Source organism: Chionomys nivalis, chromosome 6 (genome assembly GCF_950005125.1).
Source record: "Chionomys nivalis chromosome 6, mChiNiv1.1, whole genome shotgun sequence".
NCBI classification, from domain to species: domain Eukaryota; kingdom Metazoa; phylum Chordata; class Mammalia; order Rodentia; family Cricetidae; genus Chionomys; species Chionomys nivalis.
The window spans coordinates 75,607,988-75,752,166 of NC_080091.1; the positions used below are offsets into that span (position 1 = coordinate 75,607,988).

Here is a 144,179-nt window from a genome sequence, read left to right on the forward strand (position 1 = left end):
CGAAGTCGAACAAAATCACCTTTATTTGGGCAGAGAGCAACAGGACTCTATACTGTATCCCTCAGTGACATCTTCACCCCTCCCCCCTGCACCCTACCAACCCAAAGAAAGAAATAGGTGAGAAGCATAACTCACGTCAATCAAACATTAGGTCATGCCAATCTCTAATTTCTACTCATGATACCTAGTTGTATCTTTTTTTTTTTTAAGTCAAAACTGTGTAAATAGGTCCACAAGCTGAGGTGTCTTTCTCTTGCTAGCATTGCTTCAACAGAGCCAAGCTGTATAGCACCGTTTGGGGGCCCGCACAAACCAGCCCCACACAACACGCTGATGAGCATCGTGATCAGATTATGTGAAAAGAATTCCTCAAACCACTAAGAGAAAGGCCTTCTCTCCAAATGAGTGGTTGGGAACGTAAGCGAGATCCTATGTGTGGCTGCTGACGTGTCGCTTTCTGCCTGGGGTTTTATCTTGAGCTCAAAGCTCAATCCTAGCGGAGCTGAGGTTCCTCAAACAATGAAGCTTCTTTGCTGCCTCACGCCCACTCTTCAGAGCTCAACGCTGACCAAGCATCGGGAAAGAGTCTCTGGCTCAAAGTGGCAGCCTTGGATAAGTTGAGATATCTGTAACACCAAACTAAAAATGTTCCACGTTACTGAGACCTCGTAGTCACACAGAGAAAACAGCGAGATGGAAAGATGAGCCAAGGCTCTCTCAGCAACTCCCGCCCTCCTCCTCCTCTGCCTGCGCAGACCGTGGGGAAGCCGTAAAAACCCAAACCGACAAAAGAGGGCAGTGTTCGCTGTGGCTTTTGTCCCGCTCTTGGCTCTAGCACAGTGCAAGCAAGCCAAGAGAGAGAGCTATGCCCAGCATTTCATAACACAGGAAGTGGGGAGTAGATTAGATACTGGGCGCCGCAGTCCCCTCAAGGGAGCACTGAGAGAGTCTGTAAAAGTCTCTCTTTTCCCTATACAAAAACCATTGTGGAGTTTTTTGTTTGGGCATTTCTTTGGGTCTGATTGGCTGGACTTCTCAGAGAACTTGATAAAATATGTAGCGTTTTCAAACCATCACAGGTCCAAGGGATGGATCCTTTAGTTGAAACCTTTCGTTTTGCAGAAGAGGGCCAGATTTCTCCACTCATCATCCGGTTCCTTTTGTGCTCAGATTTTATCGGTATGAGGAGGGAGAGGCAGATTTCTCTCCAGAAGGTATTTAGAGAATTTGCAGTCCTTTCAAAATAGGATATGCACACACACATACCACACAAGGTCCCAGCAAAGGAATCTATCCTACCCTGTATGTCATCAAACTGGGCAATATTTTATTCATGTTCTGTCTGGATGTGTCATTGTACACTGTTGTGAAATATTAGTTTAAGATGTGCTGCATTTGCTTATGCTGTGGAATATTTGTTTAATGATGCAAAGATGGGCTGCATTCTTTTATGTTACATTTGTTTAACCCTGTGAAGCTGTGTTGCTTGGCCTGTCTACAATACCTGATTGGTCTAATAAAGAGCTGAATGGCCAGTGGCTAGACAGGAGAGAGAAATAGGCAAAGCTGGAAGGCAGAGGGGATAAATAGGAGGAGAAATCTAGGGAAGAGGAAGAGGAGCGAGAAGAGATGAAGGAGAGGAGGACACCAGGAGCAGCCGTCCAGACACACAGCCAGCCGCGGAGTAAGAAGAAAAGAATGACCTGAAGAATAAAGAAAGGTAAAAACCCCAGAGGCAAAATATTGGTGAAGAGAAATGGGATAAGTGAAGTTAGAAAAGCTGGCTCGAGACCAGCCAAGCAAGCTAAGGCCGGGCATTCATGAGTAAGAATAAGTCTCCATGTATTTATTTGGGAGCTGGGTGGTGGGCCCCCGACAGAATAAAAGCTAAACCAACTATCGTACACAATAAAGGACTGAAACCAGAGCAGGCAGAACATGCCCATTCTGCCAAGTTTTACTCTCTAGTCTCGGCTGCAATGTTCTCTGCTGAAAAGGGATGCTAACTTTAGAGTAATTCCTTCCTACAATATTTTTGGCCCCCAGATGTGTGTGAGGTTATTTTGTTTTATTTTTTGAGACAGGGTCTAATACTCACCGTGTAGCTCAAGCTGACCTCAAACTCCTGGGATTTCTCCTACCTCGGCTTCCCAATTCCAAGAACTACAGATGTCAGTCACCAAAACGGACCCATATACAAGACACAAAAAGCTGACAAGGTCGTAATGTTAGCCTTGAAGAAAGAAGCATCAAAGAAGACACAGGACTGGGTTGTAACTCTGTGAGAGAGCTCAAGGTCATTGCTTCAGTTCCAAGAACAGTCAAGAGCTTTGTAAAAGCTGTTAACAGACATAATAGAAGACAGAAAAGGGTCCACCTGGAAAAATAGTAATTGAAAAGAAGAGACTGTGTGTATCTGGACTAGACAACAGGGGGAAGGAAGGAACATGGAAGAGAGACTTGTATGTGAGCTCTGAAGAACCAGTGAACTTTGAGAAACTCACAAATGGTGGAGAAAGAGAGTTCCGAGGCTGAGAGAAAGTCAGACTTCAAGAGCCGAGCACAGTAGAGAATACTCATAAACTCAGCACTCCAGAAGCTAAGACAGGCAGACTGACAGTTCAAGGTTGTCCTCGGCTACATAGAGGGACCCTATCTCCAAAGAAAGGCAAGCTTTACGAGCGTGTGGACCAGTTAAGAGTCAGTAGGAATGTGCAAAGTCTGCTGCTCATGCTAAAGGGAGGTGAAAAGGCTGGGAAAAACTAGCTATGACTTCTCTCCAGCCACCGCAACAAAAACAGTGAGCTTGATCCAAAAACCGTGGCTAGAAACACAGTGGGGTGTTTGGGGAGGGTTTGGGGGACAAGCACAAGAGAAGACAAGAGGAGAGGAGGAGGCACAGTGATTTGGCAGCCAAGTGAATGCTGATAAGTGACAGTGGAGGGAAGGAGCGCAGGAGGTGTCACCAGCACAAGGCAAAGGGGAGATAGGGGAAAAAAGGCAGGAGTTCGGGCATGACAGGTCGACATGGATGCTACCACAAATGGTCAACATAGATTGGGGTCAATATAGATCGGTTCAAAGGACAGCTGAGAACCGGGGTTAGCACCCCAAAGAAGAAAGGTCAGGAAAGGGAGGGGCACATTTCAGATGAAGCCTGACACACCTGATGATAATCCCTCAGGAAGGCTATCTTGCCATCCCAGGCCACACCCTCCCAATTCCACCATCAACACTCCAGGTGCTAGGTTATCGGGCTAGGCATGTGACTTACCTGGATCTTGCTTGTGTGCCACTGATTTGACCACTGACCCAAGAAAGCCTGATATTAAAATAACGACTGATATGTAGGTGAGTGGGTCCTGCGAGGAGAGAAAGAGAATTCTCATTTGCTGTGTACAGGGATTATTCCTGCAAAAACATTCCATCACAGAGAATTCTCATTTGCTATGTACAGGGATTATTCCTGTAAAAATATTTCACCACAGAGCCCCGTTGATGATCTCTGAAGCTGAGTGTGGTGCTTATGACTCACAAATGCTGAGACAAGAAGATCTCAAGTTCAAGGTTAGCTACAGCCATGTGATTTAAGACCTGTCTCAAAAAGTTGAAACACAGATTCTGAAGATGTTTTCAAAAACGTGATCTGGCTTATAGATAATCAGTTGAAGCAACTATCTGGGCAAATCTCCATTGAAAAACAAGGTATGGGAAGGAAGGAGAAAGGAAAAGAAAAAAGGTATGTTTTTAATACAGCAGTCAGTTACAGCAAGAAAAAAAATGGAACCTTATGTTGTAGGAGGCTGCTTGTTTGTTCCCTGCTTCTTAGCCCTGAAATAATCACCCAGAAACCATATTAGTTGCAATACTGTTTGGCCAATAGCTTAAGCGTATTTCTGGATAACTCGTATCTTAAATTAACCCATCTCCATTAATCTGTATATCACCATGAAGTTGTGGCTTACCAGGTAAAGTTCTGGAACGCCTGTGTCCAATCAGGCTATATGACTTCTCCCTGACTCCGCCTTCTTTCTCCCAGCATTCAGTTAGTTTTCCCTGCCTACCTCTGTTCTGTCCTGCTATAGATCTAAGCAGTTTCTATATTAATCAATGGTAATCACAGAATACAGATGGGAATCCCACATCACCTTCCTTTTTCTGTTTAAAGGAAAAGGAAGGTTTAACTTTAACCTTAGGCAGAACTATGGAATATTGGAAAGATCTAGAATGAAATTTAAATCCAGGTGTACCCTAATAACCTGTGTGAGCATGGATCTGTCACTACTTCACTATTCCGAGCCACGATGTCCATGTCTGTACAAGAAAGTGATAGAATATTCTATCCAACATTCTCTAAAGATAAAGTTTGGGGAATACTGCCTTGTATGGCTCTCGGCGCAGAGCAGCTTACTTAAGACTTTGGTTTCTCACTGGGGCCACCTCTGATGACCCCTTCCACTTTGGCATCATCGTAACTGTGTGAGTGGCATGGGGCCCCCATATCTACAGGTCCTGATCTGTTCTCAGAGCTCTGTTTTCTGGTCAATGTTATGAATCCATGACACAACATGATCGTCAGAAACCTGGGTCTTAACTAAAAGACAAGAATTTCAGACTCCAGTCAGTCAGTCTCATTAGCCTCTGGGCATTCTGGGTCCCAAAGACTAACCCATCCTTCCTCCTGGCACTCCAGAACCAGAAGGTGCCACTCCTGGCCTCGATTCTGTTGGCTGTAGGAAAATGTCACACAGTTGTTCAATAATGACATCATTGAGCACAGTCCATTTGTAGAGAACTCCTCCCTGTCCTCCATCGTAAAATGTGCATGTTCAATGCTTTCTTTCATCCCCATCCCCAAGACAAATTGGGAAAATGATGAGGCAGTTCCAGGCACAGAGCGAGTGGCCCCATCCACATCTCAACTCCGTCACTCTGCAGCTGTGACAATTAGGTGATGACGCGGTCTCTCTGTGCCTCAGTTGCTTCTTCTGCAAAATAGGACAGCAGCACCAGCTTCCTAAATATGATCACAGAACTTGCTTAAGATAACGGACCTGCGAGGACTCCAGGAACCAGACTGATGCACAGCAAATACTTTTACTTTTATTGGGATGAAGCCCTGAGACTTGTGCATACTAAACACAAGTGTATCATAGGGCCACCATCTCCCCCACCCATAGCCAACACTTGAAATGTCCTGTACCTACCCATTCTCTTCTAATTGGCACACTGAGGCTCAAAAAGGTGAGCTCAAGGTCACATCTCTGCAAAAACAGAGCAAGTGCATGAATGGGGGAACTAGATCCATGACCAGGCCACAGATCAAGACAGCCCCCTTTCCCTCCATTTTACATTTTAAAAAATCCCCATGAAGACCACCACTACCTAGTTCAGTCCACTCCTCCCTTTCACCTCCCGAAAGGTTAAAGGTCAGGTTGTTTATTGGGTCAGTCTGGGGTTCCCTCCCCTTCCCTGCTCAGTCTCTGAGCTAACTCATTCCTGGCTAGTTCACCTTCAGCCAAGTGCCCTGATCTGTTTAGCAAATAGCAGTGAGTCCTCATCCTTTTAGTAGCCAGATAAAAAGATAAGTCCACCCCCCAGGGAGATCACTTGTCAAGTCAATGTACCTTCAGAAGAGTAGCTGAGTTACAGGGAGAAGCACAGAAGGCCTCCTTTTCAGAAACAGGAGGACTTCTTAATCCTTGTCTGTTTTCTAATTTACCTGCAAAACAGGAGAGAAGAGGTGTGAGACACTCCCATCTGTCGGGGAGGGGAGGGAGGCTCCGTTTCTCCACAGTTTAGCTCACAAGCTGGAGCAGAGCTGAGGAGTCCCTACCTCCTTCCAGATAAAGCAACCCTACAGCAAGTCAGGGTCTGCGGCCAGCTCTGAGCATGAAGGGTGCAAAGTACATAATCTCCTTGGAACTCTCTACTTCAGGAGACACGCAAAGGAGCCTGGAGTTTGGAGGCCCTTGATATGGAGTCCAGCCTCTAGACACGGAAGGTCACCGTGGAGGGCGCTTAGCACACGGGCTTCCCATAGCAGACACTCCATAACTGAAACTTCCTCGGGGACATATCAGTTTGGAGGTGCGTTTGCCTCAGTTACTGGGGAGCACTCCAGCAGGCCACGCCCACTTCAGTTGTTCTAAGGGAGCTCTGATATCCTGAGGCCACTCACCTAGAAACACGTTCCCTCTTCAAGCAGATCTCTGATGAGCATCCCTGGCTGCCGAGCCATCCGAAACTGGACCCTCCTACATGGTCGCCTCATCTCTTCCTGCCTCACCATGGCCTCATTGATCCAACTGCACTGGAGTTGTGTGTTCAGCCTGCAGCCGCTTCTACCCCAGGGCCTTTCCTCCTAACGTCCCTGGTCTGGTAACCTCTGCCTTTCTCCCTCACTTTATTTTCTCCTCTGCTTTGCTATCATGTTTGAGTGATGTACTCACCAGCCTCTGAGCTTAAAATTTCAATATGTCTCTGGCCATATTACTTTTCAGTTCTAGGAATTGAACTCAAGGCGTTACAGATGCTCAGGCCAGTGAACTGTCTGAATGCGCTGAGCTGCTCCTCCACAGCACTTACCACCAGCAAGCATAACACCCCACATGCGTACTTTGCGCTTATTCTACAATCTGCAAGCTGCAGAGGGCAGGAAAGTAGACCGTTGTTCCCTGATGCACCCCCAGGGCTTGGCACAGTTGCTGAGGATGTGTTAGATAAGCTAGGCAGTAACCCGAGGAGGAGCCCAGCACCCATGGACACTCTGTCCAGTGGCTGTAGATGCCAGCTTTCTCCTTGTGTACAAAACCCATTTGACAGCTGCTGGGAACACAGGAGAGATAGAACCAGCTGTGTCAGTGAGACTCAGACATAAAGTTAGCATCCCTAAAAGTACCAGGCCAGAGAGACTGGGCCTGGCTAGCAGGCCCTGGCACAGGGCGGATGCTCAGAGGCCATGTCATGGTCATTTGTTCCTGTTGTTCACTGCAACAGACGTCTGAATACCAGGAAGGGTCTCCAGGAACACGGGCCGCAGGAGTGGCTTCAGATCCACAGCCTGATCCTCACTTCCTGGTTCTTGCTGACTGAGTCACCTAACTTGAGAGCTAAGATTTCATTAGTAGGAGAGACAGTGTTAGACCTGGAGTCCTAGTGTCGCAGGGCTTCTCTGACAACCCAGTGCCCCGATGACTGCAGGGTCACAGGGCTTTATCGCTCCCGACAGGCAACCTCCACTTCTTCCATAAGAATATAGCTGTAACCTGGACTTGGCAGTGCACACGTGTAATCCCGGCACTTGAGAAACAGAGGCAGGAGGATCCCTGTAAGTTGGAGATCAGCCTTCTCTACATAACAAATTCCAGGCTAGCCAAGGATACTTGTTGAGACCCTTTCTCTAATTACCACCACCACCACCACCATCACCACCTCCACCACCACCATCACCACCATCACCACCACCATCATTACCACCACCACCATCACCTCCAACATCATCACTACCACCATGACCACCATCACCACCACCACCATCACGACCACCATGACCCCCACTGCCACAACCACCACCTCCACCACCACCATTACCACCACTACCACCACCTCTACCATTACCACCACCACCACCTCCACCACCTCCACCACCACCATCACCACCACCACCACCACTACCACCTCCACCACCACCATCATGCTAATAGAGCTGTAAACTGGATACACCACTCCTCTCAGCAAGAGAGGAGCCATTTCTCAGCCCTTTGGCTTCTGGAAATGACTACATGACTTAGCACTAGCCAATGGGCCATCAGCTGAAGTGACCTAATTTCAAGTCCGACTCTTAGAAGAATCCCCAGCTTCTATGAATAACAGCCACTTTTTTTTTTTTTTTTGGTGTCTTAGTCACATGTGGGTGAAAGCAGATCTTGAGGACTGAAGATAAACCCCGGTTGGTACATTGCTCACTAAGCATGAACAAATCCCGGCATCAGCACCCAGTACTGCATAAGCTAAGTCTTCACAGGTCACTTGAGAGATGAAGACAGGAGGCGCAGCTTCTTCAAAATTTGGTCAAATGTCATTCTCCAGGAAAGACGTGTTACAAACCAAAACAAACAAATGAAGTGAACAGTTGAGCTGGGGTGTGGGTTGGTGGTAGAGCACTTGTCTGTCCTGCCTCTAATCTCCCTAATGCTGGGATTACAGGTATGTGCCATCACCAGCTCTTGGCTTCTTCTCATTTGATAGCTGATGATATTGAATGCATGTGTTGAGGGATATTTGGGTTTTGTCAGCATGACGGCTAACATGAGAGGCATAAAGACCATACTTCTGAAATGTGAAGGAAATAAAGTGATGCTTGGGACCCTTACTGGTGACTAGACATTTCCCTGTCCGCACAGGATCCCATGTACAATTTACAGTCTCAGGATGACACAGCTTCCCAGACCCATGTTCATCTAAGGTTCTGCCACTACACACAGATGAACAAACACAATGGACCTGGCCCTACCCTGCTTGTTTGACTGGCTAACTAACCAGGCACTCACTAGGTAAGTCTTCCTGTCTGCCCTATGTTCTCACTAGGAAAACCAAAACATTACCAAGCCTTGCTGAAGCCTGGGCTCTTACAAAGACTCGGTTTTCTCGGGGGTCAAATAAGGTGGTAGTAGAGGAAGGGAAGGGAAGGGAAGGGAAGGGAAGGGAAGGGAAGGGAAGGGAAGGGAAGGGAAGGGAAGGGAAGGGAAGGGAAGGGAAGGGAAGGGAAGGGAAGAAGGGAAGACAGTTGGAAGACCCCAGCATACTGGCCCAGGGGCCCTCCAATACTTAACTGTCTTCCTTCATTGTTCTGACTTCAAAGCCCTGACTGACTTGGATGAAAACATGTTTTGAAGGAAGAGCCTGTTCTGGGCGTGTCTCTGTGGAAGCTGTGGAGGTGTCATCAATCAGCTCAAGGTGCTGGTGGGCAGACAGAGACAGAGAGGGATGAGAGCGAGGGTGGCAGGGTGGCACAGGAAGAGGGTGATGCACTCAACATGTCAAAAGCTTGCCGGCTTCCAGGAGACAAGCTCCAGCGGGAGGCAGAAGGCATCCATCCATGCCGGCAGCTTCTGCTCTTCCACAGCCTCTCATCTCTCCTTTCAAAGCTTAACACCTCTGGAAGATGTCGCCACCTTAGCAGGGACAGGAGACCTGACTCCAGGAGACAGAGAGGCCAGCAGGCTGGACTCCAGGCAGCTGCCTCAAGGGTGCTACAATGTTGCTAAACCATCTCCAGACTGACACATCCGAGAGTAGCTATACCCAAATGCTACCGCCCCCTTCCTGTCTGGATACTGCCGAGGTAAGCACCCGTGGAAGCCATTTAGATCTGTCCCCACTGAGGACCAAGCCTGGATTTCCAGCCCAGGCATGTGGAGCCCTCATTCACACTTAGACAAGGAAGGCTGGGCAAAGTGAAGATGCATAGCAAAAGGTCTCCTCTCTAGGCTCAGTAAACTCTGAGCGTCAGTGAAGATGAAAGAAGCCAAAGGGACCGGGAACAAATGTGTCACCCCCCAGGCTGGCAGGTTTATATGGGGTGCCAGAGTTGCCTCTGAGAGGTCCACAGGTCCTCCTCTTGGTGCAGTTCCAACTGGTTCTGAACCTCTTAAGGATCCGCTCCCCAAGACGTGAAGGCAACTGACATCTGGGGGGAAATTGTGTTCAGCTGTGAGATAAAGCACACTGTAGAGGGGTTGGCTTCAGAAGTGTTCAATGCTTAGCCTTTGAAGGGCTTTCTACAGCCTGGTGTTTTAAATACAGTATTAAATATGAGTAAAATATTTATTGGGAAAAAAAAAGATAAAAAGAATTGGAATTCCATGGACCAGCAGCAGATGTGCCTGGAAGAAAGGAAGATGGGGCCTGTGGAACGTGGGTAATAAATGAGGGGCCGGGTCCTTTGGGTTCTGTGATGTGTCTAGCAGTCAGTCCTCCGCTTGCCTTCCTGTGAGCTATTTCCAGAGCAGTGGTTAAAAGTTCAGGCAGAGGAGGCACAGGGTTCAAATCTCTATTCTGTCCTTACACTGATTACCAGGGACAAAGACATAGTATCTCTGAGCTTTATCTTTCTCCTCAGTGGAAAGCAGATAATACAACTATGCATTTGATATTGGCTGCGAAGGCTGGGCACCGACCTTGGCCAAGAAAACTGACTTACGTAGTCTGGAGCAATCCTAGTGCTTTTGCTTGAATTTTTGTTGTTTAAAAAAAAAATACTGCCAGCCTTGGTGTGCATGCAAGTAAACTCAGCACCTAAGAATGGCCCAGGTCTGCGGATCAGGAGTTCGAGGCCAACCTGGCTACATAGACTTTATTAAAAGAAAGGAGAAAAGATGGAATAAAGTAATAAATTTCTTCTCCATAGGAAGACTATTTTATGCCCTTGGTACCTAAGCACCAGCCTGGGCAGACCTTCTCAGCCCTCACATACATATTGACTGTTCCCCTACAGAAACATTTGGCCTCTACTGATTCTTTGGACTGCAGTAGAAAGGTAGCCATGGAGCCAACATAATGTTCCAAGCCCACAATCCTAGCACCTGAGAGGTCATGAGCCCCCATCCTAAAAAGAAAAACATCCACGGTGTTATCCTTGTATTTTCTATGACAGTTTTCAGGCAATTGATTATTACACAGTCATGTGTTTAGTCACAAATACTGACCTAGGAAAAACCTGCTCATGCTTGCTCAGGAGTGGTAAATCCCGAAACCTCTTGCTAGCTCACTGCTCCCAGCGGGAAGTCACCACGCGTACCCCGAGTTGAATTACAAGGAACAGCATGGTTGCTCTACTCTAGGCCCAGTCCACCACTGGCTTGCATCAGCATCCCTGCACACACCTCCACTCCCAGCATCCCTAGAGGCATTTAACAGATGAGGAAATGGGCTCTGAGTCATTAAGCATCTCTATATGTCCAGACTAGGGTCCCAGCTAGGATCCATCTGGCTGCAGGGTCTCCAGCCATTCCTTGCAGTCCACAGGGTATCCAAATGGCTCTTGTTCCTCTTTCCTGAAAAGCAATGCTTTCAGAAATTTAACCAATTACCAGAAAGTTCTCAATAGTTCTAAATCTCAGCTGTTGCACCTAATGCCCCTCCCTGCATAGTTGACACCCTCCCCCCTTACCACTGTGGCTGACCCCATGTGTTCTTCATCCTAAGCCCTGTGGTTTAAATGTGTCTCCTAAAAGCTGGAAACGCGGAAACAGAGGTCAGTGAGCCTGTGTTCGCTGGAAATGCTGAGCCTATGCTACAGGAGGGTGGCAGAGCCTGCCAGGGTTTGTGTCTTTGAACTATGTAGCATATACATACACATCTGGTCATGCACAGAGAGGAAAAGGGAGAGTGGTCCATCAACCACCAGACTTGGTGAGTCCATCTTAGCACAGGCTGCTGAGTGACCTCTTCCTGAAATGCTACCCGTGTTCAAATTGTTCAGAGAAGTCACTCTCAGACCATAGAGGTCACACCTCCAAAGGAAAGCCCAAAGCATCAGAGACACGTCTTGCACTCCTCACCATCCTCACCAGACTTGGGTGCTTCCCCGATCTACTGGGGAGCTCCTATCACAGCGACACAGCAGTGGGGAACACTGCACAGGACATCCAGATAATGCCCTAAACTGCAGCTCATCTTTGGACCCAGGTAATCAGTCCAGAAACCTCAGGACTGATAAGAAGATAATTGCATGTTCACTCTGCACCTGAAGGCAACCAGGAAGCTACACCAGAACCTTGCTCCAGAAACTGTGAGATTCTGCAACCCTGGAGGGAGTTAGACCCATGGAAGGCCTTGTTTTAGAGCATGACTGTGGGACATGGGTTAAAATCCTGAGCTCAGGGACCTTAGGCTGGTCACCAAACTATATGGAGCCTTTTCTCATTGGCGAAGTTAGCACTGTAACATGGGTTTGGCGTTTCTGCGGAGTGTTAAACTCTATTGTACGCGAAGCACTGACAATAATACTTTCCATTGAAATTAGTAGGCACTGTTATTACTTTTTAATTAATTAATTAATGTGTGTGTGTGTATGTGTGTGTGTAAGAGCAGGCACACATGTGCCACAGTCTGCAGGTGGAAGCCAGAGGACAATTCTCTCTTTCTATCATGCAGTTCCTAGCTATCCAACTCAGATCATTAGCCTCACTGAGGAGTGCCTTGCCCTGACTCATCTCAGAGTTCTGAAATTGTGGGTGATTGACTGACTGATTGAGAAACTTGAGAAATATAAATTAGGGGCTAGAGGTGTAGCTCAGCTGATAGAGCACAAAAAGAAAGAGAAACAGGGTTGTCACAGGACCTGGGTTCAATCCCCAGCACCCACATGGCAGCTCACAACTGTCTGTAACTCCAGTTCCAGGGAATCTGACACCCTCACACAGACATACATGCAGGCAAAACACCGATGCACATAAAAATTATATTTAAAAAAAAGAAAAAAGGAAAGGAAGAAAATGAGAGTGAACATGACTTGGCCCTGAAAATCTCAGGTGGTCCTACGAGACTCAAGATGCTGGGAGTCCTCCTAGGGGTTCTGCTTGGGCTGGGGTTCAGTTCAGTGCTAGAGAAACAGCATGCTTAACCCAGGCCAGACCAGCTCCAAACAAGGAAACAAAAAAAGTAAAGATTCTATCTTTTAAGGTTATTTTTTGCTTGTGTCGGGGGTGGGGAAGCCAGAAAGGGGCACTGTCTCTCCTGAGCTGGAGGTACACATTGTTAATAGACAGCTAACGTGGGTTCTGGAGGGTAACTGGTGTCCTCTGGAAGAGTAGGAAGCACTCTTAACCATTGAGCCACCTCTCCAGCCCCAGCAAAGAGTTTCTATAGCGACCACTGAAAAAGAGACAAAAGAAATTCAAACGCTCCTCTTTTCAAGATCAGTGATAAGCATTTATTAAGGACATACTATTTGCAGATCCACTCACTGGTCCTGCTCTCTTAGGACCATCAGAGATTCTGGAGGCACACACCCTCTTTTGGAAATTTAACCATTATATTAACCCTTTATTTTAATTTATTTATTTATTTATTTGTTTGTTTGTTTTTTTTCAAGACAGGGTTTCTCTGTGGTTTTGGAGCCTGTCCTGGAACTAGCTCTTGTAGACCAGGCTGGTCTCGAACTCACAGAGATCCGCCTGCCTCTGCCTCCCGAGTGCTGGGATTAAAGGCGTGCGCCCGGCTATATTAACCCTTTAATGGAGGAATCAAGAGGGGGATCCCAGTTTAGAGCGCTATTGCCCCTGGCCTCCAGTTTCATTGTGTTCATCTGGGCTGTAACAGCAAGGCAGTCTGGGTATGAACCATAAACACCATCTGCCTTGACAGCCACAGCCTCCCTCCGTCAGGACTGGTTTCTAGCAATGACCAGAGATTTCTGATGAAGGGGAAGCTAGCAAATTATGAGACCTGCAATGCTCCGGGGTAGATTTCCACAGGCAGGGGAGAGAGTGGGGCCCTGTTTTGCTTGTGAGGGATGGACAGCAAATGTAGCAAAAATGAGACACAAACCAGCATGGAGGGACAGTCTCCTCATGGAGCCAGCTCCAAGTGTCCTCCTGACTACATCTGGGCAGTCTGACTCCTCCCTGTCTGTGAGCCTCTGCTCGGCTACCCTCGACTGGATGGGGGGTACAGGGTGTTAGAGAGTGAGACAGACACTCAGGGCCACTTCACGGAACCAGCCCTTTTTTCCCCCCTGCATCTGCCTCTTCCTTCTCTCTTTGGTTTTTGTTGATCTCATCCTGGGTTTTGTTCCAGCCGTTCTTCTGTTACTAAGTAGCTGGGGAGTCTTGTCATCCTGGAGGCTCATCCAGCTCTCCACCCTTCTTCCACATTGTCAGGGGCCTTCCTTAATGACCACCCTTTTAGAATCACCTGCCTGCTGCTTCACAAGACATGGACTCTTGCTCTGTGATCCCTGGAATTGTGCTTCGATCTTAAACTGCCCTTTGCCTGCAGACTTCGGTCTCTTTACTTCATGAGGACACCCATCCCTTCTTCTGGAGCTCTGGTCTTCAGTGAGTGTCTGGGGACACAGTCCTGAGGTTCCCTCACACCACAGCTTTGCCTGACAGATCAAAGGACATTTCCTGAGCCTTTTCAGCCATTACAAGCCTGGTGTTTAGAACTACCCGGAGCACAGCTAGATGGCGCTCACGCCCACGCATTTCTGAGGAACGACAGGCGAAGAAAGATGTTTTCCATTAGTCTCCCGTCTTGAGTTTACAGACGTGGGGGGAGGGGGACTCAAGCACGGGAAATAACTGCAAAGAAACTGCAGTGTGTGTATGCGTTTCCTGAACAAACTGATGCTTTATGGGCACAGCCTGTCAGATGCTGGTCAACAGCAACCCTCGCCCCAGACAGGTACCAAAAAAAAAAAAAAAAGCACTAATAGACTTGGTAAATTTACCCAGGACCCAGGCAGGCATCTTGCACCCAAACAACACTTAATAACAATGGATTGATTGGAGGTCAGGACCGTGAGATGACTCTAAATAGGCAGCCGGGATAAGAGCGTTGAGAAAGTATAATACTGACCTTCTATGCTAATCTTTGTACAGCCTAAAGTTATTTCATTGGCATAAACTAGCATGTGTATTTTGAATATCCAATCATCTCTCTAAGGGCACCAACTATAGCTCGGTGGGAGAGCATTAGCTCTGTGTTCAAGACCCTGCACCTTGAATAATTACAATAGTAATAATAATAGCTGGGTCTGGCAGTGAGCACCTGCAACCCGTGCACTCAAGAGTCAGAAGAATCAAGAGTTCAAGGTCAGCTTGGGCCCTCGTAGGGAGACAGTATCTCAAAACAACAGCAATAATTTTTATGTGTATAGAACACAGCTCAACTATGATCAAGGGTGGATTTGGTACACATGGAACTCGAACTTTATATATAGAGAGAAGGAGAGGAATAAGAAAAAGATCTTAAAATAGCAATGTAAGAATATAAAAATCAAGCAAGAACACAAAGTGTTTTGTTTACTTTTCTGAAACAGAAGGTTGCCCAGTTTGTCCTCAACTTTTGGGCTCCAATGAGTCTCCAGCCTCAGCCTCCTAGGAACCAGTGGGCACAGTTGTGTGTCACTGTGCCCAGCTAGATTGAAAATTAAGTCATAAAAGATTACACCTTTTTCAAAATGTGCCAAATATCACAGCCACAGTAGGATCCTGAAAATTTACACACCTACACCTGTATTATCCTGTTTTCCCTTTTTTGCTTTATAGTTTTTGTTTGGCCATTTCTTCCTAAAGACAACAATTACATAATATGATTTGCAAGGAGAGAGTAGAAAGCCTTCTAAACAGGTTTTTAAATGTCATGATAAAAAAAGCAATACAGTAGTAAGAAACATGATATTGAACTGAGCTGTGCGATTGATTGTTCGGTGGAATTGCTCCTACTCTACCAACAGTAATTTGGAGATGACTAAGGTCATATTCACTTATTTTGAATGTCCATTTATCTGATATCGCCAGATTTCATCAGGAGAAGGTGTATCAGATATACTGAGATTGATTCAGTATGTGAGGAGATATAACAAAGCAGTCTGGCATGCCTAAGAACAACACTTCACAATTTGCAGAGTTGTTCTGGCTGTGTGCTCTACAAACACAAGAAATCTAGACAATTCTATTTTGCTTTGATTCCCATTTTCAAAGTACCACAGTGTGGTGGATGATGGTTGAATACATTTACCTGTAAAACGAACTAGGCCATACTCGGAGGGACAAATACCACTTTTTTCCCTCATATGCAGAATTCACATTAAAAACAAAAAAAGAGAAAGGGTACGAAAGTAAGAGGAGGAAGAAAGAGGAGGTGATCGGTAGGAGGGGAAGGAGTAGATATGAGCAGAGTGAAGCATATAGATGTAGAATATATCATAATGGATCCATTCTCTTATATAATTAGTATATGTTAATAAAAGAAACTAAAAGTAATGATTTTCTGCATTGAAATAGTGGATTTTTTGAAGATAATTTGTCTTGACAAGACTTCGAGGGCTAAATACTCCACTCATAATTTCATGCGGCTGATGAGAGGAAGAGCATTCCTTGTTTCAACTCTTGCTTCTTCCTCACTATCTGCCATTTCCGGAGTCAACCTTTGGGAATCATACTGGACCTAGTGCAGGACCCAGGATGCCTCCGAGGACCCAGGATGCCGCCGAGGACCCAGGATGCCCACGAGGATGCTGCCAAGGACCCAGGATGCTGTCGAGGACCCAGGATGCCACTGAGGATACTGCTGAGGCCATTTCTACCCTAAAAAGACTAACAACTTTTTTTTCCCTCTGAATGAAACTGAATGTGGACCATATATGAAGATCCTGTAGATCCCAAATAAATGAATCTTGGATTCTACTCCTACTGGCTCCCTAAAGTCCTCATAGTCCATACCTCCTTAAGGGGAAGTGCTAGAGAGGGAACCCAGTGGGAAAGACAATATCCCTACCTTATCTCAGGTGAAACCTAACTTCCAATGTTGTGAAAAGCCTACAGGTGAGGTGACCACTTATAAAGCCCCTCCCGGAATCTTAGAAGTTGTCCTACCACTAGCAAGTCCTGTCATTTACTCTTCTTCACTGGAAGGCTGCAGCAAAGATGACCGCCTCATGCTGTTGTCCATTAGAGCTCCGTGTAGGAGACAGGCACCGTGCTGGACCATGAGGCGCTGTAGGATCTGGGACACAGAGATGCCGGAAGGGCTAAAGCCACTGTGTGTCTGCTGTCTGCCAAAAAGCAGACATGCATGTATGTAGGTGTCGAATGTGTTCTCCTGCCAACAAAAACAGTTCTCCAACCCTAGCTTAGCTACCACTTCATGTGAGCCAATTGCAAGGCATTTGCACATCACTCAAGAATGAGAAGGGAACTTTCTTCTCAGCCCCTTCTGCGCAACCCAGTCAACAGTTACTCCCAAGGCAGGATGGAGGAGAGCCCCTGGCATTTGGCACACATGTGTGCACTGCCTGCTCTTCCTGGCAACCTGAGGATCCAAGAAGCAGGCACAAAGGCAGGGGTGGTCAGGAAGTGGTCTGAGACACAGTTATCTGGTAGACCAGAAAGAAGAGCCTGGAGAAAGCCTGCTCGGCTGGTTGGATGGAGGAGGACCCATGCTCCATTCTCAAGTCCTTTTCTGTTGTCGCATTGAGGAGGAAATCCCAGCCAAAGGGGAGCAGCTGCCCCCCATCTGGAAGCCTTAAAGTTGATCTTGGCTGTGCTCTTTTGCTGGTGTCTGACAAGCTACATTTGACACTCTTATGTTCTGGAATGTCAGAGAAAGTCTCCCCTCCAGTGAGAGGACTCTTAGAGGCTACTTGAAAGGACTCCAAAATCGAGGCAGTGTCATCAACAACAGCCCTGGCCCATCATGGGTCACCATGTGTAAAGTCACTTAGTCCTTCAGAATTCATCAAGGACATTCTTAGAGCTAGAATAATGAGGAAGCTAGGAGCTCCCAAATTACTCCTCCCCTTCCAGCCCATTAGTGTGACTGTTTCCCTTTTGGTTTCCTGTAACTCTGTATCTAAACTGTAATCTATTGTTTACCCAAATTCCACATCAACCCTAGAACTCAGCCATATCAGTTCTAGGTGATTGGAGACCCCTTTTGTGTGCACACTAGCCACTAGGCCAGCCTCCTGCTGAAGAAACAGCTGTGCGGCCCCGAGCAGGACCCTGAGGGTGCCCAGGTGTGCAAGGAATCATTAACACTGGCCAGACTGAGTCCCTCTCAGGCTGTGGGCTAAAGGTTTGGCTACCAGGCAGTTCCCTGAATCTTAATTGTTGCAGGAACACCACTATTGACGAACTCTTGCTTTCCTTTGGGGATGCTCACACAATCCCGTGTTAGATTACTGTCCAGAGCTGGAGCTATAACTTGGGGTTAGAACATTTTTCTGCCATGCATGAGATCCTGGGTCATGCCATATCATGCTACAGTCTCCAAAGAGTGGCATCCTACATCTCACCTTGATCTCTCTCCACTCTGACCCTTTTCTCTGAAAGTGAAGGACATGATCCCCACACTTCCTTGATGAGTTCATATTTTCATATTCTCCAGAGACAAGCTATATCTATGCTCTTGGAATAAGGGAAGAGTTCCCAGCTAGGACTCAAAATGACAATGCAGTAACAAGTTCAAATTTAATGGAAAAGTGTTACCAACCCCGTTCTCTACAGACCTCTCCTGTTCTACTAAATGACTTTTATTAAAATGGCTTCAGTTTCTTCAGTATGAAATGAACAGACAGACAGAAAGACACAACACACACACACACGAGAGAGAGAGAGAGAGAGAGAGAGAGAGAGAGAGAGAGAGAGAGATTGTTTCATAATCTCTTTCTTCTTTTCAAGCTGACCTAATTCAACACTGGGGACTGGAGAAACAGCTCAGCAGTTAAGAGCACTGGCTGTTATTGGAGAGCGCCCAAGTTTGGTTCCCAGCACCCATATGTTGGCTCACAACCAGTTCCAGAGGACCTGACATCCTCTTCTGTCCTCCAGAGGCACCAGACACTTATATGCTGGCAAAACACTCATACACAAAATAAGTAAATCTATTTTTTAACTTAACAAGGTAACCTCAAATAGCTAGTCATTAATCACTGCTTTTATTTCATTTTGCAGAGGAAATAAGGCAGGGTGGTAAAATCATCAGGAAACAGTGAAGCCCTGATAAAGAGAGCAGCTAGATTTCAGAGGGTTTTTTTTCGATTGCCACTTTGTGCACTTAAAAACACTAAAGTGTTTCTTGTATAACCAGGTGACCCTGTAAAGCGCTGAGACTTACCGTATGTAAGCTCTCCACAAGCCGGATAAGCATTCGGTCACTGGGCTACACCCCAGCATCAACTGGATCCCTTATAAGCTTGCTCTATTGGTCATTTCCAGACGTGTAGCAGTTTGATTTGAGAAAGGGGGGCTTATTTCATCCTATGTGTGTTGGCAGGTAAGATAGGACCTCTAAACTCAGTGGAGGTTCTAATTAATTTTTGAACATTAAAACTCTAAAACAGGTGTTTCCCAATGATCCTATATTAATTTTGGACCCCAGGCATATTGACAAAAAACCTGATTCTCAGTCAGTCATGCTCTAAGCCAGTCTGTCCCCTGACCTCGCCCGTCTATGCTACCTCCTGTAGAGCAGGGGTCCACAGAGGCGTCTCTAGCCTCTGATGACTTTTTCTAAGCCTGAGTCTGTGACAGGATAAAGGGATAAACGGTTCTAGACCAACCAGGGCCTTGAATGTTGCTCTTGGGTTTGGATTTTGTTTGTTTGTTTGCTTGTCCATTTGAGGCAGGGTCTCACACCATGGCCCACAAAGCCTAGAACTCACTATGTAACTTAGGCTGGCCTCAAACTCAATGTGTTTCCCCCTCCTGAGTTCTAGGGTCAGCCATGTGCCACTCTGCCCAGCTTGAGAATGAGTCCTCTTCCTCCTCAGCTTCCTCCTCTTCTCGCCTTCTCTGTGTATACATGTTTGTGGTGTGTTAGCATATGTGCTATGTGTCCCACACATAGGTGTGAGCATTGTGTGTAGAGGCCTGAGGTTGACTTTGGGACTCTTCCTTAGTTATTCTCCACATTGATTTCAGAGACAAAAAGACAAGAAGAAGTGACAATTATTATTGCTACAAATCCAAGTACTGTCAAGGATCATTAAAAACAAGATTTGTTCGTGACATCTAGAAGCAAAAACACTCCATTCTGTTTCACAAGTTGGGGTGTCGGGGTGGGGAGATCATTTCCGGCAGTAAATGTACTATGTAATATGATATTGAAAACAAAATCCAGCATGGCACTGTATCACACTCCAGGTTTTCCCGTCTTCTTCTTCCTTCTCCATGAACCTTCTCTTCTGGTGGAGCTTCTCCTTCATGCCTTGCTCAGCAATGTTCTCTGTTACCGCGCTTTCCCGGGAGGCCACAGAGGAATGAAGAATTGAAAGAGCACGAGTGAACTGTGGAGGGATGATTGAGTGAGCAGAGAGGATGCTCCAGGGCAGCTCCCCAGGGACTCAGGCTGCTGTGGATAAGCTTGGAGAAGTGCCTGGAGAATCCTGGGAGAGCAGTTCATAAATGTCAGAGCTTCCTGAAGCTGCCCTGTTCCCCAGGGGCCTTGCCACCACGCCCTGCCAGATGCGTCTTGATTGGTTTACCAACGCAGGCCTCCCCTGTTGTGTGTACAACAGAAGATGAGTTTGTTGAAGCGCTCTGATAAGGGCTTTTCCTATTTGCATTGACCAATCCTCACAAAACTCCATGAGGTGGATTCTGTTTTGTAGACGAGGAAGCAGGCTAAGAGAGGTCATTTAATTTATCCAAGGCAAATGATGAGTGGCAAATAAAATGTACAAATCTCACTTCAATTCTTTTCTATTTTTTGACAGAATTAAATTATTTGTGTTTTTTAGTTAAATTAAAACAGACTTGATTATGCGCATACATGTAGGGGGTATACATGTCTGTGGGGTTCTCCAAGAGGCCAGAGACCCTCTAGAACTGCAGTTAGAGGACCATGTGAGCCTGACATGGATACTGGGAACCAAACTTGGGTCCCCCCTTAACCACTGAGCCATTTTCCTAGCCCCTCACTCCAGTTCTTAATTTTGCTGTCCTAGGAAGCCACTGAAGCTTCAGTGACATGATCACCACTCTCCTAGCACGTGTATAAAACTCCACTGACCTGCAGAATAGGCCTTTCCCTGCTAGCCCTCCTGAAACCTTACCAAGAAGAGACACTGGCAATGTCCTAGAGATGCACATGGGAACACACAGAACCCTCTAGCTGACTTAGCCTACCTGGCAATGGGAATTCCCAGGAACCTATCAAATTCTGATATATTTATTATGCACCTATTATTATCCTGGGTCCCCAAAGACACCCTCCCAAACCCCCCATTTTCTAGCTGGACTAAAGTGAATTCGGTACTAACTCATCTACTTGGTGAGGTATATAACTTCAGCTTCCTACCTGATAGATGTCCTGAAAACCTTTTCCTCTGCATCGGGTAGCGTAATGGACAACAGTGTTGAGGTCTTTGTAGGCTCAGAAGGCCAGCTTCCCCAGAAGCGCTATGAAGAGCTAAACTCTCTGCAGACTTGGATCTCCTCCTCTTGTTCTTGGGATGCCATCGTCTAAAGGGGCTTAGGAATGTGTTAATAATTCTCTAGGGAAATAGGCCAGGATTACCTACGCATGACTAATGAAGCTGTCATCCTCTGTTTCTCCCCACTGTTTAATAAAGTCTCCAGAAGACTGGCTTATGAAGATGGATAGGGCTGTAAGCGGCTCCCCAACACTGGCACAGCGTCAGCCCAAATAGAGCTTGCTTGTTTTGTATGCCACTCTGCTTTTCATTATACCTCACAATAACGTGTTATTAAATGAAAATGAATTTCCCATTACGGACCAGATACTTCTTAATGACTGCTCAGCAGTTTTCCATGATTTAATTTTTTTTTTTTTTTTTTTTTTTGCTTTTGTTTTTATCACTAGGACAGCAGCCATCTGAGTACATGTCACCCTGGATTAGATGGGTTGGATTTTCTAGAACAATATTTAGTGGGATTTAGTCACTTTATATTGATGTGTTTTAAGCCTCAATTTGAAAAATTCTGACTTTGAGTTTATCTTGTAAAAGTCAATAAAACTGGGAATGGGGAGATAGCACCAAGGATAGACTACCTAGCTAGCATGCAGGAAGACCTGAGCCAATCTCTAGTGCCACGTAAATATTTATGCCAGATAAATATGTGGTGGTACACACTAGTGATCCCAACACTCAGGAAGAAGAGGCAGGAGGGTCAGAAGTTCAAGGCCATCTTTGATACAGAATGAGTCTGAGGAAATTAAATTGAGTAAAATTGAAGTAGCCTCTCTTCTTTGCATAAGCTAAAGAATGAAATCGAATGGGAAGTAAAGAGAGATTTAGGGTTGTTTCGTTGCAACCATTTGTTCTTAAAGATTTATCTTACTTTTATTTGTGTGTGTGTGTGTGTGTGTGTGTGTGTGTGTGTATGCTCATGTGTACAGGTGCCCTTGGAGGCCAGAAGAGGCATTGGATCCCCTGGGGCTGGCACCATGGATGGTTATGAGCTGCCTAGTATGGGTGCCGGGAAGTAAACCCCAGTCCTCTGCAAGAGCAACGAGTGCTATTAACTGCTGAATCCTCTCACCAACCCCAGTTGGTTTATTTTTGTTTTAATCTTTGCAAATGATTTTTATATGTATGGGTGTTTGCCTGCATGTTTGTCTGTGCACCATGTGCATGCCTGGTACTCTCAGAGGCAGAAGTGTCCGATTCCCTGAGACTGGAGTTACAGATGGTTGAGAGCTGCCATGTGGGTGCTAGAAAATTGAATCTGGGTCCTCTGCAAGAGCAGTCAGCGCTCTGAGACATGGTCTTGCTGAGATGCTAGTCTCAAACTCACAGCCCACCTGCCTGGGATTCCAGATGTGGGATAGCCAACTAAGCTGCTCTAGCAATTACTGATAATTCAAAATATCCCCCACATCAGGCTCCGCATCTCTCTCTGCCTTCTTTCTGGAATAAAATAAGAGAAATATAAAACAAAGCCAGGAAACTTACACAAGAACCATGTAACCCTCCCTCATTCGTCACTGTTAACCAAGACGGACATTGTAGCACAGCTCAGATTGAGAAGTAATAGAACAGATGGATGGCAAGTCCCTTATGGACCCCCAGCCCAGTCCACTCCGCCCACCTAGGGGTCACCACCGACATGAATTTAACATGGAGACTTCCATGTTGAAGCTGCTTCATCTGTGGCTGTCTATAAATAATGTCCGGGTTCTCAGACTTTTCACGTCGCTCACTACGGTCACAGATGAATTTAGAATCATCTTGTCAAAATCCCTGTAGAGTCCTTCCTCAGATTTTTATTGGAGATGCATTAAAGGAATGTATTACTTTGGGGGAGAACTGACATCTTTATATTATTTGGTTTTCCCTCCAGGGACAAAGTATGCTTTTCATTTATTCAGGCTTTCATTGTATTATGTCCCTTTGTAATATACTATTATATCTTTCTTTAGGTCCAGCATGAATTTTACTAAGTATTTCTAGATAATTTATAGTTTTGTGTTGATGATGAAAAGATCTTATTTTTGTATTGTATTACGATCTCTTCTGTTGTTATCGTTACTTTTTTATTTGGCTTTTGAGACAGTCTCATGTAGCACAGGCTAGCCTCAAAGTCAATATGTAGTAGAGGATGGCCTTAAACTCTAATCTTTCTGCCACTTCCCCAGTGCCAAGATCACAGATATGCGCTACTATGCCCAGCTCTATATTATGACTTGTGAGTCATTATTATTGATATGCAAAAAGACAGAAAACTAAAATATGTACTCTGCACCTGGTCATATCACTAGGTTCTTTCTGTCTAAAATGACAATTTTTCAATTGATTCCTTTCTGTTTCCTTCCCCTTCCTTTCTCCCATGGTTTTATGAGGTTGGCTTCAAACTCACAGAGATCCACCTGCCTCTGCTTCCTGAGTGTTGGGATTAAAGGCGTGCGCCACTATACACAGTTCCTCTCTTTCCTTTCCTCCCTCCCTCCCTCTCTCCCTCCCTCCCTCTCTCCCTCCCTCCCTTCCTTCCTTCCTCCCTTCCTTCCTTCTTTCTCCTTCTTCTTTTCTGAGACAGGGTCTCTCTGTGTAGCTTTGATGCCGGTCCTGGAACTAGCTCTTGTAGCACAGGCTGACTTCGAACTCACAGAGATCCACCTACCTCTGCCTCTCAAGTGCTGGGATTTAAAAGCATGTGCCACCACCGCCCGATTTTTTGTTTTCTTCTTAGGCAGTTATGCACTGTACATAACACCAAAGACTTGCAGACAATGAGAGTTTAGTCTGCTTCCCACTGATTGGATGTCCTCTTTTGACGACATACACGTAGGCAAAACACTCATACGCATAGAATAATAAAGCAAATGATGCAAACAAACAAACCAACCTGACATTGTCGAGGCATGAGATGACCTGGAACAGGAGAATCAAAGGCATGAGCCACCTGGCCTAGCTTCAGTCTAGGCTTTTAACTGTCTCCAGTCCTATCCAGTTAGTCGTCTGACTTTGAGAAAGAAAGAAAGAAAGAAAGAAAGAAAGAAAGAAAGAAAGAAAGAAAGAAAGGAAAGAAAATTTACATTTTAATGAGCTGGGTGTGGTGGTGAACACTTTTAATCTCTGCACTCAGGAGGCAGAGGCAGGTGGATCTCTGTGAGTCTGAGGTCAGCCTGAGCTGCATAGTGAGACCCTGTCTCAATAAATAAATATAAAATGACAATCTTAATAAAGCAAATTGATTTTTAGGAATAACTTTTTTTTTTTTACATTGCACGTGTGTGCTGTTAGAAGACAACTTGCAGGGGTCAGTTTTCTCCTTCTGCCATGTGAGTCCTGGGACTCGAACTCAGGTCCTTGGGCTTGGCAGGAAGCAGTTTTGCCTAACTGAGCCATCAACCCAATCCCTGAACTCTCCCCCTATATCAGGAAGGAATTCATTATCTCTTCTAGTTCTAACATTCTATGATTACCACTGACTCAGAAAAAAATATTAAATTCCCATCATGAAAATTACTATCCAGCCGTTCATAGCCAGTTACAGGCGTAAAATAGCAGGACCAGGTCTTGCTCTCCCTTGGTTTAGTTCATTCGGCAGGGAGTTCCGCGGTGGGCAGGGAATCAAGAGCCGCTCCTGCTCTACAGAGAAGGCTTAAACCCCTGTAGCCTCATGCCAACAATGAGCCTGGGGATGGCATTGGGGTGGGTCCTCACCTTAGGGGTAGCGAACAGCAGCCCTATTCAACGCCATTAGGAAGTTGCTGAGCCAGCAAACTGAAGGTTACAAAGCCTGCAGCTGCCACAGATCAAGCCAAACATGAGGTCAGAAGACTGGAAAATTAGGGTGGGCCCATGGAGAATTCTGAGAGCAGAGGTCAGCCACAAGCCTGGGGTAGAAGTCCGACTGGCTAGCCCGAGGCCAAGGAACTTACCATTCCTAATGCTCTGGTGGGAAGGTGGGCGCCTGAAAGCGTCCCTGTCCCCGGTGAGGGAGGAGGGTCTAGTCAGTTAGGGCTGAGCGCCCCACCCGCTTGCCCCCTATACTTAGGCTGACCTAACGCCACTACCCAGGGCTGGGGCCTTGCCCTGTGTGAGAGAGGAAACTCAGAAATAGTTGTCGCCTCAAACTGACCTAAGTGATTTAAAACCTCAGGGGTCATCACACAGAATAAACCTGGTGTCCCAACAGATGTTTCCCGCCCCCGGGGTTACGCAGGAAGTGTCTCCAGAAGTGAGCAGAAGGGCAGTCTCCAAGTCCTCCAAGTCCTCAAGGGAACGCTGTGGGATAGTCACGGGGCTAGGGGGATCTTACCTAAGGATGCGCAGTTGGTGATCCTCGGTATTTCCAAATTTCATACTTCCAAACTACCCATATTAGTTTTTTGTTTTGTTTTGTTGTTCTTGCCGCTGTGTCAAAACAACGGGCAAGACGCAATGCAAGGAAGGGAGGTTGTGTGACTCACACTTTAAGGGTACAGTCCTTCATGGGTGGGGGGAGGCAGGCTGGTGGGAGCATGAGGCAGTTGGCCACACTGCACTCGCAGGCAGGGAGCAGAGAGATGAATACCGATGTCAAGGTAACTTTCTCCTTTTCCTTCAGTCCAGGACCCCAGTCCATCCGGTGTCACCCACATTCAGAACCCACAGTTCCTTCCTCCTCGGTTGTCTTTCTGGAACTATCTTAAGATAGACACACCTAGAGGCATGTTTCCATAGTGATTCCAAATCTACTCAATTGACCATAAAGATTACCCACCACAAATACCGAGTAAAATATAACTTCAAATCCAACAACGTATAACAAGAACTTCATGGTCATCCAAAGATCTGCACAGAGTAGAATTTTTTTTTTTTTTTTGATTCAACCAATGGGCACTCTTTTAACAGAGGCTGAATAAGTGACACGCTCCCATTCTCTGACCGAGCATGGTTTCTGCTGTCTACACAGGGCCAGATCTTTGCATTTCTGTGTTCGCCCTGCTTAAATGGCTTCCAGCCAGGCACAGAGCTACACTCACCTTTGATTCCCGCAGACAGGAGGCAGAGGCAGATCACAGAGTTGGAAACCAGGCTGGAATACATGGCGTGACCTTGTCTCAAAAGAGTAACAATAATTAATAACAAAAGCAACAAAATTAACGTTTCCTAATTAAGATATAAAATGCACCACAGGCAGCACTTCCCTCCCATATATCAATGAGTCACAATATATATTAAATAAGTCTCTTTTATGGGGGGCAGGGAAGTTCGAGACAGGGTTTCTCTGGAGCTTTGGAGCCTGTCCTGGAACTAGCTCTGTAGACCAGGCTGACCTCGAACTCACAGAGATCCACCTGCCTCTGCCTCCCAAGTGCTGGGATTTAAAGGCGTGCGCCACCACTGCCGGGTTTAAATAAGTCTCTTTAGAAAGAAACTCATCTAAAGTAAGATTGTGTTCTGACTAGTGGGTGAAACCTGTGACGGGGAGCTGGGAAAGAAACCTCACAATTCCTCGGTTGCAGGGAGCTAATGTTGAGTACTTCCTGTGCCTCGAGGGCACGTGACTACCTTAACACTAACGGGAATTGGCTGTTCCAGGCCTGTATCCAGATCCTGGCGCGTTCTTACACTAACCCTAGGAAATGTTTCAGGGGCCATCGAATGATTGTTGCAAATAAAAATAAAAATATCTGGAAGCGTTTTCATGATCTTTATTTCATTTTTATAGGCCGGCCGCAGTTCTGCTTGACAAGTTTCGAATGTGGTGGCCCGCTTAGGACCGGATGTTCTGTTGCAGAAGCAGATGAAAAGCAGCTGCGCAGCCATACTGCCTCGCTGTTCTTCCCGCACATCTCACTGTGGATTTCCTATGAGGACGCCTCCGCAGGAAGCCAGGTCCAGGGCAGAGGTGAGTGGACAGCAGTTCACGGAGGGGTCGCCAGGCCCACTCAAGTAGTTGGCAGGGAATTCGCCCAGTCATAACAGAGTGGAACTTTCCTTTGGCTTTTAGTGTGTACTTCTCCCCCCCACCCCCCACCCCCCCCACCCCCCACCCCCCCACCCCCCCACCCCACCCCCCGTCCCTATTTCGAAATCAGACCAGACTTGGGACCTGACAAAACGCTATGACTGGGTTCAGGTCAGACAACACAGGCGATGGAGGTGGGTGTCAGGCGAAGGCTCCTGCTGGCTGAGCGAGTGCAGCCGGGACACAAAACCTGTGTGGTGCCACATAGACCTCTTTTCAAACTTCTCTTGCTGTGAGGATTTGAAGGCAAATGTTAGCTGTTCTTTCTTGGGTCCTACCCAGGCTTTGGTCTCCTCATACCCTTTCCTCACGTCTACAGGCATCCCAAGCCCCAATTTCATTCCCTTTTACCTGGATTTTTCTTTTCAGTTCAGTTGAGGTAAATTTGTTTGATTTAAATTCATGGAATAAATAGCTGTTTTTTCCCCATTCTTTCCAACTCCCTGAGCTCTTAAATGCCACATGTTCTGAAGGCCACATCACCAACACTCCTCTCTTAGAAAAAAGAGCTTCAAGGCCAGCCAGTGAGGCCTTCCTTGGGTGGTGGGGAGTTGCCTGCCTCCTTCAGGGCCTCCTCCTGAGCGTCCTTCACGTCCAGCTGCAGAGCTTGTGTGGCCAGTCCCGGGAGGAATTCATCACTGGGGACCCGTGTCACACGCCTTCCGGTTTCCTACTCCGAGACACCTTTCTCACACAGGGGTCAAGAGTGGGGGCCTCACAAATGAGCGCTCGAGATGAGCTGCTAGAAATGTTTTCTTAGCGAGTCCTTTTTCTCCCCTGAGACTGAGAGAGTTTGATCTCCAGACCTTTCAATCCTTCAGCAGATGTCATAAACCACAGCTATGTTTCATATTAAAGGACGTAGAAGTGACTAACACTGTCCATCTGCCTCAGCTGGCCTGGGCAGTCTGCCCGGGTGGGGAAGGGGGAAGAACAGGGGGAGGACTCTGCCTCTGGCCCTGAGAGCCAGTGAGAGCACAGAGATCCTTCCTGGTTTGCATCTCTAACTGGTGCTTGCAGCATGCAGAGGATCCAGGCACAGCCTTGTGCTGGACTCCAAAGCCAGCCAGTGGAGGGACATGTAGAATTAACACAGTCTGGTGCTTACTTCTTTCTTCTTTTCAAGGTACTAATTGTTTTGCAAACACTTTTGGCGTATATTCTTGTGTGTGCATGTGTGTGTGTGTGTTTGTGCGTGTGTATGTGTGTTTGTGCGTGCGTGTGTGTGTGTGTGTGTGTGTGTGTGTGTAAGAGTGGTATGGGGAGTGAGATTTTGCAAGATAGTATATGGATGAGGTTGGGTGCTCAGCTAAACAAGTGGGGAGCTTCCTGTCATCTCAGTCTAACACTCACTGCAGCCTGCTCCAGGTCAGTGATGGCCACGAGGGCCTAAGAAGAAACGATGCATCCCTTCCAGGGCCTTCTCTCCGTGATCACCAGCCTTGCTATGCCCTTGCCAGTGTTTCCCAGTACAGTCCAGTCATGCATGGTGTGGGTCTCTTGGAGCACACAGGGCTTCACAGGTGCAGTCAGGTGGTACAGAATGGGCACAATCTGAGGTGGGGTCCCCAGCACTGAGAGGCCCTCCTCTCTCCTGCATCCTGCTCAGGTTTCTGCCACCTGAAGCTCTTTCTTCAGTGTCTGCCTTTTGATGCTAAGTTAACAAGATCTGCATCCTTGCAAGATGCAAATGCTCAGCCAGGTGGTGGTGGCCACGCCTTTAATCCCAGTGCTCGGGAGGCAGAGGCAGTTGGATCTCTGTGAGTTTGAGGCCAGCCTGGTCTACAAGAGCTAGCTCCAGGAGAGCTGGGCTGTTACACAGAGAAACCCTGTATCAAAAAACAAAACAAACAAACAATGCAAATGCTCTCAGGGGGAGTGTTTTTAAAATGCTGACTATGTGGCCCTGAGAGGTGGCTCAGTAGTTTAAGAGCACTTGTCAGTTCTTACAGGGGACCCACGATTTGGTTCCCAACAGCCACATTGTGGCCCACAGTCACAGTTTCAAGGGATCTGAACACTTTTCTGACTTCTGCAGGCACACACACACACAGAATGCACATAAAATAGATAAAATTTTAAACATAAATCAAGTGCTACTTGTGATTATAAATACAGACAGCCCCAGATCCAAACACCAAATGGGAAAATCTTACAAATCATTTAATTGTTTTTTTTCATTTGATGAATTTTATTTGCTGGAATTTTTATATAAAACGAATCATGAGTGTTTTAAAAGTATTTTAAACAAAACTTTGAGAGGAAATTTACCCCTTGATACACATCTGTCCTTCCCATATTCCGTACAGCAAGCACAACCGTGCTGGAGATGTGTGGCTAGCTTAGGGGCTGCTGTGTGCACACTGTGTGTACAAATGTGTGCACAGTGTGTGCTTACATCTGCACACTGCTACTTTAACAAAGACAGCCCAGATCTCCATGTACTGCCATACTGCTTGCTTGTTTTCCATCCCCTGCATAAGAAATCTCTTTTCTGATATTACGTTTCTTGTCTGTCTATATTACCTGAGTTTCAAAAATTAAATTTAATTGGCTAGTCAGAGTGATAACTAGCTGAACTATCAATACTCGGAGACATAGACAGGAGGACTGAGGAGCATTTGAGGTCAGTTTAGGCTACAAAGCAGAATGATGTCTCAAAACAAACCAACAAACCGACAAATGGAGGCCAGCAGAATGGCTAAGAAGGTAAAGAAGCTGCATAAGCCTGGTGTCCTGAGTTCGATCCCTGGCATTCATATAAAGGAGACAGGAAAGAACTTATTGCATGAAATTGTCTTCTAGCTTCTACCCTCATGCCATGGAACACACACACACATTTTTACACACACCACACACACACAGAGAGAGAGAGAGAGAGAGAGAGAGATGCCTTTAATCCAAGCACTCAAGAGGCAGACAGATCTGTGACTTTGAGTTCAGCCTGGTCAAGTTTTAAGCCAATCAGAGCTACATAATAAGACCCTGTCTCAATAAAACAAAACGAAATCCGCCCCTCCCAAACATTACCATACATCTTAAAAGTGGGCTTTTGACCGGTTTTTATTGCTATTGACTTTTATTAAGCAGAGGAAATTATGGGCTTTTAACGCAGTGTTGCCCATTATCTCCTCCTCCCTTGGTGATGTCCTTCAGGGTGCTATATCGAGTGTGGCAGCCATTAGCTGCCCGTGGCCACTGAGCACTGAGCATGCAACAGTGTGGCCAGGGAACTGGATGCTCTGGTTACTTGGTTTACTTACTTGACTTCGTTTTTCTTTTTAAGGCAGGCTCTCACTGTGTAGCCTAAGCTGGCCTGAAACTCACCATCAGCCTCCTTCAGCCTCCAGAGTGCGGACATCACAGGAGAGCGCCATGTCTGTCTTTAAACAATTAGATGCCAATTTAAATAGTTACAGGTGTCTTTTGTATTGGCTGATGTGTTCCTAGAAATTGTGGGCAGAATAGATTAATATTAATATAGAATAGATTAATATTAATTTAATAGAAGGGTACAAAGACTTTGAAACCAGACTTTTGAACCCCAAATTTCTTCCATTTTCTGGCTCATTACTTTGTACAGTTACCCCAACTATCTGAGCCTTGATTTGTTGATCTGTAAAGTAAGATGAATAGCAGAAATCCTTTAACTGGAGTGTTCACAGGGGCCCGTGAGTTAGCATGTGTAAATCAGTTGATCTGGGGCTTAAGGACGTAGCAGGTCTCTGTTAGAAAGTAATCTATTTGTAGTCTGGCATGGTGGTGGCACACACCTTTGATTCCAGCACTCGGGAGGCAGAGGCAGGCAGATTTCTGAGTTCGAGGCCTGCCTGGCCTACAGCAAGGGAACGAAAACCCAGTGCTGAGAAGGGAGGATACTAGAGAAAAGACAACTCACTTGAATGAAAAGACACTATTACTGTAGCAAAGGTGGGTCCTAAGTGCTGACAAGAGCCTCACCATCTTGCTTACCTTAGCCAACAGTTGCAAGATAAGGGAAAGAAAGGGCAGACAGGAGGCATTCCTGCATCTTCGCCTTTCCCTCTCTGGAGGACACAGATGTAAGTCCTGGTCCAGCTTGATTCCCTGGCTTTGAGCCAGGCAGGACAGAGGCCTGCTTCAGGTCACCCCTCCCTGATCCTGCACCCGATGGCAGGCATGATGGTCCCAGCCCTCAGAGCCATCCCTGTACTGAAGCCGTTTTAAGGCTAATTCCAGTAAAGATGGCTCAGAATGACAACCTGACTGCAGAAGCGTGAGCCCTGCTCCCAGGGACACAGTCAATACAGTACAACTAATCCAAGAAATGTGGAAATATTTTCCCCAGGGATTCTTTACAGATTTCCCGGTTCTATCAGACCCCAGCCACACTACATGAGGATATCTGGAGCCTGAAGCATTTATAGCGTGTTTCTCTGGCTATTGCTGTGATCTAAGACCCTGTCTCTTGACTCCCTTCTTTCTAACCTCTGCCTGTGAGTGGTTCATGAAAGAATGATTGACAGGCAATTGGATGGATCCTTGAGATTCTGTATTCTTCTTTTTTAAGACTTAGTTATTTTAGGTATATAGATGAGGGTTTTTCCTGCATGATCATTGCATGCTTGCTGGGTACCCTCAGAGACCAGAAGAGGGAGTTGGTTGCCCTAGAACTGGAGTGGTGGTGCTGGGAACTGAACCCTGGGTCCTCTGCAAGAGCAACAAGTCCTCTTAACTGTGGAGCCATCTTCCCAGTTTCAAAAATCCATATTTTAACTTCTATGTTCTCTAAGCGTGTGAGCTGCTCTGCATTCATAACAGGATTAACTCGTTTGTTTTGCAGTGCTGGGGACAGAACCCAAGCACTTATTCATGCTAGGCAAGCATGCAACCACTGAACTACATGGCCTCAGACCATGATGAGGATTTACAATAGGAACAGGGCGCAGAACAGAGAAAGTGCCCAACCGTGCCTGCTGTCTTAGCAAAGGGCCCTAACTCTAGCACTGGCCATCAAGACAAGCCCCCAATTTCAATACCAAGCTCCAGTGTGAGCCTTGAGTTCCTTTTTTAGTTTCAAGAAATGAAAGAAAGGCCCACTTTGGGTTTCTAGGAACCCGGAAGCATGCGTCCTGCCCACCACCCCGGACTCTCTCAGTAAGACGACCCGGTTTATCCAGTTGCGATCTCCCGGCTAGGAGGCCACAGACAGCCTATTTTCCAGCATTGCAAGTCACTGTTGCTCTTCCTGCAGCTTCCAGAAAGGGCTGCTGACAGAAAGGTCCCCAGCAGTCCTCTTCCTCAGAGTCATACCCATCCCTCGAGGCCCTAGCGACAGTTCTGATCACCTCTTCGCCTTTGAGTGAGGATTTCCTTTCATGGACCCCATTCAGAGGCTTTTTGGAAGTCTTCTGTCCCCGTGCAGTGAAGCAGGGCTGCCCCCCTTTCACCAAATGTCCCAAAGGGAAATGACATTCACCAAGAATTTGGACAAAGTTTTTTTTTTTTTTTTTTTTTTGAAGATGAAGAAGGAGAAATGGTGTGAAAATTGCCCGGATCCCTGTCCCTCAAAGCATCTCAGAAGCAAACTGCAGGAAGTGGTGGATTCTGACATAAAGGGCGTCGTTTGCCGGCCTTATTATCTCATTTTCCAGCAGGGCTGACAGGACAGCTGCCTGTTATTACCGAGCACACCAGGAAGTGATTTGCTGCCAAACAGAGGAGAGGGGGGAGAGGGATTAGCGCACTCATGCCACACAAACGGACCTCTTGCACCTGGTAGGCACGCAGCTCCATTCGTCCTCTTCATAGGGGATGGTTCTTAAATCCCATTTACAAAGAAACAAAAACAACCCCAAAAGGCGCCTTAATGTCATTGTAATTATGATAAGCATGAGTAACCATTTTTCGGTTTGGGGTCTAGATTAGATGGACTGGTGGTAGCCCTCCGTCTCATCCCGCTAATCTCTTCCTTGGGTTCTGTGATGTGGGGAGTTTACCCTTGCCAGTTGCAGATAGTTCTGCAAGATGAAAGATCAGTAACAGCTTAACCCTCCTCCGTGGGCAGTGTGATCTCCCTGCAAGGTGGCAGAGCACTGACTGAAGTGACATTTCAAAGAAAATAAGTAATGTCCTTCAGTTTCTCAATTTCTAATGCAAAGGGAAGGGGGTGGGGGGAGCATGCTCCTTGTGCCGCACCAGGCGTCAGAAGGCCACAGCCAGAGGAGACACAAAAGGGTGATGGGAGGCCCGAAATGGCTTTCTTGTTCACAGCCAAAGTGAATTCAGTTCCGTGGGACTACAAGAGGAAAAGCCAGTCTTGAAGGCTTTAGCACTATTGCTAAGTTGTGTGAGCCGAATCTTTGAATTAGTAAAAAGGGAAACTTTGGGACCTGGGGGTGTAGCTCACTGGGTGGAGCACTTGCCTAGCTAGCATGAACCCCTGGATTTGATCCCCAGCACCAAATAAAGCTGGCATGCTGGACTGTGCCTTTAATCCCAGCAGGAGGATTGGAAATTCAAGGTCATTCTTAGTGAGCCCCTGTAAAAATCAAAATAAGCCCATTTATTGACACAGAAATTAGGTCCAGCCTTTTTACTCAACTGTCCTGTAGAAAACTGATGAGTAACACAATTTGTTTTTGAAAATCCAGCAAAGGGCACAGAGGGATCGTGAAACTTTGAGCAGAGAGAGAGAGGTGCTTGGAGCATTTCAGAGTCCTCTAGTGTCTGGAGTGGTGAAGGGACCCCCAAGTTCATGAGGCTCCTGCGAGGGCGACTCAGGTGCGCCCTCTCTGAACCCTCAAGGGCATTGCCCTTTGTGCCAGCACTGAGAAGGGAACCTACACTGAGGCTAGGCTCGATGCTCTCCGGCTGCACCTTTAAAATTCGAATTGCTCAGGCTGGCCTCAAATCTGCTGAGTGATCAAGACAAGCCTTGAACTGTCTGTCAATCCTCTTCCTGTAGTTCCCCAAGCAGCTGGGGTTACAGGCATGCAACGCCGTACCCGGCTTCCAAGCTTCCAAGGGTTTCCGTACACCAGTGCTGCTCGTCCTTCTTTCTGTCTCTTTTCACATCCGTTACTTACTCTGTTAGGGCCGTCACGTGTGTCCGATGACCTGGGAGTGGCGGTCAGAGGATAACTTGGAGTCAGTTCTTCCTTCCATCATTTGGGTCTTGGGAACTGAACTCCATTTGGAAGCAGGCACCTTTACCCACTGAGCCCTCAATTTTGAAACTTAGAGCCAGAAGTTATCAAATACCAGATCCCAGGCTACATCTGAGGTGCTGCGTCCCACTTCATATCGACATCCAGACATTTCAAGGAAGATGGGTTTGATTGTGGAAGGCACATGGGGACTTTAGTGGGGCGTTTATATGCATGGTCCATGCAGCCCTCCCACAGTATGAAGTACAGTCCTAGATTACCTGGTTTCAGGGGAGTTATAGAAACCATTGAAGCCCTAGCAACCACCACTAACTGCTGACCATCACCAGTGGTCAGACTAGCCACCATCCCACCATGCCCACACGTTCCACGTTGACCCACCTTCCTTCTTCCCATTCCCCAGTCCCTCCAGTCCTCCTCCACTGTGAGGCGCTCTCTCTCCCCTTGCTCCTTTGCCCCTTCCCACATGAAGTGGCGTCTTCTGGAGTACATGACTTCCTCCCATTCTCGCTTTAGAACCTCTCAACTGTGCTTACCCTCCTCTTATTCTCTCGAAGGGTCCAAACCTGCCTGTTTTGGGATGGATGAAAATAACTAGTGAAGTTCAACTTACTGACTGGTCTCTGAATTTCTGATCATGAGTCCTTATGATGCTGTCTCACAGCCCATCTGACCCAAATACTTGACCATAGATGTTTCAAGTTTGGGTTTATTCTATTTTACTTATTTTTTAATACTTACAGAGTTCTAACTTGTGGAGGATCCCTAATCTGAACTTCTTGTGTGGGTGAAAACATTTTGGATTTCAGAATATTCTGGACTTTGGAATTTCAGATCAGAAATGTTCAACTTGTACATTTTTGTCTGTTCCCTCTCCTATTACACCACAGTAGAAGTTACATGGTAGCTTCTCCCTACCTAGACACCCAACACTGCTGTCTCCTCTTTACTCTTAGCTTTTTGCTACTTAGATTTCTGTGTCTGCGACAAGGAGAAAACTTCCACAGACTCCCACAACTGCCTTCACCTTGTTACCACTCCCTCATCTTCCCAGCCAGTCTCTGTTGGAGTTCTGTGAACAAGCACCCCCTCATTTCCTCAAGCCCATGTCCTCAGCATCTTTCTCCCCTCTTCCTGACCAGACCCTTCAGATACCAGGACCAGCGAAACAAAGCTGCTGTCATGGTGGCTTGCACAGCTCTCATGGTGGCTCATAGAGCTCCTCAGCGCCCTTCAGAACCCTTCTGCCCACAGCCTTGCCCATCTCACCCCAAGCTCTGCTGAGGGCCTCAGTTCCCGAAGCTTCTTTTGCCTTGGCCATTCTAGACACACACAGGGCTGTCCCTTCTTCAATTTTGAATCTTTGCTCTGGCATCGGCTTTTGATCTGCCTAACTCTGTAGACCAGGCTGGCCTCACACTCAAAGAGATCAGCGTGCCTCTGCCTCAGGAATGCTGGGATTAAAGGGGTGCACCACCACCACTCCCCAGATCATTTATGTTTTGTTTTGTTGTTTTCATTTGTTTGTGCACATCTTATTCACCCGCTTGCCCTCACCAGGCTTTAACTGTCACAACACAAGGACCTGTATCCTGCTTGCCCTAAACACCCAGACCAGTGCTTGCAGCACAGCAAGAACTCAATTCAAGCTGAAAGAATGTGATATTAAAAAGTATGTATTGCATTTTATAAAATATATTTATATTATATTTTATACAGGAATATCTATGTTACATTTTATACAGGAAGAAACTGAGGCCGAGGGGAGTGTGAAAGCCATGTCAGTGATCAAGTCACAAGTCACAGAGAGCCCAGGAAGCCATCCTCCTGACTCTGCAGGCTGCTAGCCCAGCAGCCATTCCCTGCAGCCTCCCTGAGGTGCACTGCATGTGGTTTGGAATAAGCGTGCTGAATTCGATCCACCATAACTAAGTTGCCATTCAATGAAATGATGTCTCACCATGTCCTCTTGGGAGACACGACAGCATGATGGTTTTGATCTAAGACCAAATGCTGCTCAATTTACTTACTCCGAAAAATAATAGACCCCAAGCCTTGTTTGCAGAGGGGTGGCTTTTTCATTCATGTATCTATTTCACCCCTTTAGGGAGCATAAGCCATGGAGGCTATCCTGTGGGCTTCTGAATGGATGGGGCCAAAAGCCAGAGCTCCCCTAAATCACCATGAAATAAAAAGATGGCCACATCATTTTTGAAACAAAACCTAGAGGTAGATGATCTTCCCTTCAATACAACAGAGCTCCTAAAGGCCACTCCCCCAGCTTGCTGTCCCTGGGTTGCCATTCCCACAGAAGTAGGGGTGAGCTGCGGTGGCTAGCCTGTTAATTCTCAACAGCCCTGAGCTGGAATTTGGGAGGAATGTGTGCAGTGCTCAATACAGAGCTCATTTGGCTTCGGGGACCATTTTAATTAAATTAATTATCTCTAGAAGAAACACTTAAAGCTGTTTAGGCCTACACAATAGGTACTTGTTCTCAGTGCTAATTCAGCCCGTTGTTCGGAGAATCCTTTTGGTGAGTTGAGGACTATCTCACCAGATACTTACAAAGCACACACCCCCTGTCTGCCTTCCGTGTCTCTTGCTCTGCCCTGTACATGGTGGAGAGACATTTATGGACAGCTGACAGCCTGGCAGAAGAATGCCCGTGCAAACCTACTAACGCTTTCTCCTTGGGCTGTTCCCTCCCACCCTTCTCTGTTGCTCTGTCCTGAGTTCTCAGTGGTCCCCAAGGCTGCTATCTTCGACTCTTTGGGGAAAAAAAGAAGGACCCCACCCAAAATGGCTAATGCAGCATCCCTGAAGAATTAGTGAGCATCACCTTTGTGCCCCCTGTTGCTCCCACCACCATCCCTCCTCAAGCACCCCAGGCTGATATTTAGCTGGATTGAGGCAAAAGAAAGGAGTGGGATGGCTCACTCGCGTCATTCTTTAATCTTTCTGCAACAGCAATGCAAGCATGTGAAATAAAATAACATCCTTCCTCCCACACCTCATCCCCTGCTCCTTGGAGCTGGCCATTGTCCCTGGAAACAAGCCAGTGGAAGAGCCCTTCTCACCCTAAGGCCCATGTTTTGGAGCCATGCACTATCTGGGAGACTTCATTATGCTTTTGTGAGGGCTTTGTGTAATGTTTGTCTGAGACGAGGCCTTACCATGTGACTCCCCAAATGACCAGATTACAGGCGTGTCATTACAAGCCTGGTTTATGCTGTTGTTGCTATGGCAGCTCACTCTTAAGCCACACTGGACTGGAACTCAGGATCTTCCTGCCTCAGTCTCCCGAGTTTGGGAATGACAGTCCCCATCTTCTGAGGGTATTCATTATAAAGTTCACAAATGTTCATCCGTCAGCTGCATTATGCCCAAGTATGTAGGCGTCCTTTTAGTAATTTTTATTAGCCCCAAAGTCTCTGCTCGTTCCTTTCCCACCAGTCTCACCATCACCAAAGATCCATTTGATAAATACTGTCAGAATGGAAGCAAAGACACTTACTTTCAATTTGGGAAACAACACACCCCTTGCATTTTTTTTTCAAATAATGAACTCAGGTTGTTTTTTTGAGGGGGGGACCCCAAGCTAGTCATAGTAAACGAATGTGTTTAATCTGACGTGAAGTTGGCTACCCAGCCGTCTAGTGAGGCTGCAGAATGTTTAACTGTGGCTCTGGTAGGCTGCCAGCCATTCTAAATGTTTTCACACCATGAGCAATAAGTAATTGAATCTCTAAGTCACAGCTGATAGGGCTGTACGCAGGGCTGATCTCAGCACTCGCAGAGCTGAGCAAGCAACCTTTGGAGGGCAAAGCCACACTCTTGATGCTCCTAGTGTACAAGGCCCTTTCAGTCAACCGTGGCAAGGCTTCTTTATAAATGAAAGAAAGAACAAATAAATAAATCGGGGCTGTCAAGGTGGCTCAGTAGGTAAAGGCCAGCTTGAGCCACCAGCCTGACAATGAGTTTGATCCTTGGGACTCACATGGTGGATGGGGAAGAGGTCCCCTGGTTTCTGACCTTCACTGCCATGGCCGCACATATACCCACAAATAAATTCAATTTTAAAAATTATTATGGTATGTGTGAAGGCACATGTGCCCTCACCCCCACCCCAAACACACACGGAGGCCAGAAAAACAACTCTGTGGTATGAATTCTCTTTCACTTTCACTTGAGGAGACCAAATTCAGATGGCTAGGCTCTCAAGGCAAGCACCTTTGCACACCCAGCCATCTTGTCGGTTCCCAAGACTAGATATGGCTCAGGCTGGCCTCGAACTTGCAATCTCATTTCTCTGACTCCTAAGCGTAACCTACTACCATGCAACGAGGCTGTAAAATGATTTTTATTTGTTCGTTTGTAGATCTTGTGGTGGTTGGGCCTCTCACTGTTGCCACAAATCGATTGTGGAGGTCAAAGGCCAACTTTGCGGAGTCGGTTCTCTCCCACTGCCTTTATGGGGCTCTGGGGATGGACTCAGGCCACTAGGCTTGTGTGCCAAGCACCTTTATTTGAAGAAGCATCTCGCTGGCCCAGGGCTTTGCACGCATTCCAAGAGATCACTTTTGTAATTTTTATCATTCCATTTGCCGAGAAAGGGGATTCTACATATGGTAGCATGTATACTTCTGGGCCCCATATGTGAACCAGAGTTAGAGGCCTCACTTTAGGCCTGGCACTGGCACTAACAACTGATGGCCTTTAATGAGCTAACTTTCTGGGCCTAATGTTATGAAATTAGATAAGAATGGTAGAGACCTTTTTTAAAATCATACCTTAGAAAAATATACACACTCTCCTCCCCTCCCCGCCCGTTCCTTTAAGTTTTTCACGAGGTAGATGTGTACAAGCATGAGTATTCAAGACCAAAGTGAATAAATAAAAGCTTCCTAGTTGGGTGGGGTTTTATTTTCTCTTTCCCCCTTTTCCCTTTTTGAGTGACACAACACCATGCTATGTAGCTCAGGACAATGCCTAACTTGTGACATTCCTCCTCCTCCTCCTCCTCCAGTCTCCCAAGCCCTAGGCATGTCCATCCAGTTGTGAAAACCTTACTAGTGTGTCTGTGTCACGAGCACAAGTGAGTAGATGCTATGGGGCACAGATGATCTGAGGGCCTCAAGAGTTGGTCCTCTCCTACCTCTGTGCATCCTATGAAGGGAATTCTGGGATGTCGGACTGGGTGGCAGGGGCCTTTACTCACTGAGGGTTATGACTGAAGACCCAATGCTGACAGAGCTGGGCGAGAAGACAGCGCTTTCCTCCACACATGCTTTCCTCGGAGCCATGTCAGGGGCCACCTAATGACCGAAGGTTCTGAGTAAGGCCGTTAGTTGGTGCTTTCTGATGGCCCACCTCATCTTTGCCCCTTACAAGGAATGCTACATTTGGGGTCCTGAGCGTCCCACAAAAGCCCACGTTAGGTGTGATCCCAGAGTGGTGCTGTTTGGGGGCAGCAGAGACTTAAGCATGAGAGGGATTTCAAGTTACTCGAGGGGGGGGGGGCATGCACTAGAGAGGACAATGGGGCTCTAGTCTCTTCCTTTTTCTCTTCTTTTCCAGCCATAAGCAAGCAGTTCTGCTCCTCCACTTACTAGGCCAAGATGAGACTTCTCACCACAGACACAGAGCAATGGAGCCAACCTACTGTGGAATGAAGCTTCCCGACTCTGGGCCTAAATCATTCTTTCCTCTCAGAGTACCTGCTATAGTGACACAGGCTAACAGACACCAAAAAACAAAACAAACAACACGGGCAAGACAATCAAGGCGGAGTGCTTGATTTATTCTTCTTTCCAGAAAGTTTTAACCCAACAGGATAAGGGTCTTTAGCTGAGTGGTGGAGTAGTGGCCTCGTACACGCATAAGGGCGGAGGCTTGATCCCTCATGCTGCCTCCATCCAGAAAAATTACCAGGAGTTTGCTGCAAACAGGAAGATGGAAAGCTGGCTCTGCAGAGCTCAAAACCTTGGAATAATGCCTGTCAAATTCTACGTGTCTTTGTGAGATGGGTGGGTTTGTTGTTTCATTTTTTGAAGAGAAGAAACCGTGCCATGCACACCTTACGGCCCTGGAGAGGACTGTCTCCCTAGGATTCTGGACTCTCCCAGTGGAGGAATTTTAGACTTGAGTTTCAGAAAAATCTTTAAGTTCTTAACACACATAAAATACCTTGTTTCACCTCCAATCCTTAGCTGTGTTTTCATTATTCTTACAATTCTTAACTTTAGCTTTATTTTCTGAGATAAGATCTCTAGCCTAGGCCGACTCTGAACCCTGCGTAGCCAAGGATGGCCCTGAATTTCTGATCTTCCTGTCCTTATTTCCCAAGTGCCAGAATTACCGGTGGGCCAGTGTGCCTGTTTTATGAAGGCCGAGGACTGGAAACAGGACCGTGTACATGCTAAGCAAGCAAGCCGAGTTACATTGCATAAACTACATTTAGTTTTATGTAACAGAAAAATGGTCCCGTGAATTCACAAACCACTGACAGTCTGCCAGAACTACCATGTTAAAAGATGAACTAAATGTAAAAATATTATAAGGGAAAAATCCCCAAACTGTAGTATTTTTTGACAACTGACAAAAACTGCCACATTTGGTCTGAACATCTGGATTAAGCACAGTGCTCAGCAGGCATCTTCCACGGAGGGAAATGGACTGAAGATGATGGCAGAGGAACTAGTCTTCTACTCCCCAGAGACACAGGGTGGTCTGCTTACCTTGCTGCATCACTAGCTACTGACGAGCCATCAGTTTACGGTTTTCTTTTGCCGAACAACAAACTATTAGAATTTTCATCTCTAAATACCTCAGTAGATACTTAAAGGACTTCCTTTGTGATCAATTTTTAATTTCCGCAGACGGCTATAGCAATTTTTCATGTTTCCATTATTCTTAATGTTTCACGTATCCCGGACTGGCTTTGAACTCACTGTACAGTTGAGGATTACCTGGAACTTCTGATCCTCCTGCCTCCACCTCCCCAGTGCTGGGATTATAAATTCCATTTATATGGTGCAGGTGATTGAACTCAGGGTCTCATGCATGCTAGGCCAGCATGCTACCAACTGTAGATAACACACGATTTGTGTTAACATGTGAACAGGTCTGAACAAGGTAAGTGTAAGCATGTACCCCACATGTAAACATGTACCCCACAACAGTCCTTCAGGCTTTCACATGCTGCACTGCTTCAAGCAGCTTAGAATGGCGTCACTCGCTCCTGGATAAAAAAAGGGTTCTGGCAACCGAGATGTGATACAAAGGAACATAAGAGTATAACAAATGTGACCAGTTAAAATCTTTCTCCAAGAAGTTTGAGTATGTCAGTCCTGAGAACCAGAACTCGAGGACTTCATTAGCAACTTAAGTTCAAAAGGTGCATGACGCAGGCCCGGCCCATGCCAGACTCAGAACTCAAAGGGCTGAGGAAGGACCATCTCTTGCCTGCTTGGAAGCCTGGCTCACTTTTAAGTGGTCCTGTGTCGGTGAGGTAATCTATGGTGTGTCAGTCCCAGCTACAAAAGTGGGTGGTCTCTGCAGAGGGAGGTGAGTGCTCACTCTCCCTCTGGCTGGAGCCAGTTCCTGCAGCTGGCCCGAAGGCAGCCCGCAGACTGCACTTGCACGTCTCTTCATTTCTCACTTGAGTGCCCTTCTTTGGGTCCCTTTCAACTGCCCACTTTAGCTCGGCTTCATTACACCACCGCTCCATTTGTCATGTAAATTGGGGGACTCGGGGAAGTTTTTCTTTTGGCCTTGTCTACGGAAGAATACCAAGAGGTATTCAAAACGTATTAACACAAACCAATGGCACCAATAAAAGCGAAATCTCCTTAGCAACATCGTCTTGATTGCAAAGGGAGAACGGAGAGCATTTAGCAGAACACTGGCCCACATGGAAGACGCATTTGTCTGGAAGAATCCAGCACAAAGCCTAAAAGAGAGATTTTGAAAAAATCCAAAATTAACTCACAGGGAACAGTTACTCTTTTTTTCAAAAGTCCACAATTGGCTACATTAAATCTATCGTGTGCTTTTGGCTCTGCAACATTGTATCTCAGAGCTTTGCAAACTGAAATTACAACACCCTGCATGCTTCACATGAGTTACAGGGTGTTTTTTGTTTGTTTTGTTTTTTGAGGTTTTTTTCCTCCGTTGATTTCTTTGCTAAAGCAAACAAAAAGTCTTAAGAAATATTCCTCTCACACACAATGTGAAGAAAGCTGAATGGCTATTTAGCAATATCTAAGACTGGAGGTACAAAAGGTTGTGCTGTCTCTTGGGCTTTCCGCAGTGGATTCTAAGATACTAACTACTGTGGGCAGCAAGGGCATTTTGCTGCAGTTTTTGTTTATTAAAAAAGAAATGGAATACAATTCTGAGAATGCTCTCGTTTTTGTTAGAATGAAAACAGTCAAAGAAATGGAAATTCAGAAAATAAGGTATCATTAATTCTTTTTTTAAAAAACCTCTAATACAGAAATGATTCAAGGAAACACAAAAATACAAAACTAAAACTAAAGTTTCTCTCTTCAAATGTTTCATGTAGCACCGCCATTTTGTATCTAGTAAAGCAATTCAGGTAATCTCTTGCATACTACAAAAGTTTTTGTTTTCTGAGACGGGGGTTTCTGTGTAACTTTGTACTGGAACTCGCTTTGTAGACCTCAAAACTCAGTGATCTGCCTGCCTGTCTTCTCAGTGCTGGAACTAAACGCGTGCACCACCACACCTGGCCAGTCCTAAAGAGAACCGAGTCTGGTATTTTTGTCAGAATTATACCTCTACGTGGCTTTCCCAATGCCGAACACACAAATACACACCTGAGAACAAGACTTTCTGTAAGGCTGTTAATTGAATAGACTGTGGAGTGGATGGCATGCTGTCTGATAGAGCTTAATTTATCTTGGGCCACCTGTGTCATTAGCTGCTTAGTAGCCATTTCTCAAACCCTTGAAACAGGTCAAGTCCTTCAAATGTATCAACAGGCAACTGGCTTCCACCAACTAAAAGGCTAAGAATGCCATCAGACAGCACCTGAGCCACACAGTTGACTGTTGTGATCTGGGATTTCCACAAGTGTCTGAAAAGTGCCTGGATTGATGACTTTCTTTGTTCTATTGCTATAAAAATATGAGGACACATCTGCCACACTGAAATATGGAATTTGGGATAATCTCAATTTCTTTCCAGGCCATGGCTGCAGAATAAACTTACTCCCTTTGAAGTAAAAGTTGTTTATGCACTGACATGTGGATATATATATATGTATTTTCCATGTTAACTACTGGGATCTGGGTCAAATAAAATGGGACAAACCCCGTGTGGCTAAGTCACTTGACATACGCAATATATAGGCACTCTAAATGTGTATTTACAGGGGGTCGTGACCAGAGTTATTTCTGCCTTAACCTGAAATTCTGAGTGCCTAATAGGGTAACTGGCAATCTTTGTAAATCTGCATTCACTTCAGAATTTAAAGACAACTAAAGGAGCAAGGGCACAAGATAGAAGATACACTTTTCCATTTGTTCCCCCACAGAATAAGCTTGGGCCTTAGTTAGGCAAGAGTTCTACCACCAAGTGGGACGTTCGCAGATGCCTACTGCAAGACTTTCAAGTTCACCACACCAAGTTCTAAACTCAAATTCAATATGAGGTCAATTTAATTATTTTATTCCCAGATATCGGTTGGAGTGCTGTCCACTGTAGGTGTGCTTGGATGTGGACCACAGAGCCTTCTCAGTCCACAAGTTTCCTGAGTCGTGACTCACCAAGAGATCCACCTGCCTTTGTCTTCCAAGGATTAGGATTAAATGCATCCTGGTTCAAAATTCAACTCTTAAGCAGAGGGAATGAGCTTATTAATTTAGTGGCTTCTAGATTTTTTTCCTGGGGGTTGTGGGGACTTAAGACAGGACCTTACTATGGAGCCTTGGCTGGCCAGAGCTCATTCTGTAGACCAGGTTGGCCTCTAAACCAGAAAACTTGTTTCTGCCTGCTGTGGTATGGGATTAAAAGGATCAACATACCCAGCTTCCTTATAGACTTTAAGTTTGATAGTGTTTATGTCAAAAGAAAGAACTGAACAGTTTACTAAACTAGGAACCAGGAGGAAGCAACTCACAGCTCTATCACTAACACTATCACCAACACTCTCTTCTCTCTTCTTGAGACTGTCTAGCCTCTATTATCTTGCCATAGCCTCCAGAGTGCTGGTACCAGGTTTGTATCAGGCCCTGGGGGAAGGCATCTTCTGCTGAAGGTTGGTTGATGCTGTTTCTTTAAACAAATGTAACAGAGCAATAGATAGCTAATTCGCCAGAAACAAAATGCTTGGTGTTCGATCCACTAAAATATGTCTGAGATACATAGCTAATAGGGCAATGTAATATTTTTCAAAAGCAGAAAAAACAGTCGACTCTCAATTTAAGAGCACTGTGTTTAGGACTGTAAGAGAGGACATGTGTTTATGATCTCACATATAACTACGTTTTAAAAGATCATATAAAATTGTTCTCAGTATTATAGTCAACATTTCCCCAATCTTTAAACACACAAAATATTTAAAGTACATATGGGGAATACCCCACCTCTAATTTTTAAATTTTTTTTATTTATTCTTCTTTCGTATAATACATCCTGACCGCAGCTTCACCAGTCTTTCCCCTACTCTCAAGTTATACTCCAGTTCCTGCTCCCCCAGGTCCATCCCTCCCTCCCCCAGAAAAAAGCAGGCCTTCCAGGGACACTAACAAAACATGGCACAAGATACACTAAGAGCAAACATAAATCTTCACATCAATGATGGATAAGGCATCCCAAGAACAGGTAAAAGAGTCAGGGACACCTCCAGTCCCACTGTCAAGAGTCCCCCCAAATCCCAGGCCAATAATCATAACATATATGTAGAGAACCTAGTAAAGACCCATGCAGGCTCCACGGATGCCACTTCAGTCTCTGTGATGCCTCCCCATGAGCCCTGTTTATTTGATTTGGTGGGCCAGGCTCTCATGATGTCTTCGACCCCTCTTGGTTCCCAAACTTCTTCCTCCCCCACTTCTTCCTCGGGGGTTCATCTGAGCACCGAGGGGAGGGACATGGTGGAGACAATAACCTGCGCTGTCTCTCCACCTAATGCCTGGCTGACCCCACCTCTATTTTTAAACACAAAATTTAACAATAGCTCATTTATGCTGATACTCTACGTCCAAATAATTACCATTAAACCTCTAAGTACATGCTCTCACATAAAACTTGATGAATAAGAAAAAATAAACAACAAAGGTAACATCATGAGGTAGTCATAGCATCTTCTTTTGACAATGAAAGCAAAAATAAAAAATAAAGAGGGCAAGTAATTTGATGACCTTGTAAAAATCAGAAATATCCTGAAATCAAGATGAACATCTTGCTGGCCCCATAGCTAATGCCTGTAATCCTCAGTTGCACAGAAGGTTTGAGGCCAGCCTGGACTACATGAGAACCCATCTCAAAACAAAACAGGATCAGCATCTGGAAATCTGTTTTCAGTACTATTAGAATAATGAAAATATTAGCCTGTGATCTTTGTACTGTAGGCTAGCGAAGGGGACTGAGGGTTGAAGACTGGGTTGGATTACGTAAGACTCTATCTGAAAACGAAAGAGAAGAAAATAAGAATGAGAAAGAATTAACATTTTCAATGGTTTCCTTGATAAATGAAGACAAAAGGCAGTTCTGAACTATTCCCAGGTCTAGGTGATAATCCTGGACCAGTGGCAGAGTGCTGCCGATTGCCACCCAGACCTGAGGTGACAGAACCAGCACAAGGTTTATCAGGATAGAAGGGCCCGCAGCTAGATGCTGGTGCAGTGTCAAAGACAATTTGAAACATCAAGAGCAAATCAAAGTAAATCTGTACAACGAAACTTCAGGCATGCAGCTAAATTTCACCCGGTAAATTGTGAAGCCAAACATCATGAAAATTGAGACAGTCTGATTATGTACAGAGCAACAAAACAAGTGGCGTTTCTGAACTTGTGCAAATAGAGGTCCCAACTGCACAATCGCCAGTGAGCATCTTCCACGTGACCGCAGTGGAAACTGTCCAGAGCTGGACAGCTAGTTTGTGTCTACAAGGATGCAATCAGAAACACTCCCCAAACCCCAGAAAACCACTATGGGGAAAGGTGTGGTTCTTCCTGACTGAAAACTGTTCACGTACAAAATTATTCTAGTAATTAGTGGAACTCATGGTTTACTATTTCCAAGGTTTTGTTAAATTTTGTGCATTTTAAGGCAAAATTAAATAGTTTATATTCTAAAGAACAGGAATCTAGTCATTAAAGACTCTTGGTATAATATCAGCTGGTAATTTAGATAGAGAAAGGCAGCAACATCCACCTCAAACCTAAAAATGTCACATCAGTTTTACCACTGCTACTGAACTCTGGAGTAGTGATTTTAATCCAAATATCCACAGATGTGTGTAAAGTACAACAGTTTGTAAAATATACTGTCTGGGAAAAGAGTTTCTATGTAGCAATAGTGACTACCTGTAAAAAGCCAATAATGTACAAAAAAAGATCAGAGTTAATTTATTGGCTTATATACAAACCTACACATTGGATTATCTGATCGTAATCTACTTCCTTGGCCAATCTAAAAAGCACCAATGGTTCATGACTTACAAACTTGGGATCAGAAAACAGGAGCTGAGGAAGAACCTTCAGTTCCTTGGACTGATTGATGTTCACGTAACAAGGGTGCCCCTGACATATAATTTCCAGTACATGGGAACTTAAATTTATGATTTAAAAAATAGTAATACTGTAAGCCATTAGTGAAAAATCTAAATGCTTGAGGTGTGATTGGTTTATGGTAACACACATACAATGCACCATGGTTCTTTTCTCTGTACATTTGAAGTGTGGGCGTGCACATTTTCAGCAAGGAACACATTTCTATTACAGTTGTAAAAGCCTTTAAAATCCTATACTTAATATTAGTTGTGAAGACAGTCTTACAATATAATTTTGAAACTGCAACTGACCAACAGGAGACAAATGGCCTCTTAACTAGGTCAAAGTTTCCTCTGCAGCCCACAGCTATGGCATTCTACAGACTGACAGCTATGTACAGGGAGCACTGTTGTGTAGTCTGCATGGTGATCATGGTTTGCTGCTCTTTCTGAAGCCTGAGTGAGTTCAGCACTGTGTGAATACACAATCATTTCACACGGAAACATAGACAACACTGGAGTCTGGAACAGCATTATTTTGAAGTGTACTACTTACGGTGGTAGGACATACCTACCCTGGCTAAACAAAGGTTAGATAAAGGGGTGAACCATTTAAATCCTTTGTACTCTGAGTGCTTCACAGAGAAGTTTTCTATGAATTCAAGATGGTAAGTTCGTGTGTGTGTGTGTGTGTGTGTGTGTGTGTGAGAGAGAGAGAGAGAGAGAGAGAGAGAGAGAGAGAGAGAGAGAGAGAGAGAGAGAGACACGCTGGGACACTGTCTTAAGTCAAAGTAGTAAAGACAATTCCTGAAGTCCCATATAGGATATGAAATACTGGCATTTAGCTATTCAAATTTATATAGAAGCACAGTACTTTAGAGAAGTACAAAGAAACACTTTTTAAAAATACAGGTATATAAATTAACAAAATTGGTATTTAAAAGGTTTAATACAGGGAGGAAGGTAGTGGTACCAATTCTTAATACAAATTATTAAACATAGTTTATATAATTTCAAAGTTATTCACATTATTGCTCGATACCACAACTATACGGAACAAGTTCTTGACACACATTAAAACGTGTATAATTTTAAGCTTATAAAAAAACAAAGTCTACACATAGGCCATTCAAAAATCTATAGTGTGGAGATATATACAACCAAACAAAAAAAATACATGTATGTGTATGTTTAAAAGTAATAAGCTAATCTGGTCTGAACTTAAATATCCAATTTTCAATCAAAATTATATAACTGGATTGAAAGTGAATGGGTAGACTGAAATTGGTACTAGACATACCCTTTATTTCTTATCTACTCTATATAACAATACATCGGTGTTGTATCAGATAATTTTTAATTCTAGAACTTTGATTTCCAAACTATTCAGAAACACATTCATTCCACAATTACGTTAGATGGGAAACACATTTTAATTTTAAAAGGGGTAATTCAAACTCATCAAGCACGGCTGCCGTCCTGCCTGCCAACTGGAACTCTGAAGACAGAGGCTACTCTACAGGGAGCTCACAGAGCCCTAGAAACCGCTGCTGTGGGCACACTATTTGTGATGTGTCTCTTCTAGGAAATTTATCACTTTTGAAGACAGAGATATTTTCAAAACCATTGCTACTTCTTCGTAAAGCTAAAGTGTATCTGCCAAGACAGACAGAGCATCAGGAACTGTATGAGAAAGGTCAGCTCAGGTTCAAAAGGCTATGCGAGAAAACTTACTGTTTTCAAATAACTACTGTGACAAATTCTAAAGGTAAGAAAAAAAAGTACAAGAGCATGTTAGAGCAGATAAGTATGCTTTTCTTTGTTGAGGAATTGATAAAGGATTGTGTGAACCTTTTTGACAAAATAACAAAGTCTGGCCATTTTTATGCTAAGTTCAAATGTATTTTTTTTTTGAGAATACAAAAAGTAATCCTTGAAAATCAGAATACATAACAGAAAAGAGCACAATAACTTAAGTATTAAACATCTGTATGAAATAACTTGCAAAGTCTGACAAATATGCACACACAGAACATGCGGTTATTTAAAAAACAAAACAAACAAAAACACCACCCCATTCTGTAGAACCAGCATCATGTCACCAGCAGGAGAGCACCAAGCAAGGCACCATTGGAAAGACAACACACTTGCAAAGTCTCTATAAATAAAGCAAATGCTAATCTGGTCGAAAAATCGGTGTCTTTGGTAAAAATTCTATGAGGATGACCTGTAAAAGGAGAAAAAAAAAGGGGGGTTTAAACAATTTAAAGCAGATTTTTTTTTCTTAACCTTAAAACATGCCATTTTCTGCTGTTTAAATTTTTTCCTTAAAAAAAAAAAAAAGACATAAGGCTGGGTGATAGTGGCTCACACACCTTTAATCCCAGCACTTGGGAGGCAGAGCAAGAGGATTTGTGAGTTCGAGGCCAGCCTGGTCTACAGAGCGAGTTCCAGGACAGCTAGGACTGTTACACAGAGAATCCTTGTCTCAAAAAACTAAAAACAAACAAATAAAAAGTCAGAGTGGAAGGGGACTCACTGGGAAGAGCAAGAAGGAAGGGGCTCAGGGAGAGCAGGACAGGGACGAGAGGGTAAAGGAGGTGAGCACAAACACATACATTATACATGTATGAGAACGTCACAGTGAAGCTCAGTAAGTATAGTCAGTACATGCCAACAAAAGACAATTTTTTATTTTGAAAATCCACACATATTTCAAACTTTTATTCTTTTTAAAGAAAGGTCTTACTATGTGACCCTGGTTGGCCTGGAACCCGCTCTGTAGACCAGGCTGGCCTTGAAATCAGAAATCTCTGTACCTGCTTCTAAAGTGCTAGCATTAAGGGCATGTACCACCACAACCACCTTAATTTTATCAGTTTTAAAGGACATTTATTTATCTGCTAACCCTGAACCTCACTGGACCTTCACTGAGTGTGAAATATCCTTCAATTCTATGAAAAACAACAAAACAAAACAAGAGTAAAATAATGGAAGCCTGTTGTGGGATATTTGCACACGGTGAAGATGTACTGCTGTGACTGGTGTAATTAAAAGCTGAATGGTCAATAGTGAGGCAGGAGAGATAGGCGGGGCTTCCAGCCAGAGGGAGAGGAAACAGGATGGGGAATACCGAGTTAAGGTGACTGAGCCACATAAAAAAAACACAGATTAAAAGATATGGGTTAATTTAAGTTATAAGAACTAGTTAAGAACAAGGCTAAGCTAAGGCTAAGCTTTCATAGTTAATAATAAGTCTCCATATCTTTTTTTTTTTTTGGAGCTGGTGCTCCCCTCCCCAAATCCTTCTACAGAAGTCCGAGAAGGTAATTAGAGGCGGGTAACACAGGCGTTCACTTGATACACTGGAGTATCATGTGTATGTGTGCATGCCTCAAAGATGAGAAATACTGAGAACTGAACATAGGGGTTTTAGTACATGCTTCTACGTGAACTAATGATCTAGACCAGATAGGCACAATGGTCTTGTAGGGAAGGCACTTACTTCCAAGTCTGATGACCTGAGTTCAAGCCTAGGAACTCCCATGGAGAAAGAAAAGAACTGAGGTATCCTCTGACTCCCACACATACTCACATAGATAAACTAAATAAATGTAAATCAGTTCTAGGACAGTCAGGGCTACATAGACAGACACTATCTCAAAAGAACAAAAGATAAAAACAAAAATCCTAAATTCCAAAGCTTTGCCTTTTCTATCATACAGTTTATATAGTTAATCACTATTTGCATTACTATTTCTTCTCTTTAATCAACTCAATCCCACAGGTCTTCTGTATGTCCTAGAACTGCTCACATTTTACCATGGAAGGATGGAGGAGCTCTGTATGCCTATTCCCTTTCTTCCTCCCTCTGAATCTTTTTAAGAGCTGGAATTTACTCAGTAAGGCTGGCCTTGACCTCAGCCCTCCCCTCCTCCTCTCCTCCACAATCCCTGTCAGTGCTTGGGGTTATAGTCAGGAGCTACCCTGCTCAATTTCTACGCACTTATTGTGCTCATTCTATCTCTGCCTCTTCCCCAGATTTCTTGATTGTATTCTGAGTACTGATTTCTTAGGAATGTCTGCTCTGAAACTAGCAGTCCTCTGGAGACCTTAGCCCCTGGAAAGGAGTGATCACAGGTGGGAGCCTCTAACCCAGCTATTCCTTCTTCCCAAGCCCTTCTCTTTCTGGATTAGTAAAACCAGTTAATTTGTTCCAAAGGCACTTTTAATAGTAAACCAAAGGAAACCGAAAATTTTATAGCACAAGTATGAACGTTGACTACAGCTAATTTTCATTTTGAACTTGATTATATTAAATATAATAGTTATATCGAAGTGTTATATCTTCTCCATGCTCCAACTCTGGATAAAATACAGTTCAAAAAATTATTTGAAGGAGCTGAAAAGATGGCTCAGCAGTTGAGAGCATTTGTTGCTCTGGAAGAGGATCCAGGTTCAGTTTCCAGCACTGCTATGGCAGCTCACAGCCACCTGGAACTCTAGTTCAAACACCCTCTTCTGTATTCTCTGGGAACCAGGCAAACACTGGCTGCAGGAACATAACGTGCAGACAAAATACTCATACACTTAAAATAAAAACAAAAAATCTTTTTAAAAAATTATGTGAACAATAAAACGGCCAAACTTTATAAAAAGTACCTTTGACAAATGGATCCAATAAAGCATTTTGATTGTTGAAAATGTATTTGATGAGACTATCTAGAAAGAGTTGGAAACTTGTTTTTCTCAAAGGTTGGGTCTTGACATGGAGGCTCTGATGAAGTGCTTTGTTAACCATCTGGGCCAGGAACTTTAATTTTCATTCTTGACTTCTACTGGCTTTTTGATTTACCTCAAGAAGAAAAACACTTCCATTCTTGGTTCACAAACATACCTTCCCCTTTCTAGTTACCCTGCAGGAAGCCTTAGGAGTCACCTTCGGTCATCCTGGCCTATTATTTACTTGGAAAATATTCACTAGCTAGAATATGTTCTCACTAAGGGTAAGTACTTGTTGAGTACACAGCCCTAGTCAAACTACCTCTGTTACTCAACCCACCACAAACATTCAGATAGCATTAAGGAAAGGGAAAGAGAGCGTAAGAAGCTGAGGAAAGGAGCATCAGGTAACCCTGTCTCCTGGACGGGGCATGCTACTGCACCTGTGAGATCACAACAGCTATGGCGACCTGCACAAGATTCTGCAGGTTCCAGGCTAGAGAGGGAAGGAACCATGCAACCTCTCCCCTTAACTGAGAAGCTATTGGCAATTCCTAGCTGCTGGGAGAGGGAAAGTCACTTTTCTTCAGGGTATAGGCACTGGTAAGCTACTGGATCAAGTAGATAATCCTATACCAATGGACATACCAGCAACCCTAATTAAACTCAGCAGGTTATTTTAAAAAAGAGAAAGATAAAAGATAAACATGGAGTGTAGGAGGGGTTGTGTTGAAAAGAAGGGCTCCAGAGGAAGTGGGGAGTATGAAAAGTTAAGATACTGGGAGGAGGGGGAGTGAACAAAATACATCCTACACGTTTAAAATTTTCCAAGTATTTAAAAAAAGTATGTTTAAAAAAAAAAAAAAGCGGGCTGGAAAGATAGCTTAGTGGTTAAGAGCACTGGCTGCTTTTGCCGAGGACCTGGATTTGCTCTCCAGCACCCACGTGGCGGCTCACAACTTCAGCTCTAGGAGATCCAATGCCCTCTTCTGGCCTTTGAGGGCACCAGGCACAAATATGGTGCACAGACATACATGCAGGCAAAACATTCATACATATAAAATAAAAATAAACACATCTTTTCCAAAAGTACTTTTCTTCTCCACCCAGCTTCTTTATTTGTACTTGATTTCCCTGTTTCCCGTGCTTGTCACCTATAAATGGTTGGACCAGATGAAAAGATTCTTTGTAGCTCTAAAAGTTAATGACTTAAATGACTTCCAAGTTCTCATTGGCTAAATATTTTGACATTCAAACATATCTTCCACTGTAATGTTTTTAAATTTCAGGCCCCCGAATGAGCACACCATTTTACTGTACATATGCAAAGTGTAAAACAGTGGCTATTTTTTTATTTTTATATTTTGTGTACATTTGTGTTGTGCTAAGTGGATATACATGCACTATTCGTGTGCATATAAACATCCACCATGCGTATGCCTGCTTAGCAGTCAGAAGACAATGTCAGATGCTCTGGGATAGGAGTTCTAGACATTATGGGCAGACATGGAGGTGCAAGTTTAATAAATACTCATAACTGATGAGCCAACACTCCAGTCAACATGACTATTTTTGACGCTATCTGAATCTGCTTTAGTTTTGAAAGAACAATGCCCTGAAAATGTGTTCCTTCACAAACCACACACATATTTCATACCTGAACAACAACAATTTTGCATTGCTATTTTTTCTTTTTAGATTATCTCTAACAGTCAAAATATAACGAAGGGAAAATACTAGGCTTTAACAATCAGTGTTTGTGTAAGTACCAGACAAAGGCATATAGAGTTAGAAAGGCCTGACTCATTACATAAGGTAGACTGTGTGACTATGATGCTCAAATGAGTTTAAAGAGCTTCTGAAGCTTTGTTTATTCCTATTTCTACCACACAAATACACGTCATTCCGAGAACATCTAAAAGTCACCTTAAAAGTCAATTTAAAGTACTTTTGTATACCTATGATCGTGTGAAATACAATTCTTTAAAGTGCTTAATTATGTAAAAATCCAAGGTTAATTAAAAAATTTTATGAAGTATACAGTTTACAATGTTTTAAAAGCTACTAATTTATTGTTGGACGAAGGCTGGGGCAGACTGAGAAGCTACTGGCAGTGGCACTGGGATTTGTCTCTACTCATGTACTGGCTTTTTGGGATCCTATTCTTTTTGGATGGATACCTTGCTCAGCCTAGATGTAGTAGGGAGGGCCTTGGACCTTCCACAAAGCAATGTGCCGTACCCTCTCTTAGAATTAAATATGGGTGGGGTGGGAGGGTGTGTGGAGGGAATGGGAGGAGGGGAGGGAATTTGGATTGGTATTTTTTTTAAATCTAATAAATTAAAAAAGAGAAAGAATTAAAGAAACAAAAAAGCTACTAATTTAATTTTAATGAAAAATGTCTTAAAGATAAAAGAAAATCCAGTTTATATGCTCTTTGAATGAATGTTCTTCATAGAGTTCCACTTGGAAATCACGTAATTTAGATTTTTCTTTTCTCAGTGCAGGAAATCAAACCCTTTGTGTGGTAGGCATGTGCTCTACCACCAGGTATAACCAGTTTGTTATTAACTTTCATTTTTTTTCTATTAAAAGTAAATCAAAAAACATGCAAAAAGTAATTAAAGCTTCAGGTTTAAGCTTGGTGTTCTGGTTTATAAATGTATAACAGCAAATTATTATTTCATGAAATCCTTCAAATGTCCCAAATAGCTCTTCCTGTTCTCCCAATGACAGAGCTCTTACCATCAACGATGAAATGACCAGTACCCGTCCAGGTCAACCTCAAACTATTCCCGTTGTATGGCGATAATGAAGCAGTACACGTCTTTCCCACCTCGAAATTTAACATGTGGTCATAAAGGTAAGACCTAAGTTACTAAGTCTGTGAACAGAGGTAGTTTGGGGGTTGAGGACAGAACATATAAAATATCTCTGATGTTAAAGAAGAGAAAGGAGATTTGACTGTCTGATAATGGAAGAGTCAGGAAACTTTTTAACAAATCTTTTATACATATACACATGAGGGTTATATTGCTTCAAAGAACAGTAAAAATTCCTCAGAAATGCAACACCAGGTCCTTCACAAAACCCGGTTTTAGTTTTAACAATTATTTCCTTTCTTGTATCTTTTTCTTTTAACCTAATAACCTTTCCCTGTTTTAAAGCAAAACACTCAAGCTCAAGGAAGAATTAATAAATTAAAATTTTCTTAAAGTATTCTGAACTTTTCAAAAAGAAACCAATTATTCAAATAAATCAGGGCATCAATAAACTAAAATTCTAAAATGGTTGTGTGTGTGCACATTTATGTATGGGTATCCAAAATCAGTGATGTTTTAAAGGACAAAACAGGTTGGCTAACATCTGTTTACATTTAAGATAACTGTAAAAGCAATGCTCTAGTAACCCTTCGGAAAACCCTCTAAGGCCATGAGGTACACAGGCAGCCTAAGTCTATAAAGGCTTCTCAGGCTCCAACAGCTTGGCTGCAAAGTTCTCTTCCATACTTGGAAACTTGATTAGCATTATATAAAAACGCCGTATCTGACGTGCGCCTGACCAAGGCTGTGGTTATTCTTTATACAGCATCTAAAATTTCACACTCCATCAACACATGTTCAGGCCATTTTATCTTGGCAATTAATTTATTATTTTTCAGAACACAGTGAAGCCTTGTTTTCAAGTCATTCATAACTTTATAAATCAGTCTTGCACATGAAACCCAGGCATCTGTGAACCGTAGAAAATCCTTGCACTCAGGAGATTAAGCTCCTGACACCTTTGCTGATTAATAATCATGGAAAGAATAAGATCAGAAACAAAATAAATGATCATTTAATAGAGAAACTCACAAAACAGCCCTTTAACTTACATATTCCATCATGTTGTTCGTTTCACATTTCCTTTTGCTCAGTCTCCAGTGCAAGCACAGCTAGACACGAAAGAAGGCAAAGGAAGAGAAATGAGCTCCATTTTCCTGGGCACAAGACTCACCCATTCGTCCATCTTTCATATTTTCAGTCCAACAAAAGCATCTGTTTCCATACTGTGCAATTCAGACCCAACAGTACGAAGCTGCTCCCCGCAGCACTCACCTTGTGGTATAACCTATTGTTTTCCCATTCTAATAACTTCTCGATCGATCTTCGTGTCTGGAAGACAAATGAGGGGAAAGTTTACTCTTGACTGGTTTTAGAGAAGCTGTTTTGCAGCTGCTTTTTGTGTGAAAGGGGAAGAAGTATAAAACGATGACAAGGCAAGAGTGGTCTGCACTCACCATGGTCCAGCACTAAGGCGCAACCTCACATGAATTTCCCTTTAAATACAAATGCTTATATTTTAAGGTATTTTGAATTTACTAGCCTCTGATTTAAAACTATTAGTCTAAACAGCAAATGTCATTTTATTTACTTATTTAACTTAAATCTCCACTTCTTTAGGAAACATTTTGCAGTATTTAAAAAGTAACGAAGGTTCCTTAATCTCTATTTTTAAAACAATAATAATTTAAATATTAGTTAACAAAATATCAATGGCCTTTACGGTAAATCTTAAAAAACACAAACTACAAATTGAAGGTTAATAAAGGGGGAAACGAGTTATAAAATCAAACTAATTTTAGGATTGTATGACAAAATCAGTTTGATGGTCATTGCAACTTTCAAACAGAGCCAAATTTTTATTTAAAGCAACATAAAAGTGGTATCTGGGAGTAAAATTCTATTCTTAATCCAAGGATACTATTTCAGAGTTTCCTCTGTTGCTGCACCATAGACCATACAGCACGGACTGCTTCTTGCTTGGGGGTGTGAAAAAAGAAGCTAATGGAGCCAAGTGTCTGGATGAGACTAGCTCTCCGCAGGTGCAGGCGTGACACTGCTGCTAGGCGATCAACTGCATGCAACTTGACGCAGCTGCAGCTTTCCTGCAAAAGGTGTCTACTGATATAAATATGATGTGACTCTAAGAACGTACTGATCATCGCATGAAGACTTGAATGTCAGCCAAGACTGAGTGATGTGAAAAACTGATAGGAACATGCTGGTTTTAAAGTCTGTTACGTAAAAAAGTTAAGATTTATTTAAAATGTCTACTGTAATCCAGTTCCAGGACTACATTTCAGCATGGTGAACTGCGAGAAAGACACTGAAGTCACATAGGGTGTAGGCCAGATGCTTTTGTTAAGCTACATTATGGTTATTCCAAGCACACTTTCCAGTATGCTTACCTTGTTACGACTTATCTCCTCTCGTAAAAGTTTGATTTAATTATGCCAATTATAATTCATATTATAGCTAGTATCAAACTACCACAAGTGCTTATATTTTCCAATTTTTATGTCATAAAAATCAGAAAATCAACTATTTTCTGGCAATAATGTCAATGACTAATTTATTACAATTTTTTGAACAGTCTTTTTGGCAAGAATTTTAAAGAAAAAGTGCCCTTGTTAGCAATGATCAGCAGCCCTCACTTGTTTCTTTGTAAGATAGCCTTTTAGAGGCAGCTCTCCTTTTAAATGAAAATAGGGCAGCAGTTATGGTCACACTTTTTGTTAATTTAGTTGCCAGTCAGCCCCAAATCAAAAGAAAATAAGGCTGCAGAGTGTAATTAACATTCAGTTCAGTCGTTTTGTCCCTTGTCTAGCCCCCAAGCTTTGTTAAAATTGCCATCTGAATGCTGAAGGCTGTAGGGAAATCGATTTGATTCTAATCGCACCATGAAAAGAACATGATCTAACTGCTTTCAGCCCTCCGTAAATCTGTACTAGGTCTTTAGCACAATGCAACTTCCAATTTAAAAAGCACTGAATGTCTCGTCAATGACTTTGTGAAGAAAAAAGAACAAGGAGCAGACATAAAAATTCCAATAGTTGTTTAAGCATTAAAGTTCATTTGCATCACAGCGAACCTGAAAAGGGCTGACCTCTCAAACCGCCTCTCAGGTCTATGAAGTTGTAGCCTTGACAAGCTCACATTGACAGAGCTCATTGACTCTGAAAGGCTACTCTATCAATGGTGAAAAATGGCAATAGGTTCTACTATGAGCAGGCATCTGCCTGCCCACCCGCTGCTAAACCAATGGTAAAACCGTTTCAAAACCTGAATCCACCTTGTAATCTTCCTTTCTAGGACCTTTTAATAATAGATTAAGATTACTATACAATTTGAGGTTTTACTTTTACTGACGATTTAAAGGAAGATGGGGAAAATTAAAGAAATCGGGAGAAGCAACTTTTGAAGTCTGTTGTTTTATTTTAAAAGTATATAAAAGTAGTTCCTAAAAACTTAATACTACATTCTGCAAATATTTATTATTCAAAGAAAAGACTGGTTATTACCATATCAAATTACCAGAATGTATAAGCCAATGCTATACAGCGAGAACTCTCATTATCATACACACATATATATACACATGTATACCTACAGATAACATTTACCAACTTAAAAATATTTACTTCTACTTAAATCAAATACCAATATTTGTGTAAAAGATAATTACAAAGTATGAATATAAAATTCTAAAACATTTATGTAGGAACCTCAAATTTATTCTTCGTCTCTAATTAGGAGTTTAATGACAGGGTTGGGTATAACTGTATCCCATAATATTAAGAATCCTAAAGCAAACAAAGTTTGCTATGCCATATTCTGCATAATCATCTGAATATTCAATATTTCTCCACTGCTGCAGTCTGGAGTAAAGCTGAATTAGCACCATCTAATCTTGCTGTGAGACGTCTCTCCTGCTTGACAGGTGAAAAAAAGGCACTTGCACGTGCAGCCTAATTAATCACCGCACTTGACATCTCAGTGATTTACAGAGAGGAGCAGGTGAGAACACACAAAACCAGAAAGGAGCCCTTGATTTGAGAGGAGCGTTTCCAGTACACTAAGGTGACAAGTAAGTGATTCCAGCAATGATTTTTAAAAAAAGTAAAAAAAGAAACTGTGCCACAAATTATTTGTTAGTAACAACAAAAGATCAAATTAAATGGAAGAAAAAAGGCTTAACCATAGAGAATGTTTAATACTATGCAATTATTTTTAGTTCACAAAATCAAAATATATTTTCAAGATGAAGTACAATACCAATTTGGCAGATAGTGGGAGAAAATATGACATTTCAGCATTATAAAAGCATTTCAAAGCTTTTAAATTTCAGTGGGAAGAAATCGCATTTTAGTTACTGTCTTCTAGAAATAAAAGTTAAGAGTTTATGTCCACAGGGTTGTAAGACTCTAATGAAATACTAAAATTCAACACAGCCAAACCTGATATCTATTAACCAGACAAGCAAATCTAATCATATAAATATCTGTCACTTAATTTTAAGTGATTATACTGCCTAGCAAATTCAAAATACTCTAAGTTAATAGGGTCAGAAATATATATATATATATGTATATATATATATTGAACATGAAATACCAATAAAATATTATCCTTCTACGTCATTTCCTAAAATTAAGTCATATTATCTTCCTTGGAAGAATTTAGTGCTTGAGAAAAATACCAGATTGATAGTCATGGGAACTGAAAATCTTCTGTTTAGCTGAAAGAACAGGAGAAAGGGCCGAGCAGGCTCCAGTACAAGTTCCCTACAGTGGCCTTAATCCTTTTCAGTATCACAGGCTTGGTGGAAAGACAGGTTAGTGGTTCTTTATCAATGAATCCTCATCCTTCTGCCTAGGCTGTCCACAAGAAACCTACTTTTATCATATGGAGTCTTGAATTAGAAGAACCAAGACCACCAGCTTACACCACATACAGAAAACAAGGCTTTGTAAGATGCTGTTACGCAGCATGCCTGAGTTTGAAGGGCAGTTTTCAGCGTATGGATCCCACCAAACTTACTCATCAAAGCTTATTATAAACGACAATTTTTAAACAACAATATCAACATATTTTCATTACAGTTTTACATTTTCATTATAGCTTTACAGTTATATTTTTCTCACTGTCGGGTCGTTCTAACATAGTTGCCTGGCTCTATTGGAGTGACTAAAACCATTTCCATTACTGAACAGGCATACAGACTTTTGGGCTTATTTTCTGTTGCCTTTGGCACAAATTTTTGATAGAACCATGGAAGAGTCAGAACATAAAAATTACAAAGAAAATTAAAACAACAGAATTTATAAAATGGCTAAAAGGATGGTTAATCATAATTAATAGCAAATATGGCATACAGTTATACTTCTAAAGAAGAATCAAGAATTTAAAGTAAGTTTAAAACAGTAAAACATAAACCACCAAAATTTTAACTAACATAAAATTTAGACTTCCTTAAAATTAAAATTTGATTTGAATTTAAATTTTTTAGGGCCTTTATGTAGCTGTCCCTAACACTCTACCCTCCTAAGGAATGAAGTAATAATTCCATACACAAGTTCACAATATGAGCTACTAAACATAAATGAGTCTTACAGGCAAGGAGCCAGTTACGTCATCTTGAATTTGTTACCACCATTACTTAATATTCATCACCAGTGATTAATTTATTCAATCAGTTGTTTGAAAAAATGGTTTTTCAAATTTTTACAACTATCTACAGAAGTTCAACAACTCAAACCTGCAATTAAAACGTACTTGAACTGGATTTGTTCACTGTATTAAACAATGTCAAGGCAAATTTCAAATGTTCAATTTCTTATTTAAAACATTTTGAAATTCAAACTGCTAAGTTTGTAATTCGTCAATTAAAATTTAACTAGAATAATGCCTCTAATGCATCCATCAATTATACAAATGGAAATAAGAGAAACAATAACGGTTTGGGGCTATTAAAAGGAAACTGTATAATTTAGAATGGATTACTTCAACTAAAGGGACAATTACTTGAATCACTTCCGTTTGTTCTGGATTAATGTTAAAACTCACATTCCAGTGGTAAACTGAAAATTAAGTATATCTCAGTATCATTACAAATACAAAACCTGTAATTCTCCAAGATAAAAATATTAACTGATTGCGCAAAAAAAATTTTAAACAAACTTCCTTCCCGTATGTAAAAATACGTCTTAAAATCTGCATATGAACACTGACCTTCAAAGTGTGGCTGTAGCAAGGAGTCCTGACCAGCTTTAGGACACGTTGCTGCTTGTTAGAAGGGAGCATTTGCCCAACAAAAACACCCTCTTTCTAGAGAGCTCAGGGGTGACTTTTAAGAAGCTCAGTAAAGCACAATTACATGGCATTTCATCAGGCTAGCAAGTGAAAGGGAATCTTAATTTTTTAAGGTTATGCTTGTACTTCATGGTTTTGAATTTTTCTAAAACAAAAGGGCACGTCAAGCACATACATAAAATGATGCACAATTTTAAAGGGAATTGATACTTGAGAACAATATTTGAGAAAATTTTGTAATAAAACTAAAATTTAATTTCATGTAACAGTAGAAAACTAGAAAAACTCTGTGAGTGAAATAACTTCCATTAAGATAAAAATACTATTAAGGAGTAATTATTCTCCCTTAAGTATAATTCTGGGTTTTGTTTTGTCTTAGTTACAGATTTAAAAAAGAAAATTATGTAATAAAAAAAAAGAATCAGTGCTTAGAACTGACAGTGAGGAAAAACTGCAAAACTAAAACCCACCAGATTACAATACAGCAGAAGAAACAAGATTGGAAGCACCAGGTATGTGTGGCTTGTCACTCAGGATCTGAGCATGCCGGGCGCTTTCCTTCCAACAAGACTATTAGGCAGTTTAGACTACTTTCATCTTATATACAAGAGCTAGATCTGGGACAGGCACCAAAGCTACAGAGAAACCTGTCTTGAAAAACCAAAAAAAAAAAAAAAAAAAAAAAAAAGGAATCTTCCAGAGGACAAGAAACTTAGAGCTCCACTAAAACCAAGGCTATAAAGCATAGGACAGAGCTATGAATATGTGAAGAGTATGTTTCTGAAATGATGCTAACAGAAATGTTTGCTACTACATGCAAGTTACCTAAGCTTCTAACCAGGTTATCCACCTTAAATAACCAACTCACTCTAAAAGTATGATTAATATATTAAAAAAAAAAAGGATAAAAATGAAAACAGAATTTCGAATTCACCAATTCTAGTCAGAGACCATGTGTTAAGAAAATAAACTGGAGTCAGGTGATGGTGGTGCATCCTTTTAATCCCAGCACTTGTGAGGCAGAGGCAGGTGGATCTCTGAATTCTCTCTGAAATGGAGGTCAACCTGGTCTACAAAGAAAGTTCCAGGGCAGCCAGCACTGTTACAGAGAAGTCCTGTATTGAATAAACAAAAACTAAACAAACAAAAAAGTTGGGCAGAGTTGAAGAAGGCATCACCTTTGACCTGTGGCCTATGTAGGTGTATGTGTGCACACGAAAACACATAAACACACACACACACACAAACCAGCTCTGGGCAAAACACATGCTCTAAGGATTCTAATGTGTGTTCACACAGCAAGCACTGAGTCTCAATCTCTCTGTCTCTTTCTGTGTCTCTCTCTGCTTGCAGATCAGAGCATTCTCAGGTCCTCCTCCAGCACCATGCCTCTCAGCCACCATGCTCCCTGCCATGATGATAATGGACTAAGATTGTAAGCAAGACAAACTGTAGGCAAGCTTCCAATGAAATGCATTCACAAGAGTCACCTTGGTCATGGTGTCTCTTCACAGCAATAGACCAGTGACTAAGAAGAACCCAATAAATAAACTCCCCAAACCAAGTCTTACAAAGTAAAACAAAGTCAGGTATGGTGGTATGCATCTATAATCCCAGCATTTAGGAGGTAAAGACAAGATTGGAAGTTCAAGGTCAACCAACATTATTTAAACTATACAAGATAGACTCTATGTATGTATGTATTATCTATCTATCTATCTATCTATCTATCTATCTATCTATCTAAAGTAAAATAAAAGAGCTAAGATGTAGCATAATGGAAAAATACTTATTTAGCATGCACTTATTTTAATACTTATTTAGCCTTGGGTTCCATCTTAAGGCTTGCAAAAAAAAATTTTAAAAAAAAGCAAGCATAAAATAAATGACATGGAAGCAAAAAGCCATGACTGATTATTAATTGTGCATAAACTCTCAGGTCATATTCTACCACTGAGTGAAGTCAGGAACCTGGAAACAGAAACTGAAGCAAAGTCATGGAGAAATCCTACTTACTGGCTTACCCCACCCCATGGATTGCTCAGCCTATTTTTTTATACCATCCAAGACCACCTGTCCAGAGACCTGGACCCTCCCATATCAATATCAATCAAGGAAATGCCCCCACAGTCTTATCAACAGGTAAATCTTACAGAGACATTTGCATTTGAGTCCAAATGACTCAAGCTTGTGTCAAGTTAACATAAAACATTAACCAACATAATAACAAAACTCTGTCTCGAAAAGGAAATAAAAATAGAAAAGGACATAAAACAGGTAAGAGCTGATGGGAGAGGACCCAGGAAGACTTTCTATCCGAGAGACTGAGGTAGAAAACAGAAAGAAAAGGGGATTCTGGTCATGCTTTTGTCTTTCTGTTTCAACAGCATAATGGTATGAAGTACTGTGTCTGTAGGTGTTAGTGTATTTTATTTCTTCCTGTTATTTAAAAATGATCTTTCCCAGAACACCCACTCTTTCTGGACTCCATCACTGCCAAACCTCCAAGTTTTTAGTTGTGATTACTAGTTTCTCATTGGAAACAGTGGGAAAAAAGTGCAGTGTTGAGTCTGAGTACTGACCAGTGATACAAGAGAAGGGAAGAGCAAGAGAACACAGGAAGTTGGATGAGTAAGAGAGGCGAGGGAGGATCTAGAAAGACTTGGAGAAGAGGAAAACATGATCAAAATATACTATATAAAAAAATATAAATTGCTGGGTGCACGCCTTTAATCCCAGTACTTGGGAGGCAGAGGCAAGTGGATCTCTTTGAGTTCAAGGCCAGCCTGGCCTACAAGTGCTAGTTCCAGGGCAACAAGGACTATTACACAGAGAAACCCTGTCTCAAAAAAAACAAGCAAACAAACAAACAAACAAAAAATTTAAATAAAAAATATTTTAAAGATTTATTTTTTAATTATGGGAGGTGGCACATGAATGTGAGCACGCTGAATGCAGGTGCCACTGAAGAGCAGAAAAAGGCCATCAGACATCAGAGTCCCTGGAGCTTGCATTACAAGTGGTTGGGAGCTGTGTGACATGGGTGCTGGGAAACAAATTCAGGTCCTCTGCTCTTAACTACTGAGGATCCTTCCAGTTCCTAAAAGTCGAGTTCTTCCTCAGTGAAAAATGGCCTGTATTGTTCTCTTTTACAATTAGGTTTTTGTAGATGATTTCTGTCTTTACATTGGGGGCTTCAGTTCTAGACTGGTTCAAGCATCAAGAAAGTTCAGAATCTTCACATGATCATGAGCATTGACATTCTCTTCGTAGGACATGATACACAGACATACACATAAAATAAAAATAAATCATTAGTTTTTATAGTTGTTAACAAATTGAACTTAAAGTTTACATTAAAAAAATAATCCCTCCAAAAATCTTGAAAAGAACAAAATTCCACAGTTAATAATGTAGCTCAGCTGATATAGTCCTGCCTAAGTTGCAAAAAACAGAGTTGGCTGCCCAGCTCCTGATAAACCAGGTACAGCAAGCAACACATGCCTGTAATCCCTGTATTGAGAGATGGAGGCAAGAGCAGAGGGTTAAGGTCATCTACTACATAGGAAGCTCAAAGTTAGTCTGGGCCACATGAAGAGTCCATCTAAAAACAGGGGAGAGGACAAATTTGCAAGACTCAACTCACTGAACATTAAGCAAAAGTAAACAAACAATAGTAAATAAGACAGTGTGATATTAAGGTCAACACAAATGGAACATAGTAAAGTCCAAAAAGAGATCCATACAAATATGATGATTGCCCATTAAATATTAAAAGAATAGTCTTTTAACAGAAGGTGCTATAAAGCCTAGAGAGTCATATGCCAAAACATGAACTTTGATCTCCTTGTCAAACTACAGACTTAGGTGACTTCCTAGGGGAGGCCTTACCCTCTCTTAGGAGCCCATGAAGGTGGTGGGTGGGAATAGGTGGAGAGGAGGGAGGGGGAGCTGGGATTGGTATGTAAAAAATAAATAAAAACATAAAAAAAAGCTATACACAAAATGAAGGAGAGATCAAAAATCTTCACAACTTTGCCTTAGGCAAAAATATTAAATATGATAATAAAGGCACTACATTTTTCTTTTCTTTTTTTCCAGACAAAGTTTCACTCTGAAGCCCTGGCTGTCCTGGAACTCAGTATGTAGACCAGCCTGTTCTTGAACTCACAGAGAATCTGCCTACCTCTGCCTCCTAAGGGCTGGAATATGTGCGCCTAGCATAAAAGCACTTTTTTTTTTTTTAAAACCGATGAACTAGACGTCACCAAAATCAAAACTTTGGCTCTGCCAAAGACACTGTTAAGAGAATAGGAAAGACAGGCTATATACTAGAAAAATAATACTGATATATATCTAACAAGGTACTAACATCAGGATTACATTAACCGTTCTCAAGCCTGGCATAGTAGTGCATGCTTTATACTCTCAACACTCGGAAAGCTGAGGCAGGAGAATCCTAAATTCAAGCTTCAATTGGGTTACATAATAAGACCCTGTCTAAATTCAACAACAACAACAAACCATTTTTAAAAAGTATGACATGGAGGCTGGAGAGATGGTTCAGTGGTTCAGAGCACTGACTGCTCTTCCAGAGGACCTGGGTTCAATTCCCAGCACCAACATGGCAGCTCACAACAGTCTAAAGATCCAGCTGCAGGGGATCTGACACGTTCACACCAATGCATACGAAATAAAGTTAAACAGAGATCCACCTGCCTCGGCCTCCTGGGTGCTAGGAATAAAGGTATGTGCAAACACCACCCAGCCCCTCAAGGTTTCTTAAGAAGGAACATCTAGATAGAATTGTCAGAGTCCCCAAAACCAACAGGAATAAAAATACATCTTGATTTGTAACCTCTAGTTGAAATGAACTGTATTTCCTTTGGCTATGCACGTATGCACCGAACTATAGTGACCAAACAGGAATGGTGCTTTGACTGCTTGCAGATTCAGATTCTTCCCATCAGACCCATTACTATGAATCTGCTACTTTATTTCTATACATTAATAAGAACAACTTGATAAATTTGCTTTAAAGCATTTTAGGTTTCTTGGGTTGTTTTGTGAGGTTTTTAGAACAAGCAAAGTTTATTTTTAGAGTAAGTCAAGACAGAAGGACAAGCCCCACCGCTGGGACCTGGGCCTATAGTCTTGGTTTACCATCTGTCTTTATCTTGCCTACCCTGTGGGTGATTACTTTCCTGGAATGGGTAGAAACTTTCACAGACGTCATATTTACCCACAATTCACGTTACAATTAGAAATGCATTAGATCTAGGGTCACATATAAAGTATAATTACTACACAGCTGAACTTGCTAGGGAATGCGCAATGGTTACTACGCCGTTCAGGAAGGGGCTCCACAGGGGCCAAATGGAACCTGCTGAGACTAGCTTTGTTTTTCTCAGAATCTTGTGCTTCCTCCTCTTATTTAGTTCTTTTGTCTGTCTTATATCCCACCTGCAAGCACTTGTATTTCCCTAGCATTAGTTTTAACCCTATCATTTCTCCTCCAAACCCCAAGGATTTGAGACCCAGTTAACCAGGGAATGGGTGACGACTGATTGCCTTCTGCTAAAAGAGGAATGTCATTGATTGGGCTCTTCTTGAGTCTTGTTATGAGGGGACAGATAAATGGGACATCCAATCTGTCCAGGGGTTCACGGTGAATAAAGATTACAATAGCAGTCAAAAGTTGACATACTTTGGCCAACATTTTTTTGTAGTGTTAAGGCCTGGAGTGCACTGTGGCCTTTGCCTTTCTTTTATGAAACCTTCCTTCCCTGTCTTGGGCGAGCTCATCCACAGCTTACACATTATCAGCCTGCTGTCACTGTCACTCACTGAATGGTATTTTGTGATGTCCTCAAAAATATCTTAAAAACCTCTCCAGTTTCATATCTTAGTTGTTTAATAGATAACTGGTTTCTTTGTAGTCTAAAATATTTTATTTAATGAAATATTTAAGATATATTAAATATTACACTAAGATAGTATTTATAGACTTCTTTAGACTACCAAAGTGGTCCATGACAAATGAAGGGTTGGAAATTCCTAATATTCTGTCTCCATCTTGCAAAGGTGCTTTAATCTGATGCCCTCTTCTGATCTCTACTGGCACCAGGGACACATGTGGTGCCTATAATACATACACAGCCAAAACACTCATATGCACAAAATAAGATTTTTAAAAGTAAACAGAGAGCTGTGGCAATAGCTTAATCAATGCTAGAGCACTTGCTTGGAAGATCCTGTACACTGAAAGTTGATTTGGAGCATAAGGAATATGACCTAATCAATAGATTATTCTGAATATGACGGATTCTGAATATGATGACCTTTGGAAAATGTTTCAAATATCTAGAGATGGGAGCTAGTGGAACGGGTAGGGTTCTGTTCTCAGGACTACATCTTATTCCAATCCCCTCCTTCCCTTTCTGATGCCTGGCAACTGTAAGGCAAGCAGCTCTGCTCAGCTACCATGACACTTTTGCTTGGACAGACAGAGAAGTAATGGAGCTAGCACTGCAGTCCACGGACTAAAATCTCTAAATCCATGAGCCAGACAGTTTCCTCCCTTAAACTGTTTCTCTTGTATATGAAACAGCATCGAGCTGACAGAATTTCTCATATGCTGTTAGGCTAAAAGCTTTATAAATAAGATTTCACTGTGTCCGTACAACAATTCTACTCAAATATAGGTGAATATTAACATTTACAGTCTTATCATCCAGATTTAAAGAGGTTAAGAACTATGCCCATAGACACAGGGAAGAGGTAGAGTTGAACCCAGCATCCATGAACACTGTACCACTCTAGTCCATAATTAATGTACACATAGTGCTGCATTCTTCTTTGGCTACAATTTCCTAATGCACAGAAATTATGAATAGTTTCCTCATAGCTATTTTATAACATTTGAATATATGATAATTAATCTTGCTTAACCAGATAAGATTATTTTTGTATAGTATTTGAAATAGTGTGATTCATTCAACAGAAAAAAAGTAAACATGAGACTTGTTTCACACTTCTAAGTAAATTAAAAGATGTAATTCAACTTACTCTTTTACTGAGGCAAATAACTGGCCACATACTGCAGCCTAACGTGCAGCAGCAGCACAGGCAGCCACAAAGCAACCACCGCACGTTCACAGGAAGATTCTTCCTGAGACAGCTGTTAACTCTGTTGATGCTGGCTTTAAATTCTTCAGGAGCTACCTACAGGACAGTAAGAAATGTAACTGAGATGCTGAATGACAGAAATGGGACTCAGCACACATTTTTCTAATTTCTAAGAAAAACTAATTTGAGATATATAAACAGTAGATCAATAAGAGAGACACTCGCTGGGCAGTGATAGCATACACCTTTAATCCAACAGAGGCAGAGACAGGTGATCTCTGAGTTTGAGGCCAGCCTGGTCTACAGAGAGAACATTTCAGGACAGCCAGGGTTACACAGAGAAACCCTGTCTCGAAAACCAAAAAAAAAAAAAAAAAAAAGAGAGAGAGAGAGAGAGAGAGACACTCACCTTTCCAGTTAATGAAGATGGGAATTCTGATTCAAATTTGTTGCTCAGTCCAAATCTATTAAAAGAAAAAAATGTTATTATATGACACCATGGCAACAGAACAAAAGTTTGAACTACCTAACTTAAAGGTGAAATGAACAGAATATGGACCCCACAGAGTGTCTAAGACAGAATTAAGGTCTAAGACAAAATCATCATAACGAGTAGCATGTAATGACTTTTCCAATGGAATCAAAACTTATATGAGGGACAATTAAATAACCAGCAATATATAAGGAAAAGAATAAGTAAAAGAATGGTTTATTTCATTTGAGCTATTACGTATACCTTAAAAGCATCAAAGCATATTTTAAACAGATAGCAAATTTTCTAGCTTTCACTGTTTTGAATTCATAGTGCATTTTGTCTTTTAAATACCAAACTACAAGAACCCAACTGCTTCCATTTATTTCACTCTAGAATGAAAATTGTAAGATAGGAACTTTTTTTTTTTTTTTGGTTTTTCGAGACAGGGTTTCTCTGTGGTTTTGGAGCCTGTCCTGGAACTAGCTCTTGTAGACCAGGCTGGTCTCGAACTCACAGAGATCCGCCTGCCTCTGCCTCCCAAGTGCTGGGATTAAAGGCGTGCGCCACCGCCACCCGGCTTATGCTAGCTAGTTTTATGTCAGCTTGATAAAAGCTAGAAATATCTGAAAGGAGGGAACCTCAATTGAGAAAATGCCTCCGTAAAATCTTGCTATAGGGCATTTTCTTAATGATGAGGGAGGGCCTAGCCCATAGTGGGTGGTGCAACCCCTGGGCTCTATAAGAAAGCAGGCTAAGCAAGACATGATAAACAAGCCAGAAAACAGCACCCTCTATGGTTCTCTGCATCAGCTCCTGCTCCAGGTTCCTGCCCTGTTTGAGTTCCTGTCCCAGCTTCCTTCAGTAATGAACAATGACATGGAAGTGTAAGCTGAAGAAACCCTTTTCTCCCGAGATTGCTTTGGTCATGGTGTTTCGTTAGAGCAACAGAAACCCTAATTAAGACAGTCTACATTCTTGGGCACGTATGTGCCACAGGGCTCATATGGAGGTCGGGGACACTTTTGTGGGATTGGGGTTTCCACCTTTACATGGGTTCCAGAGATCAAACTCAGGTTCTAGACTTGGATAACAGTCATGTTTACACATTGAGCTATCTCATGGGCCCAACTCTACCTCCCCCCCCCTTTTTTTTTGAGAGAGAGAGAATCTCTCTGGAAAGTCTTGGCTGTCTTGGAGTTTCCTATGTAGATCAGGCAGGTTTTGAACTCAGAGATTCTCCTGCCCCTGCCTCCCAAGTGATGAGATTAAAGGCATACACCTCCATACCTATCTTCTCAAGTTAAAAAAAAAAAACTGCAAGATTTAAGGGCTCAATTTACACAGGACAGTTGCTATAAAATGGGAAATGGTTTAAGACTTTATTCTTATTTTTAAAAAGTTTACTGAGGGGTTTCTCTCTTTATAAGAAGTTTATATTCTAGAGTGAGTTATAGAGGTACATGCCTACAGTAAGTCCAGAATTAAGACTGCTAAAGAGGGAGAAGTTGAGCTTTGAGGTCAGCTACAGCTACATAGCAAATCCTGGTTGCAAATAAATACATACATTTGTACTCTAGTATGTCTGGCTAACTTGTGTTCTGACAGAAGACAATTATGAAAAAAAATGTGGTACAGGGTAAGGAGAAGATGGAGAGTTCTGATTTTAAGTAGGAGGATAAGACTACCTGACAGAGATGGAAAATGAAAAGGGCCTAGGTTCTGGGTATTAGAAGCAAGTGTCCATAAAAAGGAGCTAGCCAGTACAAAGGGCCTAGGTCAGAAGCACACTTAGAATAATCAGGAAATGGAAAGGAAGCCAGTGTAACTAGAACAAGACAAGGGAGCAGAAGTAAGAAAGAAGTCAGAGACTGTCCACAGGGTAGGTCAGGTCAGGGAGAGTCTTGCAGCTATAGAAAAGACTCTAAAGGGGATGAGGAGAGAGACAGCTGAATTCTATTTCGCAAGTACCATCGATAGTGCAGATGTGCCCACCAGGGGGGCTGTAAAGGGGAAAGGCACGAGTGTAAAAGGGAAAAGTAGTAAGTTTAAGGCACAGAAACAAGGGGAGCACACAACAAAAGTTCTGTTTCAAGACAGAACTAAGGCTTGCTTCACACAACAACGGATACAGAGAAAGACATCTAAGGTGTCAAATATTTTGGTCTATGGGACACTGTGCTGGCTAGTTTTCTGTAAATTTGACACAAGCTAGGGTCATCTGGGAAGAGGAAACCTCAACTGAGAAAATGGGCCCCATCAGATTGGCCTATAGGCACGCCTGTGAGGCATTTTCTTCACTGACGATTAATGTGGGAGGGCCCAGCTCCCAGTAGGTGACATGAATAGTGCCATCCCTAGGCAGGTAGGTGGTCCCGGATTGTGTAGGAGAGCAAGCTAAGGAAGCCAGTAAGCAGCATTCCTCCATGGTCTCCGTTCAGTTTCTACCTCCAGGTTCCTGCCTCAGCTTCCCTAAAAGATGAACTCTATCTAACTTGTAAACCAAATAAATCTTTTCCCCTGTAAGTTACTTTGGGTCATGGTTTTTAGTCACAGCAACAGACAACAAACTAGAATAAGCGCCCACAGGCAGTAGCTAATAACCACCACTCCAGTGGATCCAACATGCTCTTCTAACCTCTTTGGGCACCCACACATTCGTGGCAGGCACTCATACACACACACAACTAAATCTTTTGGAGAATTATTATTTTTTTAGTCTAAATAAAACCAATGTTGGCTCTCCCATTAATGGAGAACAGGAAAGCTACTGGAAAGTGGCTTTGAACAGAGAATTATGTATTCAGTTTGGATAAGAGAAACTCTAACCTGACTCTTCTTTAGACAGCCAACCTGAAGGAAGGCAGAGTCACAGAATTTTACCTTGCATACCTATGACAAGACCTATGAATTTTACCTTGCATACCTATGACAAGACCTATGCACATACGAGCTAGAGATTTCAGACACAAACTAAACATATGGGTCATACAGACAGTAAATAAAGACAGAAATTTTTTTCTAATGTTGGACTTTGAACTCAATGGAATCAGATTTTTAGTTATTTTTGGAGATGAAATTGTAACTATGGAAGACATTAACAGGCCTTGCTGTCTATGAAACATGCTTTAATTTACTAGCCATCTCATTATGTATCAGTACAGCCCAACAAGGACTGACAGAAGATATACACCCTGCAGTTGGACAGAAGGACGGACACACAAGAGACAGAGACAGAGAGAGAGAGAGAGAGAGAGAGAGAGAGAGAGAGAGAGAGAGAACGAGACTGACACTGAAAGTGTACTCCACCAGAAGATACCAAACCCCTGCAGTTGGAGACAAGTCTAACAATTTTAACTTTGTGACCAAATTCTGAACCATTAGGTTTGTTCAGGCCTATGGATACATAATCGCATTCATTAAACTAAAGAGCAAAAACTTTTTTTTAAGGTTTATTTTAGGTGTGTGGGTGCTTGTTCTGCATGTAGCCTATGTACTGTGTGTGTGCCTGTTTTCCACAGAGAACAGAAGGCACTGGATTCCCTAAGACTGGAGTTGTACACACACAGCCGACTGTGTCCTGTACACGCAGCAAGAGGACTGTTGGTAGGGAGCACACCTTCAGTGTCAGGCCTTCATCCCTCCCTCTCTCCAGCCCTCTGCATGGGTGAGTGTGCACGGGTGCCCGCGTGGGAACGAAATCTCAAAACTCCAAGCCAAAATCAAACTTTCTAAGTTAATTACTCTAGGCATTTTGTTACAGTAATGGACAGTTTACTAACACAATAGACCACCAAAAGTACTAACTATAAATAACATTTCCTACTATAAAAAAGCAGACAAAGAAGGCTGAATACGTTAAGAACTCCTTCATTGAACAAACACAGGACTGACTTCACCATAAATAACCACAATGCAAGTAAAGAGAAAACAGGAGGCACTTGCCAGACAGTGTTGCCACACCTACAATTCTGGCACTAGGAAGCAGAGGCAGGAGGAATGCTGCAGGTGTAAGGCCATCTTGAACTACAAAATAAATTCCAGGCCGGGGGAACTACGTTAGATATCTGCGATCAACAAAAGTTGATCAAAGTATAGCCAACTCTACCCTAAGTAAGCTGCATGGAGGAACTTAAAAGTAAGAAAAAGAACCTATTTTCAGGACCCATTAGAACATTTCAGCCCTTGGTTCTCCAAGTCAGCTTGAAACGTAGATCTTTCCCTGAAATCTAAGAAACAAATGGTTGTCAAACACCACACATACTGTAGTGAAGAATATCACTCCGGGCCTTGGTCCTGCTCAAATCAATGCACTAGACTTTGATGACTTCCCATGGGAAGCCTTACCTTCTCTGGGGGGGGGGGGGGTTGGGGGAGGAGATGGAGGGAGTGGGAGAAGGGGAGGAGGTGGAAATTGGGATAGGTATGTAAAGTGAGAAAAAATACTTTTTTCTTTAATAAATAAAATTTTTAAAAAGGAATATCATTCCACAAATGACCTCACTTCAAAATCATAAGGAAGCTCCTCTATAGCCTGCCAAATGCTATTCTCTTGGCATATTAGTGTCCCATGACAGCAGGGGGTCCAGATATCTCATTAAGAATACCAGAGGCCAGCATGGTTTGTAGACTGAGTTCCAGGACTTCCAGGGCTACACAGAGAAATCCTGTCTAGAAAAACAAACAGACGACAATAAAAAATTAGTACCTAAATTAAGTATCTAGAATGAACTTTTTACTTTATACAGCTTATAAGATTGGTTGTTCTGTCTCAAGTGCAATAGTTCAGCTAGGTGGAAGGAAGGTAACCTGGGAACCTGAAGAAAAGGGCATTCAAGAACGGTGGGTCTCCAACCAGCACAACCTCCAGGTATGCTTCTGGTAAGGTCTTGAGTAAATATTCCTTTAGTAAATCTGATCATCTGATTTATGCTCAAGATCTTGTCTTAAAGTAAAAAACACAGCCAGGCCTGCTGGCACATACCTAAAACCCCCAAAGAGGATGGGGGGAGTCTGTCTACATAGTCCCAAGAGAGCCAGGCTACATTGAGAGACCCTATCTCAAAAATCCAAACTGTACAAATAAAGCAGGGAAGTAATAGATTACATTTTGGACTGATTTCTTCTTTTCAAATAGTAAAAATTAGCCACAATATGTGTACACAGGGATAAAAACCAAATCATGATTTGTAAATCATAATTTGTTGTATTTCTGAGTCTCAGATCTAACCTCCAAAGCAGGCGTTTTCCCTTTCTGTAGGTGAGCAAAGTTCATCTGTGTTAGTTAGGAAGGATCCAAGAACTGAAACCATTATGATGTCAAGAACCTGCCTTTCCACGACACCACGAATCTGATACAAGAAACACCTAGAGTCTCATTAGAAAAAGGATGCTTAGAGAAGGGCATAGTGGGATACATATGCCTACACTCCCAACTACTTAGGAGGCTAAAGCTAAATTAGCATAACCAGCCCAGGAGTTCAAGACCAGCCTATAGAGATCCTAATGTTTCTGACCAGGAGCAAACAACCTTACATAGTTGTTCCAAGTTATATCTATTTAAGACTTACCCACACTGAGAACAAAATCGCAGACAACCGTATAATCTATCAAAAACCTCCCAAGAACATATACCTGTATTCATTTTTTTGCTATTTGAAAATATTGGTGTATTTGTAGAATTGAATAATAAAAATAAAACATCTACATAAAAAAAAAATACCTCCCAAGAGTAGTGGCTCAAGCAGCACTCTGGGGGCTGAGGCAGGAAGCTTGAGCTTCAGGTCAGAGTAGGCTACAAAAGGAGACACACTCACGGGGACACAAACACACGTTACCTAAACTCCTCAAGATATGGTTATTTCAAACTTTCCTGGGCCAGTCCTCTAGTCCAAGCTAGGTTCCTATCTGAGTCTGCATGCATAGTCACTACACCTGAATTAAGAGTCCTGAGTCTATGGCTAGCCTCATGCTCAGCTCAGGGCTTGTAACCTAGTAATAATATAAACTCAAGGTATCTCTCAAATTAAAAAATCTATTTTTAGAGAAGTATTACTTAAGTTATTGCTTAGAATATTATTTATCAATATAAATAAGTAGGCCCTATTTATTTTTGCCTATTTAATACCTGTATTCTTCTTAGCCAGTCATGTAAAAATTATTACTCAATTTCACATCTCTGAGTAAGCACCAATCTTAGCGCCAAATTCTGAATTCAAATCATACATAAATTTTCAAATTACTACAGTAAAACCGAAACCCCAACTCATCACCATGTTTCTCCTGTTTCATTTTATGGGGAAGGGCACACCACAGTGCATAGGTGCTGTCAGGACAGTTTCTGTGGACTGGTTCTTTCTTTCCACCTCTGCATGGCTCCAGGACTCAGGGATCAATTCCAGTCGCCAGTCTTGTGCAATAAAGGCTTCCACTCACTGAGTCACTAACCGCCTCTGTACTTCTCATTTCTTCAAGAAAGTTTCCCCACTAAAACAGTAGTTGTCCTGCTAAAACACTTAGCTTTTCTTCCCCCTTCATAACCTTCATCAAACTAATTTCCTGTGTAATTTATTTTGTTGAAGTTTATTTTCTTTCTCTTTTCTTTTTTTTCTTAAAAAAAAAAAAAATAAGACAGGATTTCTCTACATAGTCGCGGCTGGCCTGAAACTTACCATATATAGACCGGTCTGGCCCCAAACTCAACAGAGTTCTTCTGCCTGTTGGCCTCTGAGTACTGGGATTAAAGGCCTGTGCCACCACGCCAGGCTTCTGAAGTTTACTTCTTAACAAATAAATGACACAACTTATGTTAGAAATCAAAGATGATGCCCACTCTAGGAAAGCCTAGAGTCTGATTCAGATCTAGAATGAATACAGTATAGGGCATACTAATAACTGTTAGGTTACCCAGCTAATACAAGCTTTGATTTACTTTTTAAATTATTTTATTTAACTTTTAAAAATTCTTTTATACTACCACATTCCTTAAGAGTTATCATTCTAACCGGGTGGTGGGGGTACATACATTTAATCCTGGTACTCAGGAGACAGAGGTGGACAGATCTCTGTGAGTTCAAGGCCAGCCTGGTCTACAAGAGCTAGTTCTAGGATAGGCTCCAAAACTACAGAGAAACCCTGTCTCAAAAAACCATTTAAAAAAATTGAAATAGGGGCTGGAGAGATGGTTCGGTGATTAAGAGCATTGGCTGCTCTTCCAGAAGACCTGGATTCAATTCCCAGCACCCACACAGAAGCTCACAACTGTCTATAATTCCAGTTCCAGGGGATCTAATACCCTCACACAGACATACATACAGGTAAATCAATGCACATAAAATAAAAATAGATAATTTTTTTAAAATTAGAAGTATTGAACAGCAAAAGCAAGCATGCAGGTAGATCTGACTCTTTTCAATCTGACCTGGATTAAAGATGACACTCTTATCTGTTTATAATATCATTTGCTTTCAAAGGGACAGGGGAAGTTGTTTTAACTAACTTTTTAGCTAAGAAAGGAGTAAGTTGACATGTTTTACAATGATTTTTAATTGCTTAAAGATTTATTTATTTTACTTTTGTGTATGAGTGCTTTGCCAGCATGTATGTCTGTGCCCCAAGGGCATGCCTAGGGCTAATGGAAGTCAGAACAAGCTGTTGGAGCCTCTGTAACTGGAATTACGGATGGCTGCAAGCTACCATGTGGGCGCTGGGAACTGAACCCAGTCCTCTGTAAGAGCAACAAATGCCATCACTCCAGCCCAGTAAATTAGATTTACTATAATTATTAATAGTTTTTCCTGTTTATACTTATAAAGAAAAGGAAAATGAAGCACATTCAACAGTTACAATAGTGTATGAACACTAATTACAAAAACCTTTGCAGGTGCAACTCTGCTATACAGTCTAGGATGCCTGGTATTATGTACAATGGCCACAGTTTTACAGTAACATACAAATCTTCACCACCACAAGACGGGCTTGTGTTTTCACTGCATGGAGATTCTTATATATACAAGTTGTTTCAGAATTTAAAAAGACTTAACTAAATGAACAACTGTTTGGTTTGAAAATGGCAATGCTGATTTTTTAAAACAATTTATTTATTTTAATTTCATATGTATTAGTGTTTTGCCTGTATGTGTGGATGTCTGTGTGAGGGTGTCTGGTCTTCCAGAACTGAAGTTACAGAAACTGTGAGCTACCATGTGGGTGCTGGGAACTGAACCCAGGTCCTTTAGAAGAGCAGCCAGAGCTCTTAACCACTGAGCCATCTCTCCAGCCCCAATGCTGATTTCTTAATGCAGCATTTTATACACATCTATCTCAAAGTAGAAAACTACCTGAGGAAGGCAATAATTAATAAAGGCTGGTATTCCCAGGGCACAGCAACACACTGGCACATTCTTTGCACACATTATCTCATTTAACCCTTGTCTGAACATAGCTACCATCATGTGAACGGGAGAGACATAGAAGGGAACTTACGTAAGAAGTGGCAGGTGAAGGGCCCAATCAAACTATCAGAAGAAAGCCAGGCGGTGGTGGCGCAGGCATTTAATCCCAGCACTCGGGAGGCAGAGGCAGGCGGATCTCTGGGAGTTTGAGGCCAGCCTGGTCTACAAGAGCTAGTTCTGGGACAGGCACCAAAGCTACAGAGAGACCCTGTCTCAAAAAACAAAAAACAAACAAAAAAAACAAATAAACAAACAAAAAAACTATCAGAAGAAGTGTCTGAGGAAGATCACAAACATATTAAGGCTACTCTAAGTAAACACCACTATCACCAGTGTCTGCAGCAGAGATCCTGGCTACAAATCAGAATCGCCCCCAAGCCCATCACGTACCAGAGCCTCATTCATATGTAGACCACTGGCCTGGAGAAAGGGTGGAGCAAGAGCTGGGGCTTCCTGGATGATTTTAATGGGCAGATAAACTAGACTAAATGAATCACTGTTAACTTGCAAACAGAAGTACTTATTTATAATACTGATAATAATAAAGAGGCTAGTGCTTATTGAGCAAAATGCCAGGTGATTCTAACAGAAGGATAAGATGAAAAACCACTAATAATTATTTTCCACTCTGTTAACCACTCCAAATAGTCAACTACAATCAAAATCTACTACCATTTGAGCACTTTGCCTATTCAAAGTGTTTACATTTCCTTCTTGAAAAGAGACATTGCAAGTGTACTTGAACCTTTCTGTTGCGCTGTTCTGAACCTTGGACAAACACTCTACCACTGTGCTTCATCCCCAGGCCTAGCTGCACCTTTGTAAATAGAATTCTGCCATCTCTGATTTGACATGCGGATTTTAAGGACAATCACAGACAACATGAAAAGTTTGGAAATCCTTTTGAGCCAGCATCTCTCTATATAACCCTGGCTGGCCTGTAACTCACAGATCTACCTCCCTTTGCCTCTAGAGTGCTGGGATTAGACACATGCCACCACATCCTTTTATTGTTTGTAACTGCTTCTTAAAGCACCATAGTCCTTAAGTTTAAAATAAGAAGAAAAAAGTCCTAAAGAGTCCAACTAAAAATTAAATAGCAGGTCATGACACTAAAAACACTGTGATATACATTTAAGTTGTATTATTCACAATTGGCTATATTCCTTAATTAAGCATATGATGACAGTTAAAACAGAGCTGTTATTATGGTGCAAGTTCCATCTCCTCATCCACCACTGGGACAATGATTGTGCAGTGTTTTCACTCTGTTCAGTCACCTAAACACACACTTAGCAGGTGCTAAGAAACCAAAGCATTACATAAGCATACCCCGACAACAGCATGGCTAGTCAGTATGACTGCTCTCAACCGCACTGAGAAAGGCCGACAATCGTCTGAGGAGTCGCAGTGTGCCCCTGACTTATTCACAGCACATCCCACTCACCCTACATCACAACACAATGAAGTGCTCCAGACATCTTCAGACTCACTGCCTTTTTCTAGCAGTGATAAAGCGATCTGCAAGTACAGGAAGTCTGAGTTTAAAAGTCATAAGTTAAAAGTCATAGGACTTTTAACCAGCGATATCAGCTGCGAAAGAGTATCAATATCCCAAGTTGGACAAACTCCGGACTTATCAGGGAAATGATACAAAACTTAAAAAACTTCCTCCTTCCGGACAGCTCATTATTTGCTTCAAGTCTACACATTCCTTTATTAGTCATGACCTTTCAGGGTGCTTTCATCCTTTATTGTTTGAATAATATTGGACTTTTGATGTTGCTAAGAAGTCTTACAGGAAGAACCCTTATCAGACATGAAGCCAACCTAGAGTTCGTGCCCCAAAGCAGAACGATTACAGGAAACTCAGTACTCGCGACTCGTTGCAAGCATGTATCTATCTGCCTACTTTTATGTCCACCTGTCTATTTCTATTATATATAAAGGCAGAAACTTGAATTAGTCTTGCAGAAATTTACTCTTAGGGAACTGAGAAACCCTGTGTGTACGTGTGACAGGCACACACGACAGTAAACCTCATTTACCAATTGCCACTGGGGTCTTACATCCCCCATCTGACCTCTGAGCCATATGTCTATAGACTGTAAGGCACAGTCCCAAAGAATAACGGGGGAAGGGGAGGTTTACAAAGGTGGATCCCACAAAATGTATATGCACTTCCATCCCTACGCTGAAGGGATGGCCCATAAAGCAGACCATCTTCCTTCCCTGCTGGGATCCCACACATCCCCTGGACCCTGGGGCCTGCTACAGGGCTGTGGGAAGGAGGGAAGACAGTGTCTGTCCCCACTTGGGAGTCCTAAACAAATGGAAACAGAGCAAGTTCTCACTTCCTGGTCGCAGGCGTTTCCAGAAGGCCCCCGTCCCGCGCCAGTCACCGGGGACGGGGGTTCGAGGAAGGAAGACCCCGAGGGGTACTGGGGCCCACCCAGCCCGCGCCTCCCGTTCTCGTCCCAGTCCTCGCAGGGCCTTACACGGTGACGTGACCGGAGCCGCGGACCACCACCGGGTCGGGCGAGTACTTCAGCAGCTGCTCCTCCAGGGCCCGCTCCTCGTCCTCCTCCTCCTCGTAGATCTCATCGAAATCCGCCATCCCGCACCTGCGAGCCCCCGGCCCGGGGCCCTGGCTCTGGAGCGGCCGCGGGGAACGGCTGGCGAGGCTGCGGGCGCGGAGGCCGCGGAGCTGGCGCTCGGCAGGGTCGGCTCTGGCTACTGAGGAGACCCGGTCCCGGCCGCCGCCGCCGCCGCCATTACCGTGGGCAGGAACAACAACACAATGTCAACATCCGCCGGGGCCGCCACCCCCGCCAGCGCCGCCGCCGCCGCCGCAACTCCGGCAACCACAGCAACAGCCAGAGCCACCCGCAGCAGGAGCAGCCGGCTACCGCATCGCGAGACTTCCCGGGAGCGCGGGCGGGCGGGCGAGCGTGGGCGCGCTGGCGGGCGCGAGGGTGGGCGGGCGCGCGCACGCGAGAGGGCTCGCGCGCTCCCGGGACGCCGGCCTCTTCCTCGGCTTCCACCCGGCGCGGCCCCGCCCCCAGGCTCCCGGGTCAGCGACCCGGAAGGCGGCGTCGGTGAGGACCCGGGGGATGACCCCGAGTCCGAAAGCCAAGCTGAAGTAATCTCTAGCCCAAACAACGACCGCGGGCGAAGCCCCTGGCTTGAAGAGACAATGTCTCTTGCGTGGGACTGCCGGCTTTAATCATCTGATCTCGATTTTTGTCTGTGTACTTAGGACACGATGCGAACCAAAGTTGGTTGACTTTCCCAACTTGAGAGAAACGGAACAGTGTGTTCTTGTCAGTTCTACCTGATTTTCCAAAAATCTCCAAAGTCAAATATCTTGTCCTCGTAGCCTCTCAAGTACAGTCCCAGGTATTTAAAAAAACAAAGAAAGGAAGGAAGGAAGGAAGGAAGGAAGGAAGGAAGAAAGAAAGAAAGAAAGAAAGAAAGAAAGAAAGAAACCAAGAAATCTCACCATCATACTATAAAACAAAGTTGACTCATTGCACATTGTCCGGGTTCCAATTAAGAAAATGCAGTTCTATGCCTAAACTCCCTAATGAAAGATATTCTGTTCTCTTCCATTGAAACCTTACCAGTTTCCTCCACAAGAGAGGAGGGAAAGGGGAGGGGGTGGAGAGAGGGGAGAGGAGAAGGAGAAAAAGGGGAGGAGGAGCAGTTGGCTTAATGGATGGGTCACCTTGGACTTGGTTTCATAATCAAGAGTCTGCCAGGCATACAAACAGCACAGGGGCCGGAATCCTAAGGACAAAATGGACAACGGAGTAATGAGAGTTTATCTCTGGACAGGGAGAAAAGAATAATTGGTACTGGATCCAGTGTCAGACAAACTATTCGTCACATAGCCCACATAGCGTTCACATCCTTGAAGTTCATTTATGGGTCTTTGTCCAAGCAGAAATTCCAAACAACTAAATACTGGGAAGGGTTGAAGAAAATGGGCAGTGAGCTAGAAAGGGAAAAATAGTTGATGTGCCAGACCAACCTTCCAGATTTAGTCATTCTTCCAATAAACACTGAGCCAGCTATGTGGCAGGCTGTGTGTGTGTGTGTGTGTGTGTGTGTGTGTGTGTGTGGTCCCTGGCAGTAACATCTGTCATTAAGGCAAGCAATTGTAATTCTCTGTCAGGTGTTCAGAAGGTAAGCCAAGGTCTCCAAAGGAGGCAGCTTGGTTTGGCAGTTCTGAAGCTCGACCCTGGCTCTCAGCCTATGACTTGCTATGTGACGCTGGACAAGTCATTTAACTTGATGGTCTTTTCTCTGTAACAGGAAGACAAAGGCGGGGAATGATGGCACACATCTATAAAACCCTAGCAACTGGGAGACAGAAGCAGGAACATCAGCAATTGAAAGTCACTCTGGGGGCTGGAGGGATGGCCCAGTGGTTCAGAGCACTGGCTGCTCTTCCAGATGACTCAGGTTCAATTCCTAGCACCCACATGGCAGCTTGCAACTGTCTATAGCTCCAGTTCCAGGGGATCTGACCCTTTTACACCAGTGCACATAAAATAAAAATTAAGAAAAAAAGAAAGTCACTCCATATAGCCAGTTTGAGGCCAGATTGGACTCCAATAGACCCTTGTCTCTAAAATAAAATGGAGATAACAGTACCCCCACCCCCGCTACTTGGCAGATTGTCCTGATACGTGTGGAATGCTTGAAGAGAGCCTGGCACGTATTGAACAGTTACGGGCAGCATTCCTGATTCTCCCCAGCTTCTCCACTATGAAGATCACCGCAATCCTTCCGCATTGTGTAATGTTTTGGTGTCTGTGATGTATCCCTAGTTTCAGAGACCCTGTGTGAACTTTCTCTTTGTTCCATGTGCATTTAATGGCCTCACTCAGGACTTCAACTCCAACTCATTAGTTGCAGCAAGCTCCTGAACTTCCTCCTTGGCATTAACCAAGAGAGCAGAGGCTACACTCAGAGGACTGGCTGAAAACAGGAGGGGGGAACAGGAGTAAGGGGGAGGGAAATGAGCCTGTTCCCATCCGGGTCCACACCCTTCATGCTGTGTGTGACCCAGAATTCACCTGCCAGTACAGACAGCAACTGATCACACAGCTGAGAACTTTCCAAGGACAGACGGACAGACTGTAACAGCCCCTTCCTTCTCCAACATGCTCCCCAGACCCGGCCTTGGAGAAAGAGCTCCATGTTTTCTAGAATGGAGATGTCTCATGGCCGGCATAATTGCAGAACCCTGGAAGTCACTTGGGCATCAGAGGACTTGCAGGGACCTCACTCTCAACACTGGCATTGTGTGGGAGAAGCGTTCTTCCTGGACTCGTCAGGGATCATTCTAACTCCCACTGCCTAGACGGAAAGAGGAGCTGCTTTTCTTCTTCTCGACTCTTCTGTGTTCTGTTCTGAAAAACCTACCAGTGTCAGTCAAAGGGTGTGGGACCTGGGAATAAGGCCAAGAGGGCGAGGAAAGATGAGTCAAGCATTTCTCTATAATAGTTGACATCATGATTCCAAGCTCCACCCACAACTGCCAGGATTATTTCCTGCCAAACTACTTCCTCCACCTTTCCAGAGGGTGAACCCTTTTCCGTATTCCCCCCTCTACTCAAGAGTTCTGTGCTCCCAGTACCCACCCCTGCATATGTTTCTGTCCTGTTGAGTTCTTCTTCATACTCCTCATGCCCACAGTTACCTTCAGAACAATGGCTCAAAACAAATAGAGCATCTTCTCAGTGACTCCAAGAGGTAAAACTTCAGGTGCAGCTTGGGTGGCATGGGGGTGAGACAGCATCTCACTTTATAGCCCAGGCTGGCCTGGAACTTGTCCTCAAACTTGTGGCAATCCTCCTGTCTCATCCTTCCAGATGGTGGAATCCACTCCTTACTCCTAGATTTTTTTTTTCACTTTGAGGCAGGACCAAGGCCCTCCCCCCTACATTTAGGCTGAGCAAGATATCCCTCAAAAAGAATAGGCTCTAAAAAGCCAGTTCAAGCACTAGGGATAAATCCTGGTCCCACTGCCTGGCCCCACAAACTGCCCAAGCCACACAACTGTTACCTACATTCAGACAGCCTAGTTTGGCCCTATGCAGGTTCCCCTGCTATCAGTCTGGAATCAGTCTGGAAACAGCTCAGGTCAGCTATTTCAGTGGACAGCCCCATCATGGTCTTGACCCTTTTGCTCATATTATTGCTCCTCCTTCTCTTTGACTGGTCTCCTGAAGCTCAGCCCAGTGCTTAGCTGTGAATCTCTGCATCTGCTCCCATCAGTTGCTGGATGGAGGTACTAGGATGACAGGTAGTCATCAATCTGATTATAGGGGAAGGTCAGTTCAAGGACCCTCTCCACTACTGCTTAGGGTCTTAGGTGGGGTCATCCTTGTAGATTCCTAGGAATTTCCCTGGTGTCAGGTCCTCCAACTAGTCCAATAGTGGTGGCGTGGGGTAGTGGCTCATGCCTTTAATTTCAGCACTCAGGAGGCGGAGGCAGGAAGATCTTTGAGTCCCAGGTCACCCTGGTCTACAGAGTGAGTTCCAGGACAGTCAAGACTACACAGACAGACCCTGTGTGGTGGCGCAAATGAATGTAGACAGATTATATAGATATATACAGCTTTAATAAGGAAATAAACTTACAGGACCACAGGTTCCCGCGGTGTACCGGAAAAGCGGAGCAAAAGAAAAGGGGCTGCTGGGCTCACGCCCGGCAGATTTATCTGTAAACATTAGCCCGAGGCGAACACGCCCCCAATGGGTGGGGCTATGTCCCTACAACCCTGCAGTCAGACTTTCTTTGGTACTTCCATTATTGGGAAATAATGACACAGAGACTTATCATTATTATAAAAGCTTGGCCTTTATCTTGTATTTATTCACAACTAGTTCTTATATTTTAAATTAATGTGTTTCTATTAATCTATGTTCTGCCATGTGGCTTTTACCTCTCTTCCAATGTGTACATCCAACTTCCTCGATGTCTCATTGGCATCTCTCATGGACCTAGATTCATCCCGAGTTCCTATCTCTTCCTAGAAATCCTCCCTATTCTCTCCTGCATAGCTATTGGCCATTCAGCTTTTTATTAAACCAATCACAGTGACACATCTTCACACGATGTAAACAAATACCCTGCAACAAAACCCTATCTTGAAATCCCATCCCACCCCCAAAAAAGACCTCCAACTTTTGTTGGAACACAGCTGAGTAGCCTTAGACACATTTATCATAAATATTTCTTTTAATTTTCTGTGAACTGCTGTTTTTCTTACATGTATGTCTGTGTGAAGGTGTCAGGTCCCCTGGAACTGGAGTTACAGACAGCTATGAGCTGCCATATGGGTGCTTGGAATTGAACCCAGGTCCTCTGGAAAAGCAGTCAATGATCTTAACCTCTAAGCCATCTCTCCAGCCACCACATTTATATTCCTAAGACTCTTCACCCTATCTGGAACCTTTGTCATGGAGTTAGGAAGGACCAATGAGAAAATGCCCGTGTGGTGGGCTGAATTGTTTCCTTCCCGAAAATTCAGTTGCTAAAACTTTAGCCCTCACTTGTGAGGATGGCTCTAGGTCAGGGGCTTTGGGGAGCTACATGGGTTTAAAACTGATCCTAATGGCTGGATTTCCAGAATAGGATTCCTGCCTTGCTAGAGACAACAGAGACCCACTCTCTTCCCCTCTGCCTTGTAAGATGACAGCAAACAGAGGGCCTGAAAGCCAAGAGAGTGCTGTTCACAGGCTGGAGCCTTGGTCTTTGACTTCGTGGTCTCCAGACTAGAACTTTCTGATATTTAAACCATTCATTCCAGGTGGGCAGTCTCCGTTCCAGGATTTCTCTCACGCCCATTCTGGGGCTACCTGTCATCATGACTGACTAGGAAGCATCCTTTGATGTTCAATGAGGACTACAAAATATGGAAAAAGAGCACCTGTTTCCTTATGATTTGGTGGTGACCCATGACCTGGAGTCCAAATTAACTGCCCAGGGGTGTCCAGGTGTTAACAGACCTGACCGGAGTGATTTCAGCATTCATTGACTTGACCTGGGAACACACACATCAGATGAACAAACCCACCTTGTGAAAGCCAGTGTCCAGCTCCCTGATGCTGATGCTCAGTTTGCTGCATCGCATCATAACAGTAAGAAGGAGAATTTGAATGTTTTGGTTTTATCGGTAGAAAAACTGAAATAGAAATGAAAATCAACCATGCCCCACAACAGTGAGGAAGGGGAATATGGGAAGTCTTGGCTCTGGCAGTGAGAAAATAGAAACAGAAATCTAGATCAACCATGCCCCACAACAGTGAGGAAGGAGAATATGGGAAGTCGTGGCTCTGGCAGTGAGAGAACAAATTGCAATCAAGATCAACCATGAAGAAGTAAACAGGGCTTGTTCTAGTCCCTAGAGCCCTTGCATAATTGCGACAAAATCGACATCCAGTGATGTTCTTGATTTTGGCTACACAAAGCATGCTTCTAAAGCAGATGCTTCTGGAGAGTACATCAGAAGGAAGGCAAATCTCAGCAGGCACTTAGTTCTTCAGATGACGTCAGCATCTGCCTGTGGGACAGCAGTGCAGCTCCAAAGGAAGGAAAAGTGATGGGTGCAAAGATCAGCTTGACAGGACACACAGCTGTAGATGTTTCCTGGCATCTATCCTGAACAGTAATGGATGATCAGAAACTTAAGATTCAAGATAGCTATTCAAACACTACTTCCAAACCAAGCCACTTAGAAGCTGCTCACACTACTGAAGTAGACTGCCTATTTCCCAGTCCTTACAGTGAGCTCATTCTTGCCTCGGGATCAACTGACAAGACTGCTGTCTCGTGGGATCTGAGTAATCTGAACCTCAATTGCATCCCTTTGAGTCACATAAGGATGAAATACTCCAAATTCAGTGGTCACCTCACAATAAGACTATCTTGGCTTCTGGTGGGGCTGATTGTAGATGAATTGCCTAGGATTTAAGTGAAATTGGAGAACAGCCCAGAAGATGCCAAAGATGGCCCACCAGAGTTGTTGATTATTCTTGGTGGTCATATTGCTGAGATTTCTGGATTCTCTTGGAATCCTAGTGAACCTTGGTTGATTTGTTCTGGATCAAGGGACAATATTGTGCAAGTGAAGCAGACGGCGATAACATTTATGATGTGAATGCCAGATGATGAGGATCCTAGACATGCCCGCACATGTGATTTTAGACCACCCCGCTTTGCCTCTGAACCTTGAGATCAATTTAACAGTGGTTTTGAGACTCAGACTTTGTTCAGCTATTTCAGCTATCCCTTTAATATTATTAACCCAAGCTGGGTGTTTTCTAATCTTTTCTAAAATTGTTTTTAGATTTCACATATATGAATGTTTACCAAATGTGTATCTATGCACCACATGTATACAGTGCTCTCAGAGACCAAAGACAACATCAGATCTCCAAAGACTGGAGAGCTAGACTAAGAACCTCTTAGAACTGAACTCAGGACCTCTGGAAGAGCAGCAAGTACCACTGAGCTTTCTCTCCAGTTCCTACTATCTAACTCTTACCTGTGGAACTTCATTCAACAGAGCCACAGACTTATATTTAAATTTTCTTCAGGAATCTTCTCGTAACAAACTCGGTAGTCTTTGACAATTTTGATACTATCTCCATTTTGGTTGACTTGTCTCATGACAAGACCTGTTACTCTCCTTGAGTGTAAATGCTTTTAATGGAGTAAATTGCTTTTCTATGTTAAAAAGAAAGTCACATTCCAAGGACTACATGTTTTTGTCCTCACAAAACATATATAGGTCCAGATGTAGTGGTTCACACCTGTGATCCCAGAATTTAAGAAACTGAGGCAGGAGGATCAACAGTTCCAAATTGTCCTGGGCTATTAAGCAAGACTATAAAAACAAAAAGCAGCAGTGGGAAGCCTGTGTGTTAAAATCCCAGATCAAAAGGTGATAGCATTAGCAGGTAAGGCTGTCAGGAGGGGATTTGGTCGAGATGACACGGTCTTCTGGAGGGAATTTTTGCCCTTAGATCATAGTCCCCAGGGAATTGACCTGTCCTTCCCCCACATGTGGACACAGCAAGAGGACAGCCATCTACAAAGAAGGAAGATACCATCAGAGATACTTTTCTATTATATGATAAAGCATCATGACCAAGGCAACTGATAAAAGAGTTTAATCTGGGGCTTATGGTCCCAGAGTGTTTGGGGAGCATGGCAGCAGGAGGGCAGTAGCCGAGAACTTGCATCTGATGCACAAGCATGAGGCAGAAAGAGAAACTGAGAAATGATGTGGACTTTTTAAACCTCAAAGCTCACCTTTAATAAAAGTCGCTGTGACGGTGGTGGTGGAGGAGGAGGTAGCGCTGGTGGTGTTGGTGTTGGTAGAGGTGGTGATGGTGGTGACAGTGGTGGTGGAGACAGAGGAGGAGGTAGAGGTGGTGGTGGTAGAGGTGGTGATGATGGTTGTAGAGGTGGTGGTGGTGATGTTGGTGACAGTGGTGTGGATATAGTGAAGGAGGTGGTGGAGGTGGTGGTGGTCGTAGGATTAGAACCAATACTTGAAGTATGTTTCTTTACCATAAAGTCTAAACACCAGTAAAGCCAGGTATGGTGGTATAAATATGTAATTCCAGTGCTCGGAAAATTGGGGCAGGAGGATTGCAGCAAATTCCAGGCCAACCAGGGATGCATAGCAAGCCTCTGTCTCAAAATAGCAAACAAGTGAAACACCAGACAAATATTTGGGTTACTTATGCCTTTATCTTTCCAACACCCAAAGGACAATTAAATTAGATTAATAAAATATAAAGTAGGTGGCTATGTGTATGAAACCATTTGCTTTCATTTTTCTGGGTCATCTCACACTATGTATACATATTTAATTCAAATCCTGTCTCCAAAATATATCATAAATCCAAAAATCCCATCGGATTCTTTTACATTCCTTCAATGGTGCCTGATTAAAGATTATCTTATTTAAATCCAACACTATAAACAAAAATTCCTGGGCTATAAGCAACTTAAAAAAAAGAATGAGAAGGAAAAGAAGAAAATCAAGCATACATCTATTAAGCTGTATGATTATTCCTTCTCTAACTAGACACACTCTAATTATGATGAATTAAACATTCATAGCTAGTTGAGTATATGCAAAACTAGTTTCTGCCTGCCATGTGAAAAGCTCGGTTCTTTAAGGTAGAGACTGTGTCTTCCCTTATCTTTTTATATTCTAAGCCCATGATCAATCCCCTGGATCTAAGGCACTCAATGGTTGTTTATCTGTTACTTCTTATTATTAATCTCTGAGATACAAAACTATAGTACTTCTGTATGAGCCAAACAATGTAAAGATATACCCACCCAAAATCTTCACTCTTTGACCCAACTATGCCCATGTATTTCAATGTATTTCCTCTGAGAGAGTGGGTTGGAGTGTTTGCCTCTTTGCAGAGGTTGCATCTAAACCTTCAGCTTGTCTGGTCAATAGCCCTCAGTACGTTTGGACTCCCAAGCAGACACACCTTCATTTAAGGAGATGATGGACAGTCTCCAAGATGGTCTCTTATGACATCCTCCCAACTGATGGGATTGCAGGCCTGTAGTAACAGGTCCAACTCTTAAATGAGACTTAAATAAAGAGGTGGGGGTGAGTGAGACAGCTCAGCTGGTAAAGTCACTTATTGCCAACCCTGATAACCATGGGGCCCCCACCTGATGAAGAATCAACTCCCACAGGTTTTCCTCTGACCTAAACATGCGGGCGCAGGCACACACACACACACACACACACACACACACACACACACACACACACACACACACAGGGTGGGGGTTTGAAGTACAACTAAAACCCAAAGCTGCTAGTGTTTCTATGGTTTAAAATTTCTGTGAAAGGGGAACTGGAGAGATGGCTCAGTGGTTAAGAGCACAGGTTGCTCTTCCAGACGGACTGGAGTTCATTCCCAGCACCCACATGGCAGTTCACAACTGTCTGTAACTTCAGGTCCAAGGGATCTGGCACCCTCACACATGCATACATGCAGGCCAAAGACCAGTGCACACAAAACAAATCTTTAAAAAGTTTATTCGTGAGAGAGAGAAAGAAAACAAATAGGAAGGGAAAATACGTGCAATTAATGAGAAGAGGAAGTTAACCATTTTTCCTCAGTATACTGAAAAATTGTTAAGTGGTTATAATGGAATTCATGTGCCTCCTTAAATACATCACAATCTCCGGATGATATGTAAGACAATGGCACCAAGTGTAGTATGAATGTCTATAGATCCAGCACTTAGTACAGGAAAGGGGGAGGAGCTGGTATTCAAGTCATTCTTGGCTAGCTGCCACAGCCTAAGCTGAACTACAAGAGATTTTACTTCAATAACTGAAAGCCAGGTGTGGTGGAACAAGCCTTTAATTCCTAGTATTCAGGAGACAGAGGCAGGTGGATCTCTGAGTTCAAGGCTAGTCTTGTCTATAAGTCAATTTCCAAGACAGCAAGGGCTACACAGAGAGACCCTGCCTTGAAAACATTAAAATAAAATAAAAATTTAAAAAATTAAAAATCTATAAAAATTATAGAAAAAACCCCCACCCAGATAATGGTTGTCCCCACACCTGTTGTCCTCATGTGTGCTTAGGTCCGATGGTACCGCACTCACTCATGGAGTTGTTGCAAGGACCGATGAGTAAAGTCGTACACTCAATACATGCGAGGTACCATTGATGACGTTTTTTAATCTAGGTGAGTAGGATACTAGAGAGAGAGGAAAGTATCAGTGTTTCCATGGTGATCATCCAACTCTGAGTCCCTTTCCTTCAATTCTCTAACTACCTCTTTCCCAAAACCTCACCATGATGGGTCCTGTTCCAAGTGCCTACAAAGCTTTGTAGAAACACAAGATGTCAGGGCTTGGGAGATAGCTCAGTGGTTAAGAGTACTGGCTCTTCTGAAGAACCAGGGTTCACTCAGCACTCACATGGTGGTGCACACAACTGTTTGTAACTCCAGGGGACCTAGTATCCACACACGGGCAAAACCCCAATGTACATAAAAAATAAATAAGTAAATCTTAAAAAAGAAATAAAAAGCAACATGTCAGGCTGCAGTGATGGCTCAACAGTTGAAAGCACTTGCTGGATTTTTTTGCCGGGTTCAGTTCCCATCACCCACATGATGGCTGTAACCATCACGTGACTCAAGTTTCAGGGGCCTGATGCTTTCTTCTGACTTCTGTGGGTACCCAGCAGGCACATGGTGCATATACATACACAGAAGGAAAACATTCATATACATAACATAAAGTCTGAGAAAAGAATTTAATTTTTAGAAAAGGAGCAGAGTAAGTTTCTGCAACAGCATCTCCCTTTCTGAGCAGAGCCATGCTGTGGGGCAGTGGGAGCCGGACCAGTAGTCACCGATTCAGACCTGCACCGCTGTCTGGCAATCTAAAGAGAATTCAGTGGCTGAACAGGAAAGAATGGTGAACCAGGCATTATCATTCTTCAACAATCAAATAAGCAGCTCACAATGTCTATAATAGCTTCATTCAGATAACAATATCCTGGTCACCTGAGAAATGTCTAGGATGTTGTTTAGTTACCATGGTGATTAGCCTGTGAAAGAGTTCTCAGACATGCATTCTCTCAACTCATAATTCCGATGAGGATGCTGCTCGCCCTACTGATGATTCTAATGTGGTCCAAAGGTCCCACTCTGCTAGTGGTTCGTCTCATTGGAAACCTCATGACACCCCACTGCCCCTACTGGGGCCATTGCTTCAAGGTCATGTCATATGAGTAGCACCTCAGAGCAGCTGATCATCTGTGATAAAGTATGACTTTAGCTAAATCAGATACCACGGGACCCATCTATACCTTGTGACATCAGAATGTGGCTCTATCCTGTCCTGTCTGATTTAAGATGCTTGAGGAATGACATTATTTGGAAAACGAATCCTAAATCAAAACATTTTTGGATAATAATCTGGAATTAACTCAGAGTGATGCCATCTGTGTTTTTCCACATTGTTCATTTAAAGGAGCTTTCTTTCTTTCTTTCTTTCTTTCTTTCTTTCTTTCTTTCTTTCTTTCTCTCCTATACTACTGGAAGGAGCTGATAGACTTATGTCATCCTGGGTCCTATTACAGACACAAGAGAATTGTCTTCTTGGTAAACACCAGTGCCAAAGAGCAGACATTAATTTCTATTCTTATTGCAGGGTCATCAAAACTCCATTCTTGATTATATTTTGATGACTGGACTGAACAGGATAGCTGATTCCGATTTCATTCGCTCAGGTCAGTTTGTGCCGTGAGGGATAATTCTATAACCATTTCAAATCCTTCGTTTGTTTTGGAATTATAATGAAAATTATATAGAAAGATTCTTATTAACATAGTTTGAAATATTTATCTATATTGGGATTTACATTTTACTCTCTTATAAAATCTTTTTCCACCTTTTTAAATAAAGAGACATAGCCCCCCGCTGGCTTTAAATTACTTAGTAGCTAAGGATGTCCTTGAACTCCTGCTTCTGCCTCTGTAGTGCTAAGATTGCAAGTCTGTGTCTACATACTCATTTTTGCATTCAACAGTAAGAGACCTTTGTGGCTGGGCAGTGGTGGCTCACACCTTTAATCCCAGCCATTCTCAGGAGGCAGAGACAGTAGTTCGAGGCCAGGCTGGTCTACAGAGCGAGTTGCAGGACAGGCTCCAAAGCTACAAAGAAACCCTATCTCAAAAAAACAAAATAGTAGTAGTAGTAGTAGTAGAAGAAGAAGAAGAAGAAGAAGAAGAAGAAGAAGAAGAAGAAGAAGAAGAGACTTATTAATTATTGCTTTTATATTTTAATATTTTATATTTTTCCTATGTGACATTACGTCTCATGAGCTAGCTGGGTGACACCCTTGTGACATTAAATTACACAGCCATGGAAATTTTACTGTGAAGGTGTTAAAACTTCCCTTTCCAGAAAACTGACTTTTATTTGTCACTTCCAGTTTTTCTCCCATCTCTTCCTGCATCTTCTCTCCTCTGGTCTATTTCTTCCCTTTGACTGTTATCCTGAGATCTTTTTCTTTCTCTTCTTTTCTTTTACTAACAGTGTCAAAGGTGTTTTCATTGCCCACTGAAAATGATCTTAAAACTTTACCCTGCGTGTCATTTTTGAGAATTAATATTTAAGAAAATTTCTTTTGCCCAACAATAGATATTAAAATATCTCTTTGAAAACAGGATTAAAAAGATCGTGGTGATTTGAGCACTTTTTATCTTTTCTGGGATATTATTGGTTGACAAGTCACCAACTGCCAAAATTAGTGTACGCGAGATGACAGATGTGTTAATTATTTACTGTGGTCGTCATTTCATACACACAAATGCCAGATCCATACACGATGGTTTAAGTGTGTCTCCCAAAGAGATACGTATCAGAATCCTGACCCCATCTGGTGGTGTTACAATGGGGGAACCTTTAAGACAGTGGTTCTCAACTTGTAGGTCACGACCCCCACAGTGTTCACCTATAGTTACATTAGGATTCATAACAGTAACAAAATTACAGTGTGAAGTAACAACAAAATAATCTATGATTAGGAGTCATCACAGCACGAGGGACTGAATTAAAGGGTCACGGCAGTAGGAAGGTTGAGAACCTCTGCTCTAAGAGGTGGAAGGTCATTGGCATTGCCACACTTGGAAGATAACGAACAAAGTGAATTCCCCTGGGAACCTGGAGATCCCTTCACACACTTGGCCTTCCCACACATAGCTGTTTGGCTTGTTTTTCAGTATAAGTGTGCCCTTTACTAAGGACCTCCAAAGATGTATGTCTAAATAAGACTCTTTTTGTTGTTGTTTTTTGAGACAGGGTCTCCCTATGTTGCCCTGGCTGGCCTAGAATTCACTATGTAGACCACAATGGCCTCAAACTCACAGAGATTCCCCTAAAGGCACATGCCACCACGCCCAGCTCAAAATAAAGCCTCTTCACTTGATCTGCCATCCAGTACTCCACCCTCAGCCTCTCATCTTTATGACATAGTCAGCTACAAGTCTTGTTTTGTTTTGTATTACATTTGCATTTATTTGGGGTGGGGCATGCGGAGATCAAAAACAACTATCAGAAGTCTGTTCTCCTTCCACCCTGGGAGTCCTGGAGACTGAACCCTATTGTCAGGTGTGGCAGCAATCACCTTTACCCTCTCAGCCACAGGGGGCTTTGCCCAGCCTTGGGTATTCTGATATGGCAACATAAAGTGAACTAATACACAGAAATTAACACTTGCCATTTTTGTCATTTACACCTCAATAAAGCTAGGGGAAAAAAAGCCATAAGCTTGAATCTAGTTTCTGCCTCTTAAATGATCTCTTTTAACTTCAGTTTCCTCGCCCACAAAATAGAGGTGAGAGCTTCCTTACTTTTTTGTTGTTGTTTTTCAAGACAGAGTTTCACTGTGTAGCCTTGGCTGTAGCTCGAAGAACAGGCTGGCCTCGGACTCTGCCTGCCTCTGGAGGTTAAACGTGTGTGCGTGCCACCCCTGCCTGGCTAGCTTCCTCACTAGCATGGTGGTGGCAAACAAATGTAATGACAACAAACGCTTAGTGTGGTGACTGCCACGGCAAACGTTTGATGAATTACAGTGTCTAATCGTTGCTGTTCTCATCTTAGATGCTTAATTTGGCATAGTCAGAAGGCCTGTTCTGCTCATCCATCTCTTTAAGTGAAGTTGAGGACTAGTCTGAAAGATTGAAGATATATCCGAGGCATACACAAGAGAGCCCTTTGTACCCCACTCAAGAAATGAGCAATCATCACCTCGGGATACACTGTGGAGAGAGAAAACTTACAGTAACTGACAGGCCACAGGGGAGTGTGGAATGACAGAAGGTTTTAGCATGAGGAAGAAAAAACATATAGAGAAGCTACGGTTTGGGGTAATACTTCAAAGTTAAAATACGGGAGTGAGGAGAAGGTAGAAGCATGTTGAGTGGGGAAGGTATCCATGAGATCACATGGGAAGGCAGCTCTGTGTGCCGCAAGCACGACTGCCTAGCTGATGTCAGGGCTTGATCTACGATTGATTTTATCTAAAGGCCAAGCTGTGATGGAAGGATGCTCTAGAAAGTAACCAATTACCCAGAAGGCAGTTACCCAGATGGCTCATGAAAAAATTGCCAGCTACCGCTGAGGATAAATAGTGGCACTATATTTAATCATGAGCAACATTTCTCCCTCTGCTTCTCATCCACATGGGATCTCAAAGATGACTGATTTCTCTCTGGAGGTGGACAGGACAGGCCATTCTGCAAGCACTTCAGCTTCCTCGGGAAACAGGAGCAAACATCCTATGACCTTGAGTAGTCACTTAGGACTCTGACTCAGCCCTGGGAATCTAAGTAATGTCACGATAATTAGCCAGGGGACAGCCCTAACCACCAGGGTGCTCCACTCCTTGCAGTCCAGGCTTGCTCAGTTGTCAATCAGGGTCTTTGGATATAAACTCGGCTCAGTCAGAAAATGTGTAAGGAACACGTGGAAAGGAAAGTTTTGGGAAGAGAAGGAGGCAGGGAATCTGAACGCTGTGCCGGATTTCCCTTCTTCGTGCTATTTCTATAGGATGGGGAGAACGCTGTGGCCAACTGCCCAGGGCCCCTGGAGGCTCTTAGTAACGAGTCTACTCAGGCCAGGGCTTTCTAACTCCAATCCCACATTCACACTAACCTGTCTGATGGCTTGGTTGGTGTCCCAGTCTATTCCAGGCCCCTACCAAGTGGGAAATACTGGATTACCCCTAGACAGACTCACCAAAAGATCACACAATTCCTGGAATCAGGAAAGTGAAACTGGAACAAACTCAATTTCCTTTCTTTCTTTTATAACTAAAAATTTTACTTAGCATACAAAACAATGGGTTTCATTATGATATTTTCATGTAAAAATAATTGCATAATTCATATTCATCCCCCAACCCAGTTCTCAGAAAACATGTTACACTTTACATGTCAACTCCTGTACAGGTCCTGAGCCACAGAACCTTAAGACCCTTCCTAATCATCAATCCAACCCTGGGTAAATTTACCTTACCATTTCAAGTATGACATATATTTTAAACCCTTTAAGCTGCTGTCATATTTATTGCCAATCCCAATTTCTCTTAAAGTCAAATCTCTAGTTTCCAACTGCTGATAAGTAAATTAAAATTATCCTTAGTTCTTCTTTTTGAAACAAAAATCATTATTTTTGTAACTGTGTATGCATGTTTGTTTCTGTGTGCATTTGTACAGTTGAGTGCAGGTGTCTGCAGAGGCCAAAGATTTTGGTTTCCCCAGTAGCTGGAGTTACAAGTGGTTATGAGCCTCTTGATGTGGGAACTGAAGCAGAACTTGTGCCTTTTGTAAGAGCAGTAGGCACTCTTAACCACTGAGGCAATTCTCCAGCACTATCCTTGGCTATTCTTCAAATTCCAAGTATTTAAAACCAAATATTTTGGCATCAGCAAGATGGCTCAGGAGGAAAAGGCGTTTATCACCAAACCTGACAACCTGAGTTCAATCCCTGGAACCACGTGGAAAGAGAGAGCTAAGTATTCCGGGTGGTCCTTTGACCTCCACCCTCCTCCTGTGGCATGTCTGTGCTCTCCCATACCATGCACCAAGTAAAACCAATCACACAAACAGAAACCAAATACTTTGCCTTCTTCCTCTCTTCCAGCTCCACCCACAATCTCATCTGAAATGATGAAAACTTGCTCACCTTCCCTCCACAGCTAGGGTGTTTAACACCAAGGCTGATTGTGAGCTAGAAACTCCAAACTCAACTGCTCATATCCCTTTCCGTCCTTCTGCTCCATCCAGTTGGTAGCCAGCACCCACTGGTACAGACAACGGACCCTTGAATTTATCCCCACCACTGGTGAACGGCCATCTTATCTTCTCAAGTCTGGATTTCTGTATGATTTCCATCCTTTACGATGACAAAGGTGTATAGATATGCCTCAACTTCAATGATCTGATTTACCCTTTTGAATTATTACTTATTTATTACGGGGCGGGGGACATGTGGCACAGAGCACATGAAGAAGTCAGACGAGAACTTGTTAAGTCTTACTCTTTGTACTTTTTTTTTTAAGACATGGATTCTGACAAGGAAACTCATGTCATCAGACTTGCCCCTTTAAATGGACATTTTAAGAATCTCCCTTTGCCACAGTAACCTTCATCTGCAGTGTGTAAGGGAAGATGGCCTTGAACTCCTGATCCTTCTGCCCCCACCTCCTAAGTGCTGGCACTACAGGTGTGCACCCCATCCAGCTCGCTTTCAGATGCTATCCACTTCACATAAAAATCCTTCCCATGCCACTCCAATGCTTTGTTTCTGGCCCCCAAACAGCTCTCCCATCTTCCCTTTCCTGCATGCAAATGCTCCAGCATGATACACAGTCATGCTCTGGGCCTGTGCTCACTCTAGACCTTTGGCCTAGAATCTTCTTCTGCTGTTTCATTGTTTTTAATGTGAGCATTTCCTATGAATAGCTTCCTGATGCCAGGAGGAAGAGGAACTGCTTTCCTCCTTGGCTCCTCCTTGGTTCCTCCTTGGCTCCTCCTTGGCTCTGTAAATTGATGTCTTCCATTAGCAGCCCCACTTAGAACCCCCTGATAACTAAGGTTATGTTGTAATCATCTGGCAAGAGGCTGGTAAGTCCAGATACTTGGGCAGTTGTGGTTGGAAGGTCTCAAAGTTCAAGACCTGCCTGAGTGTGGGAGTTTAAATGTGATTGGCTCCCATAATCTCATAGGGAGTGGTGCTATTAGGTGTGGCATTGTTGGAGTGGGTATGGCCTTGTTGGAGGAAAAATGTCACTGTGGGGGTGGGCTTTGAGGTTTCCTATGCTCAGGATATGGCCCAGCGTCCTGTTGTTTTCTGATCAAGATGTAGCAGGATACACGTCACCATGTTCCCCATCATGATGATAATGGACTAAACCTCTGAAACTTCAAGCTAGCCACCCCCAACTAAATGTTTCCCTTATAACAGTTGCAATGGTCATGGGGTCTCTTCACAGCTGTAGAAATCCTAAGACACTCAGCTACAGAAGTTCAAGGCCATCCTGAAACCCAGTGAGACCCTGTATTGAAATAAAGCAAAAGAGGTGCTGGGGAAGTAGCTCAGTAGCCAAGCACTCACCTTGCGCACAGTAAAGCCTAAGTTAGATCCCTTTTAAAAAGTGTTAGTCGTCTTTGCAGCCCTCATGCCTATCATGTGTGGGAACTCTGTAAAAAATGCTGACTGAGCACTCGGGAGGCAGAGGCAGGCAGATCTCTGTGTGTTCGGGGCCAGCCTGGTCTACAAGAGCTAGTTCCAGGACAGGCTCCAAAGCTACAGAGAAACCCTGTCTTGAAAGCTGCCCTGGATTTCAGTGACAACTGCCTTACATTTCCATCCCTCAAACAACCTGAGCCAGGCCTCCCATTTGAAAATAGGCATTATTCTGAAATACTTTGTCTTTTGTTGACAAATACACTTAAAGTTCTGTTTGGGCCAAAGTTATTCTCCAGCCAATATAAAGGACATGGTGACCAGTGTCAGTCACATTGTGTGGAACATCATTGAAACATCACTAACTTATCTGATCTCAAACAACAGAAAGAAAAGAGAAACCCCTAGGTGGGAAGCCCTCTGTAGACCAGCAGCCACTCACTGTGCTTTTCTGGCCACCGATTACTCTTTTCTTGAAATAAGCCTATTTTTCATTGATTATTGTTGTCCCTAAAGGATTAGAAGACGTAAAGCAAGGAAACAGTGTATGAGTGAGACAAGCAGTATAGGCTTTGTGGCAATAATCAATTACCAAACATTGAATAAAATCTCAAGAAACAATGGTCAATGAACAATTGTCTTGTTTTAGAATGTCTGTATGCTGTACTTCCACGGGATAGGACGCTGCTCAGTGATAGAGAACCCAGAGTGTAAGGAGCCCTGGGTTTGATGCCAAGCAAGTATCACCAAAGCAGCAGAGACAATTTGTCGCTTGAATGATAACAATAAAATAACTTTTTTTTTTTTGCTGCCTATGAATATCCTTGAAGAGAAAAGATTGGCACCTTGAGAACTTGTTCAGAGGTCTATACAGATGGATTAGGGAAAGGTGCTTGCTGCCTAAGCCTCATGACCCAAGTGAAGGTACTCAAAACCGCTGTAAAGGTGGACACTGTGAACTGACCTCTACACGTGTCCTGTGCTATGCACAAGTGTGTCTGTACACACTCACATACACACACCTGTACACAAAATAATAATAAATCTTTAAAACCGTATTCCTTCGGGCTGAGTGGTGGTGGTGCACACCTTTAAACCTAAGAGACAGAGGCAGATAGATCTCTGTGAGTTTGAAGTCAGCCTGGTCTACAGTGTGAGTTCCAGAACAGCTAGGGCTACAGAGAAACCTTGTCTCAAAAAAAAAAAAATCAAACAACCAAAAAAAAAAAAAAAAACTGTTCAGAAATATTTTAAATTTACAGTTGACTTCTGACTTACTTAAAATTTGATATCTTTAATTGTGTGTGTTTGTGTGAGGGCAAGCAGGTGCCTTGGAGGCCATAGGTATTAGAGCCCCAACAGATGGAGTTAGAGGTGGTTGTGAGCCCCCATTGTGGAAGATGGGAAGTAACTCGGGTCCTCTTCAAAATCAGTATAAGCCCTTAAAGGCCCTCTCTCCACTCTGACTTACTTTTAAAAACGCCTTTTGTTGTTTACTATGATAAAATTCTTCCCTGTCAACAGCTGTTGACTGAAGTCTATTGAGACACCAGTGCTCGCGGGAGAAGATGCCAATGATCACCAAGCATCTGTCGGAGACAATGCTGCTGTGTGTGCCTGGAGAATCAGGGCCATTGTCTTGCTCAATTCATTTGCAGTCACTGAGCTCATCAGCTAAATCCAATGGACTGACAGAGAACTTAGACATGAGGAAGGTATGGTAATGGAGCAAGCCAGGCAGTAACCCAGTTTGCCCAGAGCAGTCAGAGGCAGGACGACATCCAGTCAAGTCACAAAACACAGGGCAGACTCCAAGACAGCTCTAGGAAAGAGAACAATAGCTCTTGTTTTCAATCTGGGGTGAATTATAGAAACAAGAAGATGTGGCTACCACACTGCTGTGCGTACTAGGCATCTACCTTCGGGCTGTAGCTTAAGCAGCTGCATACTATCACAGGCAGAGAATAGATAGAAGATGCCCACCGTGATCCCAGGGGCAGCAGACCCAGGAACCTAGCAGTTCTCTTCATTAGCCGAGAGGTCTAGAAGCAAGCTGTTGTCTCCCACCAAAAATGATGCTCAGACTTAAAGTCTGGCTCAGGATCAAGATAAGTCCTCTAACCTCTCAATTCCTCTTGTGGAAATAACTGTCCTACGAAGGGCACTAGCATAGATAAGAATGTAGAAGGAGGCTATAAGTGGGGGGAAGGGGCAACAGTAGATAATGAGAGAGGAAAAGACAAAATATCACTTATTTTCCTTGTGTGTGTGTGTGTGTGTGTGTGCGCGCGCGCGCATGTGTGTGTGTGTGTGCATGTTGTGTGACAAAACTTTTTCTGGGAAGATGCAACACACACATCTATTCACCCAAGATGAATAGATGCCCATGACGGACCAAAGTATAGACACCACCAAAGTCCAACATGGTGAACCAATAAGTTTTACTGGAGTTACTTACAGGAGTATGGGTGAGGGGTTATTTACCGGAGCAGAAGTGACTTGAAGACAGCTGCATCACCAAGGTCCACCCCAGCACGGGTGAGAGCTCACAGAAGCTGGGAAAACTGGAGCCCACTGCACTGCCGGCAGCTCAAAGGATTGGAAAGTGTCCCAAGTTCTGCTTCTTCTGGGCACTAGTCTGGTCTCAGTCTTCTTCGCAGCCCAGCTTCCTTTTCTGAGGAGTCTCAGCTTTTACTGCTTCCTGTAACAGGGAGGGTCCTAATGAATCCAGTTAGTTTCAGGGACTCCCTGAATATATTTGAGTTATTTACCTTTCTGCAGTATGGAATGTTTCAGTTTCAGAGAAAATTGCTATATAACTCTGTGTGTGTATGTGTGTGTGTGTGTGTGTGTGTGTGTGCATGCGTGCTCAAATGAGGATGCTAAGCATTGCTAAGCATCTTCAGAAAACAATGGTCTTGTGTGTGCCTTGACGGTTTGAAAGCTGAAGTGGGACTATTTGGGGAAGGAATTGGGGCCGGTGAGAAGTAGAAGGGCTAAGGGAGAACAGCAGAGCTGAGGGAGATATGAGCAGGATACACATATTGTGTGTATGTGTCTAAAATATCGTAACGAAATCCATTGTTTTGTACACTAAATTAGTTTCAGGCTCTGGAGAGCTAGCTCAGGGGTTAAGCGTAGTTGCTGCTTGCAGAGGACCTGAATTTGATTCCTAGCACCCACAAGGTGGCTCACAACCATCTGCAGCAGTTCCATGAAATCACACATGCATTTGGCCTCTGACGGATGCTGCGCATGTGTCGTAGCTCATGTAAAAACACACATATACTATGAGAATGCATTTAAAATTTTAATTTAAAAGTAAAAAATTTTTTTAATTTAATTTTAATTTAATTTTAATTTTAATTTAATTTTAATTTAAAAGTAAATAATTTTTTCAAGAGTCTTTGCACACTCCAAAGTGCTATACAGAGGTAAGGAAGAATTGGGCCTAGGGAACCCCTTTTCTTTCTTACTTATCATCCAACACTGGGTACCCCTCACTGGGCAGGGCTGTTTGCAGAGGTCCTAGTAGGACCCTCACTCTTGCAGAACTTCTCATCCAGAAGGGAGATTCACACAATAAATAACCAGCTTAGCACATTACAGACTGCAGAGTAGAAAGAGCAATAAACGCCTTAAGGAAAAAAGACTACCTATACACCTGTAGGATGAGAGGAGGACTGGAGTACTGAGGATGAAGACTTTGATCTTTAGAAAAACAAAAAATGGGGGGAGTGATGTCTGAGGCAAGGCCTGAGACTGAGGAAGAAAGACAATAGAGTTCTAGGGGCAGAGGAGGCAGCCAGGCCAGAGGAACTTTGAGGGGTGAGAGGTTGAAAAGGCCCTGTCATGGAGAACTCTTATGTAGAGTCTCCTGTTGCTGCTCTGACTGGTTCTGTCGTATAAGCTACCTCCTACACCTTTACTTACAGGCGGAGGCCAACATTCATGTTTATCACTGACATCTTGCAAAGCAGTCACACAGAAACCGGAAACGCAAAAGATCAGTGGAAGCAGATGATGCCTGAGACTTAAGACTGGCTTCCCCAGAGCCTAACGCAGAGTCTGGTATCTATCTGTTGGCACACCGTCAGAGCTCGTCACGAAAATGAATGGAAAGACGATCTATCAGGCAAGGAGCAAACCTGGGGCTTTGAGAGAGGTGACCCTAAGGCGGTAGTATCTAATCCCCTTCCACGTGGTGCGGCCGGGGTCTGACTGGAGGGAACTCCCTTTAGATGCCAAAGTTGCCAGCCTCCTAGGCATGCCCATGCTCAGCGCGCAAGCACACATCCCTCCTCCCCAGCTCTCTGTGCCTGCCTTGCACCCCTGTGTCCACACTCGCTCAGCATAAAGCGCGTCTGTCCCCACGCACTCCATACACACACAGTGCGGACACGCACACTCCCCTCGACTACTCTGTGCGTCACTTTCACACAGATTCTCAAGTCCCTGCACTTCCTCCTACCCCGACCCCCGCCCCCAACACGCCGAAGTTCTCCCGCCTCACACCCACGTCTGCGCACAGACAGGCAAGGGGGACGCATGCGCACCAGTGGCGGCTCGAGAGGTCGCCCTGTAGGGCAAAGTCTCGGGTGGTTTTAGGGTTCCTGGTGCCTTGTTTTGAGACTGTGGGTAAGCGCGATCGTGTGGATTTGCTTCTTTGCTCCCGCGAACGTGACTAGGAAGTGGGGAAGGCGAGGAAGGGCGCGGGGTGCTGGGGGACCCGCAGAATCTCCTGCCGCTGTGTGCGCCTCTGCTCCCCGGAGTGGGGCGAATGCGCGGACCTGGGAACCGTCCTGCTGTACAGTGTGGGTGCTCACTTTCTGTCCGTTCGGATCTGGGGGACTTTGACCGCTGGAAGCTGTGATTTTGGTGAAAAGAGATGAGGGCCTTAGCTTGCAAGTTGCAACACTTGGAAATCTGAGGTCGGAGGATCGCAAGTTGAAGCCATTCCGGGCTGCAGTGTGAGACCCTCCTTCAGAAGAAAGAAGAAATAACCGTGGTTGAATGCTCCATCTCTGCCATTTCCAGGTGGTTGACAGGCTTCAGTTTCTTGTCTGTGAAATGAGGAACCAGGCATTCAACACGTGTGAATTCTCAGCCATGCGGATTATGAACTGGATGTCTGACAGGCAGTGGGAATAAACAAAACAAACCCGGTTTCTGCTTAGGGGCTGAAGTCAGCTGCGAAAGATAACCAATCAAAAATTCAGCCCACGGAAACTGTGATGGTGATGAACTTTTGAAGTTTGGCTTTCATTCAGAGCTACCTGTGTTTGGGCCACCGGGTTCCCTAGTCTCCTCTTAGTCTGTCCTTACTGTCACATGGGCCAAATTTGGCCAAGCCTTGGAAAATATTTAATATTTTGGAAAACCACACTAATCAGGGTTGGATTTTTTTCTAAGTACATAGTGAATATATCTTTCTCACGGCATCATTGTTAGAAATAAATACTATGTGAGGTGTTACCTCACTGACAGGCACACAGAAGGGCCCAGTACAGAGTATTATTTGCTGGCAGTGTTGTCTAGATCCCCACATTAGGCAAAGAATCTGAATTCTGGCTCTGCCATCTCTAGCTGTGTGACCTAGGTTAAGTCCCTGAATCTCAATAGGCTAGAGGTTCTTGCTGCACAAACAGGCACAATAATAGCACTTTTTCTGGGAAGGCTGCTGGGAATTGAATGAGTCTTGTGGGCAAGGCTATGTTTCCTCTCCTGCTCCCTCCCACACACAGAAAGCTCTAGGAGCTATGGCGATTGATCGATTTACACTCAAGGGAATCCTCTTTCCTCCTTCGTGAAGTGGGTGACCAGGCAGCAAAGCTAGCTGTTTTCTTGGGGCAACAGGAAAACTTTGAAGTTTAGGATACAGTCCCAGGTGGGGGCACAAGAGTGGGACTCTGGGTTGGATGGGAAGTGGCACACCTCAGAGCCATGAGGACCAAGGAAGACTAAGGGACAGTGAGTGACATCTCCAGGGTGAGTGGAAAAGCTTCAGCGCCTCCAGAGCTCTGGGAGAAGCCTGGCCTGCAGGGTTCCTCACAGCCACATCCCAGCCTCTGGAACCGCCTGTCTGAGGATTTATACAACTCCAGGTGCTGAGGGCGACAATGACATCATCATTGTGATGGTGGTGGTGATAGTCAGACTGCAGGCATGGTGGTAGGCCTTACTTCCCCACAAAGAAAAACTGGGGTGGCACACACCTTTAATCCCAGCACTCCGGAGGCAGAGGCAGGGGGATCTCTGTGAGTTCGAGGCTGCCTGGTTTACAAAGCCAGTTCCAGGAGAAAAAAACTAAATAAACAAATAGAGGAGCTCTCGTGTCCTGTCCCTGTGTTCATTGATGGCCTGAGACTTAGACCTCATGCCCCTGTCAGGTCTGGGTTTAAATGTTTTTCAGGCATTTTTTTTTTTTGCCAGCTCCCAAAGCTCCATGGGCTTTCTTTCATATTCCCATGACCTTCTGTAACCTACCAGCTCTAAGTCGATTGGTTGATTCATTTAATGTATTATAAACTCCCAGGGGAGCAGGCCTTGTGCTACTGAATTCTCTGGCTCAGCCTGGTGTATAGTAGGCGCTCTATACATACTTACTTTAGGGGCGGGGGAAATGATGCTGAGCTCAAACACAGCACCCCTTTGCCCATCGGCAGGTGCTTCACCACTGAACTACATCCCTAGGCCAACACACTCTTGGCTTATCAAAGGACTGAATGAGGTCTGTGGGGTTAAGTCAGTCTCTTCAGGTTCCAGGATGGAGGAGGCAGCAGTAGGGTTTTCTCAGTACTTGTTCTGGCTTCTCATGAAAATCTCTAGTACCTTGGTGGGTGTTTTTGTTTTGTTTTGTTTTTTGAGAGAGGGTCTTCCTGTGTAAACCAGGCTGACCTGGAACTCACAGAGACCCACCCTGCTTAAAAGCATGCACCACCAGGTAACTTTGGGCGGGTTTTTTTTTTTTTTTTTTTTTTGTAAAAGCTCTCTAGGTGGTTTTTGTAGATGACCAAAGTTGAAAACAAGAAAGGTTGAATCGTGTTTAAAGCACAAAGGCTCACTCTCATTTGAATAGACTGAAAAATAAAGATGAAAGGGCTAGGGATGTGGCCCCTCCTAGATTCCTTAGCTGGCGAACAGTGCTCTGGGTTTGTCGCCCAGAAGGAAAAGAAGAAAATAAAAGGTGGGGGGAGGAGACAAAGAAAACTGGTTTGATCCCCAGTTAAGCAGCTATATGACCCAATTCTTGCAGCGAATTCCGGCTGAGGGAAGTAGGGAATTGGTGTTCTGTGACTCAGTCAGCTCTTCCTGCCTTTCCACTGTCCTTCTGCAAGCCCATCCTTGCTGCTGCTGAGAGTAGTGAGGCTGGGAAGGAACTGGAGTCCGAGGGAGGGAGGTGGGGCATTTGCTTCAATTATCCGGATAATTGTCCCCGGCCTCAGGCCATTGTTACTGGAATGAAACAATATTCCATTGGATACTGTCTTGGTCTTTTCATCAGGCTCCCCGTGGTGCCTTGCACACGCTGGGCACAGAGTAGGCACTCAATAAATTTTATTCCGATGACAGATCAGAGCTTTGAGGGTGGGAGGGGGTGCCTGGTTAGGATTTGGAGATGGGGGGTAGCAGTTAAGGTGAAGTGTAAAACCACCTTGGGATGGGGTGAGGACTGGGGTTGAGACAGAGTTGCTGGCATCAAAATTCTGTTCTTATGTAGACAGGCAGGCAGCTTTTCCTTTTCCTGAAATTCTGAACCAAACCCCTGACTCTTTTCTCAGAAGATACCCCCTCCCTTTCTCAGAAGGCTCAATTGAACTCCGGCACAAAGGGGAATTCAGGTTTCTCAAAGGCCCATCTACTCTGAATAAACACCAGGCAGGAGCAAAAGCACTTTCGGTACTGCCTCAGCCTAGGGTCTGCAACCTGTTACCTCTCTGGATCGGGCCACATCCTGATTTACATTAAAAGCCACATCACGGGGGCCTTTCAGTGCCTATCACTCAGCCAGTGCAGGAATGTGGGGACTAGCTCCCAACTGCCCCCTTTCACCCGGACCCACTGCTTTCAAGGTGGGGAGGGGAGAAAGAAAGCATTCGCTAATTACACCCCAGCCTTTAATGAGATTCTTTTACTCCCTCGCTCGTTTGCAGGTTACAGCCTTATCTGGGGACCCACGTTTTCCACCCTGGCTACACATCCTGCGAACAATCGCCTCTCCAGAGCCTGAATGGAAAGCGAGCGTCCCATTTCTGCTGAATGGCCGTCTCAGTTCATCTGAGGCTGGAGGGCTTTTGATGGCCACAATACAAGTTACGCCCAAAGAGTGTCTCTTTGGTCAGATCGGCAACGCTTGGTTTCACGTTTGCAAGTTAAACGGGCAAAAACCCAGCCGAAATCCCACGCCAGACGCCAAGGACATTTCCCTCCACCCTGCTCAGAGCAAAATTAGGGAAAGGGTCTGGGCAGGGGGAGGAAAGGGGGATGCTGGCAGGGAGGAGGGGTGGGGGAGAATGGGGTCCTGCTTCTCAGCAGCAGTCTAGAAGTAGGTGGGGGATGCATTTTCTTCCGCATTTCTTTCTTGTATTTTTTTTATATTTTTTTCTTTGTTGACAGCTTTACCCAAACAAAAACTAAAGCGAGAGCATTTTCTCCTTGTCTTCACCTAGGTAGCTGTTTTCCTCCAGCCCCCGAAAATGTGACTCCTTCATAAAATCAAAATTTATGATTATTCAAATGTTGGGGACTGTGAAAAGAGAGGAAGAAAGAGAGAAAATTAATATTGCAGCTGTTCTTCTGATTAATGAGAGATAATTGCTCATGAGAAGTCACCCCTGTGGCATTTTGTTGTCTCCTGGATCTTTGTTCTTTTCCACTATTATTGAGGACTTTCTTGAAGACTAAGCGGTTCTTTTCAATTTTTGGGTATTCAGAAAGGGTTGCCTGGTTACAGAGAATGGGGAAATCTCGGGCTATATCGGGTAAGATGTGCCACAGACAGCAATATCACAATGCCACTTGGAGAAAAGGATGGATACAAGTTAACGATGCGCTTTCAATAAAACATTCATAGACTTGTTCACGCTTTGATAATGACCTCATTAAAGGGAGCTGGGGGCAAGTAAGTTCTGTCTCCTGTTTGTGTTCGGCTAACAAAACCCAGCTTTGAGATCATTCATCGCTTTGGAAACTAATATGAAATCAATGTAAGAGGAGCAAATAAATCCGAGGCAGCCCAGCCGACTCCCCCGGCTGTCCAGCTTTGCTTGCAGCCTCAGTTTGTAGCTATAGAGGCAAACGCTAAACCAGAGAGGGCAGGGGAAAAAAAGACTGAGGATGTGAGGGGGGAAGCCCTTGCCTTGGGGGATACAGAGGAGGTGCAAAGTGGGGGTTATGCCTGAAAAATAAAAAAAGACCAGTTAAGCACATCAACAGTTGAGAACTCTGGGGCCTGTTGAAAAAGCCATGCCACTTTACCAGTGAAAAGGAAATTGGAAGAAAGAAAAGTGAAAAGGGGATGTGAGGTTCAGGTCAGATTCCACCATAGACCAGAGGGGGGAAAAACTATAAAACCATTTGAAACCTAGAATCCAAGAGTTCAAGTCTCAAGGCTGAGCTGGAAGGAACCTCAGAGCCCAGCGGCAAGAAGGCACCCTTGCTCTTTTTACAGCTGCTTTAATTTTTTTTCCTTCTCTAAACTGGGGGCAGGATGAGGGTGCTCCGTCTGGGAATGGTGAAAAAGCAATGTTGTTACCTCTGCATTTGTGATACTGCTTTGCACTCAAGCAAGACAAAGCCAGCCAGCCTCTGCCAGCCTTGGCAAAAGAGAAGGAAGCAAAGGGTTTCCCTCCTCCCCTTAAAAGAACTAATTTTCTCCTTGAATTATGAAAGTAATGGCTAAGGTAACAGCCTGTACTCTGTACCCGACTGCTTAATACCGAATAAATCCTTCCACGTGGCTCCCTGAGTCCTGGCAATTAGAGCTCATTATAGGCTCATAAGAGCCCTCATTTGGGGGCTTACTTAATGGACAATGAAATTTTATCAGACAGAATCACTGAGAAATAAAATTGTGCGCTGGGGCAAGCACTGTGGGCATGCTGCCTGTCGACTAGCCTGCTTGAGAGAAGGCCCCATGGCATCCTCCTTTGCTCTGAGCAGTTTACCATGCCACTCCAAGGACAACAACTGCAACTCTGCCCAGGTTATAGAGGGTGGGATTGTGGGTGCCGGGGGCATAGGTGGAGCTGACTTCTAGAAGAAAATGGGGGAGGGCGAGACACAGAGACCTGGGGGAAAAAGAAAGAGCAAAGGTTATGGGGGGGGGGGTTATAGCTCCCAAATACTTGCTGTTCATGAACCTAAGCAATTAGCAAAAGACTGATGAACAAATTCCTCAGACCACAGATGAACTCTCAGACTCAGCCTAACCTGAAGCTTCTGTTCTCCTGCACCCCCTTCCCTGGATCCCTCACCTCTCTCAAAAATCCCTTGACAGTGGAAGCTGAATGCATCCATAGTCCATCCGACATAAACCAAATAAGATGTAAACCTCCTGCTTGACTGAGCCCCTAAAATGAATGGGTCTGCACACATGTACCATTTCTAGAACATGAGCAGAGAAATTCTTGGAAGCACACCAGTAGCCCCTGAGAATACTGCCCTGTAAGCACCAGCCACAGAGGACTATATATAACCCACCTAGCCAGAAGAGGAAAGAGAAAAGGACTGTTTTCTCAAAGCACCAACCAGTTGACCCCATTGAACAATCTAAGCCCTTAAAAATACTCTTGGGCCGGAGAAATGGCTCAGTTCAGGGCACTTGTTGCTCTTGCAGAGGACCTGGGTACCGTTTCCAGTACACATCCACACTTCCAATTCCAGGGGATCTGGTGCCTTCTGGCTTCTGAGGGCACCAGACACAAATGTGGCATGCATACATACATGCAGACGAAACACTCATATATATATATATATATATATATATATATATATGATAAACATTAATATATAATAAATATTAAAATATATAATAAATATATTGTATATTATACATTAAAGTATATAATAAAATATATAATAAATATTTAAAAATAAAAAATACCCTGCCATCAAACCTCTTAATTGTTGAGTTCCAAATATTTTTCTTAAGGTTAGAAGGATTGCAAGGCCTGCTGGGCAGGCAGTGCCTGCCTGGGGTCTTCTCTAGTCAAAGGAGAGAGTGGGTTGGTTAGAGCTGGTCTTGACTGGGTGGGCTGGATGAAAATGAGCATCCTTGAAGGCTGTGTAGACAAACCTTGTGAAGAAAAAGTAGTTACAAGTGAGCAGCCCCACGCTCTGCCCCAAGACTCCTTAATTGTTGTCACAAGATGTTGGATTAGCACATTTCTGGAATAGCTGTCTGTTTACACTCCGGAGACCCACCATCCACTAACCACTTTCTAATTGAATTCTAATCACATTCAAATAGCTCAATAACCAGCCTCAGCTGCAATTCATAAAACTTTAATTGCCATCCATAAATCCTGGGCTCCCTAGAGCGGGGCATCCCTACAACCCATTATACTCCTCCGTCAGGCAAGAGAGAGGTGGTCACCGAGATAGGAAAGAGAAAGAGGAAGGAATAGGAGGTAGAGACAGAACCACGCCTCCAGCTGGTGTGCCCTGTCCTTGGGCGCTCTCAGGTTGAGGGAATTCAGTCTTCAAGTTTCTTGTCATTGTTGTGAACTTACACATGAAGTTAGCCATTTTAGCAAAGGACAGCAAAGAAGCTGCTGTCATCTTTGCCGCCTCGGGACTCCCCCCCCCCAAATCAAGAGCCTCGGTGGTGGCAGCCACCCTCTCTCACAAGGTGCACAAGTCTTCCTGAGCCACACAAGGAAGTTCTGGTACCAATCCAGTCCTCACAGTGGCAGGATTCCTCTATTGGCTGTATCCCCTTCTTCCACTTTAGAATTTGTGGGTGCAAAGAGTATCCGTATTGAGAAAGGTAGGGTGGTATCAGTAAGAGATCACTTAGACCAAGGCCTCCCCCAGTTCCTACCCCAGTCTCTAGGAAGGCTGTTTTGGGTCCTTTCCAAATTTTTGCAGTGGAGATTGTAGGTTGAGCTTGTAAACTATGTAACTGCTTGGATAAGAAAAGGGAGACTCCTCATCGTCCCCCCCCCCCCCGCCGGCACAGAAGGCTAAATTGCTAATTTAAAAGATGCCCAAGGAAGGGCCATTGATCTGAGTGGCCTCAAGAGAACCCCAAATACAAAGGTATTTGGAACCTGATGTAGTACGAATCCGGAGCGCCTGGTTTCTTAATCGGGAAGTTACCCACCAGATTCGTCCAGTGCGAATGACCTTGGCCAAGTCTAAAAGCTGGAGAGCAAGGACAGGTATGGAGTGTGGTGAGGATTAGACGGGCCGACCTCTACTCCACGGTCACACACCCTGCTCCATAACAGAAGTCTCAGGCTTTGCTGTGCAGGCAGGGTTGACACAGAGGAGCTTGGCTGCGTTGGGTACCTCAGTTTAAATGGTCTGGAAGTTCCCACCCGGTGCGCTCTGCGTTGCGCCGCGGTGAAGAGTTGGACAGAGGCCCAGGCAAGGGAGAGGGTAGGACAGAGTATAGACCGCTGAGAAGAGGGGAGACAGGGTCGATCCCCCAGCAAAATTAGCAAACCCTACACTTTGTGAAGTCTCCCCCCTCCCCTGCTTTCTTCCCTGCCCGCCCCCCTCTCCCCGCTTCTGTTGTGACTCGGGCAGCCTATCCCGAGGGTGGGAAGCTGCGGAGAAGCCTGAGCTGAACGGTACTCCGCAGCATCACGTGCCAGGGTGGGGGCTATAAAATCCTGGAGCCGGGGCGTCGGGCGGGGGACGTGAGGACCAACCTTCTCCAGGGACCCCTTTGTTCGAGTCCCAGACGCCGACACCTCCGCGTCTCCAAGGGCTTGACCGCCCGCGTCCTCCTAGTTCTCTAGACAGAGCTCAGATCTCGAAAGGCGAGCAAACGCAGCGGCCCGCCGATCAAGCCATCCAACCCCCGTCGTCATGTCGCGCTCCTTCTATGTGGACTCGCTCATCATCAAGGACTCCTCTCGGCCCGCACCCTCGCTGCCGGAATCGCACCCAGGGCCGGATTTCTTCATTCCACTAAGCATGCCGTCCCCGTTGGTGATGTCGATGTCGGGGCCCGGCTGCCCGTCCCGCAAAAGCGGCGCTTTCTGCGTCTGCCCGCTTTGCGTCACCTCGCACCTACATTCCTCTCGCCCGCCCGCAGGAGCCGGTGGCGGTGCAACGGGGACCGTAGGCGCTGCGGTAGCGGGCGCCGGGGCGGTTGGGGGCACCAGCGCCCTACCTTTGCTCAAGAGCCAGTTCTCTTCCGGCCCTGGGGACCCACAGTTTTGCCCACGGGTGAGCCACGCACACCATCACCACCACCCGCCCCAGCACCATCATCACCATCACCAGCCCCAGCAGCCGGGCTCAGCGGCGGCGGCGGCGGCTGCTGCTGCTGCGGCAGCGGCGGCCGCAGCGGCCCTGGGACACCCTCAACACCACGCACCTGTCTGCGCCGCCACCACCTACAACGTGTCGGACCCGCGGAGGTTCCACTGCCTCACCATGGGTAGGGAGGGGTACCTGGGTACCTGTGCGCCTCCGGGGAACAAACTTTGCGCCGCCAAGGGAGGAGGTGGGGTGGGGAGTGGCGGAAGGTGGAACTTTGTAGAACTGTTGAGCTCATCCCTAGAAATTTCACGGGTTAACTTGTCAACCTCTTGGTGAGGCCTTATGCACTTCGTTCTACAGGTGCACAAGTGTGGTGTGTTATCCGGGTTTTTGAGACCAGGATCATGACTTCAGGGAAACCCGAAGTTGACTGACTGAGGTTTGGGGGTGGGTGTGTTTGAACCTCAGTATTGCATCTTATCATCTGGGCTGGTTCAAGGGTTTCTATGCCTTTGGCTGAGGGGTAGGCCGGCAGAAGGCTGCAGAGGAGCCCAAGCCCCAGCGCTCCTTAGTTGTTAGCTTAAAATCCAGCACACACTGAAGGCCTGAATTGTCAGGAACGTCTCTCTCCCTCCCAGACAGGCTGTAGAATACGAAACTGGGACGAACATGGGTGTGATGGGTTAACACTGCCCTATCCAATGGTTGGCAAGTAGGGTAGGGAATACCTTTCCTGCACCTCACCTCTACTCTCTTTTGGGTCCGTAGGAGGCTCCGACGCCAGCCAGGTACCCAACGGCAAAAGGATGAGGACAGCATTTACCAGCACGCAGCTCCTGGAGCTGGAGCGAGAATTCTCTTCCAATATGTACCTGTCCCGACTCCGAAGAATCGAGATCGCAACGTACCTGAACCTCTCAGAGAAGCAGGTGAAAATCTGGTTTCAGAACCGTCGCGTGAAGCACAAGAAAGAAGGGAAAGGCGCTTCGAGGAACAATCACGCAAGCTGCAAGTGCGTGGGCAGCCAGGCGCACTATGCTCGCTCAGAGGACGAGGACTCCTTGTCCCCAGCCTCGGCTAACGAAGACAAGGAGATTTCTCCCTTGTAAAGGAGGATGCCCCTTCTCAGGCTACCTGCTCCCGGCAGCCCCTGCTGCGTCACAGCACAGGGACCAAAGTTCTAGTTCATTGCCTTCATCCCACCTGGAAAAGGAACTCGGGGAAGTCCAGAGAGTTCAAAACTAAGCCCGACTTTGAAGCTACTCCTTGACTCTTTATTTGGGACTCCACTCAGAGTTGTAGATCTTTTTTTTTTTTAATGTAAATAATCTAGAATTCGAGTCAGTCTCATGTAACAGGAAAACAGGGTTGATTTAAGTTTAACACTGTGTGGGGGAGTGGGTTGAAACCGCATGTCATTTGCCACCGTTGTCTTTGCAGAATTTGATCACACAGGGGTTTCTTTATTGTTTTTTTTGTTCTGTTTTAAAAATGAAACCATTGAAGTTGCCATTAATATAGAATTAAACTCCTTAGGTCTTGTTTTCTGAAATTTTTCATTGGGGGAAAGTTTTAAATTCAAGTCTCGGGAAGTCCCTTGGTATGTGAATAGTTTTATATAAAATTTATATTTATATTTATTTAAATAAATGAAACAAAATAAATATTTTTAATTTGTGGTACCTGCTGTCATCCCCTAACACGCACAGCAAACCTACAGACAGTCGTGTGGAGGGTAGGGACTGCATTCCAGCTGATGGAACTTGGAAAAAGGTTTTATGCAGAACAGGAACTTCTTATCGAAAAGACACCTCAGTCCTCATTTGACACTGCCTACAAGGTGGTGCTCCTTTCATCAAAACTGGCGACAGCACAGCTGGCTGGACAAGGAACTGTCAGAGGGGCACCTTTTATAAAAGTAGCAGAGAGGCAATGCCATGCCATGCCCATGGTGTGTCTGTTTCATTTATAAAAGTAGCAGAGAGACAATGCCATGCCACGCCCATGGTGTGTCTGTTTCATTTGTTTGAGACAGGGTCTCATCATGTAGTCCAAGGCCACCTTCCACTCACAGAGATTCTCCTGCCTCTGCCACCCATGCCAGGCCCACAGCCAGTTTTTACTTACACTTGATTATAGCCAAACACCCCCCCCACCCGTCTCTCGGGCACTTGCCCCCTCTTTTCTGGTCTTTCATCTTGCTCAATACTAAACCGAGAATCCCATGAAGGAATTCACACAATAGGAGTAGTTTCTAGAAGATCCACAGTCCACCAAGCAAGTCAGCGTGAGGGACCTTACAAGTGACTGGAAACTTCAATGTGGCTGCTGGCTTGTGTAAGTCAGTTAGCTGGAGGTCCTTATGTCCTCAGTGCCAAGGTAGCAAAAAGGCAGAGACAGAAAAGTACCTTTTCGAAATGTTTACAATCTCATCTTTCCAAAACAGCCCAAGAGCTATCTGTAGAGTAATACTCTCCTCAGGGGGTGGAGTTTGCTTATTATTTGTGGAAACTTGATCAAGGTCACCCGAATGTGCCCCAGGGGTTCAGGCCTGCCAAGAATACCTGGCCTAGGTGTCTCAGCCTGGACCTGGGTCTGTGGAAGTGACTTCTGAGTTCCAACATCACCCACCAGTGGGACTCCTGATTATTTGTATAAAGATGTCACCCAATAGCCACAAGAACTGTTAACCTTGCTCCCTCCCCTGCTCCCTCCCTCTTTCCCTCCTCTTTTAGGTCTGATTTATTTTAGTCCAGTCCTCCCCAGCAAAGAAAAAGGGTATGTGATCATCTTGTTTATGAGTTTCACGGTTCCCGGGGAAGTCAGTCTCCTCCTCACCCCTCCACCCCCACCACGTACACACCACCGTTCAGCCTTCAGGAACAAGCTCATTTTCAGACCCCATTAGAACACCAAGCCCGGGCAGGCAGGAGGAAGGACCACACAGGGTCCACGCCAATGGGGACCCACGACCGCTTTGTAAGGAGGGTTGGGTCTGGTTTTGGGCAGTCCAAGCCAACTCCTGCTCCGGTAGTCCTGATCTCTGCCACTTTATCACAAGAGAAAGCAGGAGCTGTCCTGCTGGCTGGGAGCGGATTAGGCACAAACTCGCTGCATTTCCTGTTTCCTAAAAACCAACTTCCTTCTTTTCCTTTTTTCCTAGGCGACCAAAGCGGCCAGTGGGAGGAAAGGTTCTTGTAGGGGCTAGGGACTGGCTTTTAAAGAGGGTAATTTCTTTGTTGGAAGTAAGTCGGGTAAAGAGCGCCTCCACCCCACGGAATCTCCCCCACATACCTACTCCAGCCCAAAGCAAAGCCCGTAGACCCCTGCTCCATTCCTTACTAAGTCCATCCTCGCCAGCTCCCCACTGTCTTGCCTCTGAGTCTAGTCCACACTCAGGTCCCTTGCCAGCATGGATCTCAGTCCCTATCCTATCTTTGCTGGGCCTCGGGTTGCAGGCCTTGCACTCTTGCGATGCGCTTGCCACACCACGCTTACCACTCCTGTGACTGCTATCCTGGCTGAGGACTGCCAGCGTGTTTTAAGAATGACACTTCCAAAATTTAGAATCTCGCTGTCCAGACTGGGTTAAGAGCGGTTACGCCCACTCTCCAACGCTAGGCTCTAGGACAGAAATAGTCTCCCAACAATCTTCAGAACAAACACGTGGGTGCACTGGAGGAGGTTTATAGCATTGGGAGCCAACGTGGAGAATGTCCACATAGGCAGTCCCAGGCTCCAGCTATCCTCCGGTCCCACTTGAAACCCACCAAATGCTCTTTATCCAAAGCACGACCTCTCGGAATCCTTAAACACAACCAGAAAAGAGAAATTAAAATATCAAGTAGAAAACAGGAACTTATTTGACTAAAAAGAGGGGGGTGAGCAAGAACTACTTGAAGTGTTGTATCCAGCCCCAGGAGAACCCTAGGCTGCTGGGAGCTCTAGAACACAGGGAAGATGACCTTTCACCCCTGTGCCCTGGCTCAACTCAAAGGTGAAAGGAGGAACAAAGACCTTCTCTTTCTCTTCTGGCACCCAGTGACCACCACATGCTCTAGGCCAAGGGCCTGATAGGGATTACATCCCCAGGCAGGGCTTTTCAATTGTAAACCCCGGGCAAAAAGGACCCAACAGCTCATTCTCAGCATGTCAGTGGCCCAGGTAAGGAGATACTGGCGCCAGTAGAACTATCTTCTCTGAAGTTTTTATTCTGACCCGGTTTGGTTTGAATTATACAGGAGAGCTCTGTTTCTTGCTACTTCCTTTCCCAAACAGAAACAGAATTTAGGGAAAAGCAGTCTTCCATTCCTAGCCTCCTCTGCCCCTCCCCACCACCACTACTTGCCACCACTTCTATCCAATGATATCTAATTAAGATGGTGCCAGTTTACTTAGGCCACACTGACTGGTCAGCTAATTGCCAGAAAGGTGGTAAGTGAAAGTGGTCCCTGGTGGTGAAAGGATTTGTGTGCCCATATGTATGAGCTTGTATGCCAGAGAGGGAGGAACACACACACACATACACACACAGAGAGACTACACCCACACCCTTCCACCCCACACAGACGGACAGACAGAGAGAAAAGGACAGGGAAAGAGAACCAGGTACTTGTGGCAGTGTGAATGGAAAGCCAAGAACAAGAAACAGAAGAATACTAGGGTTTTTCATTTTCTTTTTATAGCACAGCATCTCTTACTACGCTCACTACTAACTGTTCAGGTAGCTAAGGACAACGTCTTCTCTCGTGTTCTCAAGTGCTGACATCACTTGGTTTGTGTGGTCCTGGGGCTCGAACCCAGGGCTTTGTACAAGCTCCCACCAGCACCCTGACTAACTTACAGATCCAGCTCTTTAAGAAAAGAAAATTGTCTTCCTTCTTTACCAGCCCCACTCCTTGAGAGCTGTCCTTGAAGAAGGTGGGAAGCTCCTCCTGAAAGCTGGGGCTGGGGGTGGGAGGGCTGCTCAACACTGAGGAGAGAGAGAGAGAGAGAGAGAGAGAGAGAGAGAGAGAGAGAGAGAGGAGAATTCTGGGAAGGGAGGTTCAGCCCAGCCTTTAGGATGGGAGGAAGAGAATGACACTTCCAATTGAACCCATTTGCTAGAGGAAATTGGGTTTAAAGGAGCAATCACGTCTTTAAAAGGAGCCCCTCCCACCTTCCCTAAACAGCAAGCTGTCCCAGAGGATGAATGCGGCTGGTGCATCAGAGCAATTGTTCCTATTTTCATTATTCACAGAGAATCTTTGAATGTACCTGTTAAGGTGACAGACCTTTTCAAAGGGAACAATTTTTCCATGCAATTAATTGGTGCATTTACTAGGCTTCTATTAACATAATTTAATATAAATCTATTTTATAAATCTTTAGGCTCACATTACTGAAATTGAGCTCTTTTTAGAAAAAAAAAGTGCCAACAGATGCCTCTTTCTTAAATTAGATAGAATGAAATCCAAAATCTTGCTATTCTAAGCCAGTTAGAAATCAGAACTGGTAGAAGAGCCTTTTGTATTGTCTTTGTTAATGGGGGGGGGGGGCGCATCCCAGCCAGAGCTCTGCTGCTTAGAGGTCGCTACTTGAAGGGGCTAAGTCAAGCTGAGTTTGAGGCAGGCCAGAGGAGAGTGGGAACTTAAAGATGTGTCTTAGGAACACAGTTGAATCAGAACTCAGATGAAAATCAAACAACAAAGACAAAACAGCAACAACCCAACTTCGGAAGAGACCTGAAAGTAAGTTTCTTCTATCTGGAGAAAGAAACTCTGAAGCTGGCGAGACCCCAAGTTCGTAATGGCGCTCTATGGTACATTCATAACCTTGACTCCTTAAGTTCAAGTGCATTCTCCAAAATTTGGGGGGTCCAAATAAGAACAGGATTTGTGTTTCTCTGGTATATTGATTTCGGGAAGTACCCCTCTCCACCGGGTTTTATTCTTCTCCCACCTGAGCCCTGTTTTCTCCAACCCAATTGTATTTTGGTGAACTTTCCCAATCCCAAACAGTGAAAGACCGGGAGGGGGGGGCTCCCCTCAGAGAATCTGGACAGATCGGAAGTGTATGCAGTGCGCCTACGGAAAGTAGCTAGTTTCAGATTAATGAAGCACTGACAATTTCAATCTGCTTAAAGGCGGGGGTTGGCACTGCCCAGGCCCAGCGTGGGGAGCTCGCCAGGCCGGGCTTTATATTGTCCCCATTTCTGAAGAGCAGACAAAGATGGATAGAGAGACATTGAAAAGGAGGGAGAGTATTTAAAACAGTCCCATAAAGCAAGCTGTCACTTTAAGACAAGAACCATAGTGCTTTGATGACTTTGTATTAGCGGCACCATTTCAAATAAGGGACTCCAGTCTCTGGAGAGAGGGAGAAAATGAGGGGGAGGGAGGGAGAGGAGAGGGGGAAGGAAGAGGAGAGAAGGAGGAGAGGCAGGGGAGGAGGAGGGAGGGAGGGAGGGAGAGAGAGACAGGGAGACAGGGAGACAGATACCCAGAAATGGGTCGGGGGGGGGGGCGACAGAGAGAGACAGAGACAGAGAGAGAAAAAGAGAGAGAGAGAAGACTAACTCGTGAGCACTGTAGCGAGACTAATTTTGGGGCAGCTACTTGATTTCTGAAGTTCTAGGAGAAACAACCCACAGCAGGTGCAGGCAAAGGGGTGGGGGGGAAAGACAGGTGGGAGTTGCCGGGAAGGGAAAGAACTCCGGGCGCCCCGAGTGCAGCCGGCAGCTCCCGGAGCTGGGGCCAGCTTGGCCTCAGTTTGCTGGGAAGTGCGAGAGAGCCCCATCGTTGGCGATTATAATGGAAATTTTTGAGGGCTTGAAAGAAAAAGAATAGGAAGGGGGGGGGGCTGCCTTAAGAGACCACCTTCACAAAGCTTAATTTAAATTGTTTGGGGTCAAGCAGCAGCAAGCCACCTCCCCCTTTTCCTTCCTAATTAATGACCACGATTAATTATTAGGCATCTTGAGGCTTCAACAGGCTTTGCGTAGCTTAAGCTTGGAGCTGGTTTTAACTTGGGAGAAGGGTGTTGGAGTTAGGTTTATTGTTGTTTTAAGAAAGGGTCCCATTCTGAGATCCCGTTTGACCTGAAATTATCTACTAGCCCAGGCCAGAGTAATCCTCCTGCCTGCTGGGATTAGATTTGGGACTGGAAGCAGGGAGTTTAGACTGAACTGTGTGTGTTTGTTGTCTGTCTGTCTGTACTTGTGCTCCCCTCCTGTTGTCTTTTAGTTCGGTTTTCATCTCTTGTTCCCCCTCTCCGTTTTCCTCTTCCTTCTCCTTTACAGAGGACGTGTCTCTGTCAGTCTGTCTCTCTGTCTCTCTGTGTGTGTGTCTCCCTCCCTCCTCTCCCCCCCCCCCTTCTTTCCCTACAGTTTCTCTCCATCCCTCTCCCTTTTCTTCCCATTGAATCCACCCTGGCCTTGGCTCGTCTCCTAGCCTGGTACCCGGTCTTCCACCGACCGCCTCAAAGCAAAGACGCAGGTGCTGCAGACCCCATGTGAGGCGAAGGCATTTCGGAATCCAGCTACACCGTCGGCTGGCAGTGGGTGGGGCAGCGAGTTTCACCCTCTGGATCATTGGGTCGAGAGTTACTGGCAGCTTAAACATTTTTGTTTTGTTTTCTTTCTGCTAAGGAAACTTTCTCACTTATTTTATTTTATTTTTTATGACTCGGAAACCAGGACAGGAAACCGGGTGGGCTTTGAAGGCCGGCAAAAGGGCTCCCGGTCTGCGGCGCTGGAGGGAGAAGCGTTTAGCCACCGTTTCATTAGGCACTATTTGAACCTTGCAACATGTGGTACTTTCTGGCCAAGCTGAAAAGGGAGGATTATGTAGGAGGGACACAAGGAAATTAGCGAACGGTTAATTTAACTCGTTTTCTGCTAGACTTTCGATACATTCCTAATTGACTGAGGGGCAGGTGAAGCTCCCGCCCCATGCGGGCTCATTCACGGTGGGAATAAATGGCTTTTTCAACTCACACTGCTCACAATATATCATCAGGGAAAAGACATGCAATGAATATGTTGTGGTTTTTTATTATTATTAATGGAATTACACCCTGCCATGCAGGTGTGAGGGTAAAAACCTATACTGCAATGAAATAAGATTAACAATGAAATTAGAATTTTATTAGCTTTATACATCATGTAGACCTGGATTTGAAGTGTCAAAACAAGAAACAAGAAAAGATAGTCTGTAGGCAGCCCTGCCAATCAACCAACGAAACTGCGTGGTCTCTAACTATAGGTCAGCTTCTAGTTCCTTTGGCATCTCCCCTTGTCTGTAGAGAGGAGGCAAGTGCTAGAGGACCCCGCCTCCAGGGAAAACGCTGTCTTGGGACCCGCAGGAAAACCACTAGGGTTCTGTAGGCCGAGAATAGGCAAGTACAGGCGCCAGGGAGGCTTCTCCGGCCTAGGGTGGCGCAAGGCCACTCCGAGGTCAGCCGCAGCCGGCTAGCCTTCAGCTTCACGTCCTCAACGTCAGCTGCTGCGGCTGGTAGTAACCCCTGGGAATTGGGAGAAAAGTCCGAGGGGAGAATGCGGGGCGAGAGACCCGCAGGGCGCCCCCTTGGAAGCGGCGGCGGGCAGTTTTGTTATCCCAGGCCCCCGGAGCGTCCGCGCAGCTACCTGGGTCTGGCAGGCGCAGAGGTGCCCTATGCAAATGACTCACTATTAGACCAGAAAGAAACACTTCAAATGGCCCTTTGTAACCTTCTATAGAAAATCGAGGTACTCTGCATGACAAAGCACAATTAAGCTTTCTATTCAGGAGTTCTGCAGCTGGTAGCCCATTGGGAAAGTGGGAGGAAACCAGAATATATTAATAGTGTGGCAAAAGTTTTTTGTGTCTGTGTCCTTTTCGGGGTTGGGACTGGGGAGGGGCAGTGGGTGGACCCCGAGGGGAAGAAGGCTCCGCCTTGGATCCTTGCCACCTGAAAGACATCGCCTCTGCTCACGTGGAAAGCCCCTCTTGTCTGGAGGCCCGAGTCTTCTGAATGGTCTCGACGACTCCCCGAGAGCCCAGCCAGGCAGACCACATACCCAGAAGGGGCAGGATGCAAGTCCGGACCCAGCCTTCCAGACCATAGCCAGCTCCACCTAGACTTCGTGGCCTCCTGCCCCGCATCACTGTGCAGGAACCCAGGTGTCCCACTAGGGTGTTGGGACTGAGCGGGCTGGTGTTGCCTGCGCATCTGAACCACCAATTCCCACGAAGATACAGAGGAGGAGCGATCATTTCCTGTTGGTTCATTTTGACAGCCTCCAGAGCGAAATGTTGGCTTCTAAACAAATGAGGTCCTTAACCTACTTTAGCATTGGCCATTTACCGCCCTAGATCTCCTTCCATCCTCTATGCATTTGTTGGAGCTCTAGGACCCTGCTTTGGTGGGATGCATTGATTTTACTAGAGAACCCGCAGGATCTGCAGGCCTCTGCTTATGGGTGCCATCCCAGTTGGGGTGAATGAGTGGCACTCCAAGTGACCTAACAACCCGAGGGGGCTGGACGAAGCGGAGTGGGAGTGCTTATTGGAAATGCCCTTATGTCCCAGTTGCTGCTTTTTACTAGAAATTCTTTCTCTCAGCGAGCTTTCCCAAGACTCCAGCTTTTAACCAGGCTCCCCTCGAGCCTTCAGGAACTCAGGAACGAGTGGAAGTTCCTTCAGCTTTTGCTGGTCCGCTAATCTCTGCAAAAAGTCTTATTTTTTCCTTTTAAATTTGACTGCACTGGGGACCAAACTCAGCGCCTCCACACAGGATAGGCAAGTATTCTGCCACTAAAATTCATTCCCAGATCTTCCCTTTTAATCTTAATTAATTAATTACCCTGAGACAGAGCATCTAGACCTATTTGTCTCAAGCTCCATACATAGTCAAAATGACCTTGAACTTCGGATTCTCCAGTCTCTACTTTGTGACCCTCAGCAACCCTGGTGCTGGAGACCAAACCCTGGTCCTTGTGCACGGTAGACAAACACTCCACCTGCTGAGCTACATCTACAACTCATTTTGTTTTTTAATCAATCAATTTATCAACTGGGCAGATGTACATGTGCCAGACACATATGTACAATTTTTCCAGAGACTGTTATCTTCTTCTCCCATGTTAGTCCTAGGATCCAACCCAGGATCCAACTTCACCCCCTGAGGTATCTCATTCACACTTGTTTCACTTTTTTTTTTAAAAAAAAAAAAAATTAAAGATAGCTGTCACTAAGTTGCCTAAGCTGGTCTTGGACTGACTCAGCAGTTCACCGACATTTGTGTTGTTTGTTGTGATGTCAATCTTAGTGGTCCCTATAGTGGTTAGTTGTAGTGTTCACTGTGATGGTCAGCTGTGGTGGTCATTGATTGATGTGGTCAGCCACTATGGTCACTGTTGTGGTCACTTGTGGTTTTCACCGACAACTTATGCGATCTTCCTGTCTCAACTTCCAAAGTAACTGGGATTACAGATCTAACTCTGGTAAACAATCAGTTTTTTTAAAAAAAAGTTTTCAAGTTTTCAAGACTCATGACCTACCTAACTGAAGGAGTAAGTGATGGATGAATGTTCAGCCATAGATGGAGCATCTCTAGCTCTCCAAAAGGAGGGACAAAGATGATGTGAGAGTCAGAAGAAGGTGGGGAATAGCTAGACTGCTCAGTTCCTGACATGACAGAGCTGCTGTATTCTAGAACCCACAGCAACTGTGGCTACCTGCACAGCTGCACAGCTGGGGCTACCTGACAGCTGCACAGCCGGGGCTACCTGCACAGCTGGGGCTACCTGCACAGCTGCACAGCCGGGGTTACCTGCACAGCTGCACAGCAAGGGTTACTTGCACAGCCGGGGTTACCTGGACAGCTGCACAGCCAGGGTTACTTGCACAGCCGGGGTTACCTGGACAGCTGCACAGCCAGGGTTACTTGCACAGCTGCACAGTCAGGGTTACTTGCATAGCCGGGGCTTCCTGCACAGCTGTGGTCACCTGCACAATCATCTGCAGGAGATTGAACCTGGAGACACCTTGTCATGGGTCGGGAGGAACTCAGGAGGCCCTTCTCTTCCCTGAGGATTTTATTCTCAACTGAAGGTTGTTGAGGTAGGGGAGACATTTTCCCCAGTGGTACAGTCACTGCTAGGTGAGCAACTTCCTGTAAGCAACCCTAATGAAACTCATTGGGTAATCATTATTTTAAAAAATGGAAAAAGAAAAGAGCCTGGTGATATGGCACATGCCTTTAATTCCAGCACTCAGGAGGCAGAGGCAGGCAAACTCTGAGTTTGAAGCCAGCCTGGTTCAGTGAGTTCAGGTTGGCAGGGTTGCACACAGAGAAACTCTACCTTGAAAAACAACAAAAGGAAAAAAAACAGAAAAAGAAAAGAAAGAAAGAAAAAAGAAAGAGAAAACACCTGAGGACATGAAAATAGAAGGGAAGCAGATTGGAAAGAGGAAGGGGATCCGCAGCAGTGGGAGGGAAACAAAAGTGAGTAACAGGTTTGACTATGATTTAAATATATCCAAAATACAGCATATGTGCACATATATGAATGTCTCATAACAAAAATATAAATTACCACCAGTATACACTAAGAAAAGTCAGAAGACAGAAAAACGGTTCCTTCAAAAACCCCAGATCTAAGGCTGAAGACTTATAAATCAGTAGCAAATCTGGAGGTTCTGGGTTCAATCCCCAGCGCTTAAAAATAGATAGGTAAATACATAGATACACAGGCAGACAGACATATAGATAAATAAATGATAGACAGATGGAAGATAGATGACAGACAGATGGAAGGTAGATAGATAGAGGCAGATAAATAGATAATAAATAAATAAATAATCCAGCTCAATAGTTGCCTAGTTGCTCATCAGACTTACCATGACTGACACAATCCCTTTTATAAATGCCAAGTCAATTAACATCCAAATTTTTGAGACAAGGTCTCACTGTGTGGTGCTGGATAGTCTAGACCTCATTATGTAAACCAAACTGTCCTCCAACTATCTGGGATTAAAGGCATGTATGTTACAATGTTAACTATTGTAAATACATTGGTTCTACCTAGTCTTTTCTTCCCACTAAGAGGCCTCTGTCTGTCTTCTCCCCCCGTTTCCAACCCTGACATACATTTGACACAGTGCTAGGAAGATTTACTTCCCAGGGACCAGAATGAAAGATTTCCTGTAGTTTTTTTTTTTTTTTTCTTCCATTCCGATGGTGTACTCATAGGTATCTTGCCTGTTCAGAGGCAAAATTAACCCCAGACTAAAGCTGCTTGCCTATCAAAGTTTAAAATCAGCTTCAAAAGTACTCATCAGTCTGGGTCTGGTGGCACACAACTTTAATCTCAGCACTCAAGAGGCATAGAAGGTGGATATCTGAGTTCAAAGCCAGCTTGGTCTATACATAGGGAATTCTAGACCAATTGGGTTATGCAGTAAAATTTTGTCTCAAAAAAAAAAAAAAAGAATATGGGGTTGGAGAGATGGAGAGGGAGAGATGCCTCAATGCTTAGAAGTACTAGCTGCTCTTACAGAATACTTAGATTCCATACCCAGCACCCACATGGTTACTGACAACCGTCTGTAACTCCAATTTCAGAGGATCTGTCACCTGCTTCTGGCCTCAGAGAGGCCATGCATGTGGTACACAGACTCACCTATATACATGAAATAGGTAATGAAAAATTTAACTACAGAAAACAAAATCAGTGAGGTTTTGAAGGCAGTAAGGGGCAAAGTCTGAATGCTGTGTCCCTCTCCCATCCTTATGTTGGAAGTGACTAGGTCATAGGGGTGGTGTCCCCATGAATGAGATTTTTGTCCTTGTGAAAAGGAGGCCAGGTGGTGGTGAGATGGCTTAGTGGGTAAAGGTCGTTACTGACAAGCCTAATGGACCAAGTTCCATCCCCTGCTTTCACATGGTAGAAGAAAGAACTAAGTTTAGAAAGTTGTTTATCTCAGACATGACACGTTTTCTCCGTAATTTTTCTCTCAAGACTGCCTTAATTCAGAAACCAGAATGAGAGAATGTCCTTGTCTTCAGATCCCAGGTCACCCTGTGGCTATAGAATCCCTCCTCTGCTTCCTTCCTCGTCCTCCTTCCTTGGCGTGTTTGTCTTCTTACAGCTGTGACTCAGCATGCCTGGCTGTGCAGAGTCCTTTCAAAGTCAGATGACAAGGAGGCAGCATTTGGCTGTATCCCAGAGGATGTCAGCTTGTATCCCTTCAGAGACCCTGGTGGAGACGGAAGTGAAATGGGAGAAAGGTAAAGATCAAAGTTTGACCTTTGAGGCCTGTGTGGAAGGGGCAGGAATGGGTGAAGCTGGAAAGTCTCAGAAGACAATGCCCAGCGAACGTTATTCCTAGGGCATGCACACTGATGCTCACAACATTGACTTTCGAACACTATATTATTTTATATTTGCGCTGTTCCATCGAATCGCGACTGGTGTCTGGAAGAGCATTCTCAGCCTTGCTGTCGTTTCTCCTTTTCTCCTGAGAGGCAGTCTTTACCTCTTCTTACTCAGGCAAGAGTCAGTTCATTTAACTGTTGACTTCTCTCTTTAAAGAAAAATCTGCTGGTAGCTCAGAGGCAAGCAAAAAAGAGGTGTCCAAACGGTCCTATTAAAACTTTCCAAGGGCTGGAGAGGTGCTCGGTGGTTAAGAGCACTGACTGTTTTTCCAGAGGACTCAGGTTCGATTCCCAGTACCCACATGGCAGCTAATAACTGTCTCTAATTCCAAGATCTGACAGCTTCACATGGCATACATTTAGGCAAAATACCAATGCAAATGAAATAAAAGTAAATAAATTAAAAAGAAAAACTTTTTAAGCTGGAAGAAAAGTTATAGTATAGGCAGGCCTTAACCCCAGCACTCAGAAGGCAAAGGAAGGCAGATTCCTATGAGTTGGAGGTCAACCTTGTCCACAGAGTGAGCTGCAGACCAGCCAAGGCTAGGTAGTGATGTCCTGTCTCAAAAACAAACAAATAAATGAAATAAAACCAGTTGCTTCTAAACTTCTAAAGAACCCAAGACAGGCTCTTTTTAATTTTTCCCCCTTACAAAGCTTTGTTGTCTCTTTTGGAATTCTTCTCTGTGGATCTGTCTTTTATGATTACCCACAGGTCTAGCAGCTCCTGTGTCTGTGGGTTCTGCCAAGGTAGCCTGTTGGCTCCCGTCACGGCTGTCAACCCACAATTAAGCTGTCAGAAATGAGCTTGCCACTTATTTTCCGTATAAACAATTGGTTGCTGGTATCAAAGTATTTGTGAATGCAGAGACTGAAAAGAAAACCATTTCTGTGCCTGAAACGGCATCCTTAAAAAAGGAAACTTACAAAACAGTTGAGGTTTCATTCAAAACATGAAGATTTAATTTGAGCTGCAATGGTTGGCATTATAAAGAAGCAGCACGGATTTTGATAGACTCGAGTGACCTCATTGGATTGACAGGTATGCATGTGATTGTAATAGCATCGCCGTCTCCACAAACGTCGCTTAGAAAGAAAATGCAACATTCATTTTCTACTATTAGATTTTTGCTGTTATGAGCTGTTCTTTCTTCCGTTTGATTATATCCACACGTGTCCTGGGAAAGGCTCACCCTTCAGGTGCAGTGGGATGGAAGCGGCTTACTTTATGTGTGTGCAAATTGTTAACCTTTTGGGGGAGTGGTTAGATAAAATTAGCTCTTATTCTTAGTCTTCATTTAGAGGAGGCAATGAGAAAGTTCATTTAAGCTAGATGAAGTATCTCCCTCTCTGGTCAGGATTGGCCATGATCCAGGGTAGGTGGAATCTTTGTCCTATGAAACAAGGTGGGCCCAATCTTTCATGGAAAGCAGCAGGCTTCGTTACTTCCATATTTTCTCCTATAAAACTCTGCTAATCAGACTGATCCTCCCTATACGTCAGGCAGGTCTAGAGATGAGGTCTTTGTTGTCTCCTAGCTGCCACAGTTTTGGAAGCCCTCCTTGGGGTTCCTGAGTCTGCCATGCTTGTTGACCAATCTCCCACACCTCCTACAGTCCTCTCAGTGGGTACTATGCTACCAATCCCGGAACTCACCAAACACCCTAACTCACTCCAGCTGGGGTTATGGCACAGTGGTAGAGTGCTTGCCCAGTATGAACCAAACCCTGATTGTATCCCCAGTGCTTCAAGAAAGGGAAGGATCTGGAGAGATGGGCTTGGAGGTTAAGAGCACTGGGTGATCTTCAGAGGACCTGGGTTGAATTCCCAGCACCCACATGGCAGCTTTCGACCATGTGTAACTCCAGTTTCAAGGGATCTATTGCCCTCACTGGCTTACATAAGCATCATATGCATGTAGTGTACAAACATCCACCCACATATATAAAATTTAAAAAGATAGAAAGAGAATGAAGAAAACCAGACCAGATATGGTGGCTTCTCACAGTACCTAGCATTTGGAAGGCTGAGGAAAGAGCATTGCTATGAATTTGCAGTCACCCTGGGCTACATAGTGAGACTCTGTTTCAAAATATGTTATTATTTAAAAAGACAAAAGAAAAACAAGGAAAGAAGCTGAGTGGAGACCCACTCCACTTTCACTCTGTTGATCCCAGGAAGCAGTGATTTTCCTCACATCACTGGTGTTAGCTCTCCTCTGTTCCCTTTGTACACTCCTATATCCTCAGAAAAGGACAGGAAGAAGAGCAAAGCCTAAGGACAGCTTGGGAGCTGTCATCTAAAGTCTGTAGACAGTAGCCACCAGCACTTATCTGCGCATCCCAGTCCCCACATGCTCTCTATCAAGTGCCACAGAGTTAGGGGAAATCTGGTCTACACATGGGTACCCAACTGCAGAAGCAACACTCACTCCAACACACCTCTTAACAAAGAGAACAAGAGACAAAGGGATGCTTCTAGTCAACGCCTTCAGACAGGCTGTCATAGGGCTCTGCCTGGTTTTAAACTAAGCAGTGAAGGATGGGCCTTGGACTCGACCACACTAGACCTACAGCAGCAGGGAGAATCGCAAATTCAAAGCTGTCTTGGGTTATATAGAAAGTTTGGAACCAACTACAGAGGGAGTTTCTATCTCAAAGTAACAACAACCATAGCAACAACTAAACCAACTGTAAGAAGAACAGTAAAGGATGGGGATTAGCTCAGTAGTAGAACACATGCTTATCATACACAAAGCTCCCCCCACACACACAAAATATGGTCATAGGAATGGGCCCTAATCCAATAAGGATATAGCTTTTTAAGAGGAGAGGTGATTTCAATTTCTCTTACTCTCATGAAAGACAGTGAGTGGGTGGCCATCTATAAACTATGATAAGAGCCCTTACCAGTCACTTACTGGGCTGTCATCTCCCCCCTCAAGGTTTATTTGTTTACATATTTTATGTATATGAGCACTTTTATCTGCATGTATACCTGCACACCAGAACTGAGTATTGGATCCTATTATAGATGGCCGTAAACCACCATATGGTTGCTGGGAATTGAACTCAGGACCTCTAGAAAAACACTGCAGCCAGTGCTCTTGACCGCTGAACTATCTTTCCCAGCCCTGGACTGGCATTTTGATATCGGATTTTCCAGGCTCCAAAACCGTGAGAAATTGCATTTCTGTTGTTTAAGCCATTCAGTCTATGGTGTTTTGCTATAGTACCTCAAGCAGACCAGTATGGACGGCCAGTTCTTCCCTTCAGTGTCTAATCCCTGCATCGTAGGCAGTTGATAGAGTCTGCCAATACCTTATTTCCAATGTGTGCCTTAGGGAATGAATGGAAATGCTGGCAGCTAAGGTTTGAGGAGGTTCTGGTTCGACAGGGAAAGATAAACATGCATTGTTTGGAACTTGCTGAGTTTCAGGTAAGAGTGGTCCTTAACCGGTCAGAGGACAATCTGTCTGGACAGTGAGAAATTTCCCAATGTGAAATAGAAGCCCTGAGCCAGGGAAGTTACACCACATCAATCTTACTTTTAGGTCTTGACATTAAATCTTTGAACACAAAGTCTTCTAGCATGTTTCCTGACTGTGAATGTAAATTTTGTATGTCACTTTGACTGGGCCCTAGGTACTCAGATACGCAGTAAAAAATTATTCTGAGTATAGCTACAAGGATGTTTGTGGATGAGACTTACGTTTGATTGACAGATTTAGTGGATCAAATTCTTTTCTGCCGCGTGGGCGGGCTTCCTCCAATCTGCTGAAGGCCTGTGTAGTAAGGTTGAGTGGGAAATACTCTTTTCTTCCTGCCTGAGAGGGATAAGACATAGGTTTCCTCTTACCTTCAACTCTGGCTCAGAGTGGGGCTGTACCAATGTCGTGGGTGTGGACTCTTCAGTCTCCATAAGCCCATGAGTCAGGTTAAAGGTGCTGGTGCTGTCTCCTCAGAGCTGTCTTCCTATTGGTTCTGTTTCCTTGGACTAAGACACTGACCAAGGGATAGAGATAAGTAGACTATCCAGTAACCAACATTGGTGACTTTTCAGTCTTCATAGAGACTCATCCTGATTTTGCCTAGATTTTACTCTGGGAAATCAGTTCTTTGGAATTCGCAGTGAAGTGTCGTGTAGACTCCACCTTCAGCTCCAAGCGCAGGTTCTGACTGTCATAAACCAATCATGCACGGGGAACTGGTGCGTCTTCCCAGGGTCAGAGAGAGGCTGTGGTTATAGTAACTGAAGTTGTGTGGAGGTGAACAAGCTCTCTCCTTAACACTGCCAGGAATCCTTCTCCACAGAGATAGAGAGCAAGACCTTTAATATTGTCAGTTTGACAGGTTAGGATCACTTGGAAGCCAAGGCTCAAGGCCTGACTGCGAGGGATTATTTGTGTTAGGTTAACTGACCAGAGAGGTACAGGAAGAAGGCTCTTTCCAGATACTTCTTCACTCTTGGGCTTCTGCACTACAGAACTGTAAGAAAAAAAATTGCCTATTTTCAAAAGCAAGTTAGCTGCCGGGCAGTGGTGGTGCATGCCTTTAATCCCAGCATTTGGGAGGCAGAGGCAGAAACAAACAAACAAACAAACAAACAAGTTTCCCAGTACTGCATTATAGCAGCAGAACACTGACAAAAAATAGAAGCCAGCGAGCATTCTATGACAATTAGCCAATTTCCCCCAAATGACCACAACTGTGGGTGCTGAGTAATGTGATCGAAATGTTTTTCCTTCTGTTCAGATAGACTTTGGCTTTAAAACAACTCTCTATGTAGCCCAGGATAACCTAGAACAGCTCTCTCCCTGCTTCAGCCTCCTGAGCGCTGAAGTGTGAGCTACCACGCCTAGCTTCCCTACCTGTGCCTTCTTTGTCCCTCCCTGTCCCCACACGAACACTTTTCCAAATGCCCAAAAGAATCTTAATTTATGACATGTCCATTTCTTTCCAGGCTCTGGGATAAAAGCTGGCTGGCCACCAAAGACCATTAGGAACTCCTTTCTTGCCAAGCAGCTACTGTGGCTTGCTCTGCATATGCTCAGAGTTGCCACTGCAGCTACTTGAGAAGTCCTTTAAAGCCTTTCCCGTCCCCAGCCGAGTTCGTAGTTCAACTTTTCGAAGATCACATTGGGATAAGGAACAAAGCAGCACATTCCGAGCGTCCATTGTAACCCGCAGACTTCAGCTGGTGGTAGTGATGAGGAGTCTCGGCGATGCTAATACTTAGATAGTTTCTCCCCAAAGGTTTTGGATGCTAGAGGTTTGTTCCCAATGTGGCAGTGTTAAGAAGTGTCAGAGCTCTTAAGAGAGATCCTATTTGTTACTTCATTGGCAGAGCACTGACCTCACACACCCAAGGATCTGGTTTCGATTCCCACCACCACCACCAAAAGAAAAAAAAATAGTAAGAGAGATCCTATGATCCCATTATTCTCATGGGAGTGACTTCTAACTCTTGGGACTGGATTGGTTACTTGTCCTGCCTGGTCTTATGTCGATTTGACCTAACATAGATTCCTCTGGAAAGAGGAAACCTCACTTGAGGAAGCACCTTCTTAAGATCTGGCTGTAGGCATGGGCATTTTGTTAATGAGTAAATGCTGGGGAGAGCCGAGCCCATTGTGGGTAGTGTCATTGTGGGCAGGGAGGAAGGGAGGAAGGAATGAAAAGTACACAAATCTTTTACTTGCATCCACATTTAGAGCCTACTCTCTGATTTTAGGGTCCTAGTGTTTATTTTTACCTGTTTCTGCTTTAGCGTTCTGTGTTGCACCAACACAAGCGTCTGAAGACAGTGCCCTGTCACTTCCTTCCCAAGGACCCTCGTTTTTATTGAATGACATCCAAGTTCCCTGGCTACACGCCTGGGACCCCCTTCATCTATTCCAAACCAACATTTCCTTCTCTGAGACAAGGCTCCTCTCTGACAGCCTGGGCTAGCCTCAGACTCACAATGTCAATTAGGCTGGCCTCAAACTCACAGATATCTGCCTGTCTCTGCCTCCCAAGTGCTGGGATTGATGTGTGCTATCATACCTGGCTTCAAAACCAACGTTGTTTTCCCGTCAGTGACTCTTATGGATACTCTGCTCCCTTCAGGCTTTATCCATTTGTACGTCTCAGAAACTGCTGTGTTCTCCAGCCCTGGAATGTTCTTTTGTGTGCATTGGTGTTTTGCCTGCCTGTCTGTGTGATGGCGTGAGATCTTGGAGTTACAGGCTGTAGTTAGCTGCCATGTGGGTGCTGAGAATAGAGTCCAGATCCTCTGGAAGAGCAGCCAGTGCTCTTAACCACCGAGGCATCTCTCCAGCTCTGACTTCGCTGTTCTTGCCATCTAGCGAGCCTTTCTTCTCCTGTGTGGGCATTTGAACGAGAATGATCCCCATAGGCTCATGTGTTTGAATGCCTGGTTCCCAGCTGGTGAACTGTTTGGGAAGGATTAGTATCTGACCTTATTGGAGGAGGTGTGTCATTGGGGATGGACTTTGAGATTTCAAAAGGTCTCTCTCTCTCTCTCTCTCTCTCTCTCTCTCTCTCTCTCTGCAACTTGTGGATCAAATGTGAGCTCTCAGCTAACTGCTCAGCTTCAGGCCTACCTGCTAAGTTTCCCATGATGAACATAGACTAACCCTTGGAAACTCTAAACAAGACATCAGTTAAATGCTTTTTTTATTTTACTTTTTAAAGTTGTCTTGGACATAGTGTCTCTTTACAGCAACAGAACAGTAACTAAGTAACCTGTACCTCTGATCATCTCTTCTAGACAGTTTTATCTTCACTTAGCATCCTCTTTCTTCTCTAGTTCTGAGACTCTCTATCAGGTATTAAAAATCTCTTCTTAGTGGGTGGTCAGGGCTCATGCCTTTAATCCCAGCACTTAGGGGGCAGAGGCAGGTGGATCTCTCTGAGTTTGAGGCCGGTTTTGTCTATATAACAAATTCTAGGACACTCACAGCTATAGTAGAGAGAATCTGTCTCAAAATAATAATAGATAAATGTGTCTTTTAGGGGGTGGAGGGATGATTCAGAGGTTAAAAGCACTAATTATCCTTGCAAAGGACCCAGGTTCAATTCCTTCCACTCACCAGGCACACATGTGGTAGATAGATATAAAAGTGAAATTATTAATACACAATAAATAAATATTTAAAAAAAAGTTTCTTTTAGGGGCTAGAAAGATGGTGCAGCGGTAAGAGTACTTATTGCTGTTCCATAGGACCAGAGTTCAATTCTCAGCACTCACACAGTGGTACATAACTGTCTGCAACTCCAGTTTCAGAAGGATCTGGTGCCCTCTTCTGGCATTCAGAAGCACTACATGCACGTGACACATATACACATAGGTAAAACACACATGCACACACACAAAAAAAACATTAAAAAAAATCTTTAGCCTTCAGCAAATAGCTGCCTTGGAATAATTTTTTCTCTTACTTTCTATGTTTTAGCCCACTGTGTAGCTTTCATGGTTTTGGAGGGAGGCATGGACTTACAATGGCTGGGTGTTTACAGTGCTGGGCAGGGCTATGAAGCAATTTAGTGTTTGACAGCATGCTTCCTGCAATTTTCTCCCAAAGTAGGTGTCCATCATCCCTCCTTCCCTTTTTGTTGTCTTGGGAGATTAAGCAGTCTCACGCATGCTAGGCAGGTGCTCGCTGCCTAAGCTATATTGCCAGTCAGACTCTGCTTTTAAGATATCTGGGGTTCAGTGGGGTGGTAGGCACACAGGTAGGCCACTGCAGTTCAATATGACAGTGGCCTCAGTGGAGCCTTGGAATAGCCAGAACAGCTGGCTGCCTGGATGAACAGAGAAACTCATTCTCTGCCACAATTCTGATGCTTAGCCCCCTGAAGTCACAGGCATTCCTTACAGATGAGAATATATGATTTTCACAACTGGTTGTTCTCTTTCCCTAGAGAAGACCCCAGGATTTTCATGCGTTTTCCTGTAGAGCTCTGTGCTGGCTAGTTTTTTGTCAACTTGACACAAGCTTAGAATCGTTTGGGATGGGGTGCACCTCAATTGAGAAAATGCTCCAACCAAACTGGCCTGTGGGCAAGGCTGTGGTGCATGTTCTTGACTGATGATTTATATAGGAGAGCTCATTTCACTGTGAGTGATCTACACTTGGGATGGCTCTTTATTAGGTCAATCAAGTGTTTTAGATAGGTAACGTAACAGTTTTACAGAGTCAAACAAATGCAACGTAAAAGAATGCAGCACATCTTTGCATCATTAAACAAATATTCCACAACACAAATGAATGTAACGCATCTTAAATTAATATTCCACAACAGGCAGGTACCTCTGGTCCTGGCACTCCAGGAGGGAAGTCTCTGTGAGCTTCAGGTCAGCCTGGACTCTGTAGTAAGACCCTGTCTCAAAACAACAAAGCAAAATGAACAGCAATATTGCTCTTACAGAGGGCCCAACATCAATTCCCAGCCTCCCCTTCAGGCTGCTGTCAAGCACCTGGAACTCCAGCTCTAGAAGATGTAATTCCCGTGGCCTCCACAGGCATTAGCATCCACATGCACAAACACACTCACACACAATTAGAAATAGTAATTAGCTGGGTGTGGTGGTGCATGCCTCTAATCCTGGCACTCGGGAGGCAGAGATAGCTAGATCTCGGTGGGTTCGAAGCCAGTCTGATCTACTCTGAGTTCCAGGCACAGCCAGGGTTACATAGAGAGACCCTATCTCAAAAACAACAGCAGCAACAACAACAAAACAAAACAAAACAAAACATCACTTGGTGTCACATGCTTATAACCCCGGCATTCAAGAGGTGGAGGCATATGGCCCAGGAATTCAAGATCATCCTCAGCTACATAGTGAGTTCAATAAAGCTACTCTGGGCAACTTGAAACCGTGCCTCAAAAACAAAACAACAGGAACCAAAAGCTTTGTGAAAGTCTACTGCCTGCTAGGGGCACTGGGAAATCCACAATAGTATTTTGATAATCTAGTGGAGGTTATAAAGAAAAAGCTTACGAAACCTGGTAAGTCCTATGGAGAAAGCACAGATGCAGGAAGAAAGACCCTCAGCTTGTTCTCTCTTGTTTCCATGGAGATAACATTGCCATTGATGGGTGAATGAAAAAGAGCCAGGTATCCTTAGGGCAGAGGGAGGAACATGCCAGAGTTGGGAACGGGCAAGGGGAGTTAGACAGCACAGGCCCATCCAAAGGAACACTGCTGAGTGGGGGCGAGGGTGTGGTCTGCCACCCATAGTTGTGGGTTCAAGTCTCAGTCCCATCTCCTACTAACACTGTGACCTTGTGACTTTTGGTGACATTGAGTGCCCTACACACCCCCCCCCCCAACTTTTGGGGTTAGTTGTTTGTACAGGGTCCCAAAGGAAACTGTAAACTCAGATTTTAAACATTCACCCACAGACATACACCTCTAATTCCAACACTTGGAAGGCAGAAGCAGAAGAATGGGATCCAGTGTGGGGCCAGCTAAGTCTACACCCCTAACTCCAGGCCAGCTAGGACCCAGAGAGACCCTGTCTCAAAAAAGAAAACAAAAATCAAAGAAGAAAAACAAAACCAAAAATATTTCCAAATGTTTTAGGCCCACTGTGGCCCACTTCTTTAATTCTGCCACTTACGAGGTGGAGGCAGGAAGGTTGGGAGTTCAAGGCCATCTTCCTCTCTCAGCTGCACAATGAGTAGAAGCCCTTCTGGGCTACCTGAGACACTGTGTCACACCAAGTCACCCTTCTCCCCAGAAAATCTTATCTCAGAGTCTCTGAGTTTTTAACAGTTACTGCATTTATTAGAAAATTTACAAAGAAGAAAAATCTAACCCACAACTCATTTTCTAATGTGGTGAAAAGTTTGTGAATTCTAAATTACCAGTGAGTGACAAGAACACAATGCTGTGTTTTGCAGACGTTTAATTAACCACTCATTAATTTAGATTTTAATGACACTTTTTTAAAAAGTGGAGGATTTTTTCTGTTTTTTTTTTTTCCAGGTCTGAATTATTTCTGTGGGTTGGTAAACTCTGAGGGACTCCACTCCTGACTTCAGTAGCTTGAGGGATGAACTGGCCACGCACACCCTCCAACCCTTAGGCCCCTGGTCTGAATCTCCCCCACTTCCAGGTCCCTGCCTGAGCTCTGGGCTCTACTACTCATGCCTGGATTCCTTTACAATTACTCCCCACCCCCCCACCCCCCTTTAAATCAAAGTCTGTCTTCCTTGATAGCCTTAACTTCTTCATGGCAGGCTCTAAAATTCACTTTGTAGTTCTCCGGCTCCAGAGCCAGCTGGGATGGGGCTCTCAAAGGTGCTTACCGACCTCAGTTGGGTAGACAGGACAGCAGTGAGCCACAGCTGCTACCGTCTCTACCCTTCCTTCTTCGTTACCTTCTCTTCTTAATTCTTATGATCTGGTAAGTGCCATTTCCCCACTCCTTGTAACCTTGTAAATGCATTTTGAACAAACTGGCTTCTGTCCCTCTTACCCAACCCCACCTCAATTTTATCTTCATTCTCTAATGAGTGTCATATAAAATTGACATGGTGACTGGTGGGGTAGTTCATTGGGTAGAGCGCTTACCTGCTGGGCAGGGAACCTTTGGTTTGATTTTCAGGTGTAGTGGTATACACTTATACCAACACTCAGGGAGTGGAGATTGGAGTTCAAAGTTCAAGATCATCCTCAGACACAATGTGAATTCTAGTCCAGCCTAAAGATATAAAGAAGCAAAATACATATTTCAGTTTTAGCAAATAGAATCACAATAACATTAAGAACAAATTGAGAGGTCATCTTGGCTTTCATGGAAAATGTTTTTCAAATATTGAAGTCTCTCAAGTCTCTCCATAGTGAATAAATATGTTTTCTGTTTGAAACTCCTCAGGGAATCTTTTCACACTACAAATCTATTTTGCTTATTAGAGTTCTGTAACTTGCTGGAACAAAAACTAAACTGGAAAGTTCTTGTCTGAGCCGAGCACAGCCATATCCAATTAATGTGGCCCTCTTCAAAACAAGACCATCTCTTGCTAGCCATATTTTTAATCCCGCAAATGCTTATGAACTGAAGCCTTCCAATTGCCAGCCTATACAAATGGGCTTCTTTTGCCACGACCAGATGCTTTTCATAATACTGTATACTGCAAACTCAGTTTCTTCTGGGCCCGACCAAGCTCCGGAGTCCCAGGAGGCAGGGAGGAAATGGACACTTTGGCTGAGAGCGCTTCTATTTGGCAAAGGAAGACAGACTACTCTGAGGTCAAGTGCCCTGATTTTAAATAAGCAAACAGAGCCCCAGAGAACTCAGAGGACCTCCAAGATTTCCCTTCTGGGACTTCCAGTTCTGAGGAATTAAACTAAGAATGATCCCTGTAGTTCATTTATGGATTAGAAAGTTTTTTGCCTGGTGTTTAAATTATGCAGTTCTTCATATATTATATATGAAGAATATATATGCATCATACATATAATAGATGATGAATATAATATATGAAATTTATTATATTTATATAATTTAAATTTAAATTTAATTTATATATATTCATATATATATATATACACACACACACATACATTACTTCTTCTTTTGAGATAGGGATTCATGAAACCCATGTTGATTTCTGTGAGAATTTTCTTTTTCCTATCAAGGTAGGTAGTCCCCCAGGGACCAACAGTACATAAATCTCCCCCACCTTGTAAAACTTTTATGCAAGGAATTCAAATCTTTTTTATTCTCCCTATCTTATAAAACCTTCATGCAAATCTTTTCACCTCCCCAAACAGGTAAAACTTTCATTTATAAAATCCCCTTTCTCTAACCCTTCCTACATTTCCAGAACTTAATGGCCCAAATAGCCAACTCTTGCCCTCTTTCCTTCATTTCCTTTGCAGTGATTTTTTTTAAGTTTATCTATTTTATGTGCATTGATGTTTTGGCTACATGTATGTCTGTGTGAGGGTGTCAGACTGGAGTTACAGACAACTGTTAACTACCATGTGGGTGCTGGGAATTGAACCTGGGTCTTCTGAAAGAACAGAGAAGGCTTATCCAATGATCTCTCCAGCCCTGCACTGATTCTTTTTTTTTTTAATATTATTTATTATGTATACAATATTCTGTCTGTGTGTCTGCAGGCCAGAAGAGGGTACCAGACCTCATCACAGATGGTTGTGAGCCACCATGTGGTTGCCGGGAATTGAACTCAGGACCTTTGGAAGAACAGGCAGTGCTCCCAACCACTGAGCCATCTCTCCAGCCCCCTGCACTGATTCTTTAAAACTAGCCAGTCTCCCACCTCATTGATGAGACCCTGTAAGCTACAAATTCCATTCCGCCCCCAAACCCTCCTATCCCCTGTGACCTCAGAGGAACTCTGAAGCACAAGTTTTGACTGCACAGAGCAGACCAAGAGGTGAGTGATCACCCACCCAGTGGGCTACCCCTCTCTCTAGGCCCTCCACAATGAGGCAAAATCCTGGGCCCCTCCCCCACCTGCTACAGCTTCTCTAGCTAGCCAGCAGGCAAGCTTCCTGCAGGTAGGCTGCTCCAACACCCCCAACCCCATCCATCGGATCCTGGGCATGTCCCTTGTTCTCCTCCTCCTCTGGAACCCAGGTTCCCCCTCCCATTTATCCTCTCTGCATTCCAGCCCTGCCTATCCCTCTCCTGCCCAGCTATTGACCATTTAGCATTTTATTAGACCAATAAAGTGCCTTAGGCAGACAAGGGGAAACAGATGCAGCACATCAATACATAATTAAACAAATGCAGCATAAACAAAAGTAATACACCTTTACACAGTTAAAGGAATATTCTGGAGCATAAACAAATGTAGCACATCTCTACCTAGTTAGAACAGTCCACAGAAATGATCTTTTATTCAATGTTTGTTTTTGATATCTTTGCCAAAAATCAGATGGCTGTAGCTATATGGGCTTATTTCTGAGTCCTCTTTTCCATTTCATTGTTTTATATATCTGATTTTCTCTCTCTCTCTCTCTCTCTCTCTCTCTCTCTCTCTCTCTCTCTCTCTCCCCCCCTCTTCAGAGCGCTCTCTCCCTCCCCCTCTTGTCACCATGGCTTTGTAGTGTAGTTTGAGATCAGGTATTGTGGTGCCTTTGGTGTTACTCTTGCAGCTGAAGATCACTCCACATGGTCAGGATCTTTTGTACTTTCACATGAATTTTAGTACTTTTTTCTATATCTATGAAGAATGCCATTGAAATTTTCATGGGGACTGTGTTGAATCTGTAGACTGCTTTAATTAATATGGCCATTTTTATAATACCAATTCCATCCATTGCTGAGCACAGGCAGGCTTTCCATCATCTCAGTTCATTTTTTTCATTGTTTTGCTATGGGTTATTTTGTATGACTATTAGAACTGGCTATGTAGCAGATGATCTTAAACTCTTTTTTTTTTTTTGGTTTTTTCGAGACAGGGTTTCTCTATGGTTTTGGAGCCTGTCCTGGAACTAGCTCTTGTAGACCAGGCTGGTCTCGAACTCACAGAGATCCGCCTGCCTCTGCCTCCCAAGTGCTGGGATTAAAGGCGTGTGCCACCACCGCCCGGCTCGATCTTAAACTCTTGGTCTTCTGCCTTTACCTCCCAAGTCTAGGAGTCCCCTACCATACCTGACCTGTTTCATCTTTTTGACAGGGTCTCCCCATGTAGCCCTAGGTAGTTGGAATTCTCTATCTAGATTAATGAGGATGACTGTAAGCTTGTGGCACTCTTTTGAAAAATTATTTATTTTTATTTTATGTTCATTGGTGTTTTGCCTAGATATATGTCTGTGTGAGGGTGATTGATCCCCTAGAACTGGAGTTATGGACAGTTGTAAGCTACCATATGGATGCTGGGAATTGAACCCAGGTCCTCTGGAAGAGCAGGTAGTGCTCTTAACCACTGAGCCATTTCTCCAGTCAGTGACACTCTTTTTTAAAAAGTACATTTTATTCATTTATGTATGTGTGTGTATGTGTGCATATGCTTTCAGGAGTTGATTCTCTCCATCCACTCTTTTGAGGCAGGGTCTCTCTTGCTTCTGCTACCCTGCATACTCTAGATGAACTGGCCTATAAGCTTATGGATGATTCTCCCGCCTCTACTTTCCCTCTCAACATAAGCTCTGATCTGGCTTTTGACACGGTGTCTTAGCTACTTTTCCACTACTGGGACACCACACCATGACCAAGGCAGCTTAAGTGAAGAAGACATTTAGTTGGGGCTGGCTTACAGATTCAGAGAGTTCGCCCATGATCATCATGGCGGGGAGCATGGTGGGCAGGCATGATGCTGGAGTAGTAACTGAGAGCTCACATCTGATCTTCATGTTGCAGGCAGAGAGGCAGCAAGACTGGGCCTGGCATGGGCTTTTGAAACCCCAAGTGGCACACTTTTTCCAACAAGTTTATGCCTCTTAATCCTTCCTAAAACAATCCATCAGCTGGGAGCTAAACATTCAAATATATGAACCCATGGGGCCTTTCTCATTCAAGCCACCACACGTGTCTTCTGGGCATCAAACTTGGGTCATCAGGCTTCTTAGCCTGCCTTGTGGGACTCTCACTGCCTCTTGGGACAACAACTATGTACTGTTGATGTCTTAAATGTGCCGTGGAGATCTTTGACCTCCTGGATGTGCCCTGTTCCCAAATATTTTGTTCTTTTTGAAGTCATATGACTACTGGTTCTTCTTAATTTCTTACTTAGTTCTTTGTTGGTATGTTGTATGGTTGGTCATTGCATACTGTATGGTTTTTTTCATGTTACTTCTGTGCACCATAACTTTGCTGAAAATGGATAAAAAAGGCCTAAGAGATTGGGGTGAACGGACTCTAAGACATGACCAATCCAAGTCCTGTATTTTCTGTCAGAAGATGTCTGTCAGCTCACAAGTTAGAAGTTTTACATATTCTTAGGAAAGCTCCTCTCAGCAAAGTACGCAAGGGGTTTTAGTATTTTATTGTTTACGTATTGACAAGAGTTTCTTTTTTTCCTCCATTGAATTTTGGCTTTTCACAGTGTGCAATTTTGCCGCATTTATGATCATTATGTACTTTGTTTCAAAAGAATGCATTTTGTCGTAAAAAGCCCTTCACACGGGTAGAGGAAACGATCAGTTCTCTACGAATCTCCAAGCACAACCTGTGGGTTTTTTTCCCCCTTGCTCCGAGAATATTTAAAACAATCTGCAAAAAACTCCTCTGTACAGCAATTAGAAGGGAAAACTGGAGCCAATTGAATTCTCTTAATCAAGAAATAATTAATTTGCACATGACAATGTTGGAGTCCCACATACAAAAGACTGGACGATTTACCCTCCCTCCCTCCTCGTTCCACAAAGTTACAATTTCAATCTCGCTTTGTTTGTGAGATAATAAGGAAGGCTTGTGCAAAGTGAGACAAGATGAACAGAGAGACTTTCTCATGAATAGGAGAAATGAATGTTTTTTTAATCTAAAGGAAACTGTATTTAAAACACAATTTTTGGAAAATAGAATGAAGTCTAATATAAATATTGTGAACAGATGTTTCTTAAGAAGCTGCCGCAGTGAATAGCCACCATCTGGAGTCTTTCACGGAGAGAACAAGGTAAGCACGCACCTGTTCCTTTCTGGAAAACGATGTAATCTCTGTACCAAATTATAAACAAGTACGGCATTTTCCATGAAAATGTAATATCCAATTTTCCAAGCCATTTAGAAAACTATTGATGAGAATTTAGGTAGTTTGGAAAAGTGTACGTATTATATAAAAATTTTTAAAAGACTTTATTTTTATGTTTTGATTATGTGTGTATGTGCGTGGGGTTTGTTCACGTCACTGCAGTGCCTGTGGAGGCCAGGAGAGGGCATCAGAGAGCCTGGAGCTGGCATTAACAGGCTTTGTGCGCTGCCTTGAGGCAGGAACTGGGAACCGAACTGTGGTCCTCTGGCTGAGAAATCTCTCCAGTCCTGAAAAGCATGCTTGTGAAAATATGTCTGATTCAGACTTCACTGTTGCCCTGAATTTTCTCTTTTAAAGAAATGATTCTTGCTGAGTGTGGTGGCTTATGCTTTTGAGCACACAGAGGAAGAGACAGATATGTGAATCTCTGTGAGTTCCGGGCCAACCAGAGCTACACAGTTAGACCACGTCTAAAATAAAATAAAATAATATAAAGACTCTTCAAAGTGGATACATGATCTATATTTATAATTTTTAAAAGTATTTAATTTTTAATTCTGTGTCTGTGTGTGGGTCTGTGCATATGAATGCAGGTACCTGGAGGACATAGGCTTCAGATGCTCTGGAGCTGAGTTACAGGCAGCTACGAGCCACAGGATATGTGTCTTAGGGTTTCTGTTGCTACAATGAAACACCATGATGAAAAAGAAAAAGTCATGAAGGAAAGGGTTTGTTTGGTTTACACTTCCCTATCACTGCTCATCATTGAAGAAGTTGGGACAGGAACTCAAGCAGGGCAGGCACCTGAAGGCAGGATCTGATGCAAGGGCCATGGAGGAGAGCTGCTTACTGGCTTGCTCCACATGGCTTGCTCAACTTTCATCCTTCTTCCCCCTCCCTCTCTCCTTTCCTTCTCTCTCTCTCTCTCTCTCTCTCTCTCTCTCTCTCTCTCTCCCTCCCTCCCTCTCTCTCCCTCTCTCCCTCTCTCTCTCTCTCTCTCTCTCTCTCTCTCTCCCTCCCTCCCTCCCTCCCTCCCTCCCTCTCTCTCCCTCTCTCCCTCTCTCCCTCTCTCCCTCTCTCCCTCTCTCTCTCTCTCTCTCTCTCTCTCTCTCTCTCTCTCTCTCTCTCTGTCTCTCCCTCTCTCCCTCTCTCTCTTTGAACTGGCATTTGCCTGCACATATGCCTGTATGAAGATGCCTGATCCCCTGGAACTGGAGTTACAGACAGTCATGAACTGCCTTATGGGTACTAAGAATTGAACCCTGGCCCTCTGGAAGAGCAGCCAGTGTTTTTAACAGTTGAGCCATCTCTCCAGCCCTTCACACTGCTTTTTTATGAAACCTAGGACCACCAGCAAAGGGATAGCACCAATCCCAATGGGCTGGGCCTTCCCCATCAACCACTGATTAAGAAAATGTGCTGTAGGCCTGCATACAGTCTGATCTTAGAGAAGCATTTTTTAAAATTGAGATTCCTGCCTCTTAGGTGACTTTAGCTTGTTTCAAGTTGACATAAAACTTTCTAGCACAACATGGATGCTGGGAACAGAACTTGGGCCCTCTGGAAGAGCAGCCAGCGTTCTTTGAGACTAGGTCACCTCTCCTACCTGTGATCTACATTTTTTTTTAAAGCATGCACGAGCCTGAACAGACACTATAGCTGCTGCCACATTACCCTCTGCCACATCTTAAACATTCTACAAGCAATTAAATTGAATCTGAGCTACACATAAGGCCTGGATAGATTGCACCGCGGCCACGGTTGATGGCTTTCTTTATCTAAGCCCTTTGGAGTTCACACCCCCCCCCCCCCCCCCCGTGAACTTGAAACTTGCTCTGGCTAAGCACGTGAGAGAAAAGCAGTGTGGGTGTGACAGCACTGCTTGTAGTCCCGGCTACTCGTGAAACTGAAGCAAAAGTCGAAGATCATTTGGATCACCAAGTTCAAGCCTAGTCCTGGAGATGGCAAGATCCCGTCTCAGATAATAACCCAACAAGTAAACAAATAGCACTACCAAACTCCTCCTGAACAACAAAAACAATCCAAACCTAAATCTGTAATGGGGGTGGACACAGGGGCTCCTATAGCTGGCCTTGAACTTGCCACGTAGCTAAGGATGACCTTCTGACCATTCTGTCCCCACCTCCTAAGTAGTGAGATTTCAGAGTGTGCCACCATGCCTGGATTTGTTTTTTCTTATCCTATGAAACAAGATCTCCCACAGCACTGGCTACCTGCACTTCACTGTGTAGACCAGGCTGACCTGGATATTGTGGAAACTGCTGTTTCTGTCAGAGCTGGTATTGCAGAGGGGAGTCACCTGCCCGGGCAGGAAGGTTCATGTTTTGCAGAGATACATTTCTTAAAACACAACTGTGTCTTATAAAGGAAGAGGGTGTATGCAGATGTACTTTCTATACAATATTTTATTAATTTTTCATTATTAAATAGTATTTTGTTTTTTGAGACAGGGTTTCTCTGTAACTTTGGAACTTGTCCTGGAACTAGCTCTTGTAGACCAGGCTGGCCTCAGATGCACAGAGATCCACCTGCCTCTGCCTCCTGAGTGCTGGGATTGAAGGTGTGCACCACCACCACTACCCAACTTAAATAGTATTTTTTTTCAAAATATTTATTTATTATGTATACAATATTCTGTCTATATATATACCTGAAGACCAGAAGAGGCCACCAGACCTCACTACAGATGGTTGTGAGCCACCATGTAGTTGCTGGGAATTGAACTCAGGACCTTTGGAAGAGCAGGCAATGCTCTTAACCACTGAGCCATCTCTCCAGCGCCTTAAATAGTATTTTTTAATTGTTTTTATTGCACTATACATTTTTTCACTCCCTTCCCTTCCTCCTCTCTCCCCTTTACCCCCTTCTGTTACCCCCATGCTCCCAATTTACTCAGGAGACCTTGTCTTGTCCTCCTCCCTGTTTAGATCCACGAATATTTTTAAACATTATTTAAATAAACATCATATTAAGCAGCAAATTTGGGAATGGACACAAAGGCTTAAATTCTGAAGCCTGACTTCTGCCGTCCGTTGCTGTGCCTACCTGTTACAGAGAGAGCTGCTGACGGGAATGAAATGGAGGCCTGAGGGCGTAGCTCAGTGATCAGTGCCAGCCTGTCGTCTTAGCCCCTGCTTCAGCCTAGCAGGCAGAAGCCAAGTGAGAGCTGGATGGGTCTTGGAGGAAAAGGAGAGGTGCTTGTCGCTTGGCCTCACCACCTCATCACTTCCCAAAGTGACCCTCCGTGTGTGTGCAGGGCACTTGCATGCCTGCACTTAGACACTCATACACACAGTAAAAGCCATAAACAAATGAAAAATTAAAGAAATGGCATAGAGAGGCGAGATGGAGAGGCGGCTTTTAATTTCCAATGTTACAAGTTCGAATTTGAATCATAAATGTTGAGCTCTCCTCATTACGCGTGATTTCTTTTGATAAGATTCTGGCAAATGCAGTCTAAATTTGAGTTTAATGCACTTAAAATAAAATTTATGCCATTTATTGAAAAGAAATGTGGGCTGATTGTTAGTTGGGCTTTTGTATCCGGAGAAATGAGTCAGAACCTTCTAGCTTTTCTTAGGTGGTAAAAGAAGATTCTTGGAAACTCTTTAACCCTTTCTAGCCACATGGAGATGGTTTAAAACGCTACAGTTCCTGGGCCAGAAAGGTGGCTCCGTGGATAAATGCCTCTACACCCAAATCCGAGGACCCGCGTTTGATCCCCAGGACCTACATAGTGGAAGGAGAGAACAGACTGCTCAAACTCACCCCCTTCTCCGCCCCAGCTTCTACACATGAACTGTGGCGCTTCCATGCCCCTCCCACATAAAATAAATGTAAGAAAATAAAAATGTGTAAAAGGCTATGTTTTGAAAGCTTTGTTAGTAGAGAGGTTGGAAAGCCTGGAGCACAAACCAATATCATTCTCCTATGACATTAACTATGCCACCATAGGCACGCGTCAGGACCCTGAGACCTGGACCAGGCCCACTCAGTACCGGTGGCTCCTCCCAGCACTTCTTACCAACCCCCCACCCTCACCCCCAATCTCTCTAGCCCAGGGGCTGGGTGTAGCTTCCTTTCCCTGAGCTTCTCTTTCCTATCAATCCAGCCCCTTCAGCTATGCACCCACGGGCCTCTTGGTCCACAGCTCCTCTTTTGGTCTGTTTACCCCCCCCCCCTTTTTTCTCTGTCTCTCTTGCTCTCCCTACCACTCTCTCCTCTCACTGGCCGGTTCAGTCTGGACTTTTCCAGATACCTCTGGCTGAATTCTCCCTCTTATCTAGAACAAAACTCTTCTCCTCAACGCTACCTTGAAGCAGTCACGACTCCTTTTCATTCAGACGGCAGCACACTGTATCTGCATGTGAGGTCAGAAACTACTGGAAATTCTAGACTCCCTGTGACTCTGA

The 144,179-nt window shown here is 44.2% G+C and overlaps 2 protein-coding genes and 1 pseudogene across 2 annotated transcripts; 2 read left to right on the forward strand and 1 right to left on the reverse strand.

The window, feature by feature from the left end:
* Window positions 1-47,972: 47,972 nt before the first annotated feature.
* Window positions 47,973-79,854, reverse strand: Chic2 (cysteine rich hydrophobic domain 2). Its single transcript, XM_057772838.1, has 6 exons — window positions 79,450-79,854; window positions 68,436-68,490; window positions 67,967-68,122; window positions 55,862-55,918; window positions 55,639-55,698; window positions 47,973-49,269 (listed from the first exon to the last, which is right to left on the reverse strand). Exons 1-6 carry the CDS (start codon window positions 79,566-79,568, stop codon window positions 49,219-49,221), a joined length of 498 nt encoding a protein of 165 aa, XP_057628821.1. The 5' UTR covers window positions 79,569-79,854; the 3' UTR covers window positions 47,973-49,218.
* A 5,005-nt stretch (window positions 79,855-84,859) lies between these two features.
* LOC130876357 (histone-binding protein RBBP4-like) lies at window positions 84,860-94,672 on the forward strand (annotated as a pseudogene).
* Window positions 94,673-110,269: 15,597 nt separating this feature from the next.
* On the forward strand, window positions 110,270-111,777 carry Gsx2 (GS homeobox 2). The gene is made up of 2 exons (XM_057772837.1): window positions 110,270-110,846; window positions 111,437-111,777. Exons 1-2 carry the CDS (start codon window positions 110,270-110,272, stop codon window positions 111,775-111,777), a joined length of 918 nt encoding a protein of 305 aa, XP_057628820.1.
* The last annotated feature ends 32,402 nt before the right edge of the window (window positions 111,778-144,179 follow it).

Coding starts and splice junctions, on each gene's coding strand:
- Gsx2 (XM_057772837.1), top strand. CDS start 110,270: ATGTCGCGCTCCTTCTATGTGGACTCGCTCATCATCAAGGACTCCTCT. Junction 110,847..111,436: donor GTTCCACTGCCTCACCATGG/GTAGGGAGGGGT, acceptor TTGGGTCCGTAG/GAGGCTCCGACGCCAGCCAG.
- Chic2 (XM_057772838.1), bottom strand. CDS start 79,568: ATGGCGGATTTCGATGAGATCTACGAGGAGGAGGAGGACGAGGAGCGG. Junction 55,919..67,966: donor TTATTTGCCTCAGTAAAAGA/GTAAGTTGAATT, acceptor TTTGTCTTCCAG/ACACGAAGATCGATCGAGAA. Junction 55,699..55,861: donor ACAATAGGTTATACCACAAG/GTGAGTGCTGCG, acceptor TTTCGTGTCTAG/CTGTGCTTGCACTGGAGACT.